General features: G+C 46.2%; 1 protein-coding gene across 1 annotated transcript; it reads right to left on the bottom strand.

The window, feature by feature from the left end:
- Positions 1 to 64768: 64768 nt before the first annotated feature.
- On the bottom strand, positions 64769 to 140572 carry LOC140006940 (uncharacterized). The gene is made up of 9 exons (XM_072049616.1): positions 140557 to 140572; positions 73312 to 74299; positions 72810 to 73215; positions 71835 to 72362; positions 71290 to 71744; positions 71059 to 71085; positions 70106 to 70470; positions 69951 to 70048; positions 64769 to 64843 (listed from the first exon to the last, which is right to left on the bottom strand). Exons 1-9 carry the CDS (start codon positions 140570 to 140572, stop codon positions 64769 to 64771), a joined length of 2958 nt encoding a protein of 985 aa, XP_071905717.1.
- Between the last annotated feature and the right edge of the window lie 3607 nt (positions 140573 to 144179).

Below are 144179 nucleotides of genomic sequence, written 5' to 3'. Positions count from 1 at the left end.
TCCTTTTTACTCTTCACTAAGGCCAAATTATTCTTGTCTTTTTCCACTCCATTCTTCTCGGACCATTGCTCACGCATTGTACATGAGGTTTGATTTTCATTGTCTAGCTCATGTTCATGGCTCAGTTGTAACTCATTCATATTTGGCTCTTCAATCAACGAGGGACTAGGATGAATTTTCCCTTTATTACCACCGGTTGGCACATGGTTAAGTTGCTCCAGGTGTGAATCCAGCACTTGGCTAAGTCTTTCCATCATATCATCAATCAATGCTTCAGTCCGACGTTCGAATTTATCCATTGATTCACGAAGCTTTGACTCAATTCGAAAATTCTCGAGCCCTTCGTCTTGATTGTCAAGACACTTCTTAGATGAACCTTGTTTGCTTGAAGTTGACCTTGATTTAGATGCTCTACGCAAACTGCTTTGCTCCTTCTCATACTCATCACAATCTTGTTTATACCTTTCATACACACACAAAGCACGGTGGCGTTGCATCTCCTCCCGGAGTGAATGATACCCACATTGTGAACTGGATTGCATGGGGCTAAAGTACTTGGAGGTACTTCGCTTGGGACCTCTCCTCTTGAAAGGTTCGGTCTCCATGAATTCTTGATTGTATGAGCAAGATGCAACTCTAGTGGCCATGACTATGTGACCTGCAAAACGGTTAGTAGTGCAAAGGAATTTTCCTCCCACACATGGCTTCCAATTGTAGTTTGATGTCCATGGTTTGTTCACCAACTTCACTAGACATATTTAAAGGTATCACTAGACTTGAGCTACGAATTTAGAAGACTAAAATAGATCTAAAAACGATAAAAAAGGATATTCGTGATACCTCTAACTAGCTCTGATGCCAGCTAATGCGAGACGCGGAAGCTACTTCGGATCTAGAGGAACACGATGAAGATTTGACGGAGTTGAACCCGAACTTGGACCACTCAAGAACAGGTCACGAGCCAAGTTAAATGCCGTTTGGTCAGTTTCATGAGGCCCTCAAACAAGGACATGCGCCAAGATAGGAAAAAGCTTGTGTAAGGCTCACGAAACTTCCAGGTAGCAATCCAAAGCTCTCTAATCAACCTTCGGCCATGGATTGTCTTATTGTCACGTGACATAAGTGGCAGCAATGAAGTGAAATGCACTCCATACGAATCGCATGAATTTGCACAAGTTGGGGTTGGTGAAGTAAGCTCGTGGTGACTAGCTTTTGGACATGTGAAGAAGCACGAACGTGCACCACTTGCAGCAGGAATAAGCACGAAATCGGGTTGCAAGTCTTTAGCCGTTACAGCGTTACAACCTATGAAAACAAAATAACCTTCAACTTGGAGCAATTCAGAAATCGGGTAAAGGACTAATGGGACATTATTAGCTAGATGGTAAGAAGGTGTAGAACGAGATTTAAATGAGAAAACTCCCTTTGACACTTCGATATTCCTTCCACCAATTGATTCAACTTGAGATTCCAGTGCTAGTCCTTGACACATAGGTAAAGAACAAGAAGTAGATTCTGGAATTTCCCTTTTAAGATGAGCTCGAATGAATCCTCCAATGGTGCGGACAGATTTGAATGGACATTGTTCCATGAATTGATACCAAAGAGATTTAGTTCCTAGAAGACCAATTCCATGGAAACTCGCAAAGTGTCCAAGTGACTTCGGGATGGAACATGCCATGATCAATTCTACTTGACTTTGTGTAACTTGAACAAAAGAAGAGGTGCTAAACAAAACACATGTTAGCCGGTTAGCAAACAAAATGGTCACACTTTCAGCCTTTGTAAACATGGCCAACTCCTCCTTTTTACTCTTCACTAAGGCCAAATTATTCTTGTCTTTTTCCACTCCATTCTTCTCGGACCATTGCTCACGCATTGTACATGAGGTTTGATTTTCATTGTCTAGCTCATGTTCATGGCTCAGTTGTAACTCATTCATATTTGGCTCTTCAATCAACGAGGGACTAGGATGAATTTTCCCTTTATTACCACCGGTTGGCACATGGTTAAGTTGCTCCAGGTGTGAATCCAGCACTTGGCTAAGTCTTTCCATCATATCATCAATCAATGCTTCAGTCCGACGTTCGAATTTATCCATTGATTCACGAAGCTTTGACTCAATTCGAAAATTCTCGAGCCCTTCGTCTTGATTGTCAAGACACTTCTTAGATGAACCTTGTTTGCTTGAAGTTGACCTTGATTTAGATGCTCTACGCAAACTGCTTTGCTCCTTCTCATACTCATCACAATCTTGTTTATACCTTTCATACACACACAAAGCACGGTGGCGTTGCATCTCCTCCCGGAGTGAATGATACCCACATTGTGAACTGGATTGCATGGGGCTAAAGTACTTGGAGGTACTTCGCTTGGGACCTCTCCTCTTGAAAGGTTCGGTCTCCATGAATTCTTGATTGTATGAGCAAGATGCAACTCTAGTGGCCATGACTATGTGACCTGCAAAACGGTTAGTAGTGCAAAGGAATTTTCCTCCCACACATGGCTTCCAATTGTAGTTTGATGTCCATGGTTTGTTCACCAACTTCACTAGACATATTTAAAGGTATCACTAGACTTGAGCTACGAATTTAGAAGACTAAAATAGATCTAAAAACGATAAAAAAGGATATTCGTGATACCTCTAACTAGCTCTGATGCCAGCTAATGCGAGACGCGGAAGCTACTTCGGATCTAGAGGAACACGATGAAGATTTGACGGAGTTGAACCCGAACTTGGACCACTCAAGAACAGGTCACGAGCCAAGTTAAATGCCGTTTGGTCAGTTTCATGAGGCCCTCAAACAAGGACATGCGCCAAGATAGGAAAAAGCTTGTGTAAGGCTCACGAAACTTCCAGGTAGCAATCCAAAGCTCTCTAATCAACCTTCGGCCATGGATTGTCTTATTGTCACGTGACATAAGTGGCAGCAATGAAGTGAAATGCACTCCATACGAATCGCATGAATTTGCACAAGTTGGGGTTGGTGAAGTAAGCTCGTGGTGACTAGCTTTTGGACATGTGAAGAAGCACGAACGTGCACCACTTGCAGCAGGAATAAGCACGAAATCGGGTTGCAAGTCTTTAGCCGTTACAGCGTTACAACCTATGAAAACAAAATAACCTTCAACTTGGAGCAATTCAGAAATCGGGTAAAGGACTAATGGGACATTATTAGCTAGATGGTAAGAAGGTGTAGAACGAGATTTAAATGAGAAAACTCCCTTTGACACTTCGATATTCCTTCCACCAATTGATTCAACTTGAGATTCCAGTGCTAGTCCTTGACACATAGGTAAAGAACAAGAAGTAGATTCTGGAATTTCCCTTTTAAGATGAGCTCGAATGAATCCTCCAATGGTGCGGACAGATTTGAATGGACATTGTTCCATGAATTGATACCAAAGAGATTTAGTTCCTAGAAGACCAATTCCATGGAAACTCGCAAAGTGTCCAAGTGACTTCGGGATGGAACATGCCATGATCAATTCTACTTGACTTTGTGTAACTTGAACAAAAGAAGAGGTGCTAAACAAAACACATGTTAGCCGGTTAGCAAACAAAATGGTCACACTTTCAGCCTTTGTAAACATGGCCAACTCCTCCTTTTTACTCTTCACTAAGGCCATTCCTTGTGGCAAATTCCCTTAGCTTGTGAAAGCTAAGTTGAACATCCTAGAGTCGATCCTAGGCTGTTGTTGACTTATCAATCAAACACACACACTTGATTGTGGCGTCCTCTACCGTTAAATCTGTTCTTGAGTGGTCCAAGTTCGGGTTCAATTCCGTCAAATCTTCATCGTGTTCCTCTAGATCCGAAGTAGCTTCCGCGTCTCGTATCAATTTGTCTATGGACTTTGTATTAGGATTGCCTTGATCAACAAGGGGTAATGACTCCATCTTTGTTGTGGTTGATAGATTCTCTAAGATGGCTCATTTTATTCCTTGCCACAAAACTGACGATGCATCTCATATTGCTAATCTGTTCTTCAAAGAAATTGTCCGTCTGCATGGCCTGCCTAAAACTATTGTCAGTGATAGAGATGTGAAATTCTTGAGTTACTTTTGGAAGACTTTGTGGTCCAAACTGGGCACTAGGTTATTATTCTCCACCACTAGTCATCCACAAAGCGATGGACAAACTGAAGTTGTCAATCGCACACTTGGCACTCTACTTCGGGCCTTGATTAAAAAGAATCTTAAGACTTGGGAAGAGTGCCTCCCTCATGTTGAATTCGCCTACAATCGAACTGTGCATAGTGCCACACAATACTCCCCCTTTGAGATTGTTTATGGCTTCAACCCCGTCACCCCCATTGATTTGGTGCCCTTACCTTCCTCTGAGCACACAAGCTTAGATGGGAAAAAGAAAGCTGATTCTGTGCGCAGGTTACATGAGGCCGTGCGAGCAAACATTGAGAAGCGTACGCAGCAATACACCCAGCAAGCCAACAAGCACCGTCGCAAGATGATTTTTGAGCCTGGAGATTGGGTTTGGCTACACTTGAGGAAAGAGCGATTTCCCAAGCAACGCCAAAGCAAATTGTCCCCAAGAGGTGATGGACCATTTCGGGTACTCCAACGAGTCAATGACAACGCATACAAGTTGGAGCTACCTGGGGAGTACAATGTTAGTGCAACCTTCAACGTCGCGGACCTAAGCCCATTTCTTGACGAGGAGGATCCAGATTTGAGGGCAAATCCTTCTCAAGAGGAGGGGACTGATGTGTGCACGAGTCTCGGCCCACGCAATGACCCAGTCCGAGTTCCATCGGGCCCAGTCACACGTGCACGGGCCAAGCTCTTCAAAGAATCACTCCAAGCCCTGGTTCGAGTCGTCCAAGACCAACATGGAGTTCACAAAGATATTGAGGGCTTAGAGAGAGACAATCAAGCCATTTGCACCATGATCCAAGCCCACGAGGACTCAAGTGGGCCTTCAAGAGGACCGGCCCTATAGGGCCTTAGCCTTAGTATTTGATAGATTGGATTAATTTGTCTTCATAGCTCATTGGGCCGGCCCATCTTGGACACCAAGATGACCGAACTCTTTGCCATTGTTTCCTTAGGTTTTCTTAGTCACTTTGGCCTATAAATAGGCTTGCTTTGTAAGGTTTTAGAGTAGTCGTTTTATCAATAAAATTGGTTTAATTCGTTCCTTCTTCCAAGAAGAGAGTTCGAGCACTTTAACTTGCTTTGGCAAGGGTTATTGAGCAATCTTGCGTCCTGTCCTCGATTGTTCATCCGACCTATTCCCCTGGAGTATTCACCTTCATCGGAGTGTCGTCTACCACCTACATCAAATCGTGTCGTCCGTTTGATTCTAGGTCCCGCAATCCAAGCGTTGGACAACCTTGCTAGATCCTTGGGCAAACGTGCTACGTGTCTCGAAACAAGTTGATCGAGGAACGTATCAGTGAGGTACGTGTCTACAAACAGGTACGTATTCCTTTCTCTATTGGCAATTACATAGATGAGGTTGTGTGTGATGTTGTGCCTATGCATGCGACACATGTCATCCTAGGGAGACCTTGGCAATTTGACAAATCCGTCACGTTTGATGAACGAGCAAATAAATACACTCTCTTGCACAATGGAAAATGCCTGGTCCTCACACCACTCACACCTGCCCAAGTGTATGTGGACCAACTTAAGTTACAAAGAGAGTGTGAACAAGACCGCCAAAAGAGGAAACAAAAGGCGGCCGATCCTGGCAAATGCTCCACTTCTACAAGTGAGCATTCGACCAAGGGTCAAGTGGGCACACCTGGTGATACGCATGATCATTCACCCATTAAACCACCCACTAGGAAGCAAAACATGATCATTAAGGCTAAGGATGTTAGAAAGGTTATAAATTCTGATCAGCCTATACTTCTCATGATTTGCAAGCATGTGCTCTTAGATGTTGCTGAGCTCAATAAGGCATTGCCTTCGAGCATGGTTGCTCTTTTGCAGGAATTCGAGGATGTATTCCCTGATGAGGTCCCTGATGGTTTACCACCCATTCGAGGGATTGAGCATCAAATAGACTGATTCCGGGAGCACCCCTACCCAACAAACCGGTTTACCGCATGGGTCCTGAGGAGACAAAAGAGCTTCAAAGGCAAGTTGATGGCCTCTTAGGTAACGGTTGGGTAAAACAGAGTTTAAATCCTTGTGTTGTGCCTATGATACTTTCCCCCAAAAAGGATGGTACTTGGCGCATGTGCACTGACTGTAGGGCTGTATCATCATCCCATTCCTAGACTTGATGATATGCTTGATGAACTCGATGGTGCTATCATTTTCACCAAAATCGATTTAAGGTGTGGCTATCATCAAATTAGGATGAAAGAAGGCGATGAGTGGAAAACGGCGTTCAAAACCAAACATGAGTGTGGAGGACTACCACAAAGAAATTGAGATGACCATGATGAGGGCCAACATTCAAGAAGACAATGAGGCCACGATGGCTCGGTTTCTTAGAGGTCTCAATCCTGACCTTCAAGAAGCCTTGGAGCTCCAACATTACTTGGACATGCACGACCTTCTAGAACTCGCTATTAAGGCCGAGCGGGGGAAGAAACTAAGACGTGGAGTACGTACGTTCCAAACTTCTAACACCACTTCATGGAGGGGCAACCAACCACGAAGGGCGACCCACAAAGTTGGAAATGCGGCAGCACCAACCTCTTCTAACCGAATCCAAGGTAACACCTCTAACCGCCATTCCTATTCTACCCCTAACAAGGTTTCCGATGCATCCAGGTCCACTTCAAAGGCACCGCATGAGACTCCTAAGACTAGGAGTAGGGACATCAAGTGCTTCAAGTGCCAAGGGTTTGGACATATTCAATCTCAGTGCCCAAACCAACGGGTCATGCTCATCACTCACAATGGCGAAATCGTGTCTGATGATGACGAATGTGAGGAGATGCCCGAACTGGTCGAAGACGACTGCCTAGAAGAGGAGTCAGCTGGGGAGGCTTGGTCGCCTACACGAGGAGAAGTAGGTTGCTTGGTGGCACGGCGAGTGCTAACCGCCCGCGTTAAGGAGGACGAGCAGCTACAACGCGAAAACCTTTTCTACACCCGCTGTAAGATAGGCGACAAGGTGTGTAGTCTCATCATCGACGGTGGGAGTTGCACGAACGTGGCCTGTTTGCTCATGGTTGAGAGTCTAGGACTCCCCACTACCAGGCATCCAAATCCTTACCGCCTCCAATGGCTAAGTGAGGATGGTGAGGTACGAGTCTTCAAACAGGTACGCATTCCCTTTTCAATTGGTACTTACACTGATGAAATCGTGTGCAACGTAGTACCAATGCATGCTACGCATATCATTTTGGGAAGGCCCTGGCAATTTGACAAACACGTCACATTCGATGGAAGAGCAAATAAGTACACCCTTTTGCACGATGGCAAACGTAAGGTCCTTACACCTCTCACACCTGCACAAGTTTATGAGGACCAACTACTATTGCAAAGGGAGTGTGAACAAGACCGTCAAAGGAGGAAACTAAAGGCAGTCGACCCTGGTAAAGGCTCCACGTCTACGAGTGAGCCATCAACCAAGGGTCAAGGGAGCACACCTAGGGGTATACATGACAAATCACCTACCGCACCTACCACTAGGAAGCACAACATGATTATTAAGGCTAAAGATGTTAGAAAAGTGGTGAACTCTAATCAGCCTATACTTCTCATGATTTGCAAGCATGTGCTCTTGGATGTTGCTGAGCTCGACAAGGCGTTGCCTGCGAGCATAGTTGCTCTTTTGCAAGAATTTGGGGATGTTTTCCCTGACGAGGTCCCTGATGGCTTACCACCCATTCGGGGAATTGAACACCAAATCGACCTCATTCCTGGAGCACCATTGCCCAACAAACCTGCCTACCGCATGGGCCCTGAGGAGACCAAGGAGCTTCAAAGGCAAGTTGATGGCCTCTTAGGTAAGGGTTGGGTAAAGGAAAGTCTAAGTCCTTGCGCTGTGCCTGTGATACTTGTTCCCAAAAAGGACGGTACTTGGCGCATGTGCACTGACTGTCGGGCTGTGAACGCTATCACTGTCAAATATCGTCATCCCATTCCTAGACTTGATGATATGCTTGATGAACTCGATGGTGCCATTATTTTCACCAAAATAGACTTAAGGAGCGGCTATCATCAAATTCGGATGAAAGAAGGCGACGAGTGGAAAACAGCCTTCAAAACCAAACATGGTCTCTATGAGTGGCTAGTCATGCCTTTTGGCTTAACTAATGCCCCTAGCACCTTCATGCGACTAATGAACCATGTGTTGAGACACTTTATTGGCAAGTTTGTCATTGTTTACTTTGATGACATCCTGATCTATAGTCGTAGTGAGCATGAGCACCTAGAGCATGTGAGAATAGTTCTTGAGACACTTCGACAGGCGCGTCTTTACGCCAACCTCAAGAAGTGCACCTTTTGTACTAACGAGCTTGTGTTTTTAGGCTATGTGGTAAGTTCGCAGGGCATCAAGGTGGACAAATCCAAGATTGAGGCCATCGAGCAATGGCCAACTCCCACGTCCGTCCCTGACGTGCGCAGCTTTCTTGGATTGGCGGGCTTTTACCGGCGCTTTGTCAAAGATTTTAGCACCATTGCCGCCCCGTTGACCGCCGTGACAAAGAAGAATGACAAGTTCCACTGGGGAGAATCACAAGAACAAGCATTTCTCGCCCTCAAGGACACACTCACACATGCGCCTGTGTTAGCATTACCAAATTTTCACAAGACTTTTGAAATTGAATGTGATGCTTCTGGTGTAGGTATTGGAGCGGTCCTCATGCAAGACAAGGGGCCTTGTGCCTTCTTTAGTGAGAAACTGGGGGGAGCTGCATTAAACTACCCCACGTACGACAAGGAGTTGTACGCATTAGTGAGGGCTTTGGAGACTTGGCAACACTATCTTCGCCCTCGGGAGTTCGTGATACACACTGATCACGAGTCATTGAAGTACCTCAAGGGACAACCCAAGTTAAGCAAGCGACATGCCAAATGGGTAAGCTTCATTGACACCTTTTCGTATGTCATTAAGTATAAGACTGGCAAAACGAATGTAGTGGCTGATGCATTATCACGTAGACATTCGTTGCTTGCCCTTCTGGATGCCAAGTTACTAGGGTTCGCATTGGTTAAGGAACTCTACACAAATGATCATGACTTTGGTGATATCTATGTTGCTTGTGTTAAGAACCCGCATGGAAAATACTTCTTGCATGATGGATTTCTATTCCATGTAGATAAACTGTGTGTACCTAATTCTTCCATTCGTGATCTTTTGATTCGAGAGGCACATAGTGGTGGTCTCATGGGCCACTTTGGCATCACCAAGACTCTGGCCATGTTGCAAGAGCACTTTTACTGGCCTCATATGCGTAGAGATGTTGAACGCATGGTTGGTAGATGTGCTACTTGTCACAAGGCAAAGTCTAAGACAAATCCATATGGCTTGTATACCCCATTACCTATCCCTCACCATCCTTGGGTTGATTTGTCTATGGACTTTGTATTAGGATTGCCTTGATCAACAAGGGGTAATGACTCCATCTTTGTTGTGGTTGATAGATTCTCTAAGATGGCTCATTTTATTCCTTGCCACAAAACTGACGATGCATCTCATATTGCTAATCTGTTCTTCAAAGAAATTGTCCGTCTGCATGGCCTGCCTAAAACTATTGTCAGTGATAGAGATGTGAAATTCTTGAGTTACTTTTGGAAGACTTTGTGGTCCAAACTGGGCACTAGGTTATTATTCTCCACCACTAGTCATCCACAAAGCGATGGACAAACTGAAGTTGTCAATCGCACACTTGGCACTCTACTTCGGGCCTTGATTAAAAAGAATCTTAAGACTTGGGAAGAGTGCCTCCCTCATGTTGAATTCGCCTACAATCGAACTGTGCATAGTGCCACACAATACTCCCCCTTTGAGATTGTTTATGGCTTCAACCCCGTCACCCCCATTGATTTGGTGCCCTTACCTTCCTCTGAGCACACAAGCTTAGATGGGAAAAAGAAAGCTGATTCTGTGCGCAGGTTACATGAGGCCGTGCGAGCAAACATTGAGAAGCGTACGCAGCAATACACCCAGCAAGCCAACAAGCACCGTCGCAAGATGATTTTTGAGCCTGGAGATTGGGTTTGGCTACACTTGAGGAAAGAGCGATTTCACAAGCAACGCCAAAGCAAATTGTCCCCAAGAGGTGATGGACCATTTCGGGTACTCCAACGAGTCAATGACAACGCATACAAGTTGGAGCTACCTGGGGAGTACAATGTTAGTGCAACCTTCAACGTCGCGGACCTAAGCCCATTTCTTGACGAGGAGGATCCAGATTTGAGGGCAAATCCTTCTCAAGAGGAGGGGACTGATGTGTGCACGAGTCTCGGCCCACGCAATGACCCAGTCCGAGTTCCATCGGGCCCAGTCACACGTGCACGGGCCAAGCACTTCAAAGAATCACTCCAAGCCCTGGTTCGAGTCGTCCAAGACCAACATGGAGTTCACAAAGATATTGAGGGCTTAGAGAGAGACAATCAAGCCATTTGCACCATGATCCAAGCCCACGAGGACTCAAGTGGGCCTTCAAGAGGACCGGCCCTATAGGGCCTTAGCCTTAGTATTTGATAGATTGGATTAATTTGTCTTCATAGCTCATTGGGCCGGCCCATCTTGGACACCAAGATGACCGAACTCTTTGCCATTGTTTCCTTAGGTTTTCTTAGTCACTTTGGCCTATAAATAGGCTTGCTTTGTAAGGTTTTAGAGTAGTCGTTTTATCAATAAAATTGGTTTAATTCGTTCCTTCTTCCAAGAAGAGAGTTCGAGCACTTTAACTTGCTTTGGCAAGGGTTATTGAGCAATCTTGCGTCCTGTCCTCGATTGTTCATCCGACCTATTCCCCTGGAGTATTCACCTTCATCGGAGTGTCGTCTACCACCTACATCAAATCGTGTCGTCCGTTTGATTCTAGGTCCCGCAATCCAAGCGTTGGACAACCTTGCTAGATCCTTGGGCAAACGTGCTACGTGTCTCGAAACAAGTTGATCGAGGAACGTATCAGTGAGGTACGTGTCTACAAACAGGTACGTATTCCTTTCTCTATTGGCAATTACATAGATGAGGTTGTGTGTGATGTTGTGCCTATGCATGCGACACATGTCATCCTAGGGAGACCTTGGCAATTTGACAAATCCGTCACGTTTGATGAACGAGCAAATAAATACACTCTCTTGCACAATGGAAAATGCCTGGTCCTCACACCACTCACACCTGCCCAAGTGTATGTGGACCAACTTAAGTTACAAAGAGAGTGTGAACAAGACCGCCAAAAGAGGAAACAAAAGGCGGCCGATCCTGGCAAATGCTCCACTTCTACAAGTGAGCATTCGACCAAGGGTCAAGTGGGCACACCTGGTGATACGCATGATCATTCACCCATTAAACCACCCACTAGGAAGCAAAACATGATCATTAAGGCTAAGGATGTTAGAAAGGTTATAAATTCTGATCAGCCTATACTTCTCATGATTTGCAAGCATGTGCTCTTAGATGTTGCTGAGCTCAATAAGGCATTGCCTTCGAGCATGGTTGCTCTTTTGCAGGAATTCGAGGATGTATTCCCTGATGAGGTCCCTGATGGTTTACCACCCATTCGAGGGATTGAGCATCAAATAGACTGATTCCGGGAGCACCCCTACCCAACAAACCGGTTTACCGCATGGGTCCTGAGGAGACAAAAGAGCTTCAAAGGCAAGTTGATGGCCTCTTAGGTAACGGTTGGGTAAAACAGAGTTTAAATCCTTGTGTTGTGCCTATGATACTTTCCCCCAAAAAGGATGGTACTTGGCGCATGTGCACTGACTGTAGGGCTGTATCATCATCCCATTCCTAGACTTGATGATATGCTTGATGAACTCGATGGTGCTATCATTTTCACCAAAATCGATTTAAGGTGTGGCTATCATCAAATTAGGATGAAAGAAGGCGATGAGTGGAAAACGGCGTTCAAAACCAAACATGAGTGTGGAGGACTACCACAAAGAAATTGAGATGACCATGATGAGGGCCAACATTCAAGAAGACAATGAGGCCACGATGGCTCGGTTTCTTAGAGGTCTCAATCCTGACCTTCAAGAAGCCTTGGAGCTCCAACATTACTTGGACATGCACGACCTTCTAGAACTCGCTATTAAGGCCGAGCGGGGGAAGAAACTAAGACGTGGAGTACGTACGTTCCAAACTTCTAACACCACTTCATGGAGGGGCAACCAACCACGAAGGGCGACCCACAAAGTTGGAAATGCGGCAGCACCAACCTCTTCTAACCGAATCCAAGGTAACACCTCTAACCGCCATTCCTATTCTACCCCTAACAAGGTTTCCGATGCATCCAGGTCCACTTCAAAGGCACCGCATGAGACTCCTAAGACTAGGAGTAGGGACATCAAGTGCTTCAAGTGCCAAGGGTTTGGACATATTCAATCTCAGTGCCCAAACCAACGGGTCATGCTCATCACTCACAATGGCGAAATCGTGTCTGATGATGACGAATGTGAGGAGATGCCCGAACTGGTCGAAGACGACTGCCTAGAAGAGGAGTCAGCTGGGGAGGCTTGGTCGCCTACACGAGGAGAAGTAGGTTGCTTGGTGGCACGGCGAGTGCTAACCGCCCGCGTTAAGGAGGACGAGCAGCTACAACGCGAAAACCTTTTCTACACCCGCTGTAAGATAGGCGACAAGGTGTGTAGTCTCATCATCGACGGTGGGAGTTGCACGAACGTGGCCTGTTTGCTCATGGTTGAGAGTCTAGGACTCCCCACTACCAGGCATCCAAATCCTTACCGCCTCCAATGGCTAAGTGAGGATGGTGAGGTACGAGTCTTCAAACAGGTACGCATTCCCTTTTCAATTGGTACTTACACTGATGAAATCGTGTGCAACGTAGTACCAATGCATGCTACGCATATCATTTTGGGAAGGCCCTGGCAATTTGACAAACACGTCACATTCGATGGAAGAGCAAATAAGTACACCCTTTTGCACGATGGCAAACGTAAGGTCCTTACACCTCTCACACCTGCACAAGTTTATGAGGACCAACTACTATTGCAAAGGGAGTGTGAACAAGACCGTCAAAGGAGGAAACTAAAGGCAGTCGACCCTGGTAAAGGCTCCACGTCTACGAGTGAGCCATCAACCAAGGGTCAAGGGAGCACACCTAGGGGTATACATGACAAATCACCTACCGCACCTACCACTAGGAAGCACAACATGATTATTAAGGCTAAAGATGTTAGAAAAGTGGTGAACTCTAATCAGCCTATACTTCTCATGATTTGCAAGCATGTGCTCTTGGATGTTGCTGAGCTCGACAAGGCGTTGCCTGCGAGCATAGTTGCTCTTTTGCAAGAATTTGGGGATGTTTTCCCTGACGAGGTCCCTGATGGCTTACCACCCATTCGGGGAATTGAACACCAAATCGACCTCATTCCTGGAGCACCATTGCCCAACAAACCTGCCTACCGCATGGGCCCTGAGGAGACCAAGGAGCTTCAAAGGCAAGTTGATGGCCTCTTAGGTAAGGGTTGGGTAAAGGAAAGTCTAAGTCCTTGCGCTGTGCCTGTGATACTTGTTCCCAAAAAGGACGGTACTTGGCGCATGTGCACTGACTGTCGGGCTGTGAACGCTATCACTGTCAAATATCGTCATCCCATTCCTAGACTTGATGATATGCTTGATGAACTCGATGGTGCCATTATTTTCACCAAAATAGACTTAAGGAGCGGCTATCATCAAATTCGGATGAAAGAAGGCGACGAGTGGAAAACAGCCTTCAAAACCAAACATGGTCTCTATGAGTGGCTAGTCATGCCTTTTGGCTTAACTAATGCCCCTAGCACCTTCATGCGACTAATGAACCATGTGTTGAGACACTTTATTGGCAAGTTTGTCATTGTTTACTTTGATGACATCCTGATCTATAGTCGTAGTGAGCATGAGCACCTAGAGCATGTGAGAATAGTTCTTGAGACACTTCGACAGGCGCGTCTTTACGCCAACCTCAAGAAGTGCACCTTTTGTACTAACGAGCTTGTGTTTTTAGGCTATGTGGTAAGTTCGCAGGGCATCAAGGTGGACAAATCCAAGATTGAGGCCATCGAGCAATGGCCAACTCCCACGTCCGTCCCTGACGTGCGCAGCTTTCTTGGATTGGCGGGCTTTTACCGGCGCTTTGTCAAAGATTTTAGCACCATTGCCGCCCCGTTGACCGCCGTGACAAAGAAGAATGACAAGTTCCACTGGGGAGAATCACAAGAACAAGCATTTCTCGCCCTCAAGGACACACTCACACATGCGCCTGTGTTAGCATTACCAAATTTTCACAAGACTTTTGAAATTGAATGTGATGCTTCTGGTGTAGGTATTGGAGCGGTCCTCATGCAAGACAAGGGGCCTTGTGCCTTCTTTAGTGAGAAACTGGGGGGAGCTGCATTAAACTACCCCACGTACGACAAGGAGTTGTACGCATTAGTGAGGGCTTTGGAGACTTGGCAACACTATCTTCGCCCTCGGGAGTTCGTGATACACACTGATCACGAGTCATTGAAGTACCTCAAGGGACAACCCAAGTTAAGCAAGCGACATGCCAAATGGGTAAGCTTCATTGACACCTTTTCGTATGTCATTAAGTATAAGACTGGCAAAACGAATGTAGTGGCTGATGCATTATCACGTAGACATTCGTTGCTTGCCCTTCTGGATGCCAAGTTACTAGGGTTCGCATTGGTTAAGGAACTCTACACAAATGATCATGACTTTGGTGATATCTATGTTGCTTGTGTTAAGAACCCGCATGGAAAATACTTCTTGCATGATGGATTTCTATTCCATGTAGATAAACTGTGTGTACCTAATTCTTCCATTCGTGATCTTTTGATTCGAGAGGCACATAGTGGTGGTCTCATGGGCCACTTTGGCATCACCAAGACTCTGGCCATGTTGCAAGAGCACTTTTACTGGCCTCATATGCGTAGAGATGTTGAACGCATGGTTGGTAGATGTGCTACTTGTCACAAGGCAAAGTCTAAGACAAATCCATATGGCTTGTATACCCCATTACCTATCCCTCACCATCCTTGGGTTGATTTGTCTATGGACTTTGTATTAGGATTGCCTTGATCAACAAGGGGTAATGACTCCATCTTTGTTGTGGTTGATAGATTCTCTAAGATGGCTCATTTTATTCCTTGCCACAAAACTGACGATGCATCTCATATTGCTAATCTGTTCTTCAAAGAAATTGTCCGTCTGCATGGCCTGCCTAAAACTATTGTCAGTGATAGAGATGTGAAATTCTTGAGTTACTTTTGGAAGACTTTGTGGTCCAAACTGGGCACTAGGTTATTATTCTCCACCACTAGTCATCCACAAAGCGATGGACAAACTGAAGTTGTCAATCGCACACTTGGCACTCTACTTCGGGCCTTGATTAAAAAGAATCTTAAGACTTGGGAAGAGTGCCTCCCTCATGTTGAATTCGCCTACAATCGAACTGTGCATAGTGCCACACAATACTCCCCCTTTGAGATTGTTTATGGCTTCAACCCCGTCACCCCCCTTGATTTGGTGCCCTTACCTTCCTCTGAGCACACAAGCTTAGATGGGAAAAAGAAAGCTGATTCTGTGCGCAGGTTACATGAGGCCGTGCGAGCAAACATTGAGAAGCGTACGCAGCAATACACCCAGCAAGCCAACAAGCACCGTCGCAAGATGATTTTTGAGCCTGGAGATTGGGTTTGGCTACACTTGAGGAAAGAGCGATTTCACAAGCAACGCCAAAGCAAATTGTCCCCAAGAGGTGATGGACCATTTCGGGTACTCCAACGAGTCAATGACAACGCATACAAGTTGGAGCTACCTGGGGAGTACAATGTTAGTGCAACCTTCAACGTCGCGGACCTAAGCCCATTTCTTGACGAGGAGGATCCAGATTTGAGGGCAAATCCTTCTCAAGAGGAGGGGACTGATGTGTGCACGAGTCTCGGCCCACGCAATGACCCAGTCCGAGTTCCATCGGGCCCAGTCACACGTGCACGGGCCAAGCACTTCAAAGAATCACTCCAAGCCCTGGTTCGAGTCGTCCAAGACCAACATGGAGTTCACAAAGATATTGAGGGCTTAGAGAGAGACAATCAAGCCATTTGCACCATGATCCAAGCCCACGAGGACTCAAGTGGGCCTTCAAGAGGACCGGCCCTATAGGGCCTTAGCCTTAGTATTTGATAGATTGGATTAATTTGTCTTCATAGCTCATTGGGCCGGCCCATCTTGGACACCAAGATGACCGAACTCTTTGCCATTGTTTCCTTAGGTTTTCTTAGTCACTTTGGCCTATAAATAGGCTTGCTTTGTAAGGTTTTAGAGTAGTCGTTTTATCAATAAAATTGGTTTAATTCGTTCCTTCTTCCAAGAAGAGAGTTCGAGCACTTTAACTTGCTTTGGCAAGGGTTATTGAGCAATCTTGCGTCCTGTCCTCGATTGTTCATCCGACCTATTCCCCTGGAGTATTCACCTTCATCGGAGTGTCGTCTACCACCTACATCAAATCGTGTCGTCCGTTTGATTCTAGGTCCCGCAATCCAAGCGTTGGACAACCTTGCTAGATCCTTGGGCAAACGTGCTACGTGTCTCGAAACAAGTTGATCGAGGAACGTATCAGTGAGGTACGTGTCTACAAACAGGTACGTATTCCTTTCTCTATTGGCAATTACATAGATGAGGTTGTGTGTGATGTTGTGCCTATGCATGCGACACATGTCATCCTAGGGAGACCTTGGCAATTTGACAAATCCGTCACGTTTGATGAACGAGCAAATAAATACACTCTCTTGCACAATGGAAAATGCCTGGTCCTCACACCACTCACACCTGCCCAAGTGTATGTGGACCAACTTAAGTTACAAAGAGAGTGTGAACAAGACCGCCAAAAGAGGAAACAAAAGGCGGCCGATCCTGGCAAATGCTCCACTTCTACAAGTGAGCATTCGACCAAGGGTCAAGTGGGCACACCTGGTGATACGCATGATCATTCACCCATTAAACCACCCACTAGGAAGCAAAACATGATCATTAAGGCTAAGGATGTTAGAAAGGTTATAAATTCTGATCAGCCTATACTTCTCATGATTTGCAAGCATGTGCTCTTAGATGTTGCTGAGCTCAATAAGGCATTGCCTTCGAGCATGGTTGCTCTTTTGCAGGAATTCGAGGATGTATTCCCTGATGAGGTCCCTGATGGTTTACCACCCATTCGAGGGATTGAGCATCAAATAGACTGATTCCGGGAGCACCCCTACCCAACAAACCGGTTTACCGCATGGGTCCTGAGGAGACAAAAGAGCTTCAAAGGCAAGTTGATGGCCTCTTAGGTAACGGTTGGGTAAAACAGAGTTTAAATCCTTGTGTTGTGCCTATGATACTTTCCCCCAAAAAGGATGGTACTTGGCGCATGTGCACTGACTGTAGGGCTGTATCATCATCCCATTCCTAGACTTGATGATATGCTTGATGAACTCGATGGTGCTATCATTTTCACCAAAATCGATTTAAGGTGTGGCTATCATCAAATTAGGATGAAAGAAGGCGATGAGTGGAAAACGGCGTTCAAAACCAAACATGAGTGTGGAGGACTACCACAAAGAAATTGAGATGACCATGATGAGGGCCAACATTCAAGAAGACAATGAGGCCACGATGGCTCGGTTTCTTAGAGGTCTCAATCCTGACCTTCAAGAAGCCTTGGAGCTCCAACATTACTTGGACATGCACGACCTTCTAGAACTCGCTATTAAGGCCGAGCGGGGGAAGAAACTAAGACGTGGAGTACGTACGTTCCAAACTTCTAACACCACTTCATGGAGGGGCAACCAACCACGAAGGGCGACCCACAAAGTTGGAAATGCGGCAGCACCAACCTCTTCTAACCGAATCCAAGGTAACACCTCTAACCGCCATTCCTATTCTACCCCTAACAAGGTTTCCGATGCATCCAGGTCCACTTCAAAGGCACCGCATGAGACTCCTAAGACTAGGAGTAGGGACATCAAGTGCTTCAAGTGCCAAGGGTTTGGACATATTCAATCTCAGTGCCCAAACCAACGGGTCATGCTCATCACTCACAATGGCGAAATCGTGTCTGATGATGACGAATGTGAGGAGATGCCCGAACTGGTCGAAGACGACTGCCTAGAAGAGGAGTCAGCTGGGGAGGCTTGCTCGCCTGCACGAGGAGAAGTAGGTTGCTTGGTGGCACGGCGAGTGCTAACCGCCCGCGTTAAGGAGGACGAGCAGCTACAACGCGAAAACCTTTTCTACACCCGCTGTAAGATAGGCGACAAGGTGTGTAGTCTCATCATCGACGGTGGGAGTTGCACGAACGTGGCCTGTTTGCTCATGGTTGAGAGTCTAGGACTCCCCACTACCAGGCATCCAAATCCTTACCGCCTCCAATGGCTAAGTGAGGATGGTGAGGTACGAGTCTTCAAACAGGTACGCATTCCCTTTTCAATTGGTACTTACACTGATGAAATCGTGTGCAACGTAGTACCAATGCATGCTACGCATATCATTTTGGGAAGGCCCTGGCAATTTGACAAACACGTCACATTCGATGGAAGAGCAAATAAGTACACCCTTTTGCACGATGGCAAACGTAAGGTCCTTACACCTCTCACACCTGCACAAGTTTATGAGGACCAACTACTATTGCAAAGGGAGTGTGAACAAGACCGTCAAAGGAGGAAACTAAAGGCAGTCGACCCTGGTAAAGGCTCCACGTCTACGAGTGAGCCATCAACCAAGGGTCAAGGGAGCACACCTAGGGGTATACATGACAAATCACCTACCGCACCTACCACTAGGAAGCACAACATGATTATTAAGGCTAAAGATGTTAGAAAAGTGGTGAACTCTAATCAGCCTATACTTCTCATGATTTGCAAGCATGTGCTCTTGGATGTTGCTGAGCTCGACAAGGCGTTGCCTGCGAGCATAGTTGCTCTTTTGCAAGAATTTGGGGATGTTTTCCCTGACGAGGTCCCTGATGGCTTACCACCCATTCGGGGAATTGAACACCAAATCGACCTCATTCCTGGAGCACCATTGCCCAACAAACCTGCCTACCGCATGGGCCCTGAGGAGACCAAGGAGCTTCAAAGGCAAGTTGATGGCCTCTTAGGTAAGGGTTGGGTAAAGGAAAGTCTAAGTCCTTGCGCTGTGCCTGTGATACTTGTTCCCAAAAAGGACGGTACTTGGCGCATGTGCACTGACTGTCGGGCTGTGAACGCTATCACTGTCAAATATCGTCATCCCATTCCTAGACTTGATGATATGCTTGATGAACTCGATGGTGCCATTATTTTCACCAAAATAGACTTAAGGAGCGGCTATCATCAAATTCGGATGAAAGAAGGCGACGAGTGGAAAACAGCCTTCAAAACCAAACATGGTCTCTATGAGTGGCTAGTCATGCCTTTTGGCTTAACTAATGCCCCTAGCACCTTCATGCGACTAATGAACCATGTGTTGAGACACTTTATTGGCAAGTTTGTCATTGTTTACTTTGATGACATCCTGATCTATAGTCGTAGTGAGCATGAGCACCTAGAGCATGTGAGAATAGTTCTTGAGACACTTCGACAGGCGCGTCTTTACGCCAACCTCAAGAAGTGCACCTTTTGTACTAACGAGCTTGTGTTTTTAGGCTATGTGGTAAGTTCGCAGGGCATCAAGGTGGACAAATCCAAGATTGAGGCCATCGAGCAATGGCCAACTCCCACGTCCGTCCCTGACGTGCGCAGCTTTCTTGGATTGGCGGGCTTTTACCGGCGCTTTGTCAAAGATTTTAGCACCATTGCCGCCCCGTTGACCGCCGTGACAAAGAAGAATGACAAGTTCCACTGGGGAGAATCACAAGAACAAGCATTTCTCGCCCTCAAGGACACACTCACACATGCGCCTGTGTTAGCATTACCAAATTTTCACAAGACTTTTGAAATTGAATGTGATGCTTCTGGTGTAGGTATTGGAGCGGTCCTCATGCAAGACAAGGGGCCTTGTGCCTTCTTTAGTGAGAAACTGGGGGGAGCTGCATTAAACTACCCCACGTACGACAAGGAGTTGTACGCATTAGTGAGGGCTTTGGAGACTTGGCAACACTATCTTCGCCCTCGGGAGTTCGTGATACACACTGATCACGAGTCATTGAAGTACCTCAAGGGACAACCCAAGTTAAGCAAGCGACATGCCAAATGGGTAAGCTTCATTGACACCTTTTCGTATGTCATTAAGTATAAGACTGGCAAAACGAATGTAGTGGCTGATGCATTATCACGTAGACATTCGTTGCTTGCCCTTCTGGATGCCAAGTTACTAGGGTTCGCATTGGTTAAGGAACTCTACACAAATGATCATGACTTTGGTGATATCTATGTTGCTTGTGTTAAGAACCCGCATGGAAAATACTTCTTGCATGATGGATTTCTATTCCATGTAGATAAACTGTGTGTACCTAATTCTTCCATTCGTGATCTTTTGATTCGAGAGGCACATAGTGGTGGTCTCATGGGCCACTTTGGCATCACCAAGACTCTGGCCATGTTGCAAGAGCACTTTTACTGGCCTCATATGCGTAGAGATGTTGAACGCATGGTTGGTAGATGTGCTACTTGTCACAAGGCAAAGTCTAAGACAAATCCATATGGCTTGTATACCCCATTACCTATCCCTCACCATCCTTGGGTTGATTTGTCTATGGACTTTGTATTAGGATTGCCTTGATCAACAAGGGGTAATGACTCCATCTTTGTTGTGGTTGATAGATTCTCTAAGATGGCTCATTTTATTCCTTGCCACAAAACTGACGATGCATCTCATATTGCTAATCTGTTCTTCAAAGAAATTGTCCGTCTGCATGGCCTGCCTAAAACTATTGTCAGTGATAGAGATGTGAAATTCTTGAGTTACTTTTGGAAGACTTTGTGGTCCAAACTGGGCACTAGGTTATTATTCTCCACCACTAGTCATCCACAAAGCGATGGACAAACTGAAGTTGTCAATCGCACACTTGGCACTCTACTTCGGGCCTTGATTAAAAAGAATCTTAAGACTTGGGAAGAGTGCCTCCCTCATGTTGAATTCGCCTACAATCGAACTGTGCATAGTGCCACACAATACTCCCCCTTTGAGATTGTTTATGGCTTCAACCCCGTCACCCCCCTTGATTTGGTGCCCTTACCTTCCTCTGAGCACACAAGCTTAGATGGGAAAAAGAAAGCTGATTCTGTGCGCAGGTTACATGAGGCCGTGCGAGCAAACATTGAGAAGCGTACGCAGCAATACACCCAGCAAGCCAACAAGCACCGTCGCAAGATGATTTTTGAGCCTGGAGATTGGGTTTGGCTACACTTGAGGAAAGAGCGATTTCACAAGCAACGCCAAAGCAAATTGTCCCCAAGAGGTGATGGACCATTTCGGGTACTCCAACGAGTCAATGACAACGCATACAAGTTGGAGCTACCTGGGGAGTACAATGTTAGTGCAACCTTCAACGTCGCGGACCTAAGCCCATTTCTTGACGAGGAGGATCCAGATTTGAGGGCAAATCCTTCTCAAGAGGAGGGGACTGATGTGTGCACGAGTCTCGGCCCACGCAATGACCCAGTCCGAGTTCCATCGGGCCCAGTCACACGTGCACGGGCCAAGCACTTCAAAGAATCACTCCAAGCCCTGGTTCGAGTCGTCCAAGACCAACATGGAGTTCACAAAGATATTGAGGGCTTAGAGAGAGACAATCAAGCCATTTGCACCATGATCCAAGCCCACGAGGACTCAAGTGGGCCTTCAAGAGGACCGGCCCTATAGGGCCTTAGCCTTAGTATTTGATAGATTGGATTAATTTGTCTTCATAGCTCATTGGGCCGGCCCATCTTGGACACCAAGATGACCGAACTCTTTGCCATTGTTTCCTTAGGTTTTCTTAGTCACTTTGGCCTATAAATAGGCTTGCTTTGTAAGGTTTTAGAGTAGTCGTTTTATCAATAAAATTGGTTTAATTCGTTCCTTCTTCCAAGAAGAGAGTTCGAGCACTTTAACTTGCTTTGGCAAGGGTTATTGAGCAATCTTGCGTCCTGTCCTCGATTGTTCATCCGACCTATTCCCCTGGAGTATTCACCTTCATCGGAGTGTCGTCTACCACCTACATCAAATCGTGTCGTCCGTTTGATTCTAGGTCCCGCAATCCAAGCGTTGGACAACCTTGCTAGATCCTTGGGCAAACGTGCTACGTGTCTCGAAACAAGTTGATCGAGGAACGTATCAGTGAGGTACGTGTCTACAAACAGGTACGTATTCCTTTCTCTATTGGCAATTACATAGATGAGGTTGTGTGTGATGTTGTGCCTATGCATGCGACACATGTCATCCTAGGGAGACCTTGGCAATTTGACAAATCCGTCACGTTTGATGAACGAGCAAATAAATACACTCTCTTGCACAATGGAAAATGCCTGGTCCTCACACCACTCACACCTGCCCAAGTGTATGTGGACCAACTTAAGTTACAAAGAGAGTGTGAACAAGACCGCCAAAAGAGGAAACAAAAGGCGGCCGATCCTGGCAAATGCTCCACTTCTACAAGTGAGCATTCGACCAAGGGTCAAGTGGGCACACCTGGTGATACGCATGATCATTCACCCATTAAACCACCCACTAGGAAGCAAAACATGATCATTAAGGCTAAGGATGTTAGAAAGGTTATAAATTCTGATCAGCCTATACTTCTCATGATTTGCAAGCATGTGCTCTTAGATGTTGCTGAGCTCAATAAGGCATTGCCTTCGAGCATGGTTGCTCTTTTGCAGGAATTCGAGGATGTATTCCCTGATGAGGTCCCTGATGGTTTACCACCCATTCGAGGGATTGAGCATCAAATAGACTGATTCCGGGAGCACCCCTACCCAACAAACCGGTTTACCGCATGGGTCCTGAGGAGACAAAAGAGCTTCAAAGGCAAGTTGATGGCCTCTTAGGTAACGGTTGGGTAAAACAGAGTTTAAATCCTTGTGTTGTGCCTATGATACTTTCCCCCAAAAAGGATGGTACTTGGCGCATGTGCACTGACTGTAGGGCTGTATCATCATCCCATTCCTAGACTTGATGATATGCTTGATGAACTCGATGGTGCTATCATTTTCACCAAAATCGATTTAAGGTGTGGCTATCATCAAATTAGGATGAAAGAAGGCGATGAGTGGAAAACGGCGTTCAAAACCAAACATGAGTGTGGAGGACTACCACAAAGAAATTGAGATGACCATGATGAGGGCCAACATTCAAGAAGACAATGAGGCCACGATGGCTCGGTTTCTTAGAGGTCTCAATCCTGACCTTCAAGAAGCCTTGGAGCTCCAACATTACTTGGACATGCACGACCTTCTAGAACTCGCTATTAAGGCCGAGCGGGGGAAGAAACTAAGACGTGGAGTACGTACGTTCCAAACTTCTAACACCACTTCATGGAGGGGCAACCAACCACGAAGGGCGACCCACAAAGTTGGAAATGCGGCAGCACCAACCTCTTCTAACCGAATCCAAGGTAACACCTCTAACCGCCATTCCTATTCTACCCCTAACAAGGTTTCCGATGCATCCAGGTCCACTTCAAAGGCACCGCATGAGACTCCTAAGACTAGGAGTAGGGACATCAAGTGCTTCAAGTGCCAAGGGTTTGGACATATTCAATCTCAGTGCCCAAACCAACGGGTCATGCTCATCACTCACAATGGCGAAATCGTGTCTGATGATGACGAATGTGAGGAGATGCCCGAACTGGTCGAAGACGACTGCCTAGAAGAGGAGTCAGCTGGGGAGGCTTGCTCGCCTGCACGAGGAGAAGTAGGTTGCTTGGTGGCACGGCGAGTGCTAACCGCCCGCGTTAAGGAGGACGAGCAGCTACAACGCGAAAACCTTTTCTACACCCGCTGTAAGATAGGCGACAAGGTGTGTAGTCTCATCATCGACGGTGGGAGTTGCACGAACGTGGCCTGTTTGCTCATGGTTGAGAGTCTAGGACTCCCCACTACCAGGCATCCAAATCCTTACCGCCTCCAATGGCTAAGTGAGGATGGTGAGGTACGAGTCTTCAAACAGGTACGCATTCCCTTTTCAATTGGTACTTACACTGATGAAATCGTGTGCAACGTAGTACCAATGCATGCTACGCATATCATTTTGGGAAGGCCCTGGCAATTTGACAAACACGTCACATTCGATGGAAGAGCAAATAAGTACACCCTTTTGCACGATGGCAAACGTAAGGTCCTTACACCTCTCACACCTGCACAAGTTTATGAGGACCAACTACTATTGCAAAGGGAGTGTGAACAAGACCGTCAAAGGAGGAAACTAAAGGCAGTCGACCCTGGTAAAGGCTCCACGTCTACGAGTGAGCCATCAACCAAGGGTCAAGGGAGCACACCTAGGGGTATACATGACAAATCACCTACCGCACCTACCACTAGGAAGCACAACATGATTATTAAGGCTAAAGATGTTAGAAAAGTGGTGAACTCTAATCAGCCTATACTTCTCATGATTTGCAAGCATGTGCTCTTGGATGTTGCTGAGCTCGACAAGGCGTTGCCTGCGAGCATAGTTGCTCTTTTGCAAGAATTTGGGGATGTTTTCCCTGACGAGGTCCCTGATGGCTTACCACCCATTCGGGGAATTGAACACCAAATCGACCTCATTCCTGGAGCACCATTGCCCAACAAACCTGCCTACCGCATGGGCCCTGAGGAGACCAAGGAGCTTCAAAGGCAAGTTGATGGCCTCTTAGGTAAGGGTTGGGTAAAGGAAAGTCTAAGTCCTTGCGCTGTGCCTGTGATACTTGTTCCCAAAAAGGACGGTACTTGGCGCATGTGCACTGACTGTCGGGCTGTGAACGCTATCACTGTCAAATATCGTCATCCCATTCCTAGACTTGATGATATGCTTGATGAACTCGATGGTGCCATTATTTTCACCAAAATAGACTTAAGGAGCGGCTATCATCAAATTCGGATGAAAGAAGGCGACGAGTGGAAAACAGCCTTCAAAACCAAACATGGTCTCTATGAGTGGCTAGTCATGCCTTTTGGCTTAACTAATGCCCCTAGCACCTTCATGCGACTAATGAACCATGTGTTGAGACACTTTATTGGCAAGTTTGTCATTGTTTACTTTGATGACATCCTGATCTATAGTCGTAGTGAGCATGAGCACCTAGAGCATGTGAGAATAGTTCTTGAGACACTTCGACAGGCGCGTCTTTACGCCAACCTCAAGAAGTGCACCTTTTGTACTAACGAGCTTGTGTTTTTAGGCTATGTGGTAAGTTCGCAGGGCATCAAGGTGGACAAATCCAAGATTGAGGCCATCGAGCAATGGCCAACTCCCACGTCCGTCCCTGACGTGCGCAGCTTTCTTGGATTGGCGGGCTTTTACCGGCGCTTTGTCAAAGATTTTAGCACCATTGCCGCCCCGTTGACCGCCGTGACAAAGAAGAATGACAAGTTCCACTGGGGAGAATCACAAGAACAAGCATTTCTCGCCCTCAAGGACACACTCACACATGCGCCTGTGTTAGCATTACCAAATTTTCACAAGACTTTTGAAATTGAATGTGATGCTTCTGGTGTAGGTATTGGAGCGGTCCTCATGCAAGACAAGGGGCCTTGTGCCTTCTTTAGTGAGAAACTGGGGGGAGCTGCATTAAACTACCCCACGTACGACAAGGAGTTGTACGCATTAGTGAGGGCTTTGGAGACTTGGCAACACTATCTTCGCCCTCGGGAGTTCGTGATACACACTGATCACGAGTCATTGAAGTACCTCAAGGGACAACCCAAGTTAAGCAAGCGACATGCCAAATGGGTAAGCTTCATTGACACCTTTTCGTATGTCATTAAGTATAAGACTGGCAAAACGAATGTAGTGGCTGATGCATTATCACGTAGACATTCGTTGCTTGCCCTTCTGGATGCCAAGTTACTAGGGTTCGCATTGGTTAAGGAACTCTACACAAATGATCATGACTTTGGTGATATCTATGTTGCTTGTGTTAAGAACCCGCATGGAAAATACTTCTTGCATGATGGATTTCTATTCCATGTAGATAAACTGTGTGTACCTAATTCTTCCATTCGTGATCTTTTGATTCGAGAGGCACATAGTGGTGGTCTCATGGGCCACTTTGGCATCACCAAGACTCTGGCCATGTTGCAAGAGCACTTTTACTGGCCTCATATGCGTAGAGATGTTGAACGCATGGTTGGTAGATGTGCTACTTGTCACAAGGCAAAGTCTAAGACAAATCCATATGGCTTGTATACCCCATTACCTATCCCTCACCATCCTTGGGTTGATTTGTCTATGGACTTTGTATTAGGATTGCCTTGATCAACAAGGGGTAATGACTCCATCTTTGTTGTGGTTGATAGATTCTCTAAGATGGCTCATTTTATTCCTTGCCACAAAACTGACGATGCATCTCATATTGCTAATCTGTTCTTCAAAGAAATTGTCCGTCTGCATGGCCTGCCTAAAACTATTGTCAGTGATAGAGATGTGAAATTCTTGAGTTACTTTTGGAAGACTTTGTGGTCCAAACTGGGCACTAGGTTATTATTCTCCACCACTAGTCATCCACAAAGCGATGGACAAACTGAAGTTGTCAATCGCACACTTGGCACTCTACTTCGGGCCTTGATTAAAAAGAATCTTAAGACTTGGGAAGAGTGCCTCCCTCATGTTGAATTCGCCTACAATCGAACTGTGCATAGTGCCACACAATACTCCCCCTTTGAGATTGTTTATGGCTTCAACCCCGTCACCCCCCTTGATTTGGTGCCCTTACCTTCCTCTGAGCACACAAGCTTAGATGGGAAAAAGAAAGCTGATTCTGTGCGCAGGTTACATGAGGCCGTGCGAGCAAACATTGAGAAGCGTACGCAGCAATACACCCAGCAAGCCAACAAGCACCGTCGCAAGATGATTTTTGAGCCTGGAGATTGGGTTTGGCTACACTTGAGGAAAGAGCGATTTCACAAGCAACGCCAAAGCAAATTGTCCCCAAGAGGTGATGGACCATTTCGGGTACTCCAACGAGTCAATGACAACGCATACAAGTTGGAGCTACCTGGGGAGTACAATGTTAGTGCAACCTTCAACGTCGCGGACCTAAGCCCATTTCTTGACGAGGAGGATCCAGATTTGAGGGCAAATCCTTCTCAAGAGGAGGGGACTGATGTGTGCACGAGTCTCGGCCCACGCAATGACCCAGTCCGAGTTCCATCGGGCCCAGTCACACGTGCACGGGCCAAGCACTTCAAAGAATCACTCCAAGCCCTGGTTCGAGTCGTCCAAGACCAACATGGAGTTCACAAAGATATTGAGGGCTTAGAGAGAGACAATCAAGCCATTTGCACCATGATCCAAGCCCACGAGGACTCAAGTGGGCCTTCAAGAGGACCGGCCCTATAGGGCCTTAGCCTTAGTATTTGATAGATTGGATTAATTTGTCTTCATAGCTCATTGGGCCGGCCCATCTTGGACACCAAGATGACCGAACTCTTTGCCATTGTTTCCTTAGGTTTTCTTAGTCACTTTGGCCTATAAATAGGCTTGCTTTGTAAGGTTTTAGAGTAGTCGTTTTATCAATAAAATTGGTTTAATTCGTTCCTTCTTCCAAGAAGAGAGTTCGAGCACTTTAACTTGCTTTGGCAAGGGTTATTGAGCAATCTTGCGTCCTGTCCTCGATTGTTCATCCGACCTATTCCCCTGGAGTATTCACCTTCATCGGAGTGTCGTCTACCACCTACATCAAATCGTGTCGTCCGTTTGATTCTAGGTCCCGCAATCCAAGCGTTGGACAACCTTGCTAGATCCTTGGGCAAACGTGCTACGTGTCTCGAAACAAGTTGATCGAGGAACGTATCAGTGAGGTACGTGTCTACAAACAGGTACGTATTCCTTTCTCTATTGGCAATTACATAGATGAGGTTGTGTGTGATGTTGTGCCTATGCATGCGACACATGTCATCCTAGGGAGACCTTGGCAATTTGACAAATCCGTCACGTTTGATGAACGAGCAAATAAATACACTCTCTTGCACAATGGAAAATGCCTGGTCCTCACACCACTCACACCTGCCCAAGTGTATGTGGACCAACTTAAGTTACAAAGAGAGTGTGAACAAGACCGCCAAAAGAGGAAACAAAAGGCGGCCGATCCTGGCAAATGCTCCACTTCTACAAGTGAGCATTCGACCAAGGGTCAAGTGGGCACACCTGGTGATACGCATGATCATTCACCCATTAAACCACCCACTAGGAAGCAAAACATGATCATTAAGGCTAAGGATGTTAGAAAGGTTATAAATTCTGATCAGCCTATACTTCTCATGATTTGCAAGCATGTGCTCTTAGATGTTGCTGAGCTCAATAAGGCATTGCCTTCGAGCATGGTTGCTCTTTTGCAGGAATTCGAGGATGTATTCCCTGATGAGGTCCCTGATGGTTTACCACCCATTCGAGGGATTGAGCATCAAATAGACTGATTCCGGGAGCACCCCTACCCAACAAACCGGTTTACCGCATGGGTCCTGAGGAGACAAAAGAGCTTCAAAGGCAAGTTGATGGCCTCTTAGGTAACGGTTGGGTAAAACAGAGTTTAAATCCTTGTGTTGTGCCTATGATACTTTCCCCCAAAAAGGATGGTACTTGGCGCATGTGCACTGACTGTAGGGCTGTATCATCATCCCATTCCTAGACTTGATGATATGCTTGATGAACTCGATGGTGCTATCATTTTCACCAAAATCGATTTAAGGTGTGGCTATCATCAAATTAGGATGAAAGAAGGCGATGAGTGGAAAACGGCGTTCAAAACCAAACATGAGTGTGGAGGACTACCACAAAGAAATTGAGATGACCATGATGAGGGCCAACATTCAAGAAGACAATGAGGCCACGATGGCTCGGTTTCTTAGAGGTCTCAATCCTGACCTTCAAGAAGCCTTGGAGCTCCAACATTACTTGGACATGCACGACCTTCTAGAACTCGCTATTAAGGCCGAGCGGGGGAAGAAACTAAGACGTGGAGTACGTACGTTCCAAACTTCTAACACCACTTCATGGAGGGGCAACCAACCACGAAGGGCGACCCACAAAGTTGGAAATGCGGCAGCACCAACCTCTTCTAACCGAATCCAAGGTAACACCTCTAACCGCCATTCCTATTCTACCCCTAACAAGGTTTCCGATGCATCCAGGTCCACTTCAAAGGCACCGCATGAGACTCCTAAGACTAGGAGTAGGGACATCAAGTGCTTCAAGTGCCAAGGGTTTGGACATATTCAATCTCAGTGCCCAAACCAACGGGTCATGCTCATCACTCACAATGGCGAAATCGTGTCTGATGATGACGAATGTGAGGAGATGCCCGAACTGGTCGAAGACGACTGCCTAGAAGAGGAGTCAGCTGGGGAGGCTTGCTCGCCTGCACGAGGAGAAGTAGGTTGCTTGGTGGCACGGCGAGTGCTAACCGCCCGCGTTAAGGAGGACGAGCAGCTACAACGCGAAAACCTTTTCTACACCCGCTGTAAGATAGGCGACAAGGTGTGTAGTCTCATCATCGACGGTGGGAGTTGCACGAACGTGGCCTGTTTGCTCATGGTTGAGAGTCTAGGACTCCCCACTACCAGGCATCCAAATCCTTACCGCCTCCAATGGCTAAGTGAGGATGGTGAGGTACGAGTCTTCAAACAGGTACGCATTCCCTTTTCAATTGGTACTTACACTGATGAAATCGTGTGCAACGTAGTACCAATGCATGCTACGCATATCATTTTGGGAAGGCCCTGGCAATTTGACAAACACGTCACATTCGATGGAAGAGCAAATAAGTACACCCTTTTGCACGATGGCAAACGTAAGGTCCTTACACCTCTCACACCTGCACAAGTTTATGAGGACCAACTACTATTGCAAAGGGAGTGTGAACAAGACCGTCAAAGGAGGAAACTAAAGGCAGTCGACCCTGGTAAAGGCTCCACGTCTACGAGTGAGCCATCAACCAAGGGTCAAGGGAGCACACCTAGGGGTATACATGACAAATCACCTACCGCACCTACCACTAGGAAGCACAACATGATTATTAAGGCTAAAGATGTTAGAAAAGTGGTGAACTCTAATCAGCCTATACTTCTCATGATTTGCAAGCATGTGCTCTTGGATGTTGCTGAGCTCGACAAGGCGTTGCCTGCGAGCATAGTTGCTCTTTTGCAAGAATTTGGGGATGTTTTCCCTGACGAGGTCCCTGATGGCTTACCACCCATTCGGGGAATTGAACACCAAATCGACCTCATTCCTGGAGCACCATTGCCCAACAAACCTGCCTACCGCATGGGCCCTGAGGAGACCAAGGAGCTTCAAAGGCAAGTTGATGGCCTCTTAGGTAAGGGTTGGGTAAAGGAAAGTCTAAGTCCTTGCGCTGTGCCTGTGATACTTGTTCCCAAAAAGGACGGTACTTGGCGCATGTGCACTGACTGTCGGGCTGTGAACGCTATCACTGTCAAATATCGTCATCCCATTCCTAGACTTGATGATATGCTTGATGAACTCGATGGTGCCATTATTTTCACCAAAATAGACTTAAGGAGCGGCTATCATCAAATTCGGATGAAAGAAGGCGACGAGTGGAAAACAGCCTTCAAAACCAAACATGGTCTCTATGAGTGGCTAGTCATGCCTTTTGGCTTAACTAATGCCCCTAGCACCTTCATGCGACTAATGAACCATGTGTTGAGACACTTTATTGGCAAGTTTGTCATTGTTTACTTTGATGACATCCTGATCTATAGTCGTAGTGAGCATGAGCACCTAGAGCATGTGAGAATAGTTCTTGAGACACTTCGACAGGCGCGTCTTTACGCCAACCTCAAGAAGTGCACCTTTTGTACTAACGAGCTTGTGTTTTTAGGCTATGTGGTAAGTTCGCAGGGCATCAAGGTGGACAAATCCAAGATTGAGGCCATCGAGCAATGGCCAACTCCCACGTCCGTCCCTGACGTGCGCAGCTTTCTTGGATTGGCGGGCTTTTACCGGCGCTTTGTCAAAGATTTTAGCACCATTGCCGCCCCGTTGACCGCCGTGACAAAGAAGAATGACAAGTTCCACTGGGGAGAATCACAAGAACAAGCATTTCTCGCCCTCAAGGACACACTCACACATGCGCCTGTGTTAGCATTACCAAATTTTCACAAGACTTTTGAAATTGAATGTGATGCTTCTGGTGTAGGTATTGGAGCGGTCCTCATGCAAGACAAGGGGCCTTGTGCCTTCTTTAGTGAGAAACTGGGGGGAGCTGCATTAAACTACCCCACGTACGACAAGGAGTTGTACGCATTAGTGAGGGCTTTGGAGACTTGGCAACACTATCTTCGCCCTCGGGAGTTCGTGATACACACTGATCACGAGTCATTGAAGTACCTCAAGGGACAACCCAAGTTAAGCAAGCGACATGCCAAATGGGTAAGCTTCATTGACACCTTTTCGTATGTCATTAAGTATAAGACTGGCAAAACGAATGTAGTGGCTGATGCATTATCACGTAGACATTCGTTGCTTGCCCTTCTGGATGCCAAGTTACTAGGGTTCGCATTGGTTAAGGAACTCTACACAAATGATCATGACTTTGGTGATATCTATGTTGCTTGTGTTAAGAACCCGCATGGAAAATACTTCTTGCATGATGGATTTCTATTCCATGTAGATAAACTGTGTGTACCTAATTCTTCCATTCGTGATCTTTTGATTCGAGAGGCACATAGTGGTGGTCTCATGGGCCACTTTGGCATCACCAAGACTCTGGCCATGTTGCAAGAGCACTTTTACTGGCCTCATATGCGTAGAGATGTTGAACGCATGGTTGGTAGATGTGCTACTTGTCACAAGGCAAAGTCTAAGACAAATCCATATGGCTTGTATACCCCATTACCTATCCCTCACCATCCTTGGGTTGATTTGTCTATGGACTTTGTATTAGGATTGCCTTGATCAACAAGGGGTAATGACTCCATCTTTGTTGTGGTTGATAGATTCTCTAAGATGGCTCATTTTATTCCTTGCCACAAAACTGACGATGCATCTCATATTGCTAATCTGTTCTTCAAAGAAATTGTCCGTCTGCATGGCCTGCCTAAAACTATTGTCAGTGATAGAGATGTGAAATTCTTGAGTTACTTTTGGAAGACTTTGTGGTCCAAACTGGGCACTAGGTTATTATTCTCCACCACTAGTCATCCACAAAGCGATGGACAAACTGAAGTTGTCAATCGCACACTTGGCACTCTACTTCGGGCCTTGATTAAAAAGAATCTTAAGACTTGGGAAGAGTGCCTCCCTCATGTTGAATTCGCCTACAATCGAACTGTGCATAGTGCCACACAATACTCCCCCTTTGAGATTGTTTATGGCTTCAACCCCGTCACCCCCCTTGATTTGGTGCCCTTACCTTCCTCTGAGCACACAAGCTTAGATGGGAAAAAGAAAGCTGATTCTGTGCGCAGGTTACATGAGGCCGTGCGAGCAAACATTGAGAAGCGTACGCAGCAATACACCCAGCAAGCCAACAAGCACCGTCGCAAGATGATTTTTGAGCCTGGAGATTGGGTTTGGCTACACTTGAGGAAAGAGCGATTTCACAAGCAACGCCAAAGCAAATTGTCCCCAAGAGGTGATGGACCATTTCGGGTACTCCAACGAGTCAATGACAACGCATACAAGTTGGAGCTACCTGGGGAGTACAATGTTAGTGCAACCTTCAACGTCGCGGACCTAAGCCCATTTCTTGACGAGGAGGATCCAGATTTGAGGGCAAATCCTTCTCAAGAGGAGGGGACTGATGTGTGCACGAGTCTCGGCCCACGCAATGACCCAGTCCGAGTTCCATCGGGCCCAGTCACACGTGCACGGGCCAAGCACTTCAAAGAATCACTCCAAGCCCTGGTTCGAGTCGTCCAAGACCAACATGGAGTTCACAAAGATATTGAGGGCTTAGAGAGAGACAATCAAGCCATTTGCACCATGATCCAAGCCCACGAGGACTCAAGTGGGCCTTCAAGAGGACCGGCCCTATAGGGCCTTAGCCTTAGTATTTGATAGATTGGATTAATTTGTCTTCATAGCTCATTGGGCCGGCCCATCTTGGACACCAAGATGACCGAACTCTTTGCCATTGTTTCCTTAGGTTTTCTTAGTCACTTTGGCCTATAAATAGGCTTGCTTTGTAAGGTTTTAGAGTAGTCGTTTTATCAATAAAATTGGTTTAATTCGTTCCTTCTTCCAAGAAGAGAGTTCGAGCACTTTAACTTGCTTTGGCAAGGGTTATTGAGCAATCTTGCGTCCTGTCCTCGATTGTTCATCCGACCTATTCCCCTGGAGTATTCACCTTCATCGGAGTGTCGTCTACCACCTACATCAAATCGTGTCGTCCGTTTGATTCTAGGTCCCGCAATCCAAGCGTTGGACAACCTTGCTAGATCCTTGGGCAAACGTGCTACGTGTCTCGAAACAAGTTGATCGAGGAACGTATCAGTGAGGTACGTGTCTACAAACAGGTACGTATTCCTTTCTCTATTGGCAATTACATAGATGAGGTTGTGTGTGATGTTGTGCCTATGCATGCGACACATGTCATCCTAGGGAGACCTTGGCAATTTGACAAATCCGTCACGTTTGATGAACGAGCAAATAAATACACTCTCTTGCACAATGGAAAATGCCTGGTCCTCACACCACTCACACCTGCCCAAGTGTATGTGGACCAACTTAAGTTACAAAGAGAGTGTGAACAAGACCGCCAAAAGAGGAAACAAAAGGCGGCCGATCCTGGCAAATGCTCCACTTCTACAAGTGAGCATTTGACCAAGGGTCAAGTGGGCACACCTGGTGATACGCATGATCATTCACCCATTAAACCACCCACTAGGAAGCAAAACATGATCATTAAGGCTAAGGATGTTAGAAAGGTTATAAATTCTGATCAGCCTATACTTCTCATGATTTGCAAGCATGTGCTCTTAGATGTTGCTGAGCTCAATAAGGCATTGCCTTCGAGCATGGTTGCTCTTTTGCAGGAATTCGAGGATGTATTCCCTGATGAGGTCCCTGATGGTTTACCACCCATTCGAGGGATTGAGCATCAAATAGACTGATTCCGGGAGCACCCCTACCCAACAAACCGGTTTACCGCATGGGTCCTGAGGAGACAAAAGAGCTTCAAAGGCAAGTTGATGGCCTCTTAGGTAACGGTTGGGTAAAACAGAGTTTAAATCCTTGTGTTGTGCCTATGATACTTTCCCCCAAAAAGGATGGTACTTGGCGCATGTGCACTGACTGTAGGGCTGTATCATCATCCCATTCCTAGACTTGATGATATGCTTGATGAACTCGATGGTGCTATCATTTTCACCAAAATCGATTTAAGGTGTGGCTATCATCAAATTAGGATGAAAGAAGGCGATGAGTGGAAAACGGCGTTCAAAACCAAACATGAGTGTGGAGGACTACCACAAAGAAATTGAGATGACCATGATGAGGGCCAACATTCAAGAAGACAATGAGGCCACGATGGCTCGGTTTCTTAGAGGTCTCAATCCTGACCTTCAAGAAGCCTTGGAGCTCCAACATTACTTGGACATGCACGACCTTCTAGAACTCGCTATTAAGGCCGAGCGGGGGAAGAAACTAAGACGTGGAGTACGTACGTTCCAAACTTCTAACACCACTTCATGGAGGGGCAACCAACCACGAAGGGCGACCCACAAAGTTGGAAATGCGGCAGCACCAACCTCTTCTAACCGAATCCAAGGTAACACCTCTAACCGCCATTCCTATTCTACCCCTAACAAGGTTTCCGATGCATCCAGGTCCACTTCAAAGGCACCGCATGAGACTCCTAAGACTAGGAGTAGGGACATCAAGTGCTTCAAGTGCCAAGGGTTTGGACATATTCAATCTCAGTGCCCAAACCAACGGGTCATGCTCATCACTCACAATGGCGAAATCGTGTCTGATGATGACGAATGTGAGGAGATGCCCGAACTGGTCGAAGACGACTGCCTAGAAGAGGAGTCAGCTGGGGAGGCTTGGTCGCCTACACGAGGAGAAGTAGGTTGCTTGGTGGCACGGCGAGTGCTAACCGCCCGCGTTAAGGAGGACGAGCAGCTACAACGCGAAAACCTTTTCTACACCCGCTGTAAGATAGGCGACAAGGTGTGTAGTCTCATCATCGACGGTGGGAGTTGCACGAACGTGGCCTGTTTGCTCATGGTTGAGAGTCTAGGACTCCCCACTACCAGGCATCCAAATCCTTACCGCCTCCAATGGCTAAGTGAGGATGGTGAGGTACGAGTCTTCAAACAGGTACGCATTCCCTTTTCAATTGGTACTTACACTGATGAAATCGTGTGCAACGTAGTACCAATGCATGCTACGCATATCATTTTGGGAAGGCCCTGGCAATTTGACAAACACGTCACATTCGATGGAAGAGCAAATAAGTACACCCTTTTGCACGATGGCAAACGTAAGGTCCTTACACCTCTCACACCTGCACAAGTTTATGAGGACCAACTACTATTGCAAAGGGAGTGTGAACAAGACCGTCAAAGGAGGAAACTAAAGGCAGTCGACCCTGGTAAAGGCTCCACGTCTACGAGTGAGCCATCAACCAAGGGTCAAGGGAGCACACCTAGGGGTATACATGACAAATCACCTACCGCACCTACCACTAGGAAGCACAACATGATTATTAAGGCTAAAGATGTTAGAAAAGTGGTGAACTCTAATCAGCCTATACTTCTCATGATTTGCAAGCATGTGCTCTTGGATGTTGCTGAGCTCGACAAGGCGTTGCCTGCGAGCATAGTTGCTCTTTTGCAAGAATTTGGGGATGTTTTCCCTGACGAGGTCCCTGATGGCTTACCACCCATTCGGGGAATTGAACACCAAATCGACCTCATTCCTGGAGCACCATTGCCCAACAAACCTGCCTACCGCATGGGCCCTGAGGAGACCAAGGAGCTTCAAAGGCAAGTTGATGGCCTCTTAGGTAAGGGTTGGGTAAAGGAAAGTCTAAGTCCTTGCGCTGTGCCTGTGATACTTGTTCCCAAAAAGGACGGTACTTGGCGCATGTGCACTGACTGTCGGGCTGTGAACGCTATCACTGTCAAATATCGTCATCCCATTCCTAGACTTGATGATATGCTTGATGAACTCGATGGTGCCATTATTTTCACCAAAATAGACTTAAGGAGCGGCTATCATCAAATTCGGATGAAAGAAGGCGACGAGTGGAAAACAGCCTTCAAAACCAAACATGGTCTCTATGAGTGGCTAGTCATGCCTTTTGGCTTAACTAATGCCCCTAGCACCTTCATGCGACTAATGAACCATGTGTTGAGACACTTTATTGGCAAGTTTGTCATTGTTTACTTTGATGACATCCTGATCTATAGTCGTAGTGAGCATGAGCACCTAGAGCATGTGAGAATAGTTCTTGAGACACTTCGACAGGCGCGTCTTTACGCCAACCTCAAGAAGTGCACCTTTTGTACTAACGAGCTTGTGTTTTTAGGCTATGTGGTAAGTTCGCAGGGCATCAAGGTGGACAAATCCAAGATTGAGGCCATCGAGCAATGGCCAACTCCCACGTCCGTCCCTGACGTGCGCAGCTTTCTTGGATTGGCGGGCTTTTACCGGCGCTTTGTCAAAGATTTTAGCACCATTGCCGCCCCGTTGACCGCCGTGACAAAGAAGAATGACAAGTTCCACTGGGGAGAATCACAAGAACAAGCATTTCTCGCCCTCAAGGACACACTCACACATGCGCCTGTGTTAGCATTACCAAATTTTCACAAGACTTTTGAAATTGAATGTGATGCTTCTGGTGTAGGTATTGGAGCGGTCCTCATGCAAGACAAGGGGCCTTGTGCCTTCTTTAGTGAGAAACTGGGGGGAGCTGCATTAAACTACCCCACGTACGACAAGGAGTTGTACGCATTAGTGAGGGCTTTGGAGACTTGGCAACACTATCTTCGCCCTCGGGAGTTCGTGATACACACTGATCACGAGTCATTGAAGTACCTCAAGGGACAACCCAAGTTAAGCAAGCGACATGCCAAATGGGTAAGCTTCATTGACACCTTTTCGTATGTCATTAAGTATAAGACTGGCAAAACGAATGTAGTGGCTGATGCATTATCACGTAGACATTCGTTGCTTGCCCTTCTGGATGCCAAGTTACTAGGGTTCGCATTGGTTAAGGAACTCTACACAAATGATCATGACTTTGGTGATATCTATGTTGCTTGTGTTAAGAACCCGCATGGAAAATACTTCTTGCATGATGGATTTCTATTCCATGTAGATAAACTGTGTGTACCTAATTCTTCCATTCGTGATCTTTTGATTCGAGAGGCACATAGTGGTGGTCTCATGGGCCACTTTGGCATCACCAAGACTCTGGCCATGTTGCAAGAGCACTTTTACTGGCCTCATATGCGTAGAGATGTTGAACGCATGGTTGGTAGATGTGCTACTTGTCACAAGGCAAAGTCTAAGACAAATCCATATGGCTTGTATACCCCATTACCTATCCCTCACCATCCTTGGGTTGATTTGTCTATGGACTTTGTATTAGGATTGCCTTGATCAACAAGGGGTAATGACTCCATCTTTGTTGTGGTTGATAGATTCTCTAAGATGGCTCATTTTATTCCTTGCCACAAAACTGACGATGCATCTCATATTGCTAATCTGTTCTTCAAAGAAATTGTCCGTCTGCATGGCCTGCCTAAAACTATTGTCAGTGATAGAGATGTGAAATTCTTGAGTTACTTTTGGAAGACTTTGTGGTCCAAACTGGGCACTAGGTTATTATTCTCCACCACTAGTCATCCACAAAGCGATGGACAAACTGAAGTTGTCAATCGCACACTTGGCACTCTACTTCGGGCCTTGATTAAAAAGAATCTTAAGACTTGGGAAGAGTGCCTCCCTCATGTTGAATTCGCCTACAATCGAACTGTGCATAGTGCCACACAATACTCCCCCTTTGAGATTGTTTATGGCTTCAACCCCGTCACCCCCCTTGATTTGGTGCCCTTACCTTCCTCTGAGCACACAAGCTTAGATGGGAAAAAGAAAGCTGATTCTGTGCGCAGGTTACATGAGGCCGTGCGAGCAAACATTGAGAAGCGTACGCAGCAATACACCCAGCAAGCCAACAAGCACCGTCGCAAGATGATTTTTGAGCCTGGAGATTGGGTTTGGCTACACTTGAGGAAAGAGCGATTTCACAAGCAACGCCAAAGCAAATTGTCCCCAAGAGGTGATGGACCATTTCGGGTACTCCAACGAGTCAATGACAACGCATACAAGTTGGAGCTACCTGGGGAGTACAATGTTAGTGCAACCTTCAACGTCGCGGACCTAAGCCCATTTCTTGACGAGGAGGATCCAGATTTGAGGGCAAATCCTTCTCAAGAGGAGGGGACTGATGTGTGCACGAGTCTCGGCCCACGCAATGACCCAGTCCGAGTTCCATCGGGCCCAGTCACACGTGCACGGGCCAAGCACTTCAAAGAATCACTCCAAGCCCTGGTTCGAGTCGTCCAAGACCAACATGGAGTTCACAAAGATATTGAGGGCTTAGAGAGAGACAATCAAGCCATTTGCACCATGATCCAAGCCCACGAGGACTCAAGTGGGCCTTCAAGAGGACCGGCCCTATAGGGCCTTAGCCTTAGTATTTGATAGATTGGATTAATTTGTCTTCATAGCTCATTGGGCCGGCCCATCTTGGACACCAAGATGACCGAACTCTTTGCCATTGTTTCCTTAGGTTTTCTTAGTCACTTTGGCCTATAAATAGGCTTGCTTTGTAAGGTTTTAGAGTAGTCGTTTTATCAATAAAATTGGTTTAATTCGTTCCTTCTTCCAAGAAGAGAGTTCGAGCACTTTAACTTGCTTTGGCAAGGGTTATTGAGCAATCTTGCGTCCTGTCCTCGATTGTTCATCCGACCTATTCCCCTGGAGTATTCACCTTCATCGGAGTGTCGTCTACCACCTACATCAAATCGTGTCGTCCGTTTGATTCTAGGTCCCGCAATCCAAGCGTTGGACAACCTTGCTAGATCCTTGGGCAAACGTGCTACGTGTCTCGAAACAAGTTGATCGAGGAACGTATCAGTGAGGTACGTGTCTACAAACAGGTACGTATTCCTTTCTCTATTGGCAATTACATAGATGAGGTTGTGTGTGATGTTGTGCCTATGCATGCGACACATGTCATCCTAGGGAGACCTTGGCAATTTGACAAATCCGTCACGTTTGATGAACGAGCAAATAAATACACTCTCTTGCACAATGGAAAATGCCTGGTCCTCACACCACTCACACCTGCCCAAGTGTATGTGGACCAACTTAAGTTACAAAGAGAGTGTGAACAAGACCGCCAAAAGAGGAAACAAAAGGCGGCCGATCCTGGCAAATGCTCCACTTCTACAAGTGAGCATTTGACCAAGGGTCAAGTGGGCACACCTGGTGATACGCATGATCATTCACCCATTAAACCACCCACTAGGAAGCAAAACATGATCATTAAGGCTAAGGATGTTAGAAAGGTTATAAATTCTGATCAGCCTATACTTCTCATGATTTGCAAGCATGTGCTCTTAGATGTTGCTGAGCTCAATAAGGCATTGCCTTCGAGCATGGTTGCTCTTTTGCAGGAATTCGAGGATGTATTCCCTGATGAGGTCCCTGATGGTTTACCACCCATTCGAGGGATTGAGCATCAAATAGACTGATTCCGGGAGCACCCCTACCCAACAAACCGGTTTACCGCATGGGTCCTGAGGAGACAAAAGAGCTTCAAAGGCAAGTTGATGGCCTCTTAGGTAACGGTTGGGTAAAACAGAGTTTAAATCCTTGTGTTGTGCCTATGATACTTTCCCCCAAAAAGGATGGTACTTGGCGCATGTGCACTGACTGTAGGGCTGTATCATCATCCCATTCCTAGACTTGATGATATGCTTGATGAACTCGATGGTGCTATCATTTTCACCAAAATCGATTTAAGGTGTGGCTATCATCAAATTAGGATGAAAGAAGGCGATGAGTGGAAAACGGCGTTCAAAACCAAACATGAGTGTGGAGGACTACCACAAAGAAATTGAGATGACCATGATGAGGGCCAACATTCAAGAAGACAATGAGGCCACGATGGCTCGGTTTCTTAGAGGTCTCAATCCTGACCTTCAAGAAGCCTTGGAGCTCCAACATTACTTGGACATGCACGACCTTCTAGAACTCGCTATTAAGGCCGAGCGGGGGAAGAAACTAAGACGTGGAGTACGTACGTTCCAAACTTCTAACACCACTTCATGGAGGGGCAACCAACCACGAAGGGCGACCCACAAAGTTGGAAATGCGGCAGCACCAACCTCTTCTAACCGAATCCAAGGTAACACCTCTAACCGCCATTCCTATTCTACCCCTAACAAGGTTTCCGATGCATCCAGGTCCACTTCAAAGGCACCGCATGAGACTCCTAAGACTAGGAGTAGGGACATCAAGTGCTTCAAGTGCCAAGGGTTTGGACATATTCAATCTCAGTGCCCAAACCAACGGGTCATGCTCATCACTCACAATGGCGAAATCGTGTCTGATGATGACGAATGTGAGGAGATGCCCGAACTGGTCGAAGACGACTGCCTAGAAGAGGAGTCAGCTGGGGAGGCTTGGTCGCCTACACGAGGAGAAGTAGGTTGCTTGGTGGCACGGCGAGTGCTAACCGCCCGCGTTAAGGAGGACGAGCAGCTACAACGCGAAAACCTTTTCTACACCCGCTGTAAGATAGGCGACAAGGTGTGTAGTCTCATCATCGACGGTGGGAGTTGCACGAACGTGGCCTGTTTGCTCATGGTTGAGAGTCTAGGACTCCCCACTACCAGGCATCCAAATCCTTACCGCCTCCAATGGCTAAGTGAGGATGGTGAGGTACGAGTCTTCAAACAGGTACGCATTCCCTTTTCAATTGGTACTTACACTGATGAAATCGTGTGCAACGTAGTACCAATGCATGCTACGCATATCATTTTGGGAAGGCCCTGGCAATTTGACAAACACGTCACATTCGATGGAAGAGCAAATAAGTACACCCTTTTGCACGATGGCAAACGTAAGGTCCTTACACCTCTCACACCTGCACAAGTTTATGAGGACCAACTACTATTGCAAAGGGAGTGTGAACAAGACCGTCAAAGGAGGAAACTAAAGGCAGTCGACCCTGGTAAAGGCTCCACGTCTACGAGTGAGCCATCAACCAAGGGTCAAGGGAGCACACCTAGGGGTATACATGACAAATCACCTACCGCACCTACCACTAGGAAGCACAACATGATTATTAAGGCTAAAGATGTTAGAAAAGTGGTGAACTCTAATCAGCCTATACTTCTCATGATTTGCAAGCATGTGCTCTTGGATGTTGCTGAGCTCGACAAGGCGTTGCCTGCGAGCATAGTTGCTCTTTTGCAAGAATTTGGGGATGTTTTCCCTGACGAGGTCCCTGATGGCTTACCACCCATTCGGGGAATTGAACACCAAATCGACCTCATTCCTGGAGCACCATTGCCCAACAAACCTGCCTACCGCATGGGCCCTGAGGAGACCAAGGAGCTTCAAAGGCAAGTTGATGGCCTCTTAGGTAAGGGTTGGGTAAAGGAAAGTCTAAGTCCTTGCGCTGTGCCTGTGATACTTGTTCCCAAAAAGGACGGTACTTGGCGCATGTGCACTGACTGTCGGGCTGTGAACGCTATCACTGTCAAATATCGTCATCCCATTCCTAGACTTGATGATATGCTTGATGAACTCGATGGTGCCATTATTTTCACCAAAATAGACTTAAGGAGCGGCTATCATCAAATTCGGATGAAAGAAGGCGACGAGTGGAAAACAGCCTTCAAAACCAAACATGGTCTCTATGAGTGGCTAGTCATGCCTTTTGGCTTAACTAATGCCCCTAGCACCTTCATGCGACTAATGAACCATGTGTTGAGACACTTTATTGGCAAGTTTGTCATTGTTTACTTTGATGACATCCTGATCTATAGTCGTAGTGAGCATGAGCACCTAGAGCATGTGAGAATAGTTCTTGAGACACTTCGACAGGCGCGTCTTTACGCCAACCTCAAGAAGTGCACCTTTTGTACTAACGAGCTTGTGTTTTTAGGCTATGTGGTAAGTTCGCAGGGCATCAAGGTGGACAAATCCAAGATTGAGGCCATCGAGCAATGGCCAACTCCCACGTCCGTCCCTGACGTGCGCAGCTTTCTTGGATTGGCGGGCTTTTACCGGCGCTTTGTCAAAGATTTTAGCACCATTGCCGCCCCGTTGACCGCCGTGACAAAGAAGAATGACAAGTTCCACTGGGGAGAATCACAAGAACAAGCATTTCTCGCCCTCAAGGACACACTCACACATGCGCCTGTGTTAGCATTACCAAATTTTCACAAGACTTTTGAAATTGAATGTGATGCTTCTGGTGTAGGTATTGGAGCGGTCCTCATGCAAGACAAGGGGCCTTGTGCCTTCTTTAGTGAGAAACTGGGGGGAGCTGCATTAAACTACCCCACGTACGACAAGGAGTTGTACGCATTAGTGAGGGCTTTGGAGACTTGGCAACACTATCTTCGCCCTCGGGAGTTCGTGATACACACTGATCACGAGTCATTGAAGTACCTCAAGGGACAACCCAAGTTAAGCAAGCGACATGCCAAATGGGTAAGCTTCATTGACACCTTTTCGTATGTCATTAAGTATAAGACTGGCAAAACGAATGTAGTGGCTGATGCATTATCACGTAGACATTCGTTGCTTGCCCTTCTGGATGCCAAGTTACTAGGGTTCGCATTGGTTAAGGAACTCTACACAAATGATCATGACTTTGGTGATATCTATGTTGCTTGTGTTAAGAACCCGCATGGAAAATACTTCTTGCATGATGGATTTCTATTCCATGTAGATAAACTGTGTGTACCTAATTCTTCCATTCGTGATCTTTTGATTCGAGAGGCACATAGTGGTGGTCTCATGGGCCACTTTGGCATCACCAAGACTCTGGCCATGTTGCAAGAGCACTTTTACTGGCCTCATATGCGTAGAGATGTTGAACGCATGGTTGGTAGATGTGCTACTTGTCACAAGGCAAAGTCTAAGACAAATCCATATGGCTTGTATACCCCATTACCTATCCCTCACCATCCTTGGGTTGATTTGTCTATGGACTTTGTATTAGGATTGCCTTGATCAACAAGGGGTAATGACTCCATCTTTGTTGTGGTTGATAGATTCTCTAAGATGGCTCATTTTATTCCTTGCCACAAAACTGACGATGCATCTCATATTGCTAATCTGTTCTTCAAAGAAATTGTCCGTCTGCATGGCCTGCCTAAAACTATTGTCAGTGATAGAGATGTGAAATTCTTGAGTTACTTTTGGAAGACTTTGTGGTCCAAACTGGGCACTAGGTTATTATTCTCCACCACTAGTCATCCACAAAGCGATGGACAAACTGAAGTTGTCAATCGCACACTTGGCACTCTACTTCGGGCCTTGATTAAAAAGAATCTTAAGACTTGGGAAGAGTGCCTCCCTCATGTTGAATTCGCCTACAATCGAACTGTGCATAGTGCCACACAATACTCCCCCTTTGAGATTGTTTATGGCTTCAACCCCGTCACCCCCCTTGATTTGGTGCCCTTACCTTCCTCTGAGCACACAAGCTTAGATGGGAAAAAGAAAGCTGATTCTGTGCGCAGGTTACATGAGGCCGTGCGAGCAAACATTGAGAAGCGTACGCAGCAATACACCCAGCAAGCCAACAAGCACCGTCGCAAGATGATTTTTGAGCCTGGAGATTGGGTTTGGCTACACTTGAGGAAAGAGCGATTTCACAAGCAACGCCAAAGCAAATTGTCCCCAAGAGGTGATGGACCATTTCGGGTACTCCAACGAGTCAATGACAACGCATACAAGTTGGAGCTACCTGGGGAGTACAATGTTAGTGCAACCTTCAACGTCGCGGACCTAAGCCCATTTCTTGACGAGGAGGATCCAGATTTGAGGGCAAATCCTTCTCAAGAGGAGGGGACTGATGTGTGCACGAGTCTCGGCCCACGCAATGACCCAGTCCGAGTTCCATCGGGCCCAGTCACACGTGCACGGGCCAAGCACTTCAAAGAATCACTCCAAGCCCTGGTTCGAGTCGTCCAAGACCAACATGGAGTTCACAAAGATATTGAGGGCTTAGAGAGAGACAATCAAGCCATTTGCACCATGATCCAAGCCCACGAGGACTCAAGTGGGCCTTCAAGAGGACCGGCCCTATAGGGCCTTAGCCTTAGTATTTGATAGATTGGATTAATTTGTCTTCATAGCTCATTGGGCCGGCCCATCTTGGACACCAAGATGACCGAACTCTTTGCCATTGTTTCCTTAGGTTTTCTTAGTCACTTTGGCCTATAAATAGGCTTGCTTTGTAAGGTTTTAGAGTAGTCGTTTTATCAATAAAATTGGTTTAATTCGTTCCTTCTTCCAAGAAGAGAGTTCGAGCACTTTAACTTGCTTTGGCAAGGGTTATTGAGCAATCTTGCGTCCTGTCCTCGATTGTTCATCCGACCTATTCCCCTGGAGTATTCACCTTCATCGGAGTGTCGTCTACCACCTACATCAAATCGTGTCGTCCGTTTGATTCTAGGTCCCGCAATCCAAGCGTTGGACAACCTTGCTAGATCCTTGGGCAAACGTGCTACGTGTCTCGAAACAAGTTGATCGAGGAACGTATCAGTGAGGTACGTGTCTACAAACAGGTACGTATTCCTTTCTCTATTGGCAATTACATAGATGAGGTTGTGTGTGATGTTGTGCCTATGCATGCGACACATGTCATCCTAGGGAGACCTTGGCAATTTGACAAATCCGTCACGTTTGATGAACGAGCAAATAAATACACTCTCTTGCACAATGGAAAATGCCTGGTCCTCACACCACTCACACCTGCCCAAGTGTATGTGGACCAACTTAAGTTACAAAGAGAGTGTGAACAAGACCGCCAAAAGAGGAAACAAAAGGCGGCCGATCCTGGCAAATGCTCCACTTCTACAAGTGAGCATTTGACCAAGGGTCAAGTGGGCACACCTGGTGATACGCATGATCATTCACCCATTAAACCACCCACTAGGAAGCAAAACATGATCATTAAGGCTAAGGATGTTAGAAAGGTTATAAATTCTGATCAGCCTATACTTCTCATGATTTGCAAGCATGTGCTCTTAGATGTTGCTGAGCTCAATAAGGCATTGCCTTCGAGCATGGTTGCTCTTTTGCAGGAATTCGAGGATGTATTCCCTGATGAGGTCCCTGATGGTTTACCACCCATTCGAGGGATTGAGCATCAAATAGACTGATTCCGGGAGCACCCCTACCCAACAAACCGGTTTACCGCATGGGTCCTGAGGAGACAAAAGAGCTTCAAAGGCAAGTTGATGGCCTCTTAGGTAACGGTTGGGTAAAACAGAGTTTAAATCCTTGTGTTGTGCCTATGATACTTTCCCCCAAAAAGGATGGTACTTGGCGCATGTGCACTGACTGTAGGGCTGTATCATCATCCCATTCCTAGACTTGATGATATGCTTGATGAACTCGATGGTGCTATCATTTTCACCAAAATCGATTTAAGGTGTGGCTATCATCAAATTAGGATGAAAGAAGGCGATGAGTGGAAAACGGCGTTCAAAACCAAACATGAGTGTGGAGGACTACCACAAAGAAATTGAGATGACCATGATGAGGGCCAACATTCAAGAAGACAATGAGGCCACGATGGCTCGGTTTCTTAGAGGTCTCAATCCTGACCTTCAAGAAGCCTTGGAGCTCCAACATTACTTGGACATGCACGACCTTCTAGAACTCGCTATTAAGGCCGAGCGGGGGAAGAAACTAAGACGTGGAGTACGTACGTTCCAAACTTCTAACACCACTTCATGGAGGGGCAACCAACCACGAAGGGCGACCCACAAAGTTGGAAATGCGGCAGCACCAACCTCTTCTAACCGAATCCAAGGTAACACCTCTAACCGCCATTCCTATTCTACCCCTAACAAGGTTTCCGATGCATCCAGGTCCACTTCAAAGGCACCGCATGAGACTCCTAAGACTAGGAGTAGGGACATCAAGTGCTTCAAGTGCCAAGGGTTTGGACATATTCAATCTCAGTGCCCAAACCAACGGGTCATGCTCATCACTCACAATGGCGAAATCGTGTCTGATGATGACGAATGTGAGGAGATGCCCGAACTGGTCGAAGACGACTGCCTAGAAGAGGAGTCAGCTGGGGAGGCTTGGTCGCCTACACGAGGAGAAGTAGGTTGCTTGGTGGCACGGCGAGTGCTAACCGCCCGCGTTAAGGAGGACGAGCAGCTACAACGCGAAAACCTTTTCTACACCCGCTGTAAGATAGGCGACAAGGTGTGTAGTCTCATCATCGACGGTGGGAGTTGCACGAACGTGGCCTGTTTGCTCATGGTTGAGAGTCTAGGACTCCCCACTACCAGGCATCCAAATCCTTACCGCCTCCAATGGCTAAGTGAGGATGGTGAGGTACGAGTCTTCAAACAGGTACGCATTCCCTTTTCAATTGGTACTTACACTGATGAAATCGTGTGCAACGTAGTACCAATGCATGCTACGCATATCATTTTGGGAAGGCCCTGGCAATTTGACAAACACGTCACATTCGATGGAAGAGCAAATAAGTACACCCTTTTGCACGATGGCAAACGTAAGGTCCTTACACCTCTCACACCTGCACAAGTTTATGAGGACCAACTACTATTGCAAAGGGAGTGTGAACAAGACCGTCAAAGGAGGAAACTAAAGGCAGTCGACCCTGGTAAAGGCTCCACGTCTACGAGTGAGCCATCAACCAAGGGTCAAGGGAGCACACCTAGGGGTATACATGACAAATCACCTACCGCACCTACCACTAGGAAGCACAACATGATTATTAAGGCTAAAGATGTTAGAAAAGTGGTGAACTCTAATCAGCCTATACTTCTCATGATTTGCAAGCATGTGCTAGTCTAAGTCCTTGCGCTGTGCCTGTGATACTTGTTCCCAAAAAGGACGGTACTTGGCGCATGTGCACTGACTGTCGGGCTGTGAACGCTATCACTGTCAAATATCGTCATCCCATTCCTAGACTTGATGATATGCTTGATGAACTCGATGGTGCCATTATTTTCACCAAAATAGACTTAAGGAGCGGCTATCATCAAATTCGGATGAAAGAAGGCGACGAGTGGAAAACAGCCTTCAAAACCAAACATGGTCTCTATGAGTGGCTAGTCATGCCTTTTGGCTTAACTAATGCCCCTAGCACCTTCATGCGACTAATGAACCATGTGTTGAGACACTTTATTGGCAAGTTTGTCATTGTTTACTTTGATGACATCCTGATCTATAGTCGTAGTGAGCATGAGCACCTAGAGCATGTGAGAATAGTTCTTGAGACACTTCGACAGGCGCGTCTTTACGCCAACCTCAAGAAGTGCACCTTTTGTACTAACGAGCTTGTGTTTTTAGGCTATGTGGTAAGTTCGCAGGGCATCAAGGTGGACAAATCCAAGATTGAGGCCATCGAGCAATGGCCAACTCCCACGTCCGTCCCTGACGTGCGCAGCTTTCTTGGATTGGCGGGCTTTTACCGGCGCTTTGTCAAAGATTTTAGCACCATTGCCGCCCCGTTGACCGCCGTGACAAAGAAGAATGACAAGTTCCACTGGGGAGAATCACAAGAACAAGCATTTCTCGCCCTCAAGGACACACTCACACATGCGCCTGTGTTAGCATTACCAAATTTTCACAAGACTTTTGAAATTGAATGTGATGCTTCTGGTGTAGGTATTGGAGCGGTCCTCATGCAAGACAAGGGGCCTTGTGCCTTCTTTAGTGAGAAACTGGGGGGAGCTGCATTAAACTACCCCACGTACGACAAGGAGTTGTACGCATTAGTGAGGGCTTTGGAGACTTGGCAACACTATCTTCGCCCTCGGGAGTTCGTGATACACACTGATCACGAGTCATTGAAGTACCTCAAGGGACAACCCAAGTTAAGCAAGCGACATGCCAAATGGGTAAGCTTCATTGACACCTTTTCGTATGTCATTAAGTATAAGACTGGCAAAACGAATGTAGTGGCTGATGCATTATCACGTAGACATTCGTTGCTTGCCCTTCTGGATGCCAAGTTACTAGGGTTCGCATTGGTTAAGGAACTCTACACAAATGATCATGACTTTGGTGATATCTATGTTGCTTGTGTTAAGAACCCGCATGGAAAATACTTCTTGCATGATGGATTTCTATTCCATGTAGATAAACTGTGTGTACCTAATTCTTCCATTCGTGATCTTTTGATTCGAGAGGCACATAGTGGTGGTCTCATGGGCCACTTTGGCATCACCAAGACTCTGGCCATGTTGCAAGAGCACTTTTACTGGCCTCATATGCGTAGAGATGTTGAACGCATGGTTGGTAGATGTGCTACTTGTCACAAGGCAAAGTCTAAGACAAATCCATATGGCTTGTATACCCCATTAGGATGTCATCAAAGTAAACAATGACAAACTTGCCAATAAAGTGTCTCAACACATGGTTCATTAGTCGCATGAAGGTGCTAGGGGCATTAGTTAAGCCAAAAGGCATGACTAGCCACTCATAGAGACCATGTTTGGTTTTGAAGGCTGTTTTCCACTCGTCGCCTTCTTTCATCCGAATTTGATGATAGCCGCTCCTTAAGTCTATTTTGGTGAAAATAATGGCACCATCGAGTTCATCAAGCATATCATCAAGTCTAGGAATGGGATGACGATATTTGACAGTGATAGCGTTCACAGCCCGACAGTCAGTGCACATGCGCCGAGTACCGTCCTTTTTGGGAACAAGTATCACAGGCACAGCGCAAGGACTTAGACTTTCCTTTACCCAACCCTTACCTAAGAGGCCATCAACTTGCCTTTGAAGCTCCTTGGTCTCCTCAGGGCCCATGCGGTAGGCAGGTTTGTTGGGCAATGGTGCTCCAGGAATGAGGTCGATTTGGTGTTCAATTCCCCGAATGGGTGGTAAGCCATCAGGGACCTCGTCAGGGAAAACATCCCCAAATTCTTGCAAAAGAGCAACTATGCTCGCAGGCAACGCCTTGTCGAGCTCAGCAACATCCAAGAGCACATGCTTGCAAATCATGAGAAGTATAGGCTGATTAGAGTTCACCACTTTTCTAACATCTTTAGCCTTAATAATCATGTTGTGCTTCCTAGTGGTAGGTGCGGTAGGTGATTTGTCATGTATACCCCTAGGTGTGCTCCCTTGACCCTTGGTTGATGGCTCACTCGTAGACGTGGAGCCTTTACCAGGGTCGACTGCCTTTAGTTTCCTCCTTTGACGGTCTTGTTCACACTCCCTTTGCAATAGTAGTTGGTCCTCATAAACTTGTGCAGGTGTGAGAGGTGTAAGGACCTTACGTTTGCCATCGTGCAAAAGGGTGTACTTATTTGCTCTTCCATCGAATGTGACGTGTTTGTCAAATTGCCAGGGCCTTCCCAAAATGATATGCGTAGCATGCATTGGTACTACGTTGCACACGATTTCATCAGTGTAAGTACCAATTGAAAAGGGAATGCGTACCTGTTTGAAGACTCGTACCTCACCATCCTCACTTAGCCATTGGAGGCGGTAAGGATTTGGATGCCTGGTAGTGGGGAGTCCTAGACTCTCAACCATGAGCAAACTGGCCACGTTCGTGCAACTCCCACCGTCGATGATGAGACTACACACCTTGTCGCCTATCTTACAGCGGGTGTAGAAAAGGTTTTCGCGTTGTAGCTGCTCGTCCTCCTTAACGCGGGCGGTTAGCACTCGCCGTGCCACCAAGCAACCTACTTCTCCTCGTGTAGGCGAGCAAGCCTCCCCAGCTGACTCCTCTTCTAGGCAGTCGTCTTCGACCAGTTCGGGCATCTCCTCACATTCGTCATCATCAGACACGATTTCGCCATTGTGAGTGATGAGCATGACCCGTTGGTTTGGGCACTGAGATTGAATATGTCCAAACCCTTGGCACTTGAAGCACTTGATGTCCCTACTCCTAGTCTTAGGAGTCTCATGCAGTGCCTTTGAAGTGGACCTGGATGCATCGGAAACCTTGTTAGGGGTAGAATAGGAATGGCGGTTAGAGGTGTTACCTTGGATTCGGTTAGAAGAGGTTGGTTGATACGTTCCTCGATCAACACGTTTCGAGACACGTAGCACGTTTGCCCAAGGATCTAGCGAGGATGTCCAACGCTTGGAATTGCGGGATCTAGAACCAAACGGACGACACGATTTGATTCAAGACGGTAGACGACACTCCGATGAAGGTGAATACTCCAGGGGAATAGGTCGGTAGAACAATCTAGGACAGGACGCAAGACTGCTCAAAACCCTTGCCAAAGCAAGTAAAGGGGTCGAATCTCTCTCTCAAGAAGAATCAAAAATATGCAAAACTTTATTGATAAAACGTCTACCCTAAAACCTTACAAAGCAAGCCTATTTATAGGCTAAAGTGACTGAAACCCTAAAGGGACTAGGAAAGGGAAAAGTCGGCCCATGGTCTTGGGACAAGATGGGCCGGCCCATGCTCTTACTTAAACACTAATCAATTGCTAAATAACTACTAAGGCCTAAGGCCCTATTCGGCCAACTCATTTGGAGGCCCACTTGACTCTTCATGGGCTTGGGTCATGGTGTAGATAACTCGATTAAAATCCTTCAAGCCTTCAATATCTCTATGGACTCCATGTTGGTTTTGGACAATTCGAACAAGGGCTTGGAGGGATTCTTTGAAGAGCTTGGCTCGTGCACGTGTGACTGGGCCCAATGGAACTCGGACTGGGTCATTACTTGGGCTAAGGTCCGTGCACACATCAGTCCCCTCCACTTGAGCAGGATTTGTCCTCAAATCTGGATGGAAATGAATGACATGAACAAGGGTTGGTATCATGAACAAGGGACTGATGTGTGCATGAACCAGGGCCCAGTCCAAGTCCCATTAGGCCCAGTCACACGTGCACGGGCCAAGCTATTCAAGGAATCCCTCCAAGCCCTTGTTCGAGTTGTCCACGATCAACATGGAGGCTATAGAGATATTGAAGGCTTGGAAAGGATCAATCAAGCAACTTGCACTTTGGTCCAAGCCCAGGAAGACTCCAGTGGGCCTCCTTACGAATCGGCCGGGTAGGGCCTTAGTCGTTGTTTCCATTTTGGTTGGACTAATTGTCCGTAGAAGGCTTGAGGCCGGCCCACCTTGATGACAAGGTAGCCGACCTCCCCTTTAGGTTTCTTTAGGGTTTTTTTAGTAGTTTCATTAAGCCTATAAATAGGCTAGCCTTGTAAGGTTAAAAACTAGTTTTTGATGAATTAAAATTATTAGTGCATTCGGTTTCTTTCATAAAGAATTCGTGCCTTTCAACTTGCTTGGCAAGGGTTATTGAGCAATCTCGCGTCCTGTCCTTGATTGTTCATCCGACCTATTCCCCTGGAGTATTCACCTTCATCGGAGTGTCGTCTACCACCTCCAATCAAATCGAGTTGTCCGTTTGAGTAAGGGTTCCGCAATCCAAGCGTTGGACATCCCCGCTAGATCCTTGGGCAAACGTGCTACGTGTCTCGACCGTGGATCGAGGAACGTATCAGTTGGTATCAGAGCTTTGGTGGAGGTATCTTCCGTTATATCCATAGTTGTGTCTTAGTTTTTCATTATTTCCGCTGCCTTGTTCTAACAAAAAAAAAAAAAATCTGTTCGTTAGCTTTGTTGCTTGTTGAGCCGTTTCCTTTCCTTTTGTTGTCTAGAAATTCTGGTAGTTGTTCTTAATGTTTGTCCGTTTGAGTCTTCAAGTCTGTCCGTTGCTGCCTTGTTAGTTTTCTTAAAAAAAAAAAAAGGGAACAAACAAAATCTGTTTGCATCGCTTGTCAAAAAAATTTTTGGCCGCTAGTTCTTTTGGTCGCGTAAATTCTGGTTAGTTGTGTGTTGTTGTTGCTAGTCCTAATCTGTCCAGATTTCATACCCTTGTGACAACCATTCTGTCCAGCAATTAGCCATAGCCGAATCTGCAAAAAAAAAAATAAAAATAAAAAATAAAAAAAGAGAAGACGGCTAGGGTTTGTCTAATTCCGCGGCTAGGGTTTCCATTGATTGCTGAATCTGTCCAAGCCTTGTTTGGGGCCATCCAAGTTGTTTTAATTAGTTTTCTAAACTGACTTGTGGATTAAACTTGTTGGAGTTGAGAATCTTGAAGGAAACTACAACCATCTAGGGTTTCTTGAGTTCTTGGAATTAAATCTTGAAGTTCTTGAAAGTTCTTGGTAACTCTTGGAGTTCTTGGCTGATTAGTTGTGGGACGTAGGGCTGACCAGAAATCTGGTGTGTGAACCTCTCTCCGTCCAGGCTTAGTTGCATTTGTTAAGTCACAAAAAAAAAAAAAATAAACAAACAGAAACGCAAAAGACAAGAGGGAAAGAAAAGAAACATTCGGCTAACACAAATCCAAGAAGGAAGCCGTGACCCTTTATTGCCAAATCTGTCTTGTTATTTCTTGTTTTCAGAAAAGAAACATTCGGCCAACACAAATCCAAGAAGGAAGCCGTGACCCTTTATTGCCAAATCTGTCTTGTTATTTCTTGTTTTCAAACCAGAAAATTACATCAAGCAAAGAAAAGAATTCAAAAGTTTTGACCAACCTCTTCTTGAAATTCTTGGTTACCTTGAGCCTTGATCACTTGAACAACCTTTGTTTGTGGTTCTTGACCATCTTGAACTTTAAACACTTGCACCTCTCTTCGAATAAAAAGTCTCTTGTATGATCTTGCATCCATACGTGGCTTTCTTGGTTGAGGAGTGAATTTCTTGGGAGATTCTTGAGTAACATCACTCGCATGTTCTTGGGAGTCCATTAGAGCCGAATTTCTGGAATCACAAGAGCTAATTTCTGGAGTCACAAAGAACCGAATCTGCCTTGAAGGAGAGAGAGCCGAACTTCTTGTTCTTGGAGTAGAGGGAGAGCCGAATTACTTGGGCTAAGGTCCGTGCACACATCAGTCCCCTCCACTTGAGCAGGATTTGTCCTCAAATCTGGATGGAAATGAATGACATGAACAAGGGTTGGTATCATGGCTCCAGTGGCTCCTCTTGTTTGTATCATTGGTGCTGCCGCATTTCCAACTTCGTGGGTCGCCCTTCGTGGTTGGTTGCCCCTCCATGAAGTGGTGTTAGAAGTTTGGAACGTACGTACTCCGCGTCTTAGTTTCTTCCCCCGCTCGGCCTTAATAGCGAGTTCTAGAAGGTCGTGCATGTCCAAGTAATGTTGGAGCTCCAAGGCTTCTTGAAGGTCAGGATTGAGACCTCTAAGAAACCGAGCCATCGTGGCCTCATTGTCTTCTTGAATGTTGGCCCTCATCATGGCCATCTCAATTTCTTTGTGGTAGTCCTCCACACTCATGTTTGGTTTTGAACGCCGTTTTCCACTCATCGCCGTCTTTCATCCTAATTTGATGATAGCCACACCTTAAATCGATTTGGGTGAAAATGACAGCACCATCGAGTTCATCAAGCATATCATCAAGTCTAGGAATGGGATGATGATATTTGACAGTGATAGCATTTACAGCCCTACAGTCAGTGCACATGCGCCAAGTACCATCCTTTTTGGGGAAAAGTATCATAGGCACAACACAAGGATTTAAACTCTGTTTTACCCAACCCTTACCTAAGAGGCCATCAACTTGCCTTTGAAGCTCTTTTGTCTCCTCAGGACCCATGCGGTAAACCGGTTTGTTGGGTAGGGGTGCTCCCGGAATCAGTCTATTTGATGCTCAATCCCTCGAATGGGTGGTAAACCATCAGGGACCTCATCAGGGAATGCATCCTCGAATTCCTGCAAAAGAGCAACCATGCTCGAAGGCAATGCCTTATTGAGCTCAGCAACATCTAAGAGCACATGCTTGCAAATCATGAGAAGTATAGGCTGATCAGAATTTATAACCTTTCTAACATCCTTAGCCTTAATGATCATGTTTTGCTTCCTAGTGGGTGGTTTAATGGGTGAATGATCATGCGTATCACCAGGTGTGCCCACTTGACCCTTGGTCGAATGCTCACTTGTAGAAGTGGAGCATTTGCCAGGATCGGCCGCCTTTTGTTTCCTCTTTTGGCGGTCTTGTTCACACTCTCTTTGTAACTTAAGTTGGTCCACATACACTTGGGCAGGTGTGAGTGGTGTGAGGACCAGGCATTTTCCATTGTGCAAGAGAGTGTATTTATTTGCTCGTTCATCAAACGTGACGGATTTGTCAAATTGCCAAGGTCTCCCTAGGATGACATGTGTCGCATGCATAGGCACAACATCACACACAACCTCATCTATTAATTGCCAATAGAGAAAGGAATACGTACCTGTTTGTAGACACGTACGTCACTGATACGTTCCTCGATCAACTTGTTTCGAGACACGTAGCACGTTTGCCCAAGGATCTAGTAAGGTTGTCCAACGCTTGGATTGCGGGACCTAGAATCAAACGGACGACACGATTTGATGTAGGTGGTAGACGACACTCCGATGAAGGTGAATACTCCAGGGGAATAGGTCGGATGAACAATCGAGGACAGGACGCAAGATTGCTCAATAACCCTTGCCAAAGCAAGTTAAAGTGCTCGAACTCTCTTCTTGGAAGAAGGAACGAATTAAACCAATTTTATTGATAAAATGACTACCCTAAAACCTTACAAAGCAAGCCTATTTATAGGCCAAAGTGACTAAGAAAACCTAAGGAAACAATGGCAAAGAGTTCGGTCATCTTGGTGTCCAAGATGGGCCGGCCCAATGAGCTATGAAGACAAATTAATCCAATCTATCAAATACTAAGGCTAAGGCCCTATAGGGCCGGTCCTCTTGAAGGCCCATTTGAGTCCTCGTGGGCTTGGATCATGGTGCAAATGGCTTGATTGTCTCTCTCTAAGCCCTCAATATCTTTGTGAACTCCATGTTGGTCTTGGACGACTCGAACCAGGACTTGGAGTGATTCTTTGAAGAGCTTGGCCCGTGCACGTGTGACTGGGCCCGATGGAACTCGGACTGGGTCATTGCGTGGGCCGAGACTCGTGCACACATCAGTCCCCTCCTCTTGAGAAGGATTTGCCCTCAAATCTGGATCCTCCTCGTCAAGAAATGGGCTTAGGTCCGCGACGTTGAAGGTTGCACTAACATTGTACTCCCCAGGTAGCTCCAACTTGTATGCGTTGTCATTGACTCGTTGGAGTACCCGAAATGGTCCATCACCTCTTGGGGACAATTTGCTTTGGCGTTGCTTGGGAAATCGCTCTTTCCTCAAGTGTAGCCAAACCCAATCTCCAGGCTCAAAAATCATCTTGCGACGGTGCTTGTTGGCTTGCTGGGTGTATTGCTGCGTACGCTTCTCAATGTTTGCTCGCACGGCCTCATGTAACCTGCGCACAGAATCAGCTTTCTTTTTCCTATCTAAGCTTGTGTGCTCAGAGGAAGGTAAGGGCACCAAATCAAGGGGGGTGACGGGGTTGAAGCCATAAACAATCTCAAATGGGGAGTATTCTGTGGCACTATGCACAGTTCGATTGTAGGCGAATTCAACATGAGGGAGGCACTCATCCCAAGTCTTAAGATTCTTTTTAATCAAGGCCCGAAGTAGAGTGCCAAGTGTGCGATTGACAACTTCAGTTTGTCCATCGCTTTGTGGATGACTAGTGGTGGAGAATAATAACCTAGTGCCCAGTTTGGACCACAAAGTCTTCCAAAAGTAACTCAAGAATTTCACATCTCTATCACTGACAATAGTTTTAGGCAGGCCATGCAGACGGACAATTTCTTTGAAGAACAGATTAGCAATATGAGATGCATCGTCAGTTTTGTGGCAAGGAATAAAATGAGCCATCTTAGAGAATCTATCAACCACAACAAAGGTGGAGTCATTACCCCTTGTTGATCTAGGCAATCCTAATACAAAGTCCATAGACAAATCAACCCAAGGATGGTGAGGGATAGGTAATGGGGTATACAAGCCATATGGATTTGTCTTAGACTTTGCCTTGTGACAAGTAGCACATCTACCAACCATGCGTTCAACATCTCTATGCATATGAGGCCAGTAAAAGTGCTCTTGCAACATGGCCAGAGTCTTGGTGATGCCAAAGTGGCCCATGAGACCACCACTATGTGCCTCTCGAATCAAAAGATCACGAATGGAAGAATTAGGTACACACAGTTTATCTACATGGAATAGAAATCCATCATGCAAGAAGTATTTTCCATGCGGGTTCTTAACACAAGCAACATAGATATCACCAAAGTCATGATCATTTGTGTAGAGTTCCTTAACCAATGCGAACCCTAGTAACTTGGCATCCAGAAGGGCAAGCAACGAATGTCTACGTGATAATGCATCAGCCACTACATTCGTTTTGCCAGTCTTATACTTAATGACATACGAAAAGGTGTCAATGAAGCTTACCCATTTGGCATGTCGCTTGCTTAACTTGGGTTGTCCCTTGAGGTACTTCAATGACTCGTGATCAGTGTGTATCACGAACTCCCGAGGGCGAAGATAGTGTTGCCAAGTCTCCAAAGCCCTCACTAATGCGTACAACTCCTTGTCGTACGTGGGGTAGTTTAATGCAGCTCCCCCCAGTTTCTCACTAAAGAAGCCACAAGGCCTCTTGTCTTGCATGAGGACCTCTCCAATACCTACACCAGAAGCATCACATTCAATTTCAAAAGTCTTGTGAAAATTTGGTAATGCTAACACAGGCGCATGTGTGAGTGTGTCCTTGAGGGCGAGAAATGCTTGTTCTTGTGATTCTCCCCAGTGGAACTTGTCATTCTTCTTTGTCACGGCGGTCAACGGGGCGGCAATTGTGCTAAAATCTTTGACAAAGCGCCGGTAAAAGCCCGCCAATCCAAGAAAGCTGCGCACGTCAGGGACGGACGTGGGAGTTGGCCATTGGTCGATGGCCTCAATCTTGGATTTGTCCACCTTGATGCCCTGCGAACTTACCACATACCCTAAAAACACAAGCTCGTTAGTACAAAAGGTGCACTTCTTGAGGTTGGCGTAAAGACGCGCCTGTCGAAGTGTCTCAAGAACTATTCTCACATGCTCTAGGTGCTCATGCTCACTACGACTATAGATCAGGATGTCATCAAAGTAAACAATGACAAACTTGCCAATAAAGTGTCTCAACACATGGTTCATTAGTCGCATGAAGGTGCTAGGGGCATTAGTTAAGCCAAAAGGCATGACTAGCCACTCATAGAGACCATGTTTGGTTTTGAAGGCTGTTTTCCACTCGTCGCCTTCTTTCATCCGAATTTGATGATAGCCGCTCCTTAAGTCTATTTTGGTGAAAATAATGGCACCATCGAGTTCATCAAGCATATCATCAAGTCTAAGAATGGGATGACGATATTTGACAGTGATAGCGTTCACAGCCCGACAGTCAGTGCACATGCGCCGATACCGTCCTTTTTGGGAACAAGTATCACAGGCATAGCGCAAGGACTTAGACTTTCCTTTACCCAGCCCTTACCTAAGAGGCCATCAACTTGCCTTTGAAGCTCCTTGGTCTCCTCAGGGCCCATGCGGTAGGCAGGTTTGTTGGGCAATGGTGCTCCAGGAATGAGGTCGATTTGGTGTTCAATTCCCCGAATGGGTGGTAAGCCATCAGGGACCTCGTCAGGGAAAACATCCCCAAATTCTTGCAAAAGAGCAACTATGCTCGCAGGCAACGCCTTGTCGAGCTCAGCAACATCCAAGAGCACATGCTTGCAAATCATGAGAAGTATAGGCTGATTAGAGTTCACCACTTTTCTAACATCTTTAGCCTTAATAATCATGTTGTGCTTCCTAGTGGTAGGTGCGGTAGGTGATTTGTCATGTATACCCCTAGGTGTGCTCCCTTGACCCTTGGTTGATGGCTCACTCGTAGACGTGGAGCCTTTACCAGGGTCGACTGCCTTTAGTTTCCTCCTTTGACGGTCTTGTTCACACTCCCTTTGCAATAGTAGTTGGTCCTCATAAACTTGTGCAGGTGTGAGAGGTGTAAGGACCTTACGTTTGCCATCGTGCAAAAGGGTGTACTTATTTGCTCTTCCATCGAATGTGACGTGTTTGTCAAATTGCCAGGGCCTTCCCAAAATGATATGCGTAGCATGTATTGGTACTACGTTGCACACGATTTCATCAGTGTAAGTACCAATTGAAAAGGGAATGCGTACCTGTTTGAAGACTCGTACCTCACCATCCTCACTTAGCCATTGGAGGCGGTAAGGATTTGGATGCCTGGTAGTGGGGAGTCCTAGACTCTCAACCATGAGCAAACTGGCCACGTTCGTGCAACTCCCACCGTCGATGATGAGACTACACACCTTGTCGCCTATCTTACAGCGGGTGTAGAAAAGGTTTTCGCGTTGTAGCTGCTCGTCCTCCTTAACGCGGGCGGTTAGCACTCGCCGTGCCACCAAGCAACCTACTTCTCCTCGTGTAGGCGAGCAAGCCTCCCCAGCTGACTCCTCTTCTAGGCAGTCGTCTTCGACCAGTTCGGGCATCTCCTCACATTCGTCATCATCAGACACGATTTCGCCATTGTGAGTGATGAGCATGACCCGTTGGTTTGGGCACTGAGATTGAATATGTCCAAACCCTTGGCACTTGAAGCACTTGATGTCCCTACTCCTAGTCTTAGGAGTCTCATGCGGTGCCTTTGAAGTGGACCTGGATGCATCGGAAACCTTGTTAGGGGTAGAATAGGAATGGCGGTTAGAGGTGTTACCTTGGATTCGGTTAGAAGAGGTTGGTGCTGCCGCATTTCCAACTTCGTGGGTCGCCCTTCGTGGTTGGTTGCCCCTCCATGAAGTGGTGTTAGAAGTTTGGAACGTACGTACTCCGCGTCTTAGTTTCTTCCCCCGCTCGGCCTTAATAGCGAGTTCTAGAAGGCCGTGCATGTCCAAGTAATGTTGGAGCTCCAAGGCTTCTTGAAGGTCAGGATTGAGACCTCTAAGAAACCGAGCCATCGTGGCCTCATTGTCTTCTTGAATGTTGGCCCTCATCATGGCCATCTCAATTTCTTTGTGGTAGTCCTCCAAACTCATGTTTGGTTTTGAACGCCGTTTTCCACTCATCGCCTTCTTTCATCCTAATTTGATGATAGCCACTCCTTAAATCAATTTTGGTGAAAATGATAGCACCATCGATGATACGTTCCTCGATCAACACGTTTCGAGACACGTAGCACGTTTGCCCAAAGATCTAGCGAGGATGTCCAACGCTTGGAATTGCGGGATCTAGAACCAAACGGACGACATGATTTGATTCAAGACGGTAGACGACACTCCGATGAAGGTGAATACTCCAGGGGAATAGGTCGGTAGAACAATCTAGGACAGGATGCAAGACTACTCAAAACCCTTGTCAAAGCAAGTAAAGGGGTCGAATCTCTCTCTAAAGAAGAATCGAAAATATGCAAAACTTTATTGATAAAACGTCTACCTAAAACCTTACAAAGCAAGCCTATTTATAGGCTAAAGTGACTGAAAAACCCTAAGGAAACAATGGCAAGAGTTCGGCCATCTTGGTGTCCAAGATGGGCCGGCCCAATGAGCTATGATGACAAATTAATCCAATCTAACAAGTACTAAGGCTAAGGCCTTATAGGGCCGATCCTCTTGAAGGCCCACTTGAGTCTTCGTGGGCTTGGATCATGGTTTAAATAGCTTGATTGTCTCTCTCTAAGCCCTCAATATCTTTGTGAACTCCATGTTGGTCTTGGACGACTCGAACCAGGGCTTGGAGTGATTCTTTGAAGAGCTTGGCCCGTGCACGTGTGACTGGGCCCAATGGAACTCGGACTGGGTCGTTGCGTGGGCCGAGACTCGTGCACACATCAGTCCCCTCCTCTTGAGAAGGATTTGCCCTCAAATCTGGATCCTTCTCGTTAAGAAATGGACTTAGGTCCCCGACGTTGAAGGTCGCACTAACATTGTATTCCCCAGGTAGCTCCAACTTGTATGCGTTGTCATTGACTTTTTGGAGTACCCGAAATGGTCCATCACCTCGTGGGGATAATTTGCTTTGACGTTGCTTGGGGAATCACTCTTTCCTCAAGTGTAGCCACACCCAATCTCCAGGCTCAAAAGTCATCTTGCGGCGGTGCTTGTTGGCCTGTTGGATGTATTGCTGCGTGCGCCTCTCGATGTTTGCTCGCACAGCTTCATGTAACCTGCGCACAAAATCAGCTTTCCTTTTCCCATCTAAGCTTGTGTGCTCAGAGGAAGGTAATGGCACCAGATCAAGGGGGGTAAGGGGGTTGAAGCCATAAACAATATCAAAGGGGGAATATTGTGTTGCACTATGCACAGTTCGGTTGTAGGCAAATTCAACATGAGGTAAGCACTCCTCCCAAGACTTAAGATTCTTTTTAATCAAGGCCCGAAGTAAAGTGCCAAGTGTGCGATTGACAACTTCAGTTTGTCCATCGCTTTGAGGATGACTAGTGGTGGAGAATAATAACCTAGTGCCAAGTTTGGACCACAAAGTCTTCCAAAAGTAACTCAGGAACTTCACATCCCTGTCACTAACAATAGTCCTAGGCATGCCATGCAGACGGACAATCTCTTTGAAAAATAAAGTAGCAATATGAGATGCATCGTCAGTTTTATGACAAGGAATAAAATGTGCCATTTTAGAAAATCTATCAACCACCACAAATATGGAGTCATTACCCCTCGGTGATCTAGGCAAACCGAGCACAAAGTCCATAGACAAGTCAACCCAAGGATGGTGTGGGATAGGTAATGGGGTATACAAGCCATATGGATTTGTCTTAGACTTTGCCTTGTGACAAGTAGCGCATCTACCAACCATGCGTTCAACATCTCGACGCATATGAGGCCAGTAAAAGTGCTCTTGCAACATGGCCAGAGTCTTGGTGATGCCAAAGTGGCCCATGAGACCACCACTATGTGCCTCTCGAATCAAAAGATCACGAATGGAAGAATTAGGTACACACAGCTTATCTACATGGAATAGAAATCCATCATGCAAGAAGTATTTGCCATGCGGGTTCTTAACACAAGCAACATAGATATCACCAAAGTCATGATCATTTGTGTAGAGTTCCTTAACCATTTCGAACCCTAGTAACTTGGCATCCAGAAGGGCAAGCAACGAATGTCTACGTGATAATGCATCAGCCACTACATTCGTTTTGCCAGTCTTATACTTGATGACATATGAAAAGGTGTCAATGAAGCTTACCCATTTGGCATGCCGCTTGCTTAACTTGGGTTGTCCCTTGAGGTACTTCAATGACTCGTGATCAGTGTGTATCACGAACTCCCGAGGACGAAGATAGTGTTGCCAAGTCTCCAAGGCCCTCACTAATGCGTACAACTCCTTGTCGTATGTGGGGTAGTTTAATGCAGCTCCGCCCAGTTTCTCACTAAAGAAGGCACAAGGCCTCTTGTCTTGCATGAGAACCGCTCCAATACCTACACCAGAAGCATCACATTCAATTTCAAAAGTCTTGTGAAAGTTTGGTAATGCTAACACAGGTGCATGTGTGAGCGTGTCCTTGAGGGCGAGAAATGCTTGTTCTTGTGATTCTCCCCAGTGGAACTTGTCATTCTTCTTTGTTACGGCGGTCAACGGGGCGGCAATGGTGCTAAAATCTTTGACAAAGCGCCGGTAAAAGCCCGCCAATCCAAGGAAGCTGCGCACGTCAGGGACGGATGTGGGAGTTGGCCATTGCTCGATGGCCTCAATCTTGGATTTGTCCACCTTGATGCCCTGCGAACTTACCACATAACCTAAAAACACAAGTTCGTTAGTACAAAAGGTGCACTTCTTGAGGTTGGCGTATAGACTTGCCTGTCGAAGTGTCTCAAGAACTAATCTCACATGCTCTAAGTGCTCATGCTCACTATGACTACAGATCAGGATGTCATCAAAGTAAACAATGACAAACTTGCCAATAAAATGCCTCAAAACATGGTTCATTAGTCGCATGAAGGTGCTAGGAGCATTAGTCAAGCCAAAAGGCATGACTAGCCACTCATAGAGACCATGTTTGGTTTTGAAGGCTGTTTTCCACTCATCACCTTCTTTCATCCTAATTTGATGATAGCCACTCCTTAAGTCAATTTTGGTGAAAATAATGGCCCCATCGAGTTCATCAAGCATATCATCAAGTCTAGGAATGGGATGACGATATTTCACAGTGATAGCATTCACAGCCCGACAGTCAGTGCACATGCGCCAAGTACCGTCCTTTTTGGGAACAAGTATCACAGGCACAACGCAAGGACTTAGACTTTCCTTTACCCAACCCTTACCCAAGAGGCCATCAACTTGCCTTTGAAGCTCCTTGGTCTCCTCAGGGCCCATGCGGTAAGCAGGTTTGTTGGGCAACGGTGCGCCAGGAATGAGGTCGATTTGGTGTTCAATTCCCCGAATGGGTGGTAAGCCATCAGGGACCTCGTCAGGGAAAACATCCTCAAATTCCTGTAAAAGAACAACAATGCTCGCAGGCAATGCCTTATCGAGCTCAGCAACATCCAAGAGCAAATGCTTGCAAATCATGAGAAGTATAGGCTGATTAGAGTTCACCACTTTTCTAACATCTTTAGCCTTAATAATCATGTTGTACTTCTTAGTGGTAGGTGCGGTAGGTGATTTGTCATGTATACCCCTGGGTGTACTTCCTTGACCCTTGGTAGCTAGCTCACCCGTAGAAGTGGAGCTTTGTCCAGGGTCGACCGCCTTTAGTGTCCTCCTTTGACGATCCCGTTCACACTCCCTTTGCAATAGTAGTTGGTCCTCATAAACTTGTGCAGGCGTGAGGGGCGTAAGGACCTTACGTTTGCCGTCATGCAAAAGTGTGTACTTATTTGCTCTTCCATCGAATGTGACGTGTTTGTCAAATTGCCAGGGCCTCCCCAGAATGATATGCGTAGCATGCATTGGCACGACGTCGCACAGGATTTCGTCAGTGTAAGTACCAATTGAAAAGGGAATGCGTACCTGTTTGAAGACTCGGACCTCGCCATTCTCACTTAGCCATTGGAGGCGGTAAGGATATGGATGCCTGGTAGTGGGGAGTCCTAGACTCTCAACCATGACCAAACTGGCCACGTTTGTGCAACTCCCACCGTCGATGATGAGACTACACACCTTGTCGCCAACCTTACAGTGGGTGTAGAATAGGTTTTCGCGTTGTAGCTGCTCGTCCTCCTTAACGCGGGCGGTTAGCACTCGCCGTGCCACCAAGCAACCTACTTCTCCTCGTGTAGGCGAGCAAGCTTCCCTAGCTGTCTCTTCTTCCAGGCAGTCGTCTTCGACCAGTTCGGGCATCTCCTCACACTCGTCATCATCAGATACGATGTCGCCATTGTGAGTGATGAGCATGACCCGTTGGTTTGGGCACTGAGATTGAATATGGCCAAACCCTTGGCACTTGAAGCACTTGATGTCCCTACTCCTAGGCTTAGGAGTCTCAAGCGGTGCCTTTGAAGTGGACCTGGATGCATCGGAAGCCTTGTTAGGGGTAGAATAGGAATTGCGGGAAGAGGTGTTACCTGGGATTCGGTTGGAAGAGGTTGGTATCGCCGTACTTCCAACTTCGTGGGTCGCCCTTCGTGGTTGGTTGCCCCTCCATGAAGTGGTGTTAGAAGATGGGAAAGGACGTGCTCCTCGTCTTAGTTTCTTCCCCCGCTCGGCCTTGATAGCGAGTTCTAGAAGGTCGTGCATGTCCAAGTAATGTTGGAGCTCCAAGGTTTCTTGAAGGTCAGGATTGAGACCTCTAAGAAACCTAGCCATCGTGGCTTCATTGTCCTCTTGAATGTTGGCCCTCATCATGGCCATCTCGATCTCTTTGTAGTAGTCTTCCACACTCATGTTGCCTTGAGTAAGAGTTTGAAGTTTAGAGTGGAGATCGCGATTGTAGTAGCTAGGAACAAATCGTTTGCGCATTAGTGCCTTGAGTTCTCGCCAAGTCCGGACACGTGGTTCGCCCATCCTTCTCCTATGGGTCCTTACTTGGTCCCACCAGACTAATGCGTAGTCGGTGAATTCCACGGTGGCAACTTTAACCTTTTGTTCCTCGCTGTAATCGTAGCAGTCAAAGACCATCTCGATACGGCCTTCCCACTCCAAGTAAGCTTCCGGGTCACTTTTGCCTTTGAATGCGGGGACTTGAATTTTAAGCCCCTTGAGTTCGTTCTTAAGCGTGTCCCGTCGTGGCTTCTCGGGTTGCTCGTCGTCTTCACTGGCGGGGTAGTCCTCACTGGGTGTTCTTTTGAGGCCATGACTACTCCGGTTGCGTGATCCAGAACGAGAGCGTGGACCGAGACTCTTGGCGAGTTCGTCAAATCGGGTGTGCAACTCCTCCATTTGTTGATCACTAATGCGTTTGAGCTCATGCCTCATGGCGGTGAACAACAGAGAATAGTCTTTGGAAGGCGGTTGTTGATCTTGCTCCATGTCTCTCTTGATGCCCCCTGCAAAGGTTAGTAACAAGCAAAGAAAGTGCAAATATAATTCCTCACTTCACTCCCTGAGTATAGTGCTCAAGTCACTCTATGAAACTTACCAAGTACCTTACCTGTTGGTTTAGGTAGTTGAGTAATGTTGCTCGAGTCCAACAATCGTCTCCAACTTTTCCCACAAGAGTAAACACAAGAATGTAGGAGAAAATGTAGGAAAGTTTCCTAAAATCTAGGAAGAGAATATAGGAGATTTTCCTAAAGTGGATGAGAGAATATAGGAGAGTTTCCTAAAGTGGATGAGAGAATATAGGAAAGGTCCTAAAAATGGATGAGAGAATTTGAGGAGAGTTTCCTAAAAAAATGGATGAGAGAATTTAGGAAAGTTTCCTAAAAAGGTAGGAGAGAGAGTGTCCAAGTGAGTACAAAGAGTTATCCAAGTGCTTTACTTAGTTTCCTAATTGATTTTGGAAACAAGTTAGTTTTTGGAAACCCTTTGAAAATCCTTTTTCTCTTGAACAACTTTTGGTAACCTTCTTGAAACAACTTTTGGTAATCTTCTTGAAACAACTTTTGGTAACCTTCTTGAAACAACCTTTGGTAATCTTCTTGAAACAACTTTTGGTAACTTCCAAATTCTACTCCAAGAAAGATTGCACAAATCAGATTTGGTTCCCTATTCAAAACAATTCGATTGCCACTTTCTTTCCTTTCCTTTTTTTTTTTTTTCTTGCCAACCGATTCCTCTTTTCTTTCTTTTTCTTTTCGTTTTTGTTTTCTGTTTTTTTTTTTCTTGACTACAACTATCAACCACGACACAAAACAAGGAAGTCCACAAATAATAACTACCAAGAACTCCAAGATCTTTCAAGAACTTTCAAGGAAGTTGTCAGGAACTTCAGAAATTTCAAGATTGTGATCAAGAATGCAAGAAGCTCAAGATTATTGTAAGTTCTCTTCAAGATTCACAAAATTCCAACAAGTTTTGCCAAAATCCAGATTTGAAAACCAAGTAAACAAGTTGGATAACACAAACAACAAGGCTGGACAGATTCGTATTCGGGTGAACAGTAACATGAACAGTGTCGGTGAACAGTACGATGAACAGTGTCGGTGAACAGTCCGGTGAACAGTGACTCTTTTTTTTTTTTTTTTGAACAAGGCAGCGGAAAGTACTAAGAATTCTACGACACAACTACGAAAAATATGGATATAACGAAAGATACCTCTACCAAAGCTCTGAAGCCAACTGATACGTTCCTCGATCAACACGTTTCGAGACACGTAGCACGTTTGCCCAAGGATCTAGCGAGGATGTCCAACGCTTGGAATTGCGGGATCTAGAACCAAACGGACGACACGATTTGATTCAAGACGGTAGACGACACTCCGATGAAGGTGAATACTCCAGGGGAATAGGTCGGTAGAACAATCTAGGACAGGACGCAAGACTGCTCAAAACCCTTGCCAAAGCAAGTAAAGGGGTCGAATCTCTCTCTCAAGAAGAATCGAAAATACGCAAAACTTTATTGATAAAACGTCTACCTAAAACCTTACAAAGCAAGCCTATTTATAGGCTAAAGTGACTGAAAAACCCTAAGGAAACAATGGCAAGAGTTCGGCCATCTTGGTGTCCAAGATGGGCCGGCCCAATGAGCTATGAAGACAAATTAATCCAATCTAACAAGTACTAAGGCTAAGGCCTTATAGGGCCGATCCTCTTGAAGGCCCACTTGAGTCTTCATGGGCTTGAATCATGGTGTAAATGGCTTGATTGTCTCTCTCTAAGCCCTCAATATCTTTGTGAACTCCATGTTGGTCTTGGACGACTCGAACCAGGGCTTGGAGTGATTCTTTGAAGAGCTTGGCCCGTGCACGTGTGACTGGGCCCAATGGAACTCGGACTGGGTCGTTGCGTGGGCCGAGACTCGTGCACACATCAATCGAGTTCATCAAGCATATCATCAAGTCTAGGAATGGGATGATGATATTTGACAGTGATAGCATTTACAGCCCTACAGTCAGTGCACATGCGCCAAGTACCATCCTTTTTGGGGGAAAGTATCATAGGCACAACACAAGGATTTAAACTCTGTTTTACCCAACCCTTACCTAAGAGGCCATCAACTTGCCTTTGAAGCTCTTTTGTCTCCTCAGGACCCATGCGGTAAATCGGTTTGTTGGGTAGCGGTGCTCCCGGAATCAGTCTATTTGATGCTCAATCCCTCGAATGGGTGGTAAACCATCAGGGACCTCATCAGGGAATACATCCTCGAATTCCTGCAAAAGAGCAACCATGCTCGAAGGCAATGCCTTATTGAGCTCAGCAACATCTAAGAGCACATGCTTGCAAATCATGAGAAGTATAGGCTGATCAGAATTTATAACCTTTCTAACATCCTTAGCCTTAATGATCATGTTTTGCTTCCTAGTGGGTGGTTTAATGGGTGAATGATCATGCGTATCACCAGGTGTGCCCACTTGACCCTTGGTCGAATGCTCACTTGTAGAAGTGGAGCATTTGCCAGGATCGGCCGCCTTTTGTTTCCTCTTTTGGCGGTCTTGTTCACACTCTCTTTGTAACTTTAGTTGGTCCACATACACTTGGGCAGGTGTGAGTGGTGTGAGGACCAGGCATTTTCCATTGTGCAAGAGAGTGTATTTATTTGCTCGTTCATCAAACGTGATGGATTTGTCAAATTGCCAAGGTCTCCCTAGGATGACATGTGTCGCATGCATAGGCACAACATCACACACAACCTCATCTATGTAATTGCCAATAGAGAAAGGAATATGTACCTGTTTGTAGACAAGTACCTCACTGATACGTTCCTCGATCAACTTGTTTCGAGACACGTAGCACGTTTGCCCAAGGATCTAGCAAGGTTGTCCAACGCTTGGATTGCGGGACCTAGAATCAAACGGACGACACGATTTGATGTAGGTGGTAGACGACACTCCGATGAAGGTGAATACTCCAGGGGAATAGGTCGGATGAACAATCGAGGACAGGACGCAAGATTGCTCAATAACCCTTGCCAAAGCAAGTTAAAGTGCTCGAACTCTCTTCTTGGAAGAAGGAACGAATTAAACCAATTTTATTGATAAAACGACTACCCTAAAACCTTACAAAGCAAGCCTATTTATAGGCCAAAGTGACTAAGAAAACCTAAGGAAACAATGGCAAAGAGTTCGGTCATCTTGGTGTCCAAGATGGGCCGGCCCAATGAGCTATGAAGACAAATTAATCCAATCTATAAAATACTAAGGCTAAGGCCCTATAGGGCCGGTCCTCTTGAAGGCCCACTTGAGTTCTCGTGGGCTTGGATCATGGTGCAAATGGCTTGATTGTCTCTCTCTATGCCCTCAATATCTTTGTGAACTCCATGTTGGTCTTGGACGACTCGAACCAGGGCTTGGAGTGATTCTTTGAAGAGCTTGGCCCGTGCACGTGTGACTGGGCCCGATGGAACTCGGACTGGGTCATTGCGTGGGCCGAGACTCGTGCACACATCAGTCCCCTCCTCTTGAGAAGGATTTGCCCTCAAATCTGGATCCTCCTCGTCAAGAAATGGGCTTAGGTCCGCGACGTTGAAGGTTGCACTAACATTGTACTCCCCAGGTAGCTCCAACTTGTATGCGTTGTCATTGACTCGTTGGAGTACCCGAAATGGTCCATCACCTCTTGGGGACAATTTGCTTTGGCGTTGCTTGGGAAATCGCTCTTTCCTCAAGTGTAGCCAAACCCAATCTCCAGGCTCAAAAATCATCTTGCGACGGTGCTTGTTGGCTTGCTGGGTGTATTGCTGCGTACGCTTCTCAATGTTTGCTCGCACGGCCTCATGTAACCTGCGCACAGAATCAGCTTTCTTTTTCCCATCTAAGCTTGTGTGCTCAGAGGAAGGTAAGGGCACCAAATCAAGGGGGTGACGGGGTTGAAGCCATAAACAATCTCAAAGGGGGAGTATTGTGTGGCACTATGCACAGTTCGATTGTAGGCGAATTCAACATGAGGGAGGCACTCTTCCCAAGTCTTAAGATTCTTTTTAATCAAGGCCCGAAGTAGAGTGCCAAGTGTGCGATTGACAACTTCAGTTTGTCCATCGCTTTGTGGATGACTAGTGGTGGAGAATAATAACCTAGTGCCCAGTTTGGACCACAAAGTCTTCCAAAAGTAACTCAAGAATTTCACATCTCTATCACTGACAATAGTTTTAGGCAGGCCATGCAGACGGACAATTTCTTTGAAGAACAGATTAGCAATATGAGATGCATCGTCAGTTTTGTGGCAAGGAATAAAATGAGCCATCTTAGAGAATCTATCAACCACAACAAAGATGGAGTCATTACCCCTTGTTGATCTAGGCAATTGATACGAACGTCGCCAACTTTGTGACGAAACCCGTAAAAGATTAGTTTCAGGATCGACAAGAGGACACCAAGTTTGGAGCGGATGACCTCAACCCGTTAATCACGTGCTTAACGAACCTTGGTATAATGGTAGAAGACGCCACAACCTAGTGCGATTCTAGATTGATAAGTCACGAACACCTAGAGAAATTCTAAGGTATTCAAGAAGCCTTGGAGAAACCAAGAAAACTCTCAAAATCTGATTTATTGATTGAATGCCTAAAACCATTGGAAGTGTGGGCTATTTATAGCCTTACATAGAGATGAACAACTAAATGTGGAACTAGTCTAGAGTTGTGGTCTTGACTAAGACTAACAATTGTAGGCTTGACTATTTCCATAAGACTAAGAATTGTGGGCTTGACCAAACCTTATGAGGTCATCCCTTAGGTAAACAACCTTATGAGGTCATCCCTTAGGTAAACAACCTTATGAGGTCATCGCTTAGGTAAATAACCGTATGAGGTCATCGCTTAGGTAATTAAAGCAAGACTATGGACCATTAAGCCCTTATTACAATGACTTAACTAAAACAGCAAATGTGACTAGAGAAGGGTCACACATGGTTCTCTTTGACGTGCACTACATGGATGACTTTCATTCCTTCATGCTCAAGACTCTCAATGACCTTGGGGACAATTTCTTGGCCTTGTATCTCATGAACAAGTCCTTGGAGTTCCTCTCTCATCTTGTTAGCTCGTGCTCGAGTTACAGGTCCTAGGGGAACTCGAATAGTTCGCAATGGTGTCTCTTGGTTCGTATCATCCCCCTCCTCTTCAAAAGGATTTGTCCTCAAATCAGCTTCATCGTCTGCAAGAAAAGGAGATAGATCAGAGACATTGAATGTAGCGCTCACATTGTACTCACCGGGTAGGTCCAGTTTGTAAGCATTGTCATTGATGCGCTTGATGACTTGGAACGGCCCATCTCCTCGGGGAAGTAATTTATTGCGCCTTTGGACTGGGAACCTTTCCTTGCGTAGATGTAACCACACCCAGTCACCAGGTTCAAACACAACGCGTTGGCGTCCCTTGTTAACCCGTTGAGCAACTTGGTCCATCCTTCGCTCAATGTTTAGGCGTACCTGCTCGTGTAATTTCTTGACAAAATCTGCTCGTTTAGCACCATCCATGTTAATGTGCTCAGAAGAAGGTAAAGGTGATAAGTCTAGTGGTGTTAAAGGGTTAAAACCATAGACTATTTCAAATGGTGAAAAATGAGTAGAACTATGCACCGTGCGATTGTATGCAAACTCAACATGGGGTAAACATTCTTCCCAGGTTCTAATGTTTTTTCTAATGATGGCACGCAAGAGTGTAGATAGTGTACGATTGACAACCTCAGTTTGGCCATCAGTTTGTGGGTGACTAGTAGTAGAAAATAGCAATTTGGTACCCAATTTTCCCCACAAAGTTTTCCAAAAGTAACTCAAAAATTTGACATCCCTATCAGAGACAATTGTCCTAGGCATGCCATGCAATCTAATGATTTCTTTGAAAAACAAATCAGCAATGTGCGATGCATCATCTGTTTTGTGACATGGTATAAAATGTGCCATTTTTGAAAATCTGTCAACAATAACAAAGATGCTATCATTTCCCCTCTTTGACCTAGGCAACCCTAAAACAAAATCCATGGAAATGTCGGTCCAAGGTTCCTTAGGTACAGGTAAAGGACTATAAAGGCCATAGGGTTGAAGTTTAGACTTAGCTTTGTGGCAAGTAATGCATTTAGCCACCATTCGCTCCACATCTCGTTTCATCCTTGGCCAATGGAAGTGCTCTTGAAGGATAGCTAAGGTTTTAGCTACGCCAAAGTGTCCCATCAAGCCACCTCCGTGTGCTTCCCTAACAAGTAAAGAGCGAATAGAGCAGTTAGGTATACATAGTCGATTGAGGTAGAAAAGAAATCCATCAAGGATGTAGAATTTACCTTGAGTTGCTGAACCACAAGAGTCATAAATACCTGAGAAATCTGGGTCATTGGTGTATAACTCTTTGACTAATTCAAATCCTAACAACCTTGCATCAAGTTGAGTGAGCAAAGAGTACCGACGTGATAATGCATCAGCAACAACATTAGTTTTCCCCACTTTGTACTTAATCACATAAGGGAAGGTTTCAATAAATGCAATCCACTTAACATGACGCTTATTCAACTTGTGTTGTGACTTAATGTGCTTAAGCGACTCATGGTCAGTGTGTATGACAAATTCCCTTGGTCTCAAGTAATGTTGCCAAGTTTCTAAAGTACGGATTAAGGAGTACAACTCCTTATCATAAGTGGAATAGTTCAAAGCTGCCCCATTGAGTTTTTCACTAAAGTATGCAATTGGTTTGCCCTCTTGCATTAGGACAGCTCCAATACCCACCCCAGATGCATCACACTCTATTTCAAACAGCTTGTCAAAGCATGGTAATGCAAGTAGTGGTGCATGTGTGAGTTGATGTTTAAGCATTTGGAAAGCACGTACTTGAGCATCTCTCCACACAAATGGCTCATTTTTCTTAATTACAGCAGTTAGAGGTGCAGCAATGGTACTAAAATCTTTAACAAATCGTCTATAAAAACTAGCAAGACCATGGAAGCTACGTACCTCACCCACCGTGCTTGGAGTAGGCCATTCTCGAATTGCTTTAACCTTCTCCTCGTCCACTTTGATTCCCTGTTTACTCACAACAAAGCCTAGGAAGACAAGTTGATCAGTACAAAAGGAGCACTTCTTAAGGTTAGCATAGAGCTTTTCCCTTCGAAGTACATCAAGAACAAGCTTCACATGTTCAACATGCTCATCTAAGCTCCTACTATAAATCAGGATATCGTCAAAATATACAACTACAAATTTTCCAAGGAATGGACGAAGTACGTGGTTCATCAACCTCATGAACGTACTAGGTGCATTAGTTAGTCCAAATGGCATAACTAACCACTCGTACAAGCCATGTTTGGTTTTAAAGGCCGTTTTCCATTCATCCCCCTCTTTCATCCTAATTTGATGATAACCGCTTTTTAGATCAATTTTAGTGAAAATCACAGCACCATATAGCTCATCTAACATATCATCAAGTCTAGGAATAGGATGACGATATTTTACCGTTATTGCATTAACGGCCCTACAGTCAGTGCACATTCGCCAACTTCCATCCTTTTTAGGCACCAAGATGACGGGAACCGCACATGGGCTCAAGTTTTCTCGTGCCCATCCCTTTGTTAGAAGCTCTTCGATTTGGCATTGGAGCTCCTTTGTCTCATCTGGACCCATTTTGTAGGCTGGTCTGTTAGGAAGTGGGGCACCTGGAACCAAGTCAATTTGATGCTCAATTCCCCTTATTGGTGGTAGTCCATTTGGAATCTCATCGGGGAAGACATCCTCATATTCCTGCAAAAGAGAGACAATACTAGATGGTAGAGTGTTAGTAAGATCACTTGTGACAACCAACACCTCTTTGCACAAAAGTACAAAGATAGGTGTATTAACACTCAAAGCTTTTCTTACTATTTTGGCTTTTATCAATAGATTTTGCCTTTTTTCTCTCTTTTCAATTTTGGCCGGCTCACGATATGTCTTTTTCCTCTCAATTTTCTCGGCCTTATCATTTTCTGTTGAGCTCTCGGCTTTTTCTATTTTTTTCTTCTCATTCTCAAGCTCATTCTCCTTGATCAGGCTTTTTTGATCTTCATGAACTTGGATAGGAGTGAGTGGCACAAGCACAATCCTCTTCTCGCCTTGCTTGAAGGAGTATTTATTGGCAATGCCATCGAATGTAACTCCCTTGTCGAATTGCCATGGCCTCCCCAATAGTATGTGACATGCTTGCATAGGGACCACGTCGCATAACACCACGTCCTCATACTTTCCAATTCGGAAAGGTACTTGGACTTGCTTGGTCACACAAACATCCCAACTATCGTTCAACCATTGCAAACGATAAGGTGTTGGATGTCGTAGAGTGGGTAGTGCTAGTTTCTCCACCATCAAGGCACTAGCGACGTTAGCACAACTACCTCCATCTATGATCAAACTACATACCTTGCCTTTGATATAGCAACGGGTGTAGAAAATGTTCTCTCTTTGTGCATGGTCGGCGGCTTTCACTTGGGTTGCTAAGGCTCGTCTGACAACGAGTCCAACTCGTTCATTGACGGGCAATGCTTCCTCTTCTTCCTCAAGGGATGGCAACTCCTCCTTCTCATCTTCATCATCGGTGAGAAACTCACCATTGGGTAAGATGATCATAGCGCGTTGGTTCGGGCATTGGCTAGCAATATGCCCTCGGCCTTGGCATTTGAAGCATCTAGTATCTCGATTTCGCCCCATGATCGACTCAATGGCAGTCTTTGGTGTTGCCTTAGACTCCCACTTAGTCATATCCGGCCTCGGTCTTGAAGGGATGGAATTACTCGGCCCTTTATCCTCTTTCTTTGGTGGTGTAGTTCGGAGATAAGAGGGTGAAAAGTTGGAGTAACTCCGAGTCGAACCCCTCCTCTTAATCCTCCTTTCAATCTTGATGGCCTTTTCCACCAGATCCCCAAGTTCCACATAGTGGTGTAACTCCACTTGATCAGCGATTTCGGGCCTTAATCCGTTCAAGAAGCGTGCCATTGTTGCTTCTCGATCCTCCATGATGTCTGCCCGTAGCATGAGTATTTCCATTTCCTTGTGATAGTCCTCGACACTTCGTGCTCCTTGGTTGAGGGTTTGAAGCTTTTGATACAAGTCACGGTAGTAGTGACTTGGCACGAAACGCTTCCTTATTAGTCGTCTTAGCTCCGTCCAAGTTTGTATGGTAGGTTCACGACTCCTCCTTCGACTAGTGGAGAGTTGATCCCACCACACAACGGCGTAGTCGGTGAATTCGACCACGGCCAACTTGACCTTTTGCTCCTCCAAGTAAGTATTGCAATCGAAGACAAGTTCAATCCGCTTCTCCCACTCTAAGTAGGCATCGGGGTCTGATCGTCCTTGGAAGGGTGGAATTTTCATCTTTATGCCCGGAATGTGGTCATTTGAAGGCCTAGCGTCACGCTTAGACCTACTTTGCTTATGCTCATAGTTGTTGTCTGAGTTAGAGTCGCTAGACTCATGTGCATAAGCCTTTCCACGGTTGCCTTTGGAGCTTCCATGAGACAACTCTAAGCTGTCAATGCGTTGGTGCATCAGTTCAAGTTTTTGGTCCATCATGCGTTCCAATTCGCCTTTGATTGCTTCTGTGAAAAGTTTAAGATCAAAAGCTTGGGAGCTTGCTCCCCCCTCGTTAGCCATGGTGAAGTATAGGGTAAAAAAATAACAATGGAAAGAAGTAAAGTTTATCTCGCACACTTCCTCACGTGTTTACTCTCGCTCTCGTGTTTGAACACTCTAATGAACTCACCAAGGTATTTTCAAGGCTCCTCGGTCAACTCCTCGAAGAAGTTAGAACTCATTCTAGTGTGGATCGACTTACCAACCAGGGTCACAAGATTGTAGCACTTTGAACGAAAAAAGAACAAAAGATGAAGGGACTGACCACGACTCAATGAATGACTCAAAGTTGAATTTTAAGGATCCTAGATAAAACTCTACTCAAAACTGGAATTTTGAGCTGCTGGTTGCTGCATTTCTGGGCAGTGTTTTGGTAGATAAATGGACACTTAGAGGATTCAGAATGACACTTAAAACTGACCTAATGATGCATAAAAATTTCCAGAATTAATGATTGGACAGAAATTCCCCAATGGTTGCAAAGATGGAATCCGAATAGAAGATGAATTTGTGTTGCGGTAGGACTGTTTTGGAAACCCAAGACTGACTTTTCTTCCTTAATCCTTTGGAAACAAGGATTAGTCTTCCTATTTGCTGGTTCCCACAAATTCTAAGGTCAAGTTCAAGATTGGAACTGATTTGGTTGTTTTTGGGAACAAGGGTGGAAAATTTAACTTGAACAGGTTGGAAAATTTGACTTGAATAGATTGGGAAATTTGACTTGAATAGGCTGAATGTTCTTCTTCTTCCTTTGTTTTTGTTTTATAATCAGCCAAGAAGAGTCAAATTTCGTGGCTAAAATGTTCTTAGTCAAGAAAGAAGATTGTTGTGGTGAAGACAAGGATTTTGGCAGCTGGAATTTTGCAGCCTTGTTGTTTACCAAGATTTGGTTCCCAAAACCCAGAAACTTCAAGATTCTTTCAAGAATTCAAGATGTTAATTTCCAGAATTCAAGAAACACGAAATTGAAGATGATTTCCTCCCCAAACAATCCAAGATTTTCACGATTTGATCAAGACAGATTTTGGTTGTCTTCAAGAATCCCAACTAAAGTTCCAAGAACTCATTCGTTTTGCCAGTCTTATACTTAATGACATACGAAAAGGTGTCAATGAAGCTTACCCATTTGGCATGTCGCTTGCTTAACTTGGGTTGTCCCTTGAGGTACTTCAATGACTCGTGATCAGTGTGTATCACGAACTCCCGAGGGCGAAGATAGTGTTGCCAAGTCTCCAAAGCCCTCACTAATGCGTACAACTCCTTGTCGTACGTGGGGTAGTTTAATGCAGCTCCCCCCAGTTTCTCACTAAAGAAGCCACAAGGCCTCTTGTCTTGCATGAGGACCGCTCCAATACCTACACCAGAAGCATCACATTCAATTTCAAAAGTCTTGTGAAAATTTGGTAATGCTAACACAGGCGCATGTGTGAGTGTGTCCTTGAGGGCGAGAAATGCTTGTTCTTGTGATTCTCCCCAGTGGAACTTGTCATTCTTCTTTGTCACGGCGGTCAACGGGGCGGCAATGGTGCTAAAATCTTTGACAAAGCGCCGGTAAAAGCCCGCCAATCCAAGAAAGCTGCGCACGTCAGGGACGGACGTGGGAGTTGGCCATTGCTCGATGGCCTCAATCTTGGATTTGTCCACCTTGATGCCCTGCGAACTTACCACATAGCCTAAAAACACAAGCTCGTTAGTACAAAAGGTGCACTTCTTGAGGTTGGCGTAAAGACGCGCCTGTCGAAGTGTCTCAAGAACTATTCTCACATGCTCTAGGTGCTCATGCTCACTACGACTATAGATCAGGATGTCATCAAAGTAAACAATGACAGACTTGCCAATAAAGTGTCTCAACACATGGTTCATTAGTCGCATGAAGGTGCTAGGGGCATTAGTTAAGCCAAAAGGCATGACTAGCCACTCATAGAGACCATGTTTGGTTTTGAAGGCTGTTTTCCACTCGTCGCCTTCTTTCATCCGAATTTGATGATAGCCGCTCCTTAAGTCTATTTTGGTGAAAATGATGGCACCATCGAGTTCATCAAGCATATCATCAAGTCTAGGAATGGGATGACGATATTTGACAGTGATAGCGTTCACAGCCCGACAGTCAGTGCACATGCGCCAAGTACCGTCCTTTTTGGGAACAAGTATCACAGGCACAGCGCAAGGACTTAGACTTTCCTTTACCCAACCCTTACCTAAGAGGCCATCAACTTGCCTTTGAAGCTCCTTGGTCTCCTCAGGGCCCATGCGGTAGGCAGGTTTGTTGGGCAATGGTGCTCCAGGAATGAGGTCGATTTGGTGTTCAATTCCCCGAATGGGTGGTAAGCCATCAGGGACCTCGTCAGGGAAAACATCCCCAAATTCTTGCAAAAGAGCAACTATGCTCGCAGGCAACGCCTTGTCGAGCTCAGCAACATCCAAGAGCACATGCTTGCAAATCATGAGAAGTATAGGCTGATTAGAGTTCACCACTTTTCTAACATCTTTAGCCTTAATAATCATGTTGTGCTTCCTAGTGGTAGGTGCGGTAGGTGATTTGTCATGTATACCCCTAGGTGTGCTCCCTTGACCCTTGGTTGATGGCTCACTCGTAGACGTGGAGCCTTTACCAGGGTCTACTGCCTTTAGTTTCCTCCTTTGACGGTCTTGTTCACACTCCCTTTGCAATAGTAGTTGGTCCTCATAAACTTGTGCAGGTGTGAGAGGTGTAAGGACCTTACGTTTGCCATCGTGCAAAAGGGTGTACTTATTTGCTCTTCCATCGAATGTGACGTGTTTGTCAAATTGCCAGGGCCTTCCCAAAATGATATGCGTAGCATGCATTGGTACTACGTTGCACACGATTTCATCAGGGTAAGTACCAATTGAAAAGGGAATGCGTACCTGTTTGAAGACTCGTACCTCACCATCCTCACTTAGCCATTGGAGGCGGTAAGGATTTGGATGCCTGGTAGTGGGGAGTCCTAGACTCTCAACCATGAGCAAACTGGCCACGTTCGTGCAACTCCCACCGTCGATGATGAGACTACACACCTTGTCGCCTATCTTACAGCGGGTGTAGAAAAGGTTTTCGCGTTGTAGCTGCTCGTCCTCCTTAACGCGGGCGGTTAGCACTCGCCGTGCCACCAAGCAACCTACTTCTCCTCGTGTAGGCGAGCAAGCCTCCCCAGCTGACTCCTCTTCTAGGCAGTCGTCTTCGACCAGTTCGGGCATCTCCTCACATTCGTCATCATCAGACACGATTTCGCCATTGTGAGTGATGAGCATGACCCGTTGGTTTGGGCACTGAGATTGAATATGTCCAAACCCTTGGCACTTGAAGCACTTGATGTCCCTACTCCTAGTCTTAGGAGTCTCATGCGGTGCCTTTGAAGTGGACCTGGATGCATCGGAAACCTTGTTAGGGGTAGAATAGGAATGGCGGTTAGAGGTGTTACCTTGGATTCGGTTAGAAGAGGTTGGTGCTGCCGCATTTCCAACTTCGTGGGTCGCCCTTCGTGGTTGGTTGCCCCTCCATGAAGTGGTGTTAGAAGTTTGGAACGTACGTACTCCGCGTCTTAGTTTTTCCCCCGCTGGGCCTTAATAGCGAGTTCTAGAAGGCCGTGCATGTCCAAGTAATGTTGGAGCTCCAAGGCTTCTTGAAGGTCAGGATTGAGACCTCTAAGAAACCGAGCCATCGTGGCCTCATTGTCTTCTTGAATGTTGGCCCTCATCATGGCCATCTCAATTTCTTTGTGGTAGTCCTCCAAACTCATGTTTGGTTTTGAACGCCGTTTTCCACTCATCGCCTTCTTTCATCCTAATTTGATGATAGCCACTCCTTAAATCGATTTTGGTGAAAATGATAGCACCATCGAGTTCATCAAGCATATCATCAAGTCTAGGAATGGGATGATGATATTTGCATTTACAGCCCTACAGTCAGTGCACATGCGCCAAGTACCATCCTTTTTGGGGGAAAGTATCATAGGCACAACACAAGGATTTAAACTCTGTTTTACCCAACCCTTACCTAAGAGGCCATCAACTTGCCTTTGAAGCTCTTTTGTCTCTTCAGGACCCATGCGGTAAACCGGTTTGTTGGGTAGGGGTGCTCCCGGAATCAGTCTATTTGATGCTCAATCCCTCGAATGGGTGGTAAACCATCAGGGACCTCATCAGGGAATACATCCTCGAATTCCTGCAAAAGAGCAACCATGCTCGAAGGCAATGCCTTATTGAGCTCAGCAACATCTAAGAGCACATGCTTGCAAATCATGAGAAGTATAGGCTGATCAGAATTTATAACCTTTCTAACATCCTTAGCCTTAATGATCATGTTTTGCTTCCTAGTGGGTGGTTTAATGGGTGAATGATCATGCGTATCACCAGGTGTGCCCACTTGACCCTTGGTCGAATGCTCACTTGTAGAAGTGGAGCATTTGCCAGGATCGGCCGCCTTTTGTTTCCTCTTTTGGCGGTCTTGTTCACACTCTCTTGTAACTTAAGTTGGTCCACATACACTTGGGCAGGTGTGAGTGGTGTGAGGACCAGGCATTTTCCATTGTGCAAGAGAGTGTATTTATTTGCTCGTTCATCAAACGTGACGGATTTGTCAAATTGCCAAGGTCTCCCTAGGATGACATGTGTCGCATGCATAGGCACAACATCACACACAACCTCATCTATGTAATTGCCAATAGAGAAAGGAATACGTACCTGTTTGTAGACACGTACCTCACTGATACGTTCCTCGATCAACTTGTTTCGAGACACGTAGCACGTTTGCCCAAGGATCTAGCAAGGTTGTCCAACGCTTGGATTGCGGGACCTAGAATCAAACGGACGACACGATTTGATGTAGGTGGTAGACGACACTCCGATGAAGGTGAATACTCCAGGGGAATAGGTCGGATGAACAATCGAGGACAGGACGCAAGATTGCTCAATAACCCTTGCCAAAGCAAGTTAAAGTGCTCGAACTCTCTTCTTGGAAGAAGGAACGAATTAAACCAATTTTATTGATAAAACGACTATCCTAAAACCTTACAAAGCAAGCCTATTTATAGGCCAAAGTGACTAAGAAAACCTAAGGAAACAATGGCAAAGAGTTCGGTCATCTTGGTGTCCAAGATGGGCCGGCCCAATGAGCTATGAAGACAAATTAATCCAATCTATCAAATACTAAGGCTAAGGCCCTATAGGGCCGGTCCTCTTGAAGGCCCACTTGAGTCCTCGTGGGCTTGGATCATGGTGCAAATGGCTTGATTGTCTCTCTCTAAGCCCTCAATATCTTTGTGAACTCCATGTTGGTCTTGGACGACTCGAACCAGGGCTTGGAGTGATTCTTTGAAGAGCTTGGCCCGTGCACGTGTGACTGGGCCCGATGGAACTCGGACTGGGTCATTGCGTGGGCCGAGACTCGTGCACACATCAGTCCCCTCCTCTTGAGAAGGATTTGCCCTCAAATCTGGATCCTCCTCGTCAAGAAATGGGCTTAGGTCCGCGACGTTGAAGGTTGCACTAACATTGTACTCCCCAGGTAGCTCCAACTTGTATGCGTTGTCATTGACTCGTTGGAGTACCCGAAATGGTCCATCACCTCTTGGGGACAATTTGCTTTGGCGTTGCTTGGGAAATCGCTCTTTCCTCAAGTGTAGCCAAACCCAATCTCCAGGCTCAAAAATCATCTTGCGACGGTGCTTGTTGGCTTGCTGGGTGTATTGCTGCGTACGCTTCTCAATGTTTGCTCGCACGGCCTCATGTAACCTGCGCACAGAATCAGCTTTCTTTTTCCCATCTAAGCTTGTGTGCTCAGAGGAAGGTAAGGGCACCAAATCAAGGGGGGTGACGGGGTTGAAGCCATAAACAATCTCAAAGGGGGAGTATTGTGTGGCACTATGCACAGTTCGATTGTAGGCGAATTCAACATGAGGGTAGGCACTCTTCCCAAGTCTTAAGATTCTTTTTAATCAAGGCCCGAAGTAGAGTGCCAAGTGTGCGATTGACAACTTCAGTTTGTCCATCGCTTTGTGGATGACTAGTGGTGGAGAATAATAACCTAGTGCCCAGTTTGGACCACAAAGTCTTCCAAAAGTAACTCAAGAATTTCACATCTCTATCACTGACAATAGTTTTAGGCAGGCCATGCAGACGGACAATTTCTTTGAAGAACAGATTAGCAATATGAGATGCATCGTCAGTTTTGTGGCAAGGAATAAAATGAGCCATCTTAGAGAATCTATCAACCACAACAAAGATGGAGTCATTACCCCTTGTTGATCTAGGCAATCCTAATACAAAGTCCATAGACAAATCAACCCAAGGATGGTGAGGGATAGGTAATGGGGTATACAAGCCATATGGATTTGTCTTAGACTTTGCCTTGTGACAAGTAGCACATCTACCAACCATGCGTTCAACATCTCTACGCATATGAGGCCAGTAAAAGTGCTCTTGCAACATGGCCAGAGTCTTGGTGATGCCAAAGTGGCCCATGAGACCACCACTATGTGCCTCTCGAATCAAAAGATCACGAATGGAAGAATTAGGTACACACAGTTTATCTACATGGAATAGAAATCCATCATGCAAGAAGTATTTTCCATGCGGGTTCTTAACACAAGCAACATAGATATCACCAAAGTCATGATCATTTGTGTAGAGTTCCTTAACCAATGCGAACCCTAGTAACTTGGCATCCAGAAGGGCAAGCAACGAATGTCTACGTGATAATGCATCAGCCACTACATTCGTTTTGCCAGTCTTATACTTAATGACATACGAAAAGGTGTCAATGAAGCTTACCCATTTGGCATGTCGCTTGCTTAACTTGGGTTGTCCCTTGAGGTACTTCAATGACTCGTGATCAGTGTGTATCACGAACTCCCGAGGGCGAAGATAGTGTTGCCAAGTCTCCAAAGCCCTCACTAATGCGTACAACTCCTTGTCGTACGTGGGGTAGTTTAATGCAGCTCCCCCCAGTTTCTCACTAAAGAAGCCACAAGGCCTCTTGTCTTGCATGAGGACCGCTCCAATACCTACACCAGAAGCATCACATTCAATTTCAAAAGTCTTGTGAAAATTTGGTAATGCTAACACAGGCGCATGTGTGAGTGTGTCCTTGAGGGCGAGAAATGCTTGTTCTTGTGATTCTCCCCAGTGGAACTTGTCATTCTTCTTTGTCACGGCGGTCAACGGGGCGGCAATGGTGCTAAAATCTTTGACAAAGCGCCGGTAAAAGCCCGCCAATCCAAGAAAGCTGCGCACGTCAGGGACGGACGTGGGAGTTGGCCATTGCTCGATGGCCTCAATCTTGGATTTGTCCACCTTGATGCCCTGCGAACTTACCACATAGCCTAAAAACACAAGCTCGTTAGTACAAAAGGTGCACTTCTTGAGGTTGGCGTAAAGACGCGCCTGTCGAAGTGTCTCAAGAACTATTCTCACATGCTCTAGGTGCTCATGCTCACTACGACTATAGATCAGGATGTCATCAAAGTAAACAATGACAGACTTGCCAATAAAGTGTCTCAACACATGGTTCATTAGTCGCATGAAGGTGCTAGGGGCATTAGTTAAGCCAAAAGGCATGACTAGCCACTCATAGAGACCATGTTTGGTTTTGAAGGCTGTTTTCCACTCGTCGCCTTCTTTCATCCGAATTTGATGATAGCCGCTCCTTAAGTCTATTTTGGTGAAAATAATGGCACCATCGAGTTCATCAAGCATATCATCAAGTCTAGGAATGGGATGACGATATTTGACAGTGATAGCGTTCACAGCCCGACAGTCAGTGCACATGCGCCAAGTACCGTCCTTTTTGGGAACAAGTATCACAGGCACAGCGCAAGGACTTAGACTTTCCTTTACCCAACCCTTACCTAAGAGGCCATCAACTTGCCTTTGAAGCTCCTTGGTCTCCTCAGGGCCCATGCGGTAGGCAGGTTTGTTGGGCAATGGTGCTCCAGGAATGAGGTCGATTTGGTGTTCAATTCCCCGAATGGGTGGTAAGCCATCAGGGACCTCGTCAGGGAAAACATCCCCAAATTCTTGCAAAAGAGCAACTATGCTCGCAGGCAACGCCTTGTCGAGCTCAGCAACATCCAAGAGCACATGCTTGCAAATCATGAGAAGTATAGGCTGATTAGAGTTCACCACTTTTCTAACATCTTTAGCCTTAATAATCATGTTGTGCTTCCTAGTGGTAGGTGCGGTAGGTGATTTGTCATGTATACCCCTAGGTGTGCTCCCTTGACCCTTGGTTGATGGCTCACTCGTAGACGTGGAGCCTTTACCAGGGTCTACTGCCTTTAGTTTCCTCCTTTGACGGTCTTGTTCACACTCCCTTTGCAATAGTAGTTGGTCCTCATAAACTTGTGCAGGTGTGAGAGGTGTAAGGACCTTACGTTTGCCATCGTGCAAAAGGGTGTACTTATTTGCTCTTCCATCGAATGTGACGTGTTTGTCAAATTGCCAGGGCCTTCCCAAAATGATATGCGTAGCATGCATTGGTACTACGTTGCACACGATTTCATCAGGGTAAGTACCAATTGAAAAGGGAATGCGTACCTGTTTGAAGACTCGTACCTCACCATCCTCACTTAGCCATTGGAGGCGGTAAGGATTTGGATGCCTGGTAGTGGGGAGTCCTAGACTCTCAACCATGAGCAAACTGGCCACGTTCGTGCAACTCCCACCGTCGATGATGAGACTACACACCTTGTCGCCTATCTTACAGCGGGTGTAGAAAAGGTTTTCGCGTTGTAGCTGCTCGTCCTCCTTAACGCGGGCGGTTAGCACTCGCCGTGCCACCAAGCAACCTACTTCTCCTCGTGTAGGCGAGCAAGCCTCCCCAGCTGACTCCTCTTCTAGGCAGTCGTCTTCGACCAGTTCGGGCATCTCCTCACATTCGTCATCATCAGACACGATTTCGCCATTGTGAGTGATGAGCATGACCCGTTGGTTTGGGCACTGAGATTGAATATGTCCAAACCCTTGGCACTTGAAGCACTTGATGTCCCTACTCCTAGTCTTAGGAGTCTCATGCGGTGCCTTTGAAGTGGACCTGGATGCATCGGAAACCTTGTTAGGGGTAGAATAGGAATGGCGGTTAGAGGTGTTACCTTGGATTCGGTTAGAAGAGGTTGGTGCTGCCGCATTTCCAACTTCGTGGGTCGCCCTTCGTGGTTGGTTGCCCCTCCATGAAGTGGTGTTAGAAGTTTGGAACGTACGTACTCCGCGTCTTAGTTTTTCCCCCGCTGGGCCTTAATAGCGAGTTCTAGAAGGCCGTGCATGTCCAAGTAATGTTGGAGCTCCAAGGCTTCTTGAAGGTCAGGATTGAGACCTCTAAGAAACCGAGCCATCGTGGCCTCATTGTCTTCTTGAATGTTGGCCCTCATCATGGCCATCTCAATTTCTTTGTGGTAGTCCTCCAAACTCATGTTTGGTTTTGAACGCCGTTTTCCACTCATCGCCTTCTTTCATCCTAATTTGATGATAGCCACTCCTTAAATCGATTTTGGTGAAAATGATAGCACCATCGAGTTCATCAAGCATATCATCAAGTCTAGGAATGGGATGATGATATTTGCATTTACAGCCCTACAGTCAGTGCACATGCGCCAAGTACCATCCTTTTTGGGGGAAAGTATCATAGGCACAACACAAGGATTTAAACTCTGTTTTACCCAACCCTTACCTAAGAGGCCATCAACTTGCCTTTGAAGCTCTTTTGTCTCTTCAGGACCCATGCGGTAAACCGGTTTGTTGGGTAGGGGTGCTCCCGGAATCAGTCTATTTGATGCTCAATCCCTCGAATGGGTGGTAAACCATCAGGGACCTCATCAGGGAATACATCCTCGAATTCCTGCAAAAGAGCAACCATGCTCGAAGGCAATGCCTTATTGAGCTCAGCAACATCTAAGAGCACATGCTTGCAAATCATGAGAAGTATAGGCTGATCAGAATTTATAACCTTTCTAACATCCTTAGCCTTAATGATCATGTTTTGCTTCCTAGTGGGTGGTTTAATGGGTGAATGATCATGCGTATCACCAGGTGTGCCCACTTGACCCTTGGTCGAATGCTCACTTGTAGAAGTGGAGCATTTGCCAGGATCGGCCGCCTTTTGTTTCCTCTTTTGGCGGTCTTGTTCACACTCTCTTGTAACTTAAGTTGGTCCACATACACTTGGGCAGGTGTGAGTGGTGTGAGGACCAGGCATTTTCCATTGTGCAAGAGAGTGTATTTATTTGCTCGTTCATCAAACGTGACGGATTTGTCAAATTGCCAAGGTCTCCCTAGGATGACATGTGTCGCATGCATAGGCACAACATCACACACAACCTCATCTATGTAATTGCCAATAGAGAAAGGAATACGTACCTGTTTGTAGACACGTACCTCACTGATACGTTCCTCGATCAACTTGTTTCGAGACACGTAGCACGTTTGCCCAAGGATCTAGCAAGGTTGTCCAACGCTTGGATTGCGGGACCTAGAATCAAACGGACGACACGATTTGATGTAGGTGGTAGACGACACTCCGATGAAGGTGAATACTCCAGGGGAATAGGTCGGATGAACAATCGAGGACAGGACGCAAGATTGCTCAATAACCCTTGCCAAAGCAAGTTAAAGTGCTCGAACTCTCTTCTTGGAAGAAGGAACGAATTAAACCAATTTTATTGATAAAACGACTATCCTAAAACCTTACAAAGCAAGCCTATTTATAGGCCAAAGTGACTAAGAAAACCTAAGGAAACAATGGCAAAGAGTTCGGTCATCTTGGTGTCCAAGATGGGCCGGCCCAATGAGCTATGAAGACAAATTAATCCAATCTATCAAATACTAAGGCTAAGGCCCTATAGGGCCGGTCCTCTTGAAGGCCCACTTGAGTCCTCGTGGGCTTGGATCATGGTGCAAATGGCTTGATTGTCTCTCTCTAAGCCCTCAATATCTTTGTGAACTCCATGTTGGTCTTGGACGACTCGAACCAGGGCTTGGAGTGATTCTTTGAAGAGCTTGGCCCGTGCACGTGTGACTGGGCCCGATGGAACTCGGACTGGGTCATTGCGTGGGCCGAGACTCGTGCACACATCAGTCCCCTCCTCTTGAGAAGGATTTGCCCTCAAATCTGGATCCTCCTCGTCAAGAAATGGGCTTAGGTCCGCGACGTTGAAGGTTGCACTAACATTGTACTCCCCAGGTAGCTCCAACTTGTATGCGTTGTCATTGACTCGTTGGAGTACCCGAAATGGTCCATCACCTCTTGGGGACAATTTGCTTTGGCGTTGCTTGGGAAATCGCTCTTTCCTCAAGTGTAGCCAAACCCAATCTCCAGGCTCAAAAATCATCTTGCGACGGTGCTTGTTGGCTTGCTGGGTGTATTGCTGCGTACGCTTCTCAATGTTTGCTCGCACGGCCTCATGTAACCTGCGCACAGAATCAGCTTTCTTTTTCCCATCTAAGCTTGTGTGCTCAGAGGAAGGTAAGGGCACCAAATCAAGGGGGGTGACGGGGTTGAAGCCATAAACAATCTCAAAGGGGGAGTATTGTGTGGCACTATGCACAGTTCGATTGTAGGCGAATTCAACATGAGGTAGGCACTCTTCCCAAGTCTTAAGATTCTTTTTAATCAAGGCCCGAAGTAGAGTGCCAAGTGTGCGATTGACAACTTCAGTTTGTCCATCGCTTTGTGGATGACTAGTGGTGGAGAATAATAACCTAGTGCCCAGTTTGGACCACAAAGTCTTCCAAAAGTAACTCAAGAATTTCACATCTCTATCACTGACAATAGTTTTAGGCAGGCCATGCAGACGGACAATTTCTTTGAAGAACAGATTAGCAATATGAGATGCATCGTCAGTTTTGTGGCAAGGAATAAAATGAGCCATCTTAGAGAATCTATCAACCACAACAAAGATGGAGTCATTACCCCTTGTTGATCTAGGCAATCCTAATACAAAGTCCATAGACAAATCAACCCAAGGATGGTGAGGGATAGGTAATGGGGTATACAAGCCATATGGATTTGTCTTAGACTTTGCCTTGTGACAAGTAGCACATCTACCAACCATGCGTTCAACATCTCTACGCATATGAGGCCAGTAAAAGTGCTCTTGCAACATGGCCAGAGTCTTGGTGATGCCAAAGTGGCCCATGAGACCACCACTATGTGCCTCTCGAATCAAAAGATCACGAATGGAAGAATTAGGTACACACAGTTTATCTACATGGAATAGAAATCCATCATGCAAGAAGTATTTTCCATGCGGGTTCTTAACACAAGCAACATAGATATCACCAAAGTCATGATCATTTGTGTAGAGTTCCTTAACCAATGCGAACCCTAGTAACTTGGCATCCAGAAGGGCAAGCAACGAATGTCTACGTGATAATGCATCAGCCACTACATTCGTTTTGCCAGTCTTATACTTAATGACATACGAAAAGGTGTCAATGAAGCTTACCCATTTGGCATGTCGCTTGCTTAACTTGGGTTGTCCCTTGAGGTACTTCAATGACTCGTGATCAGTGTGTATCACGAACTCCCGAGGGCGAAGATAGTGTTGCCAAGTCTCCAAAGCCCTCACTAATGCGTACAACTCCTTGTCGTACGTGGGGTAGTTTAATGCAGCTCCCCCCAGTTTCTCACTAAAGAAGCCACAAGGCCTCTTGTCTTGCATGAGGACCGCTCCAATACCTACACCAGAAGCATCACATTCAATTTCAAAAGTCTTGTGAAAATTTGGTAATGCTAACACAGGCGCATGTGTGAGTGTGTCCTTGAGGGCGAGAAATGCTTGTTCTTGTGATTCTCCCCAGTGGAACTTGTCATTCTTCTTTGTCACGGCGGTCAACGGGGCGGCAATGGTGCTAAAATCTTTGACAAAGCGCCGGTAAAAGCCCGCCAATCCAAGAAAGCTGCGCACGTCAGGGACGGACGTGGGAGTTGGCCATTGCTCGATGGCCTCAATCTTGGATTTGTCCACCTTGATGCCCTGCGAACTTACCACATAGCCTAAAAACACAAGCTCGTTAGTACAAAAGGTGCACTTCTTGAGGTTGGCGTAAAGACGCGCCTGTCGAAGTGTCTCAAGAACTATTCTCACATGCTCTAGGTGCTCATGCTCACTACGACTATAGATCAGGATGTCATCAAAGTAAACAATGACAGACTTGCCAATAAAGTGTCTCAACACATGGTTCATTAGTCGCATGAAGGTGCTAGGGGCATTAGTTAAGCCAAAAGGCATGACTAGCCACTCATAGAGACCATGTTTGGTTTTGAAGGCTGTTTTCCACTCGTCGCCTTCTTTCATCCGAATTTGATGATAGCCGCTCCTTAAGTCTATTTTGGTGAAAATAATGGCACCATCGAGTTCATCAAGCATATCATCAAGTCTAGGAATGGGATGACGATATTTGACAGTGATAGCGTTCACAGCCCGACAGTCAGTGCACATGCGCCAAGTACCGTCCTTTTTGGGAACAAGTATCACAGGCACAGCGCAAGGACTTAGACTTTCCTTTACCCAACCCTTACCTAAGAGGCCATCAACTTGCCTTTGAAGCTCCTTGGTCTCCTCAGGGCCCATGCGGTAGGCAGGTTTGTTGGGCAATGGTGCTCCAGGAATGAGGTCGATTTGGTGTTCAATTCCCCGAATGGGTGGTAAGCCATCAGGGACCTCGTCAGGGAAAACATCCCCAAATTCTTGCAAAAGAGCAACTATGCTCGCAGGCAACGCCTTGTCGAGCTCAGCAACATCCAAGAGCACATGCTTGCAAATCATGAGAAGTATAGGCTGATTAGAGTTCACCACTTTTCTAACATCTTTAGCCTTAATAATCATGTTGTGCTTCCTAGTGGTAGGTGCGGTAGGTGATTTGTCATGTATACCCCTAGGTGTGCTCCCTTGACCCTTGGTTGATGGCTCACTCGTAGACGTGGAGCCTTTACCAGGGTCTACTGCCTTTAGTTTCCTCCTTTGACGGTCTTGTTCACACTCCCTTTGCAATAGTAGTTGGTCCTCATAAACTTGTGCAGGTGTGAGAGGTGTAAGGACCTTACGTTTGCCATCGTGCAAAAGGGTGTACTTATTTGCTCTTCCATCGAATGTGACGTGTTTGTCAAATTGCCAGGGCCTTCCCAAAATGATATGCGTAGCATGCATTGGTACTACGTTGCACACGATTTCATCAGGGTAAGTACCAATTGAAAAGGGAATGCGTACCTGTTTGAAGACTCGTACCTCACCATCCTCACTTAGCCATTGGAGGCGGTAAGGATTTGGATGCCTGGTAGTGGGGAGTCCTAGACTCTCAACCATGAGCAAACTGGCCACGTTCGTGCAACTCCCACCGTCGATGATGAGACTACACACCTTGTCGCCTATCTTACAGCGGGTGTAGAAAAGGTTTTCGCGTTGTAGCTGCTCGTCCTCCTTAACGCGGGCGGTTAGCACTCGCCGTGCCACCAAGCAACCTACTTCTCCTCGTGTAGGCGAGCAAGCCTCCCCAGCTGACTCCTCTTCTAGGCAGTCGTCTTCGACCAGTTCGGGCATCTCCTCACATTCGTCATCATCAGACACGATTTCGCCATTGTGAGTGATGAGCATGACCCGTTGGTTTGGGCACTGAGATTGAATATGTCCAAACCCTTGGCACTTGAAGCACTTGATGTCCCTACTCCTAGTCTTAGGAGTCTCATGCGGTGCCTTTGAAGTGGACCTGGATGCATCGGAAACCTTGTTAGGGGTAGAATAGGAATGGCGGTTAGAGGTGTTACCTTGGATTCGGTTAGAAGAGGTTGGTGCTGCCGCATTTCCAACTTCGTGGGTCGCCCTTCGTGGTTGGTTGCCCCTCCATGAAGTGGTGTTAGAAGTTTGGAACGTACGTACTCCGCGTCTTAGTTTTTCCCCCGCTGGGCCTTAATAGCGAGTTCTAGAAGGCCGTGCATGTCCAAGTAATGTTGGAGCTCCAAGGCTTCTTGAAGGTCAGGATTGAGACCTCTAAGAAACCGAGCCATCGTGGCCTCATTGTCTTCTTGAATGTTGGCCCTCATCATGGCCATCTCAATTTCTTTGTGGTAGTCCTCCAAACTCATGTTTGGTTTTGAACGCCGTTTTCCACTCATCGCCTTCTTTCATCCTAATTTGATGATAGCCACTCCTTAAATCGATTTTGGTGAAAATGATAGCACCATCGAGTTCATCAAGCATATCATCAAGTCTAGGAATGGGATGATGATATTTGCATTTACAGCCCTACAGTCAGTGCACATGCGCCAAGTACCATCCTTTTTGGGGGAAAGTATCATAGGCACAACACAAGGATTTAAACTCTGTTTTACCCAACCCTTACCTAAGAGGCCATCAACTTGCCTTTGAAGCTCTTTTGTCTCTTCAGGACCCATGCGGTAAACCGGTTTGTTGGGTAGGGGTGCTCCCGGAATCAGTCTATTTGATGCTCAATCCCTCGAATGGGTGGTAAACCATCAGGGACCTCATCAGGGAATACATCCTCGAATTCCTGCAAAAGAGCAACCATGCTCGAAGGCAATGCCTTATTGAGCTCAGCAACATCTAAGAGCACATGCTTGCAAATCATGAGAAGTATAGGCTGATCAGAATTTATAACCTTTCTAACATCCTTAGCCTTAATGATCATGTTTTGCTTCCTAGTGGGTGGTTTAATGGGTGAATGATCATGCGTATCACCAGGTGTGCCCACTTGACCCTTGGTCGAATGCTCACTTGTAGAAGTGGAGCATTTGCCAGGATCGGCCGCCTTTTGTTTCCTCTTTTGGCGGTCTTGTTCACACTCTCTTGTAACTTAAGTTGGTCCACATACACTTGGGCAGGTGTGAGTGGTGTGAGGACCAGGCATTTTCCATTGTGCAAGAGAGTGTATTTATTTGCTCGTTCATCAAACGTGACGGATTTGTCAAATTGCCAAGGTCTCCCTAGGATGACATGTGTCGCATGCATAGGCACAACATCACACACAACCTCATCTATGTAATTGCCAATAGAGAAAGGAATACGTACCTGTTTGTAGACACGTACCTCACTGATACGTTCCTCGATCAACTTGTTTCGAGACACGTAGCACGTTTGCCCAAGGATCTAGCAAGGTTGTCCAACGCTTGGATTGCGGGACCTAGAATCAAACGGACGACACGATTTGATGTAGGTGGTAGACGACACTCCGATGAAGGTGAATACTCCAGGGGAATAGGTCGGATGAACAATCGAGGACAGGACGCAAGATTGCTCAATAACCCTTGCCAAAGCAAGTTAAAGTGCTCGAACTCTCTTCTTGGAAGAAGGAACGAATTAAACCAATTTTATTGATAAAACGACTATCCTAAAACCTTACAAAGCAAGCCTATTTATAGGCCAAAGTGACTAAGAAAACCTAAGGAAACAATGGCAAAGAGTTCGGTCATCTTGGTGTCCAAGATGGGCCGGCCCAATGAGCTATGAAGACAAATTAATCCAATCTATCAAATACTAAGGCTAAGGCCCTATAGGGCCGGTCCTCTTGAAGGCCCACTTGAGTCCTCGTGGGCTTGGATCATGGTGCAAATGGCTTGATTGTCTCTCTCTAAGCCCTCAATATCTTTGTGAACTCCATGTTGGTCTTGGACGACTCGAACCAGGGCTTGGAGTGATTCTTTGAAGAGCTTGGCCCGTGCACGTGTGACTGGGCCCGATGGAACTCGGACTGGGTCATTGCGTGGGCCGAGACTCGTGCACACATCAGTCCCCTCCTCTTGAGAAGGATTTGCCCTCAAATCTGGATCCTCCTCGTCAAGAAATGGGCTTAGGTCCGCGACGTTGAAGGTTGCACTAACATTGTACTCCCCAGGTAGCTCCAACTTGTATGCGTTGTCATTGACTCGTTGGAGTACCCGAAATGGTCCATCACCTCTTGGGGACAATTTGCTTTGGCGTTGCTTGGGAAATCGCTCTTTCCTCAAGTGTAGCCAAACCCAATCTCCAGGCTCAAAAATCATCTTGCGACGGTGCTTGTTGGCTTGCTGGGTGTATTGCTGCGTACGCTTCTCAATGTTTGCTCGCACGGCCTCATGTAACCTGCGCACAGAATCAGCTTTCTTTTTCCCATCTAAGCTTGTGTGCTCAGAGGAAGGTAAGGGCACCAAATCAAGGGGGGTGACGGGGTTGAAGCCATAAACAATCTCAAAGGGGGAGTATTGTGTGGCACTATGCACAGTTCGATTGTAGGCGAATTCAACATGAGGTAGGCACTCTTCCCAAGTCTTAAGATTCTTTTTAATCAAGGCCCGAAGTAGAGTGCCAAGTGTGCGATTGACAACTTCAGTTTGTCCATCGCTTTGTGGATGACTAGTGGTGGAGAATAATAACCTAGTGCCCAGTTTGGACCACAAAGTCTTCCAAAAGTAACTCAAGAATTTCACATCTCTATCACTGACAATAGTTTTAGGCAGGCCATGCAGACGGACAATTTCTTTGAAGAACAGATTAGCAATATGAGATGCATCGTCAGTTTTGTGGCAAGGAATAAAATGAGCCATCTTAGAGAATCTATCAACCACAACAAAGATGGAGTCATTACCCCTTGTTGATCTAGGCAATCCTAATACAAAGTCCATAGACAAATCAACCCAAGGATGGTGAGGGATAGGTAATGGGGTATACAAGCCATATGGATTTGTCTTAGACTTTGCCTTGTGACAAGTAGCACATCTACCAACCATGCGTTCAACATCTCTACGCATATGAGGCCAGTAAAAGTGCTCTTGCAACATGGCCAGAGTCTTGGTGATGCCAAAGTGGCCCATGAGACCACCACTATGTGCCTCTCGAATCAAAAGATCACGAATGGAAGAATTAGGTACACACAGTTTATCTACATGGAATAGAAATCCATCATGCAAGAAGTATTTTCCATGCGGGTTCTTAACACAAGCAACATAGATATCACCAAAGTCATGATCATTTGTGTAGAGTTCCTTAACCAATGCGAACCCTAGTAACTTGGCATCCAGAAGGGCAAGCAACGAATGTCTACGTGATAATGCATCAGCCACTACATTCGTTTTGCCAGTCTTATACTTAATGACATACGAAAAGGTGTCAATGAAGCTTACCCATTTGGCATGTCGCTTGCTTAACTTGGGTTGTCCCTTGAGGTACTTCAATGACTCGTGATCAGTGTGTATCACGAACTCCCGAGGGCGAAGATAGTGTTGCCAAGTCTCCAAAGCCCTCACTAATGCGTACAACTCCTTGTCGTACGTGGGGTAGTTTAATGCAGCTCCCCCCAGTTTCTCACTAAAGAAGCCACAAGGCCTCTTGTCTTGCATGAGGACCGCTCCAATACCTACACCAGAAGCATCACATTCAATTTCAAAAGTCTTGTGAAAATTTGGTAATGCTAACACAGGCGCATGTGTGAGTGTGTCCTTGAGGGCGAGAAATGCTTGTTCTTGTGATTCTCCCCAGTGGAACTTGTCATTCTTCTTTGTCACGGCGGTCAACGGGGCGGCAATGGTGCTAAAATCTTTGACAAAGCGCCGGTAAAAGCCCGCCAATCCAAGAAAGCTGCGCACGTCAGGGACGGACGTGGGAGTTGGCCATTGCTCGATGGCCTCAATCTTGGATTTGTCCACCTTGATGCCCTGCGAACTTACCACATAGCCTAAAAACACAAGCTCGTTAGTACAAAAGGTGCACTTCTTGAGGTTGGCGTAAAGACGCGCCTGTCGAAGTGTCTCAAGAACTATTCTCACATGCTCTAGGTGCTCATGCTCACTACGACTATAGATCAGGATGTCATCAAAGTAAACAATGACAGACTTGCCAATAAAGTGTCTCAACACATGGTTCATTAGTCGCATGAAGGTGCTAGGGGCATTAGTTAAGCCAAAAGGCATGACTAGCCACTCATAGAGACCATGTTTGGTTTTGAAGGCTGTTTTCCACTCGTCGCCTTCTTTCATCCGAATTTGATGATAGCCGCTCCTTAAGTCTATTTTGGTGAAAATAATGGCACCATCGAGTTCATCAAGCATATCATCAAGTCTAGGAATGGGATGACGATATTTGACAGTGATAGCGTTCACAGCCCGACAGTCAGTGCACATGCGCCAAGTACCGTCCTTTTTGGGAACAAGTATCACAGGCACAGCGCAAGGACTTAGACTTTCCTTTACCCAACCCTTACCTAAGAGGCCATCAACTTGCCTTTGAAGCTCCTTGGTCTCCTCAGGGCCCATGCGGTAGGCAGGTTTGTTGGGCAATGGTGCTCCAGGAATGAGGTCGATTTGGTGTTCAATTCCCCGAATGGGTGGTAAGCCATCAGGGACCTCGTCAGGGAAAACATCCCCAAATTCTTGCAAAAGAGCAACTATGCTCGCAGGCAACGCCTTGTCGAGCTCAGCAACATCCAAGAGCACATGCTTGCAAATCATGAGAAGTATAGGCTGATTAGAGTTCACCACTTTTCTAACATCTTTAGCCTTAATAATCATGTTGTGCTTCCTAGTGGTAGGTGCGGTAGGTGATTTGTCATGTATACCCCTAGGTGTGCTCCCTTGACCCTTGGTTGATGGCTCACTCGTAGACGTGGAGCCTTTACCAGGGTCTACTGCCTTTAGTTTCCTCCTTTGACGGTCTTGTTCACACTCCCTTTGCAATAGTAGTTGGTCCTCATAAACTTGTGCAGGTGTGAGAGGTGTAAGGACCTTACGTTTGCCATCGTGCAAAAGGGTGTACTTATTTGCTCTTCCATCGAATGTGACGTGTTTGTCAAATTGCCAGGGCCTTCCCAAAATGATATGCGTAGCATGCATTGGTACTACGTTGCACACGATTTCATCAGGGTAAGTACCAATTGAAAAGGGAATGCGTACCTGTTTGAAGACTCGTACCTCACCATCCTCACTTAGCCATTGGAGGCGGTAAGGATTTGGATGCCTGGTAGTGGGGAGTCCTAGACTCTCAACCATGAGCAAACTGGCCACGTTCGTGCAACTCCCACCGTCGATGATGAGACTACACACCTTGTCGCCTATCTTACAGCGGGTGTAGAAAAGGTTTTCGCGTTGTAGCTGCTCGTCCTCCTTAACGCGGGCGGTTAGCACTCGCCGTGCCACCAAGCAACCTACTTCTCCTCGTGTAGGCGAGCAAGCCTCCCCAGCTGACTCCTCTTCTAGGCAGTCGTCTTCGACCAGTTCGGGCATCTCCTCACATTCGTCATCATCAGACACGATTTCGCCATTGTGAGTGATGAGCATGACCCGTTGGTTTGGGCACTGAGATTGAATATGTCCAAACCCTTGGCACTTGAAGCACTTGATGTCCCTACTCCTAGTCTTAGGAGTCTCATGCGGTGCCTTTGAAGTGGACCTGGATGCATCGGAAACCTTGTTAGGGGTAGAATAGGAATGGCGGTTAGAGGTGTTACCTTGGATTCGGTTAGAAGAGGTTGGTGCTGCCGCATTTCCAACTTCGTGGGTCGCCCTTCGTGGTTGGTTGCCCCTCCATGAAGTGGTGTTAGAAGTTTGGAACGTACGTACTCCGCGTCTTAGTTTTTCCCCCGCTGGGCCTTAATAGCGAGTTCTAGAAGGCCGTGCATGTCCAAGTAATGTTGGAGCTCCAAGGCTTCTTGAAGGTCAGGATTGAGACCTCTAAGAAACCGAGCCATCGTGGCCTCATTGTCTTCTTGAATGTTGGCCCTCATCATGGCCATCTCAATTTCTTTGTGGTAGTCCTCCAAACTCATGTTTGGTTTTGAACGCCGTTTTCCACTCATCGCCTTCTTTCATCCTAATTTGATGATAGCCACTCCTTAAATCGATTTTGGTGAAAATGATAGCACCATCGAGTTCATCAAGCATATCATCAAGTCTAGGAATGGGATGATGATATTTGCATTTACAGCCCTACAGTCAGTGCACATGCGCCAAGTACCATCCTTTTTGGGGGAAAGTATCATAGGCACAACACAAGGATTTAAACTCTGTTTTACCCAACCCTTACCTAAGAGGCCATCAACTTGCCTTTGAAGCTCTTTTGTCTCTTCAGGACCCATGCGGTAAACCGGTTTGTTGGGTAGGGGTGCTCCCGGAATCAGTCTATTTGATGCTCAATCCCTCGAATGGGTGGTAAACCATCAGGGACCTCATCAGGGAATACATCCTCGAATTCCTGCAAAAGAGCAACCATGCTCGAAGGCAATGCCTTATTGAGCTCAGCAACATCTAAGAGCACATGCTTGCAAATCATGAGAAGTATAGGCTGATCAGAATTTATAACCTTTCTAACATCCTTAGCCTTAATGATCATGTTTTGCTTCCTAGTGGGTGGTTTAATGGGTGAATGATCATGCGTATCACCAGGTGTGCCCACTTGACCCTTGGTCGAATGCTCACTTGTAGAAGTGGAGCATTTGCCAGGATCGGCCGCCTTTTGTTTCCTCTTTTGGCGGTCTTGTTCACACTCTCTTGTAACTTAAGTTGGTCCACATACACTTGGGCAGGTGTGAGTGGTGTGAGGACCAGGCATTTTCCATTGTGCAAGAGAGTGTATTTATTTGCTCGTTCATCAAACGTGACGGATTTGTCAAATTGCCAAGGTCTCCCTAGGATGACATGTGTCGCATGCATAGGCACAACATCACACACAACCTCATCTATGTAATTGCCAATAGAGAAAGGAATACGTACCTGTTTGTAGACACGTACCTCACTGATACGTTCCTCGATCAACTTGTTTCGAGACACGTAGCACGTTTGCCCAAGGATCTAGCAAGGTTGTCCAACGCTTGGATTGCGGGACCTAGAATCAAACGGACGACACGATTTGATGTAGGTGGTAGACGACACTCCGATGAAGGTGAATACTCCAGGGGAATAGGTCGGATGAACAATCGAGGACAGGACGCAAGATTGCTCAATAACCCTTGCCAAAGCAAGTTAAAGTGCTCGAACTCTCTTCTTGGAAGAAGGAACGAATTAAACCAATTTTATTGATAAAACGACTATCCTAAAACCTTACAAAGCAAGCCTATTTATAGGCCAAAGTGACTAAGAAAACCTAAGGAAACAATGGCAAAGAGTTCGGTCATCTTGGTGTCCAAGATGGGCCGGCCCAATGAGCTATGAAGACAAATTAATCCAATCTATCAAATACTAAGGCTAAGGCCCTATAGGGCCGGTCCTCTTGAAGGCCCACTTGAGTCCTCGTGGGCTTGGATCATGGTGCAAATGGCTTGATTGTCTCTCTCTAAGCCCTCAATATCTTTGTGAACTCCATGTTGGTCTTGGACGACTCGAACCAGGGCTTGGAGTGATTCTTTGAAGAGCTTGGCCCGTGCACGTGTGACTGGGCCCGATGGAACTCGGACTGGGTCATTGCGTGGGCCGAGACTCGTGCACACATCAGTCCCCTCCTCTTGAGAAGGATTTGCCCTCAAATCTGGATCCTCCTCGTCAAGAAATGGGCTTAGGTCCGCGACGTTGAAGGTTGCACTAACATTGTACTCCCCAGGTAGCTCCAACTTGTATGCGTTGTCATTGACTCGTTGGAGTACCCGAAATGGTCCATCACCTCTTGGGGACAATTTGCTTTGGCGTTGCTTGGGAAATCGCTCTTTCCTCAAGTGTAGCCAAACCCAATCTCCAGGCTCAAAAATCATCTTGCGACGGTGCTTGTTGGCTTGCTGGGTGTATTGCTGCGTACGCTTCTCAATGTTTGCTCGCACGGCCTCATGTAACCTGCGCACAGAATCAGCTTTCTTTTTCCCATCTAAGCTTGTGTGCTCAGAGGAAGGTAAGGGCACCAAATCAAGGGGGGTGACGGGGTTGAAGCCATAAACAATCTCAAAGGGGGAGTATTGTGTGGCACTATGCACAGTTCGATTGTAGGCGAATTCAACATGAGGTAGGCACTCTTCCCAAGTCTTAAGATTCTTTTTAATCAAGGCCCGAAGTAGAGTGCCAAGTGTGCGATTGACAACTTCAGTTTGTCCATCGCTTTGTGGATGACTAGTGGTGGAGAATAATAACCTAGTGCCCAGTTTGGACCACAAAGTCTTCCAAAAGTAACTCAAGAATTTCACATCTCTATCACTGACAATAGTTTTAGGCAGGCCATGCAGACGGACAATTTCTTTGAAGAACAGATTAGCAATATGAGATGCATCGTCAGTTTTGTGGCAAGGAATAAAATGAGCCATCTTAGAGAATCTATCAACCACAACAAAGATGGAGTCATTACCCCTTGTTGATCTAGGCAATCCTAATACAAAGTCCATAGACAAATCAACCCAAGGATGGTGAGGGATAGGTAATGGGGTATACAAGCCATATGGATTTGTCTTAGACTTTGCCTTGTGACAAGTAGCACATCTACCAACCATGCGTTCAACATCTCTACGCATATGAGGCCAGTAAAAGTGCTCTTGCAACATGGCCAGAGTCTTGGTGATGCCAAAGTGGCCCATGAGACCACCACTATGTGCCTCTCGAATCAAAAGATCACGAATGGAAGAATTAGGTACACACAGTTTATCTACATGGAATAGAAATCCATCATGCAAGAAGTATTTTCCATGCGGGTTCTTAACACAAGCAACATAGATATCACCAAAGTCATGATCATTTGTGTAGAGTTCCTTAACCAATGCGAACCCTAGTAACTTGGCATCCAGAAGGGCAAGCAACGAATGTCTACGTGATAATGCATCAGCCACTACATTCGTTTTGCCAGTCTTATACTTAATGACATACGAAAAGGTGTCAATGAAGCTTACCCATTTGGCATGTCGCTTGCTTAACTTGGGTTGTCCCTTGAGGTACTTCAATGACTCGTGATCAGTGTGTATCACGAACTCCCGAGGGCGAAGATAGTGTTGCCAAGTCTCCAAAGCCCTCACTAATGCGTACAACTCCTTGTCGTACGTGGGGTAGTTTAATGCAGCTCCCCCCAGTTTCTCACTAAAGAAGCCACAAGGCCTCTTGTCTTGCATGAGGACCGCTCCAATACCTACACCAGAAGCATCACATTCAATTTCAAAAGTCTTGTGAAAATTTGGTAATGCTAACACAGGCGCATGTGTGAGTGTGTCCTTGAGGGCGAGAAATGCTTGTTCTTGTGATTCTCCCCAGTGGAACTTGTCATTCTTCTTTGTCACGGCGGTCAACGGGGCGGCAATGGTGCTAAAATCTTTGACAAAGCGCCGGTAAAAGCCCGCCAATCCAAGAAAGCTGCGCACGTCAGGGACGGACGTGGGAGTTGGCCATTGCTCGATGGCCTCAATCTTGGATTTGTCCACCTTGATGCCCTGCGAACTTACCACATAGCCTAAAAACACAAGCTCGTTAGTACAAAAGGTGCACTTCTTGAGGTTGGCGTAAAGACGCGCCTGTCGAAGTGTCTCAAGAACTATTCTCACATGCTCTAGGTGCTCATGCTCACTACGACTATAGATCAGGATGTCATCAAAGTAAACAATGACAGACTTGCCAATAAAGTGTCTCAACACATGGTTCATTAGTCGCATGAAGGTGCTAGGGGCATTAGTTAAGCCAAAAGGCATGACTAGCCACTCATAGAGACCATGTTTGGTTTTGAAGGCTGTTTTCCACTCGTCGCCTTCTTTCATCCGAATTTGATGATAGCCGCTCCTTAAGTCTATTTTGGTGAAAATAATGGCACCATCGAGTTCATCAAGCATATCATCAAGTCTAGGAATGGGATGACGATATTTGACAGTGATAGCGTTCACAGCCCGACAGTCAGTGCACATGCGCCAAGTACCGTCCTTTTTGGGAACAAGTATCACAGGCACAGCGCAAGGACTTAGACTTTCCTTTACCCAACCCTTACCTAAGAGGCCATCAACTTGCCTTTGAAGCTCCTTGGTCTCCTCAGGGCCCATGCGGTAGGCAGGTTTGTTGGGCAATGGTGCTCCAGGAATGAGGTCGATTTGGTGTTCAATTCCCCGAATGGGTGGTAAGCCATCAGGGACCTCGTCAGGGAAAACATCCCCAAATTCTTGCAAAAGAGCAACTATGCTCGCAGGCAACGCCTTGTCGAGCTCAGCAACATCCAAGAGCACATGCTTGCAAATCATGAGAAGTATAGGCTGATTAGAGTTCACCACTTTTCTAACATCTTTAGCCTTAATAATCATGTTGTGCTTCCTAGTGGTAGGTGCGGTAGGTGATTTGTCATGTATACCCCTAGGTGTGCTCCCTTGACCCTTGGTTGATGGCTCACTCGTAGACGTGGAGCCTTTACCAGGGTCTACTGCCTTTAGTTTCCTCCTTTGACGGTCTTGTTCACACTCCCTTTGCAATAGTAGTTGGTCCTCATAAACTTGTGCAGGTGTGAGAGGTGTAAGGACCTTACGTTTGCCATCGTGCAAAAGGGTGTACTTATTTGCTCTTCCATCGAATGTGACGTGTTTGTCAAATTGCCAGGGCCTTCCCAAAATGATATGCGTAGCATGCATTGGTACTACGTTGCACACGATTTCATCAGGGTAAGTACCAATTGAAAAGGGAATGCGTACCTGTTTGAAGACTCGTACCTCACCATCCTCACTTAGCCATTGGAGGCGGTAAGGATTTGGATGCCTGGTAGTGGGGAGTCCTAGACTCTCAACCATGAGCAAACTGGCCACGTTCGTGCAACTCCCACCGTCGATGATGAGACTACACACCTTGTCGCCTATCTTACAGCGGGTGTAGAAAAGGTTTTCGCGTTGTAGCTGCTCGTCCTCCTTAACGCGGGCGGTTAGCACTCGCCGTGCCACCAAGCAACCTACTTCTCCTCGTGTAGGCGAGCAAGCCTCCCCAGCTGACTCCTCTTCTAGGCAGTCGTCTTCGACCAGTTCGGGCATCTCCTCACATTCGTCATCATCAGACACGATTTCGCCATTGTGAGTGATGAGCATGACCCGTTGGTTTGGGCACTGAGATTGAATATGTCCAAACCCTTGGCACTTGAAGCACTTGATGTCCCTACTCCTAGTCTTAGGAGTCTCATGCGGTGCCTTTGAAGTGGACCTGGATGCATCGGAAACCTTGTTAGGGGTAGAATAGGAATGGCGGTTAGAGGTGTTACCTTGGATTCGGTTAGAAGAGGTTGGTGCTGCCGCATTTCCAACTTCGTGGGTCGCCCTTCGTGGTTGGTTGCCCCTCCATGAAGTGGTGTTAGAAGTTTGGAACGTACGTACTCCGCGTCTTAGTTTTTCCCCCGCTGGGCCTTAATAGCGAGTTCTAGAAGGCCGTGCATGTCCAAGTAATGTTGGAGCTCCAAGGCTTCTTGAAGGTCAGGATTGAGACCTCTAAGAAACCGAGCCATCGTGGCCTCATTGTCTTCTTGAATGTTGGCCCTCATCATGGCCATCTCAATTTCTTTGTGGTAGTCCTCCAAACTCATGTTTGGTTTTGAACGCCGTTTTCCACTCATCGCCTTCTTTCATCCTAATTTGATGATAGCCACTCCTTAAATCGATTTTGGTGAAAATGATAGCACCATCGAGTTCATCAAGCATATCATCAAGTCTAGGAATGGGATGATGATATTTGCATTTACAGCCCTACAGTCAGTGCACATGCGCCAAGTACCATCCTTTTTGGGGGAAAGTATCATAGGCACAACACAAGGATTTAAACTCTGTTTTACCCAACCCTTACCTAAGAGGCCATCAACTTGCCTTTGAAGCTCTTTTGTCTCTTCAGGACCCATGCGGTAAACCGGTTTGTTGGGTAGGGGTGCTCCCGGAATCAGTCTATTTGATGCTCAATCCCTCGAATGGGTGGTAAACCATCAGGGACCTCATCAGGGAATACATCCTCGAATTCCTGCAAAAGAGCAACCATGCTCGAAGGCAATGCCTTATTGAGCTCAGCAACATCTAAGAGCACATGCTTGCAAATCATGAGAAGTATAGGCTGATCAGAATTTATAACCTTTCTAACATCCTTAGCCTTAATGATCATGTTTTGCTTCCTAGTGGGTGGTTTAATGGGTGAATGATCATGCGTATCACCAGGTGTGCCCACTTGACCCTTGGTCGAATGCTCACTTGTAGAAGTGGAGCATTTGCCAGGATCGGCCGCCTTTTGTTTCCTCTTTTGGCGGTCTTGTTCACACTCTCTTGTAACTTAAGTTGGTCCACATACACTTGGGCAGGTGTGAGTGGTGTGAGGACCAGGCATTTTCCATTGTGCAAGAGAGTGTATTTATTTGCTCGTTCATCAAACGTGACGGATTTGTCAAATTGCCAAGGTCTCCCTAGGATGACATGTGTCGCATGCATAGGCACAACATCACACACAACCTCATCTATGTAATTGCCAATAGAGAAAGGAATACGTACCTGTTTGTAGACACGTACCTCACTGATACGTTCCTCGATCAACTTGTTTCGAGACACGTAGCACGTTTGCCCAAGGATCTAGCAAGGTTGTCCAACGCTTGGATTGCGGGACCTAGAATCAAACGGACGACACGATTTGATGTAGGTGGTAGACGACACTCCGATGAAGGTGAATACTCCAGGGGAATAGGTCGGATGAACAATCGAGGACAGGACGCAAGATTGCTCAATAACCCTTGCCAAAGCAAGTTAAAGTGCTCGAACTCTCTTCTTGGAAGAAGGAACGAATTAAACCAATTTTATTGATAAAACGACTATCCTAAAACCTTACAAAGCAAGCCTATTTATAGGCCAAAGTGACTAAGAAAACCTAAGGAAACAATGGCAAAGAGTTCGGTCATCTTGGTGTCCAAGATGGGCCGGCCCAATGAGCTATGAAGACAAATTAATCCAATCTATCAAATACTAAGGCTAAGGCCCTATAGGGCCGGTCCTCTTGAAGGCCCACTTGAGTCCTCGTGGGCTTGGATCATGGTGCAAATGGCTTGATTGTCTCTCTCTAAGCCCTCAATATCTTTGTGAACTCCATGTTGGTCTTGGACGACTCGAACCAGGGCTTGGAGTGATTCTTTGAAGAGCTTGGCCCGTGCACGTGTGACTGGGCCCGATGGAACTCGGACTGGGTCATTGCGTGGGCCGAGACTCGTGCACACATCAGTCCCCTCCTCTTGAGAAGGATTTGCCCTCAAATCTGGATCCTCCTCGTCAAGAAATGGGCTTAGGTCCGCGACGTTGAAGGTTGCACTAACATTGTACTCCCCAGGTAGCTCCAACTTGTATGCGTTGTCATTGACTCGTTGGAGTACCCGAAATGGTCCATCACCTCTTGGGGACAATTTGCTTTGGCGTTGCTTGGGAAATCGCTCTTTCCTCAAGTGTAGCCAAACCCAATCTCCAGGCTCAAAAATCATCTTGCGACGGTGCTTGTTGGCTTGCTGGGTGTATTGCTGCGTACGCTTCTCAATGTTTGCTCGCACGGCCTCATGTAACCTGCGCACAGAATCAGCTTTCTTTTTCCCATCTAAGCTTGTGTGCTCAGAGGAAGGTAAGGGCACCAAATCAAGGGGGGTGACGGGGTTGAAGCCATAAACAATCTCAAAGGGGGAGTATTGTGTGGCACTATGCACAGTTCGATTGTAGGCGAATTCAACATGAGGTAGGCACTCTTCCCAAGTCTTAAGATTCTTTTTAATCAAGGCCCGAAGTAGAGTGCCAAGTGTGCGATTGACAACTTCAGTTTGTCCATCGCTTTGTGGATGACTAGTGGTGGAGAATAATAACCTAGTGCCCAGTTTGGACCACAAAGTCTTCCAAAAGTAACTCAAGAATTTCACATCTCTATCACTGACAATAGTTTTAGGCAGGCCATGCAGACGGACAATTTCTTTGAAGAACAGATTAGCAATATGAGATGCATCGTCAGTTTTGTGGCAAGGAATAAAATGAGCCATCTTAGAGAATCTATCAACCACAACAAAGATGGAGTCATTACCCCTTGTTGATCTAGGCAATCCTAATACAAAGTCCATAGACAAATCAACCCAAGGATGGTGAGGGATAGGTAATGGGGTATACAAGCCATATGGATTTGTCTTAGACTTTGCCTTGTGACAAGTAGCACATCTACCAACCATGCGTTCAACATCTCTACGCATATGAGGCCAGTAAAAGTGCTCTTGCAACATGGCCAGAGTCTTGGTGATGCCAAAGTGGCCCATGAGACCACCACTATGTGCCTCTCGAATCAAAAGATCACGAATGGAAGAATTAGGTACACACAGTTTATCTACATGGAATAGAAATCCATCATGCAAGAAGTATTTTCCATGCGGGTTCTTAACACAAGCAACATAGATATCACCAAAGTCATGATCATTTGTGTAGAGTTCCTTAACCAATGCGAACCCTAGTAACTTGGCATCCAGAAGGGCAAGCAACGAATGTCTACGTGATAATGCATCAGCCACTACATTCGTTTTGCCAGTCTTATACTTAATGACATACGAAAAGGTGTCAATGAAGCTTACCCATTTGGCATGTCGCTTGCTTAACTTGGGTTGTCCCTTGAGGTACTTCAATGACTCGTGATCAGTGTGTATCACGAACTCCCGAGGGCGAAGATAGTGTTGCCAAGTCTCCAAAGCCCTCACTAATGCGTACAACTCCTTGTCGTACGTGGGGTAGTTTAATGCAGCTCCCCCCAGTTTCTCACTAAAGAAGCCACAAGGCCTCTTGTCTTGCATGAGGACCGCTCCAATACCTACACCAGAAGCATCACATTCAATTTCAAAAGTCTTGTGAAAATTTGGTAATGCTAACACAGGCGCATGTGTGAGTGTGTCCTTGAGGGCGAGAAATGCTTGTTCTTGTGATTCTCCCCAGTGGAACTTGTCATTCTTCTTTGTCACGGCGGTCAACGGGGCGGCAATGGTGCTAAAATCTTTGACAAAGCGCCGGTAAAAGCCCGCCAATCCAAGAAAGCTGCGCACGTCAGGGACGGACGTGGGAGTTGGCCATTGCTCGATGGCCTCAATCTTGGATTTGTCCACCTTGATGCCCTGCGAACTTACCACATAGCCTAAAAACACAAGCTCGTTAGTACAAAAGGTGCACTTCTTGAGGTTGGCGTAAAGACGCGCCTGTCGAAGTGTCTCAAGAACTATTCTCACATGCTCTAGGTGCTCATGCTCACTACGACTATAGATCAGGATGTCATCAAAGTAAACAATGACAGACTTGCCAATAAAGTGTCTCAACACATGGTTCATTAGTCGCATGAAGGTGCTAGGGGCATTAGTTAAGCCAAAAGGCATGACTAGCCACTCATAGAGACCATGTTTGGTTTTGAAGGCTGTTTTCCACTCGTCGCCTTCTTTCATCCGAATTTGATGATAGCCGCTCCTTAAGTCTATTTTGGTGAAAATGATGGCACCATCGAGTTCATCAAGCATATCATCAAGTCTAGGAATGGGATGACGATATTTGACAGTGATAGCGTTCACAGCCCGACAGTCAGTGCACATGCGCCAAGTACCGTCCTTTTTGGGAACAAGTATCACAGGCACAGCGCAAGGACTTAGACTTTCCTTTACCCAACCCTTACCTAAGAGGCCATCAACTTGCCTTTGAAGCTCCTTGGTCTCCTCAGGGCCCATGCGGTAGGCAGGTTTGTTGGGCAATGGTGCTCCAGGAATGAGGTCGATTTGGTGTTCAATTCCCCGAATGGGTGGTAAGCCATCAGGGACCTCGTCAGGGAAAACATCCCCAAATTCTTGCAAAAGAGCAACTATGCTCGCAGGCAACGCCTTGTCGAGCTCAGCAACATCCAAGAGCACATGCTTGCAAATCATGAGAAGTATAGGCTGATTAGAGTTCACCACTTTTCTAACATCTTTAGCCTTAATAATCATGTTGTGCTTCCTAGTGGTAGGTGCGGTAGGTGATTTGTCATGTATACCCCTAGGTGTGCTCCCTTGACCCTTGGTTGATGGCTCACTCGTAGACGTGGAGCCTTTACCAGGGTCTACTGCCTTTAGTTTCCTCCTTTGACGGTCTTGTTCACACTCCCTTTGCAATAGTAGTTGGTCCTCATAAACTTGTGCAGGTGTGAGAGGTGTAAGGACCTTACGTTTGCCATCGTGCAAAAGGGTGTACTTATTTGCTCTTCCATCGAATGTGACGTGTTTGTCAAATTGCCAGGGCCTTCCCAAAATGATATGCGTAGCATGCATTGGTACTACGTTGCACACGATTTCATCAGGGTAAGTACCAATTGAAAAGGGAATGCGTACCTGTTTGAAGACTCGTACCTCACCATCCTCACTTAGCCATTGGAGGCGGTAAGGATTTGGATGCCTGGTAGTGGGGAGTCCTAGACTCTCAACCATGAGCAAACTGGCCACGTTCGTGCAACTCCCACCGTCGATGATGAGACTACACACCTTGTCGCCTATCTTACAGCGGGTGTAGAAAAGGTTTTCGCGTTGTAGCTGCTCGTCCTCCTTAACGCGGGCGGTTAGCACTCGCCGTGCCACCAAGCAACCTACTTCTCCTCGTGTAGGCGAGCAAGCCTCCCCAGCTGACTCCTCTTCTAGGCAGTCGTCTTCGACCAGTTCGGGCATCTCCTCACATTCGTCATCATCAGACACGATTTCGCCATTGTGAGTGATGAGCATGACCCGTTGGTTTGGGCACTGAGATTGAATATGTCCAAACCCTTGGCACTTGAAGCACTTGATGTCCCTACTCCTAGTCTTAGGAGTCTCATGCGGTGCCTTTGAAGTGGACCTGGATGCATCGGAAACCTTGTTAGGGGTAGAATAGGAATGGCGGTTAGAGGTGTTACCTTGGATTCGGTTAGAAGAGGTTGGTGCTGCCGCATTTCCAACTTCGTGGGTCGCCCTTCGTGGTTGGTTGCCCCTCCATGAAGTGGTGTTAGAAGTTTGGAACGTACGTACTCCGCGTCTTAGTTTTTCCCCCGCTGGGCCTTAATAGCGAGTTCTAGAAGGCCGTGCATGTCCAAGTAATGTTGGAGCTCCAAGGCTTCTTGAAGGTCAGGATTGAGACCTCTAAGAAACCGAGCCATCGTGGCCTCATTGTCTTCTTGAATGTTGGCCCTCATCATGGCCATCTCAATTTCTTTGTGGTAGTCCTCCAAACTCATGTTTGGTTTTGAACGCCGTTTTCCACTCATCGCCTTCTTTCATCCTAATTTGATGATAGCCACTCCTTAAATCGATTTTGGTGAAAATGATAGCACCATCGAGTTCATCAAGCATATCATCAAGTCTAGGAATGGGATGATGATATTTGCATTTACAGCCCTACAGTCAGTGCACATGCGCCAAGTACCATCCTTTTTGGGGGAAAGTATCATAGGCACAACACAAGGATTTAAACTCTGTTTTACCCAACCCTTACCTAAGAGGCCATCAACTTGCCTTTGAAGCTCTTTTGTCTCTTCAGGACCCATGCGGTAAACCGGTTTGTTGGGTAGGGGTGCTCCCGGAATCAGTCTATTTGATGCTCAATCCCTCGAATGGGTGGTAAACCATCAGGGACCTCATCAGGGAATACATCCTCGAATTCCTGCAAAAGAGCAACCATGCTCGAAGGCAATGCCTTATTGAGCTCAGCAACATCTAAGAGCACATGCTTGCAAATCATGAGAAGTATAGGCTGATCAGAATTTATAACCTTTCTAACATCCTTAGCCTTAATGATCATGTTTTGCTTCCTAGTGGGTGGTTTAATGGGTGAATGATCATGCGTATCACCAGGTGTGCCCACTTGACCCTTGGTCGAATGCTCACTTGTAGAAGTGGAGCATTTGCCAGGATCGGCCGCCTTTTGTTTCCTCTTTTGGCGGTCTTGTTCACACTCTCTTGTAACTTAAGTTGGTCCACATACACTTGGGCAGGTGTGAGTGGTGTGAGGACCAGGCATTTTCCATTGTGCAAGAGAGTGTATTTATTTGCTCGTTCATCAAACGTGACGGATTTGTCAAATTGCCAAGGTCTCCCTAGGATGACATGTGTCGCATGCATAGGCACAACATCACACACAACCTCATCTATGTAATTGCCAATAGAGAAAGGAATACGTACCTGTTTGTAGACACGTACCTCACTGATACGTTCCTCGATCAACTTGTTTCGAGACACGTAGCACGTTTGCCCAAGGATCTAGCAAGGTTGTCCAACGCTTGGATTGCGGGACCTAGAATCAAACGGACGACACGATTTGATGTAGGTGGTAGACGACACTCCGATGAAGGTGAATACTCCAGGGGAATAGGTCGGATGAACAATCGAGGACAGGACGCAAGATTGCTCAATAACCCTTGCCAAAGCAAGTTAAAGTGCTCGAACTCTCTTCTTGGAAGAAGGAACGAATTAAACCAATTTTATTGATAAAACGACTATCCTAAAACCTTACAAAGCAAGCCTATTTATAGGCCAAAGTGACTAAGAAAACCTAAGGAAACAATGGCAAAGAGTTCGGTCATCTTGGTGTCCAAGATGGGCCGGCCCAATGAGCTATGAAGACAAATTAATCCAATCTATCAAATACTAAGGCTAAGGCCCTATAGGGCCGGTCCTCTTGAAGGCCCACTTGAGTCCTCGTGGGCTTGGATCATGGTGCAAATGGCTTGATTGTCTCTCTCTAAGCCCTCAATATCTTTGTGAACTCCATGTTGGTCTTGGACGACTCGAACCAGGGCTTGGAGTGATTCTTTGAAGAGCTTGGCCCGTGCACGTGTGACTGGGCCCGATGGAACTCGGACTGGGTCATTGCGTGGGCCGAGACTCGTGCACACATCAGTCCCCTCCTCTTGAGAAGGATTTGCCCTCAAATCTGGATCCTCCTCGTCAAGAAATGGGCTTAGGTCCGCGACGTTGAAGGTTGCACTAACATTGTACTCCCCAGGTAGCTCCAACTTGTATGCGTTGTCATTGACTCGTTGGAGTACCCGAAATGGTCCATCACCTCTTGGGGACAATTTGCTTTGGCGTTGCTTGGGAAATCGCTCTTTCCTCAAGTGTAGCCAAACCCAATCTCCAGGCTCAAAAATCATCTTGCGACGGTGCTTGTTGGCTTGCTGGGTGTATTGCTGCGTACGCTTCTCAATGTTTGCTCGCACGGCCTCATGTAACCTGCGCACAGAATCAGCTTTCTTTTTCCCATCTAAGCTTGTGTGCTCAGAGGAAGGTAAGGGCACCAAATCAAGGGGGGTGACGGGGTTGAAGCCATAAACAATCTCAAAGGGGGAGTATTGTGTGGCACTATGCACAGTTCGATTGTAGGCGAATTCAACATGAGGGAGGCACTCTTCCCAAGTCTTAAGATTCTTTTTAATCAAGGCCCGAAGTAGAGTGCCAAGTGTGCGATTGACAACTTCAGTTTGTCCATCGCTTTGTGGATGACTAGTGGTGGAGAATAATAACCTAGTGCCCAGTTTGGACCACAAAGTCTTCCAAAAGTAACTCAAGAATTTCACATCTCTATCACTGACAATAGTTTTAGGCAGGCCATGCAGACGGACAATTTCTTTGAAGAACAGATTAGCAATATGAGATGCATCGTCAGTTTTGTGGCAAGGAATAAAATGAGCCATCTTAGAGAATCTATCAACCACAACAAAGATGGAGTCATTACCCCTTGTTGATCTAGGCAATCCTAATACAAAGTCCATAGACAAATCAACCCAAGGATGGTGAGGGATAGGTAATGGGGTATACAAGCCATATGGATTTGTCTTAGACTTTGCCTTGTGACAAGTAGCACATCTACCAACCATGCGTTCAACATCTCTACGCATATGAGGCCAGTAAAAGTGCTCTTGCAACATGGCCAGAGTCTTGGTGATGCCAAAGTGGCCCATGAGACCACCACTATGTGCCTCTCGAATCAAAAGATCACGAATGGAAGAATTAGGTACACACAGTTTATCTACATGGAATAGAAATCCATCATGCAAGAAGTATTTTCCATGCGGGTTCTTAACACAAGCAACATAGATATCACCAAAGTCATGATCATTTGTGTAGAGTTCCTTAACCAATGCGAACCCTAGTAACTTGGCATCCAGAAGGGCAAGCAACGAATGTCTACGTGATAATGCATCAGCCACTACATTCGTTTTGCCAGTCTTATACTTAATGACATACGAAAAGGTGTCAATGAAGCTTACCCATTTGGCATGTCGCTTGCTTAACTTGGGTTGTCCCTTGAGGTACTTCAATGACTCGTGATCAGTGTGTATCACGAACTCCCGAGGGCGAAGATAGTGTTGCCAAGTCTCCAAAGCCCTCACTAATGCGTACAACTCCTTGTCGTACGTGGGGTAGTTTAATGCAGCTCCCCCCAGTTTCTCACTAAAGAAGCCACAAGGCCTCTTGTCTTGCATGAGGACCGCTCCAATACCTACACCAGAAGCATCACATTCAATTTCAAAAGTCTTGTGAAAATTTGGTAATGCTAACACAGGCGCATGTGTGAGTGTGTCCTTGAGGGCGAGAAATGCTTGTTCTTGTGATTCTCCCCAGTGGAACTTGTCATTCTTCTTTGTCACGGCGGTCAACGGGGCGGCAATGGTGCTAAAATCTTTGACAAAGCGCCGGTAAAAGCCCGCCAATCCAAGAAAGCTGCGCACGTCAGGGACGGACGTGGGAGTTGGCCATTGCTCGATGGCCTCAATCTTGGATTTGTCCACCTTGATGCCCTGCGAACTTACCACATAGCCTAAAAACACAAGCTCGTTAGTACAAAAGGTGCACTTCTTGAGGTTGGCGTAAAGACGCGCCTGTCGAAGTGTCTCAAGAACTATTCTCACATGCTCTAGGTGCTCATGCTCACTACGACTATAGATCAGGATGTCATCAAAGTAAACAATGACAGACTTGCCAATAAAGTGTCTCAACACATGGTTCATTAGTCGCATGAAGGTGCTAGGGGCATTAGTTAAGCCAAAAGGCATGACTAGCCACTCATAGAGACCATGTTTGGTTTTGAAGGCTGTTTTCCACTCGTCGCCTTCTTTCATCCGAATTTGATGATAGCCGCTCCTTAAGTCTATTTTGGTGAAAATAATGGCACCATCGAGTTCATCAAGCATATCATCAAGTCTAGGAATGGGATGACGATATTTGACAGTGATAGCGTTCACAGCCCGACAGTCAGTGCACATGCGCCAAGTACCGTCCTTTTTGGGAACAAGTATCACAGGCACAGCGCAAGGACTTAGACTTTCCTTTACCCAACCCTTACCTAAGAGGCCATCAACTTGCCTTTGAAGCTCCTTGGTCTCCTCAGGGCCCATGCGGTAGGCAGGTTTGTTGGGCAATGGTGCTCCAGGAATGAGGTCGATTTGGTGTTCAATTCCCCGAATGGGTGGTAAGCCATCAGGGACCTCGTCAGGGAAAACATCCCCAAATTCTTGCAAAAGAGCAACTATGCTCGCAGGCAACGCCTTGTCGAGCTCAGCAACATCCAAGAGCACATGCTTGCAAATCATGAGAAGTATAGGCTGATTAGAGTTCACCACTTTTCTAACATCTTTAGCCTTAATAATCATGTTGTGCTTCCTAGTGGTAGGTGCGGTAGGTGATTTGTCATGTATACCCCTAGGTGTGCTCCCTTGACCCTTGGTTGATGGCTCACTCGTAGACGTGGAGCCTTTACCAGGGTCTACTGCCTTTAGTTTCCTCCTTTGACGGTCTTGTTCACACTCCCTTTGCAATAGTAGTTGGTCCTCATAAACTTGTGCAGGTGTGAGAGGTGTAAGGACCTTACGTTTGCCATCGTGCAAAAGGGTGTACTTATTTGCTCTTCCATCGAATGTGACGTGTTTGTCAAATTGCCAGGGCCTTCCCAAAATGATATGCGTAGCATGCATTGGTACTACGTTGCACACGATTTCATCAGGGTAAGTACCAATTGAAAAGGGAATGCGTACCTGTTTGAAGACTCGTACCTCACCATCCTCACTTAGCCATTGGAGGCGGTAAGGATTTGGATGCCTGGTAGTGGGGAGTCCTAGACTCTCAACCATGAGCAAACTGGCCACGTTCGTGCAACTCCCACCGTCGATGATGAGACTACACACCTTGTCGCCTATCTTACAGCGGGTGTAGAAAAGGTTTTCGCGTTGTAGCTGCTCGTCCTCCTTAACGCGGGCGGTTAGCACTCGCCGTGCCACCAAGCAACCTACTTCTCCTCGTGTAGGCGAGCAAGCCTCCCCAGCTGACTCCTCTTCTAGGCAGTCGTCTTCGACCAGTTCGGGCATCTCCTCACATTCGTCATCATCAGACACGATTTCGCCATTGTGAGTGATGAGCATGACCCGTTGGTTTGGGCACTGAGATTGAATATGTCCAAACCCTTGGCACTTGAAGCACTTGATGTCCCTACTCCTAGTCTTAGGAGTCTCATGCGGTGCCTTTGAAGTGGACCTGGATGCATCGGAAACCTTGTTAGGGGTAGAATAGGAATGGCGGTTAGAGGTGTTACCTTGGATTCGGTTAGAAGAGGTTGGTGCTGCCGCATTTCCAACTTCGTGGGTCGCCCTTCGTGGTTGGTTGCCCCTCCATGAAGTGGTGTTAGAAGTTTGGAACGTACGTACTCCGCGTCTTAGTTTCTTCCCCCGCTCGGCCTTAATAGCGAGTTCTAGAAGGCCGTGCATGTCCAAGTAATGTTGGAGCTCCAAGGCTTCTTGAAGGTCAGGATTGAGACCTCTAAGAAACCGAGCCATCGTGGCCTCATTGTCTTCTTGAATGTTGGCCCTCATCATGGCCATCTCAATTTCTTTGTGGTAGTCCTCCAAACTCATGTTTGGTTTTGAACGCCGTTTTCCACTCATCGCCTTCTTTCATCCTAATTTGATGATAGCCACTCCTTAAATCGATTTTGGTGAAAATGATAGCACCATCGAGTTCATCAAGCATATCATCAAGTCTAGGAATGGGATGATGATATTTGCATTTACAGCCCTACAGTCAGTGCACATGCGCCAAGTACCATCCTTTTTGGGGGAAAGTATCATAGGCACAACACAAGGATTTAAACTCTGTTTTACCCAACCCTTACCTAAGAGGCCATCAACTTGCCTTTGAAGCTCTTTTGTCTCCTCAGGACCCATGCGGTAAACCGGTTTGTTGGGTAGGGGTGCTCCCGGAATCAGTCTATTTGATGCTCAATCCCTCGAATGGGTGGTAAACCATCAGGGACCTCATCAGGGAATACATCCTCGAATTCCTGCAAAAGAGCAACCATGCTCGAAGGCAATGCCTTATTGAGCTCAGCAACATCTAAGAGCACATGCTTGCAAATCATGAGAAGTATAGGCTGATCAGAATTTATAACCTTTCTAACATCCTTAGCCTTAATGATCATGTTTTGCTTCCTAGTGGGTGGTTTAATGGGTGAATGATCATGCGTATCACCAGGTGTGCCCACTTGACCCTTGGTCGAATGCTCACTTGTAGAAGTGGAGCATTTGCCAGGATCGGCCGCCTTTTGTTTCCTCTTTTGGCGGTCTTGTTCACACTCTCTTTGTAACTTAAGTTGGTCCACATACACTTGGGCAGGTGTGAGTGGTGTGAGGACCAGGCATTTTCCATTGTGCAAGAGAGTGTATTTATTTGCTCGTTCATCAAACGTGACGGATTTGTCAAATTGCCAAGGTCTCCCTAGGATGACATGTGTCGCATGCATAGGCACAACATCACACACAACCTCATCTATGTAATTGCCAATAGAGAAAGGAATACGTACCTGTTTGTAGACACGTACCTCACTGATACGTTCCTCGATCAACTTGTTTCGAGACACGTAGCACGTTTGCCCAAGGATCTAGCAAGGTTGTCCAACGCTTGGATTGCGGGACCTAGAATCAAACGGACGACACGATTTGATGTAGGTGGTAGACGACACTCCGATGAAGGTGAATACTCCAGGGGAATAGGTCGGATGAACAATCGAGGACAGGACGCAAGATTGCTCAATAACCCTTGCCAAAGCAAGTTAAAGTGCTCGAACTCTCTTCTTGGAAGAAGGAACGAATTAAACCAATTTTATTGATAAAACGACTATCCTAAAACCTTACAAAGCAAGCCTATTTATAGGCCAAAGTGACTAAGAAAACCTAAGGAAACAATGGCAAAGAGTTCGGTCATCTTGGTGTCCAAGATGGGCCGGCCCAATGAGCTATGAAGACAAATTAATCCAATCTATCAAATACTAAGGCTAAGGCCCTATAGGGCCGGTCCTCTTGAAGGCCCACTTGAGTCCTCGTGGGCTTGGATCATGGTGCAAATGGCTTGATTGTCTCTCTCTAAGCCCTCAATATCTTTGTGAACTCCATGTTGGTCTTGGACGACTCGAACCAGGGCTTGGAGTGATTCTTTGAAGAGCTTGGCCCGTGCACGTGTGACTGGGCCCGATGGAACTCGGACTGGGTCATTGCGTGGGCCGAGACTCGTGCACACATCAGTCCCCTCCTCTTGAGAAGGATTTGCCCTCAAATCTGGATCCTCCTCGTCAAGAAATGGGCTTAGGTCCGCGACGTTGAAGGTTGCACTAACATTGTACTCCCCAGGTAGCTCCAACTTGTATGCGTTGTCATTGACTCGTTGGAGTACCCGAAATGGTCCATCACCTCTTGGGGACAATTTGCTTTGGCGTTGCTTGGGAAATCGCTCTTTCCTCAAGTGTAGCCAAACCCAATCTCCAGGCTCAAAAATCATCTTGCGACGGTGCTTGTTGGCTTGCTGGGTGTATTGCTGCGTACGCTTCTCAATGTTTGCTCGCACGGCCTCATGTAACCTGCGCACAGAATCAGCTTTCTTTTTCCCATCTAAGCTTGTGTGCTCAGAGGAAGGTAAGGGCACCAAATCAAGGGGGGTGACGGGGTTGAAGCCATAAACAATCTCAAAGGGGGAGTATTGTGTGGCACTATGCACAGTTCGATTGTAGGCGAATTCAACATGAGGGAGGCACTCTTCCCAAGTCTTAAGATTCTTTTTAATCAAGGCCCGAAGTAGAGTGCCAAGTGTGCGATTGACAACTTCAGTTTGTCCATCGCTTTGTGGATGACTAGTGGTGGAGAATAATAACCTAGTGCCCAGTTTGGACCACAAAGTCTTCCAAAAGTAACTCAAGAATTTCACATCTCTATCACTGACAATAGTTTTAGGCAGGCCATGCAGACGGACAATTTCTTTGAAGAACAGATTAGCAATATGAGATGCATCGTCAGTTTTGTGGCAAGGAATAAAATGAGCCATCTTAGAGAATCTATCAACCACAACAAAGATGGAGTCATTACCCCTTGTTGATCTAGGCAATCCTAATACAAAGTCCATAGACAAATCAACCCAAGGATGGTGAGGGATAGGTAATGGGGTATACAAGCCATATGGATTTGTCTTAGACTTTGCCTTGTGACAAGTAGCACATCTACCAACCATGCGTTCAACATCTCTACGCATATGAGGCCAGTAAAAGTGCTCTTGCAACATGGCCAGAGTCTTGGTGATGCCAAAGTGGCCCATGAGACCACCACTATGTGCCTCTCGAATCAAAAGATCACGAATGGAAGAATTAGGTACACACAGTTTATCTACATGGAATAGAAATCCATCATGCAAGAAGTATTTTCCATGCGGGTTCTTAACACAAGCAACATAGATATCACCAAAGTCATGATCATTTGTGTAGAGTTCCTTAACCAATGCGAACCCTAGTAACTTGGCATCCAGAAGGGCAAGCAACGAATGTCTACGTGATAATGCATCAGCCACTACATTCGTTTTGCCAGTCTTATACTTAATGACATACGAAAAGGTGTCAATGAAGCTTACCCATTTGGCATGTCGCTTGCTTAACTTGGGTTGTCCCTTGAGGTACTTCAATGACTCGTGATCAGTGTGTATCACGAACTCCCGAGGGCGAAGATAGTGTTGCCAAGTCTCCAAAGCCCTCACTAATGCGTACAACTCCTTGTCGTACGTGGGGTAGTTTAATGCAGCTCCCCCCAGTTTCTCACTAAAGAAGCCACAAGGCCTCTTGTCTTGCATGAGGACCGCTCCAATACCTACACCAGAAGCATCACATTCAATTTCAAAAGTCTTGTGAAAATTTGGTAATGCTAACACAGGCGCATGTGTGAGTGTGTCCTTGAGGGCGAGAAATGCTTGTTCTTGTGATTCTCCCCAGTGGAACTTGTCATTCTTCTTTGTCACGGCGGTCAACGGGGCGGCAATGGTGCTAAAATCTTTGACAAAGCGCCGGTAAAAGCCCGCCAATCCAAGAAAGCTGCGCACGTCAGGGACGGACGTGGGAGTTGGCCATTGCTCGATGGCCTCAATCTTGGATTTGTCCACCTTGATGCCCTGCGAACTTACCACATAGCCTAAAAACACAAGCTCGTTAGTACAAAAGGTGCACTTCTTGAGGTTGGCGTAAAGACGCGCCTGTCGAAGTGTCTCAAGAACTATTCTCACATGCTCTAGGTGCTCATGCTCACTACGACTATAGATCAGGATGTCATCAAAGTAAACAATGACAGACTTGCCAATAAAGTGTCTCAACACATGGTTCATTAGTCGCATGAAGGTGCTAGGGGCATTAGTTAAGCCAAAAGGCATGACTAGCCACTCATAGAGACCATGTTTGGTTTTGAAGGCTGTTTTCCACTCGTCGCCTTCTTTCATCCGAATTTGATGATAGCCGCTCCTTAAGTCTATTTTGGTGAAAATAATGGCACCATCGAGTTCATCAAGCATATCATCAAGTCTAGGAATGGGATGACGATATTTGACAGTGATAGCGTTCACAGCCCGACAGTCAGTGCACATGCGCCAAGTACCGTCCTTTTTGGGAACAAGTATCACAGGCACAGCGCAAGGACTTAGACTTTCCTTTACCCAACCCTTACCTAAGAGGCCATCAACTTGCCTTTGAAGCTCCTTGGTCTCCTCAGGGCCCATGCGGTAGGCAGGTTTGTTGGGCAATGGTGCTCCAGGAATGAGGTCGATTTGGTGTTCAATTCCCCGAATGGGTGGTAAGCCATCAGGGACCTCGTCAGGGAAAACATCCCCAAATTCTTGCAAAAGAGCAACTATGCTCGCAGGCAACGCCTTGTCGAGCTCAGCAACATCCAAGAGCACATGCTTGCAAATCATGAGAAGTATAGGCTGATTAGAGTTCACCACTTTTCTAACATCTTTAGCCTTAATAATCATGTTGTGCTTCCTAGTGGTAGGTGCGGTAGGTGATTTGTCATGTATACCCCTAGGTGTGCTCCCTTGACCCTTGGTTGATGGCTCACTCGTAGACGTGGAGCCTTTACCAGGGTCTACTGCCTTTAGTTTCCTCCTTTGACGGTCTTGTTCACACTCCCTTTGCAATAGTAGTTGGTCCTCATAAACTTGTGCAGGTGTGAGAGGTGTAAGGACCTTACGTTTGCCATCGTGCAAAAGGGTGTACTTATTTGCTCTTCCATCGAATGTGACGTGTTTGTCAAATTGCCAGGGCCTTCCCAAAATGATATGCGTAGCATGCATTGGTACTACGTTGCACACGATTTCATCAGGGTAAGTACCAATTGAAAAGGGAATGCGTACCTGTTTGAAGACTCGTACCTCACCATCCTCACTTAGCCATTGGAGGCGGTAAGGATTTGGATGCCTGGTAGTGGGGAGTCCTAGACTCTCAACCATGAGCAAACTGGCCACGTTCGTGCAACTCCCACCGTCGATGATGAGACTACACACCTTGTCGCCTATCTTACAGCGGGTGTAGAAAAGGTTTTCGCGTTGTAGCTGCTCGTCCTCCTTAACGCGGGCGGTTAGCACTCGCCGTGCCACCAAGCAACCTACTTCTCCTCGTGTAGGCGAGCAAGCCTCCCCAGCTGACTCCTCTTCTAGGCAGTCGTCTTCGACCAGTTCGGGCATCTCCTCACATTCGTCATCATCAGACACGATTTCGCCATTGTGAGTGATGAGCATGACCCGTTGGTTTGGGCACTGAGATTGAATATGTCCAAACCCTTGGCACTTGAAGCACTTGATGTCCCTACTCCTAGTCTTAGGAGTCTCATGCGGTGCCTTTGAAGTGGACCTGGATGCATCGGAAACCTTGTTAGGGGTAGAATAGGAATGGCGGTTAGAGGTGTTACCTTGGATTCGGTTAGAAGAGGTTGGTGCTGCCGCATTTCCAACTTCGTGGGTCGCCCTTCGTGGTTGGTTGCCCCTCCATGAAGTGGTGTTAGAAGTTTGGAACGTACGTACTCCGCGTCTTAGTTTTTCCCCCGCTGGGCCTTAATAGCGAGTTCTAGAAGGCCGTGCATGTCCAAGTAATGTTGGAGCTCCAAGGCTTCTTGAAGGTCAGGATTGAGACCTCTAAGAAACCGAGCCATCGTGGCCTCATTGTCTTCTTGAATGTTGGCCCTCATCATGGCCATCTCAATTTCTTTGTGGTAGTCCTCCAAACTCATGTTTGGTTTTGAACGCCGTTTTCCACTCATCGCCTTCTTTCATCCTAATTTGATGATAGCCACTCCTTAAATCGATTTTGGTGAAAATGATAGCACCATCGAGTTCATCAAGCATATCATCAAGTCTAGGAATGGGATGATGATATTTGCATTTACAGCCCTACAGTCAGTGCACATGCGCCAAGTACCATCCTTTTTGGGGGAAAGTATCATAGGCACAACACAAGGATTTAAACTCTGTTTTACCCAACCCTTACCTAAGAGGCCATCAACTTGCCTTTGAAGCTCTTTTGTCTCTTCAGGACCCATGCGGTAAACCGGTTTGTTGGGTAGGGGTGCTCCCGGAATCAGTCTATTTGATGCTCAATCCCTCGAATGGGTGGTAAACCATCAGGGACCTCATCAGGGAATACATCCTCGAATTCCTGCAAAAGAGCAACCATGCTCGAAGGCAATGCCTTATTGAGCTCAGCAACATCTAAGAGCACATGCTTGCAAATCATGAGAAGTATAGGCTGATCAGAATTTATAACCTTTCTAACATCCTTAGCCTTAATGATCATGTTTTGCTTCCTAGTGGGTGGTTTAATGGGTGAATGATCATGCGTATCACCAGGTGTGCCCACTTGACCCTTGGTCGAATGCTCACTTGTAGAAGTGGAGCATTTGCCAGGATCGGCCGCCTTTTGTTTCCTCTTTTGGCGGTCTTGTTCACACTCTCTTGTAACTTAAGTTGGTCCACATACACTTGGGCAGGTGTGAGTGGTGTGAGGACCAGGCATTTTCCATTGTGCAAGAGAGTGTATTTATTTGCTCGTTCATCAAACGTGACGGATTTGTCAAATTGCCAAGGTCTCCCTAGGATGACATGTGTCGCATGCATAGGCACAACATCACACACAACCTCATCTATGTAATTGCCAATAGAGAAAGGAATACGTACCTGTTTGTAGACACGTACCTCACTGATACGTTCCTCGATCAACTTGTTTCGAGACACGTAGCACGTTTGCCCAAGGATCTAGCAAGGTTGTCCAACGCTTGGATTGCGGGACCTAGAATCAAACGGACGACACGATTTGATGTAGGTGGTAGACGACACTCCGATGAAGGTGAATACTCCAGGGGAATAGGTCGGATGAACAATCGAGGACAGGACGCAAGATTGCTCAATAACCCTTGCCAAAGCAAGTTAAAGTGCTCGAACTCTCTTCTTGGAAGAAGGAACGAATTAAACCAATTTTATTGATAAAACGACTATCCTAAAACCTTACAAAGCAAGCCTATTTATAGGCCAAAGTGACTAAGAAAACCTAAGGAAACAATGGCAAAGAGTTCGGTCATCTTGGTGTCCAAGATGGGCCGGCCCAATGAGCTATGAAGACAAATTAATCCAATCTATCAAATACTAAGGCTAAGGCCCTATAGGGCCGGTCCTCTTGAAGGCCCACTTGAGTCCTCGTGGGCTTGGATCATGGTGCAAATGGCTTGATTGTCTCTCTCTAAGCCCTCAATATCTTTGTGAACTCCATGTTGGTCTTGGACGACTCGAACCAGGGCTTGGAGTGATTCTTTGAAGAGCTTGGCCCGTGCACGTGTGACTGGGCCCGATGGAACTCGGACTGGGTCATTGCGTGGGCCGAGACTCGTGCACACATCAGTCCCCTCCTCTTGAGAAGGATTTGCCCTCAAATCTGGATCCTCCTCGTCAAGAAATGGGCTTAGGTCCGCGACGTTGAAGGTTGCACTAACATTGTACTCCCCAGGTAGCTCCAACTTGTATGCGTTGTCATTGACTCGTTGGAGTACCCGAAATGGTCCATCACCTCTTGGGGACAATTTGCTTTGGCGTTGCTTGGGAAATCGCTCTTTCCTCAAGTGTAGCCAAACCCAATCTCCAGGCTCAAAAATCATCTTGCGACGGTGCTTGTTGGCTTGCTGGGTGTATTGCTGCGTACGCTTCTCAATGTTTGCTCGCACGGCCTCATGTAACCTGCGCACAGAATCAGCTTTCTTTTTCCCATCTAAGCTTGTGTGCTCAGAGGAAGGTAAGGGCACCAAATCAAGGGGGGTGACGGGGTTGAAGCCATAAACAATCTCAAAGGGGGAGTATTGTGTGGCACTATGCACAGTTCGATTGTAGGCGAATTCAACATGAGGGAGGCACTCTTCCCAAGTCTTAAGATTCTTTTTAATCAAGGCCCGAAGTAGAGTGCCAAGTGTGCGATTGACAACTTCAGTTTGTCCATCGCTTTGTGGATGACTAGTGGTGGAGAATAATAACCTAGTGCCCAGTTTGGACCACAAAGTCTTCCAAAAGTAACTCAAGAATTTCACATCTCTATCACTGACAATAGTTTTAGGCAGGCCATGCAGACGGACAATTTCTTTGAAGAACAGATTAGCAATATGAGATGCATCGTCAGTTTTGTGGCAAGGAATAAAATGAGCCATCTTAGAGAATCTATCAACCACAACAAAGATGGAGTCATTACCCCTTGTTGATCTAGGCAATCCTAATACAAAGTCCATAGACAAATCAACCCAAGGATGGTGAGGGATAGGTAATGGGGTATACAAGCCATATGGATTTGTCTTAGACTTTGCCTTGTGACAAGTAGCACATCTACCAACCATGCGTTCAACATCTCTACGCATATGAGGCCAGTAAAAGTGCTCTTGCAACATGGCCAGAGTCTTGGTGATGCCAAAGTGGCCCATGAGACCACCACTATGTGCCTCTCGAATCAAAAGATCACGAATGGAAGAATTAGGTACACACAGTTTATCTACATGGAATAGAAATCCATCATGCAAGAAGTATTTTCCATGCGGGTTCTTAACACAAGCAACATAGATATCACCAAAGTCATGATCATTTGTGTAGAGTTCCTTAACCAATGCGAACCCTAGTAACTTGGCATCCAGAAGGGCAAGCAACGAATGTCTACGTGATAATGCATCAGCCACTACATTCGTTTTGCCAGTCTTATACTTAATGACATACGAAAAGGTGTCAATGAAGCTTACCCATTTGGCATGTCGCTTGCTTAACTTGGGTTGTCCCTTGAGGTACTTCAATGACTCGTGATCAGTGTGTATCACGAACTCCCGAGGGCGAAGATAGTGTTGCCAAGTCTCCAAAGCCCTCACTAATGCGTACAACTCCTTGTCGTACGTGGGGTAGTTTAATGCAGCTCCCCCCAGTTTCTCACTAAAGAAGCCACAAGGCCTCTTGTCTTGCATGAGGACCGCTCCAATACCTACACCAGAAGCATCACATTCAATTTCAAAAGTCTTGTGAAAATTTGGTAATGCTAACACAGGCGCATGTGTGAGTGTGTCCTTGAGGGCGAGAAATGCTTGTTCTTGTGATTCTCCCCAGTGGAACTTGTCATTCTTCTTTGTCACGGCGGTCAACGGGGCGGCAATGGTGCTAAAATCTTTGACAAAGCGCCGGTAAAAGCCCGCCAATCCAAGAAAGCTGCGCACGTCAGGGACGGACGTGGGAGTTGGCCATTGCTCGATGGCCTCAATCTTGGATTTGTCCACCTTGATGCCCTGCGAACTTACCACATAGCCTAAAAACACAAGCTCGTTAGTACAAAAGGTGCACTTCTTGAGGTTGGCGTAAAGACGCGCCTGTCGAAGTGTCTCAAGAACTATTCTCACATGCTCTAGGTGCTCATGCTCACTACGACTATAGATCAGGATGTCATCAAAGTAAACAATGACAGACTTGCCAATAAAGTGTCTCAACACATGGTTCATTAGTCGCATGAAGGTGCTAGGGGCATTAGTTAAGCCAAAAGGCATGACTAGCCACTCATAGAGACCATGTTTGGTTTTGAAGGCTGTTTTCCACTCGTCGCCTTCTTTCATCCGAATTTGATGATAGCCGCTCCTTAAGTCTATTTTGGTGAAAATGATGGCACCATCGAGTTCATCAAGCATATCATCAAGTCTAGGAATGGGATGACGATATTTGACAGTGATAGCGTTCACAGCCCGACAGTCAGTGCACATGCGCCAAGTACCGTCCTTTTTGGGAACAAGTATCACAGGCACAGCGCAAGGACTTAGACTTTCCTTTACCCAACCCTTACCTAAGAGGCCATCAACTTGCCTTTGAAGCTCCTTGGTCTCCTCAGGGCCCATGCGGTAGGCAGGTTTGTTGGGCAATGGTGCTCCAGGAATGAGGTCGATTTGGTGTTCAATTCCCCGAATGGGTGGTAAGCCATCAGGGACCTCGTCAGGGAAAACATCCCCAAATTCTTGCAAAAGAGCAACTATGCTCGCAGGCAACGCCTTGTCGAGCTCAGCAACATCCAAGAGCACATGCTTGCAAATCATGAGAAGTATAGGCTGATTAGAGTTCACCACTTTTCTAACATCTTTAGCCTTAATAATCATGTTGTGCTTCCTAGTGGTAGGTGCGGTAGGTGATTTGTCATGTATACCCCTAGGTGTGCTCCCTTGACCCTTGGTTGATGGCTCACTCGTAGACGTGGAGCCTTTACCAGGGTCTACTGCCTTTAGTTTCCTCCTTTGACGGTCTTGTTCACACTCCCTTTGCAATAGTAGTTGGTCCTCATAAACTTGTGCAGGTGTGAGAGGTGTAAGGACCTTACGTTTGCCATCGTGCAAAAGGGTGTACTTATTTGCTCTTCCATCGAATGTGACGTGTTTGTCAAATTGCCAGGGCCTTCCCAAAATGATATGCGTAGCATGCATTGGTACTACGTTGCACACGATTTCATCAGGGTAAGTACCAATTGAAAAGGGAATGCGTACCTGTTTGAAGACTCGTACCTCACCATCCTCACTTAGCCATTGGAGGCGGTAAGGATTTGGATGCCTGGTAGTGGGGAGTCCTAGACTCTCAACCATGAGCAAACTGGCCACGTTCGTGCAACTCCCACCGTCGATGATGAGACTACACACCTTGTCGCCTATCTTACAGCGGGTGTAGAAAAGGTTTTCGCGTTGTAGCTGCTCGTCCTCCTTAACGCGGGCGGTTAGCACTCGCCGTGCCACCAAGCAACCTACTTCTCCTCGTGTAGGCGAGCAAGCCTCCCCAGCTGACTCCTCTTCTAGGCAGTCGTCTTCGACCAGTTCGGGCATCTCCTCACATTCGTCATCATCAGACACGATTTCGCCATTGTGAGTGATGAGCATGACCCGTTGGTTTGGGCACTGAGATTGAATATGTCCAAACCCTTGGCACTTGAAGCACTTGATGTCCCTACTCCTAGTCTTAGGAGTCTCATGCGGTGCCTTTGAAGTGGACCTGGATGCATCGGAAACCTTGTTAGGGGTAGAATAGGAATGGCGGTTAGAGGTGTTACCTTGGATTCGGTTAGAAGAGGTTGGTGCTGCCGCATTTCCAACTTCGTGGGTCGCCCTTCGTGGTTGGTTGCCCCTCCATGAAGTGGTGTTAGAAGTTTGGAACGTACGTACTCCGCGTCTTAGTTTCTTCCCCCGCTCGGCCTTAATAGCGAGTTCTAGAAGGCCGTGCATGTCCAAGTAATGTTGGAGCTCCAAGGCTTCTTGAAGGTCAGGATTGAGACCTCTAAGAAACCGAGCCATCGTGGCCTCATTGTCTTCTTGAATGTTGGCCCTCATCATGGCCATCTCAATTTCTTTGTGGTAGTCCTCCAAACTCATGTTTGGTTTTGAACGCCGTTTTCCACTCATCGCCTTCTTTCATCCTAATTTGATGATAGCCACTCCTTAAATCGATTTTGGTGAAAATGATAGCACCATCGAGTTCATCAAGCATATCATCAAGTCTAGGAATGGGATGATGATATTTGCATTTACAGCCCTACAGTCAGTGCACATGCGCCAAGTACCATCCTTTTTGGGGGAAAGTATCATAGGCACAACACAAGGATTTAAACTCTGTTTTACCCAACCCTTACCTAAGAGGCCATCAACTTGCCTTTGAAGCTCTTTTGTCTCCTCAGGACCCATGCGGTAAACCGGTTTGTTGGGTAGGGGTGCTCCCGGAATCAGTCTATTTGATGCTCAATCCCTCGAATGGGTGGTAAACCATCAGGGACCTCATCAGGGAATACATCCTCGAATTCCTGCAAAAGAGCAACCATGCTCGAAGGCAATGCCTTATTGAGCTCAGCAACATCTAAGAGCACATGCTTGCAAATCATGAGAAGTATAGGCTGATCAGAATTTATAACCTTTCTAACATCCTTAGCCTTAATGATCATGTTTTGCTTCCTAGTGGGTGGTTTAATGGGTGAATGATCATGCGTATCACCAGGTGTGCCCACTTGACCCTTGGTCGAATGCTCACTTGTAGAAGTGGAGCATTTGCCAGGACCGGCCGCCTTTTGTTTCCTCTTTTGGCGGTCTTGTTCACACTCTCTTTGTAACTTAAGTTGGTCCACATACACTTGGGCAGGTGTGAGTGGTGTGAGGACCAGGCATTTTCCATTGTGCAAGAGAGTGTATTTATTTGCTCGTTCATCAAACGTGACGGATTTGTCAAATTGCCAAGGTCTCCCTAGGATGACATGTGTCGCATGCATAGGCACAACATCACACACAACCTCATCTATGTAATTGCCAATAGAGAAAGGAATACGTACCTGTTTGTAGACACGTACCTCACTGATACGTTCCTCGATCAACTTGTTTCGAGACACGTAGCACGTTTGCCCAAGGATCTAGCAAGGTTGTCCAACGCTTGGATTGCGGGACCTAGAATCAAACGGACGACACGATTTGATGTAGGTGGTAGACGACACTCCGATGAAGGTGAATACTCCAGGGGAATAGGTCGGATGAACAATCGAGGACAGGACGCAAGATTGCTCAATAACCCTTGCCAAAGCAAGTTAAAGTGCTCGAACTCTCTTCTTGGAAGAAGGAACGAATTAAACCAATTTTATTGATAAAACGACTACCCTAAAACCTTACAAAGCAAGCCTATTTATAGGCCAAAGTGACTAAGAAAACCTAAGGAAACAATGGCAAAGAGTTCGGTCATCTTGGTGTCCAAGATGGGCCGGCCCAATGAGCTATGAAGACAAATTAATCCAATCTATCAAATACTAAGGCTAAGGCCCTATAGGGCCGGTCCTCTTGAAGGCCCACTTGAGTCCTCGTGGGCTTGGATCATGGTGCAAATGGCTTGATTGTCTCTCTCTAAGCCCTCAATATCTTTGTGAACTCCATGTTGGTCTTGGACGACTCGAACCAGGGCTTGGAGTGATTCTTTGAAGAGCTTGGCCCGTGCACGTGTGACTGGGCCCGATGGAACTCGGACTGGGTCATTGCGTGGGCCGAGACTCGTGCACACATCAGTCCCCTCCTCTTGAGAAGGATTTGCCCTCAAATCTGGATCCTCCTCGTCAAGAAATGGGCTTAGGTCCGCGACGTTGAAGGTTGCACTAACATTGTACTCCCCAGGTAGCTCCAACTTGTATGCGTTGTCATTGACTCGTTGGAGTACCCGAAATGGTCCATCACCTCTTGGGGACAATTTGCTTTGGCGTTGCTTGGGAAATCGCTCTTTCCTCAAGTGTAGCCAAACCCAATCTCCAGGCTCAAAAATCATCTTGCGACGGTGCTTGTTGGCTTGCTGGGTGTATTGCTGCGTACGCTTCTCAATGTTTGCTCGCACGGCCTCATGTAACCTGCGCACAGAATCAGCTTTCTTTTTCCCATCTAAGCTTGTGTGCTCAGAGGAAGGTAAGGGCACCAAATCAAGGGGGGTGACGGGGTTGAAGCCATAAACAATCTCAAAGGGGGAGTATTGTGTGGCACTATGCACAGTTCGATTGTAGGCGAATTCAACATGAGGGAGGCACTCTTCCCAAGTCATAAGATTCTTTTTAATCAAGGCCCGAAGTAGAGTGCCAAGTGTGCGATTGACAACTTCAGTTTGTCCATCGCTTTGTGGATGACTAGTGGTGGAGAATAATAACCTAGTGCCCAGTTTGGACCACAAAGTCTTCCAAAAGTAACTCAAGAATTTCACATCTCTATCACTGACAATAGTTTTAGGCAGGCCATGCAGACGGACAATTTCTTTGAAGAACAGATTAGCAATATGAGATGCATCGTCAGTTTTGTGGCAAGGAATAAAATGAGCCATCTTAGAGAATCTATCAACCACAACAAAGATGGAGTCATTACCCCTTGTTGATCTAGGCAATCCTAATACAAAGTCCATAGACAAATCAACCCAAGGATGGTGAGGGATAGGTAATGGGGTATACAAGCCATATGGATTTGTCTTAGACTTTGCCTTGTGACAAGTAGCACATCTACCAACCATGCGTTCAACATCTCTACGCATATGAGGCCAGTAAAAGTGCTCTTGCAACATGGCCAGAGTCTTGGTGATGCCAAAGTGGCCCATGAGACCACCACTATGTGCCTCTCGAATCAAAAGATCACGAATGGAAGAATTAGGTACACACAGTTTATATACATGGAATAGAAATCCATCATGCAAGAAGTATTTTCCATGCGGGTTCTTAACACAAGCAACATAGATATCACCAAAGTCATGATCATTTGTGAAGAGTTCCTTAACCAATGCGAACCCTAGTAACTTGGTATCCAGAAGGGCAAGCAACGAATGTCTACGTGATAATGCATCAGCCACTACATTCGTTTTGCCAGTCTTATACTTAATGACATACGAAAAGGTGTCAATGAAGCTTACCCATTTGGCATGTCGCTTGCTTAACTTGGGTTGTCCCTTGAGGTACTTCAATGACTCATGATCAGTGTGTATCACGAACTCCCGAGGGCGAAGATAGTGTTGCCAAGTCTCCAAAGCCCTCACTAATGCGTACAACTCCTTGTCGTACGTGGGGTAGTTTAATGCAGCTCCCCCCAGTTTCTCACTAAAGAAGCCACAAGGCCTCTTGTCTTGCATGAGGACCGCTCCAATACCTACACCAGAAGCATCACATTCAATTTCAAAAGTCTTGTGAAAATTTGGTAATGCTAACACAGGCGCATGTGTGAGTGTGTCCTTGAGGGCGAGAAATGCTTGTTCTTGTGATTCTCCCCAGTGGAACTTGTCATTCTTCTTTGTCACGGCGGTCAACGGGGCGGCAATGGTGCTAAAATCTTTGACAAAGCGCCGGTAAAAGCCCGCCAATCCAAGAAAGCTGCGCACGTCAGGGACGGACGTGGGAGTTGGCCATTGCTCGATGGCCTCAATCTTGGATTTGTCCACCTTGATGCCCTGCGAACTTACCACATAGCCTAAAAACACAAGCTCGTTAGTACAAAAGGTGCACTTCTTGAGGTTGGCGTAAAGACGCGCCTGTCGAAGTGTCTCAAGAACTATTCTCACATGCTCTAGGTGCTCATGCTCACTACGACTATAGATCAGGATGTCATCAAAGTAAACAATGACAGACTTGCCAATAAAGTGTCTCAACACATGGTTCATTAGTCGCATGAAGGTGCTAGGGGCATTAGTTAAGCCAAAAGGCATGACTAGCCACTCATAGAGACCATGTTTGGTTTTGAAGGCTGTTTTCCACTCGTCGCATTCTTTCATCCGAATTTGATGATAGCCGCTCCTTAAGTCTATTTTGGTGAAAATAATGGCACCATCGAGTTCATCAAGCATATCATCAAGTCTAGGAATGGGATGACGATATTTGACAGTGATAGTGTTCACAGCCCGACAGTCAGTGCACATGCGCCAAGTACCGTCCTTTTTGGGAACAAGTATCACAGGCACAGCGCAAGGACTTAGACTTTCCTTTACCCAACCCTTACCTAAGAGGCCATCAACTTGCCTTTGAAGCTCCTTGGTCTCCTCAGGGCCCATGCGGTAGGCAGGTTTGTTGGGCAATGGTGCTCCAGGAATGAGGTCGATTTGGTGTTCAATTCCCCGAATGGGTGGTAAGCCATCAGGGACCTCGTCAGGGAAAACATCCCCAAATTCTTGCAAAAGAGCAACTATGCTCGCAGGCAACGCCTTGTCGAGCTCAGCAACATCCAAGAGCACATGCTTGCAAATCATGAGAAGTATAGGCTGATTAGAGTTCACCACTTTTCTAACATCTTTAGCCTTAATAATCATGTTGTGCTTCCTAGTGGTAGGTGCGGTAGGTGATTTGTCATGTATACCCCTAGGTGTGCTCCCTTGACCCTTGGTTGATGGCTCACTCGTAGACGTGGAGCCTTTACCAGGGTCGACTGCCTTTAGTTTCCTCCTTTGACGGTCTTGTTCACACTCCCTTTGCAATAGTAGTTGGTCCTCATAAACTTGTGCAGGTGTGAGAGGTGTAAGGACCTTACGTTTGCCATCGTGCAAAAGGGTGTACTTATTTGCTCTTCCATCGAATGTGACGTGTTTGTCAAATTGCCAGGGCCTTCCCAAAATGATATGCGTAGCATGCATTGGTACTACGTTGCACACGATTTCATCAGTGTAAGTACCAATTGAAAAGGGAATGCGTACCTGTTTGAAGACTCGTACCTCACCATCCTCACTTAGCCATTGGAGGCGGTAAGGATTTGGATGCCTGGTAGTGGGGAGTCCTAGACTCTCAACCATGAGCAAACTGGCCACGTTCGTGCAACTCCCACCGTCGATGATGAGACTACACACCTTGTCGCCTATCTTACAGCGGGTGTAGAAAAGGTTTTCGCGTTGTAGCTGCTCGTCCTCCTTAACGCGGGCGGTTAGCACTCGCCGTGCCACCAAGCAACCTACTTCTCCTCGTGTAGGCGAGCAAGCCTCCCCAGCTGACTCCTCTTCTAGGCAGTCGTCTTCGACCAGTTCGGGCATCTCCTCACATTCGTCATCATCAGACACGATTTCGCCATTGTGAGTGATGAGCATGACCCGTTGGTTTGGGCACTGAGATTGAATATGTCCAAACCCTTGGCACTTGAAGCACTTGATGTCCCTACTCCTAGTCTTAGGAGTCTCATGCGGTGCCTTTGAAGTGGACCTGGATGCATCGGAAACCTTGTTAGGGGTAGAATAAGAATGGCGGTTAGAGGTTTTACCTTGGATTCGGTTAGAAGAGGTTGGTGCTGCCGCATTTCCAACTTCGTGGGTCGCCCTTCGTGGTTGGTTGCCCCTCCATGAAGTGGTGTTAGAAGTTTGGAACGTACGTACTCCGCGTCTTAGTTTCTTCCCCCGCTCGGCCTTAATAGCGAGTTCTAGAAGGCCGTGCATGTCCAAGTAATGTTGGAGCTCCAAGGCTTCTTGAAGGTCAGGATTGAGACCTCTAAGAAACCGAGCCATCGTGGCCTCATTGTCTTCTTGAATGTTGGCCCTCATCATGGCCATCTCAATTTCTTTGTGGTAGTCCTCCAAACTCATGTTTGGTTTTGAACGCCGTTTTCCACTCATCGCCTTCTTTCATCCTAATTTGATGATAGCCACTCCTTAAATCGATTTTGGTGAAAATGATAGCACCATCGAGTTCATCAAGCATATCATCAAGTCTAGGAATGGGATGATGATATTTGCATTTACAGCCCTACAGTCAGTGCACATGCGCCAAGTACCATCCTTTTTGGGGGAAAGTATCATAGGCACAACACAAGGATTTAAACTCTGTTTTACCCAACCCTTACCTAAGAGGCCATCAACTTGCCTTTGAAGCTCTTTTGTCTCCTCAGGACCCATGCGGTAAACCGGTTTGTTGGGTAGGGGTGCTCCCGGAATCAGTCTATTTGATGCTCAATCCCTCGAATGGGTGGTAAACCATCAGGGACCTCATCAGGGAATACATCCTCGAATTCCTGCAAAAGAGCAACCATGCTCGAAGGCAATGCCTTATTGAGCTCAGCAACATCTAAGAGCACATGCTTGCAAATCATGAGAAGTATAGGCTGATCAGAATTTATAACCTTTCTAACATCCTTAGCCTTAATGATCATGTTTTGCTTCCTAGTGGGTGGTTTAATGGGTGAATGATCATGCGTATCACCAGGTGTGCCCACTTGACCCTTGGTCGAATGCTCACTTGTAGAAGTGGAGCATTTGCCAGGACCGGCCGCCTTTTGTTTCCTCTTTTGGCGGTCTTGTTCACACTCTCTTTGTAACTTAAGTTGGTCCACATACACTTGGGCAGGTGTGAGTGGTGTGAGGACCAGGCATTTTCCATTGTGCAAGAGAGTGTATTTATTTGCTCGTTCATCAAACGTGACGGATTTGTCAAATTGCCAAGGTCTCCCTAGGATGACATGTGTCGCATGCATAGGCACAACATCACACACAACCTCATCTATGTAATTGCCAATAGAGAAAGGAATACGTACCTGTTTGTAGACACGTACCTCACTGATACGTTCCTCGATCAACTTGTTTCGAGACACGTAGCACGTTTGCCCAAGGATCTAGCAAGGTTGTCCAACGCTTGGATTGCGGGACCTAGAATCAAACGGACGACACGATTTGATGTAGGTGGTAGACGACACTCCGATGAAGGTGAATACTCCAGGGGAATAGGTCGGATGAACAATCGAGGACAGGACGCAAGATTGCTCAATAACCCTTGCCAAAGCAAGTTAAAGTGCTCGAACTCTCTTCTTGGAAGAAGGAACGAATTAAACCAATTTTATTGATAAAACGACTACCCTAAAACCTTACAAAGCAAGCCTATTTATAGGCCAAAGTGACTAAGAAAACCTAAGGAAACAATGGCAAAGAGTTCGGTCATCTTGGTGTCCAAGATGGGCCGGCCCAATGAGCTATGAAGACAAATTAATCCAATCTATCAAATACTAAGGCTAAGGCCCTATAGGGCCGGTCCTCTTGAAGGCCCACTTGAGTCCTCGTGGGCTTGGATCATGGTGCAAATGGCTTGATTGTCTCTCTCTAAGCCCTCAATATCTTTGTGAACTCCATGTTGGTCTTGGACGACTCGAACCAGGGCTTGGAGTGATTCTTTGAAGAGCTTGGCCCGTGCACGTGTGACTGGGCCCGATGGAACTCGGACTGGGTCATTGCGTGGGCCGAGACTCGTGCACACATCAGTCCCCTCCTCTTGAGAAGGATTTGCCCTCAAATCTGGATCCTCCTCGTCAAGAAATGGGCTTAGGTCCGCGACGTTGAAGGTTGCACTAACATTGTACTCCCCAGGTAGCTCCAACTTGTATGCGTTGTCATTGACTCGTTGGAGTACCCGAAATGGTCCATCACCTCTTGGGGACAATTTGCTTTGGCGTTGCTTGGGAAATCGCTCTTTCCTCAAGTGTAGCCAAACCCAATCTCCAGGCTCAAAAATCATCTTGCGACGGTGCTTGTTGGCTTGCTGGGTGTATTGCTGCGTACGCTTCTCAATGTTTGCTCGCACGGCCTCATGTAACCTGCGCACAGAATCAGCTTTCTTTTTCCCATCTAAGCTTGTGTGCTCAGAGGAAGGTAAGGGCACCAAATCAAGGGGGGTGACGGGGTTGAAGCCATAAACAATCTCAAAGGGGGAGTATTGTGTGGCACTATGCACAGTTCGATTGTAGGCGAATTCAACATGAGGGAGGCACTCTTCCCAAGTCTTAAGATTCTTTTTAATCAAGGCCCGAAGTAGAGTGCCAAGTGTGCGATTGACAACTTCAGTTTGTCCATCGCTTTGTGGATGACTAGTGGTGGAGAATAATAACCTAGTGCCCAGTTTGGACCACAAAGTCTTCCAAAAGTAACTCAAGAATTTCACATCTCTATCACTGACAATAGTTTTAGGCAGGCCATGCAGACGGACAATTTCTTTGAAGAACAGATTAGCAATATGAGATGCATCGTCAGTTTTGTGGCAAGGAATAAAATGAGCCATCTTAGAGAATCTATCAACCACAACAAAGATGGAGTCATTACCCCTTGTTGATCTAGGCAATCCTAATACAAAGTCCATAGACAAATCAACCCAAGGATGGTGAGGGATAGGTAATGGGGTATACAAGCCATATGGATTTGTCTTAGACTTTGCCTTGTGACAAGTAGCACATCTACCAACCATGCGTTCAACATCTCTACGCATATGAGGCCAGTAAAAGTGCTCTTGCAACATGGCCAGAGTCTTGGTGATGCCAAAGTGGCCCATGAGACCACCACTATGTGCCTCTCGAATCAAAAGATCACGAATGGAAGAATTAGGTACACACAGTTTATCTACATGGAATAGAAATCCATCATGCAAGAAGTATTTTCCATGCAGGTTCTTAACACAAGCAACATAGATATCACCAAAGTCATGATCATTTGTGTAGAGTTCCTTAACCAATGCGAACCCTAGTAACTTGGCATCCAGAAGGGCAAGCAACGAATGTCTACGTGATAATGCATCAGCCACTACATTCGTTTTGCCAGTCTTATACTTAATGACATACGAAAAGGTGTCAATGAAGCTTACCCATTTGGCATGTCGCTTGCTTAACTTGGGTTGTCCCTTGAGGTACTTCAATGACTCGTGATCAGTGTGTATCACGAACTCCCGAGGGCGAAGATAGTGTTGCCAAGTCTCCAAAGCCCTCACTAATGCGTACAACTCCTTGTCGTACGTGGGGTAGTTTAATGCAGCTCCCCCCAGTTTCTCACTAAAGAAGCCACAAGGCCTCTTGTCTTGCATGAGGACCGCTCCAATACCTACACCAGAAGCATCACATTCAATTTCAAAAGTCTTGTGAAAATTTGGTAATGCTAACACAGGCGCATGTGTGAGTGTGTCCTTGAGGGCGAGAAATGCTTGTTCTTGTGATTCTCCCCAGTGGAACTTGTCATTCTTCTTTGTCACGGCGGTCAACGGGGCGGCAATGGTGCTAAAATCTTTGACAAAGCGCCGGTAAAAGCCCGCCAATCCAAGAAAGCTGCGCACGTCAGGGACGGACGTGGGAGTTGGCCATTGCTCGATGGCCTCAATCTTGGATTTGTCCACCTTGATGCCCTGCGAACTTACCACATAGCCTAAAAACACAAGCTCGTTAGTACAAAAGGTGCACTTCTTGAGGTTGGCGTAAAGACGCGCCTGTCGAAGTGTCTCAAGAACTATTCTCACATGCTCTAGGTGCTCATGCTCACTACGACTATAGATCAGGATGTCATCAAAGTAAACAATGACAGACTTGCCAATAAAGTGTCTCAACACATGGTTCATTAGTCGCATGAAGGTGCTAGGGGCATTAGTTAAGCCAAAAGGCATGACTAGCCACTCATAGAGACCATGTTTGGTTTTGAAGGCTGTTTTCCACTCGTCGCCTTCTTTCATCCGAATTTGATGATAGCCGCTCCTTAAGTCTATTTTGGTGAAAATAATGGCACCATCGAGTTCATCAAGCATATCATCAAGTCTAGGAATGGGATGACGATATTTGACAGTGATAGCGTTCACAGCCCGACAGTCAGTGCACATGCGCCAAGTACCGTCCTTTTTGGGAACAAGTATCACAGGCACAGCGCAAGGACTTAGACTTTCCTTTACCCAACCCTTACCTAAGAGGCCATCAACTTGCCTTTGAAGCTCCTTGGTCTCCTCAGGGCCCATGCGGTAGGCAGGTTTGTTGGGCAATGGTGCTCCAGGAATGAGGTCGATTTGGTGTTCAATTCCCCGAACGGGTGGTAAGCCATCAGGGACCTCGTCAGGGAAAACATCCCCAAATTCTTGCAAAAGAGCAACTATGCTCGCAGGCAACGCCTTGTCGAGCTCAGCAACATCCAAGAGCACATGCTTGCAAATCATGAGAAGTATAGGCTGATTAGAGTTCACCACTTTTCTAACATCTTTAGCCTTAATAATCATGTTGTGCTTCCTAGTGGTAGGTGCGGTAGGTGATTTGTCATGTATACCCCTAGGTGTGCTCCCTTGACCCTTGGTTGATGGCTCACTCGTAGACGTGGAGCCTTTACCAGGGTCGACTGCCTTTAGTTTCCTCCTTTGACGGTCTTGTTCACACTCCCTTTGCAATAGTAGTTGGTCCTCATAAACTTGTGCAGGTGTGAGAGGTGTAAGGACCTTACGTTTGCCATCGTGCAAAAGGGTGTACTTATTTGCTCTTCCATCGAATGTGACGTGTTTGTCAAATTGCCAGGGCCTTCCCAAAATGATATGCGTAGCATGCATTGGTACTACGTTGCACACGATTTCATCAGTGTAAGTACCAATTGAAAAGGGAATGCGTACCTGTTTGAAGACTCGTACCTCACCATCCTCACTTAGCCATTGGAGGCGGTAAGGATTTGGATGCCTGGTAGTGGGGAGTCCTAGACTCTCAACCATGAGCAAACTGGCCACGTTCGTGCAACTCCCACCGTCGATGATGAGACTACACACCTTGTCGCCTATCTTACAGCGGGTGTAGAAAAGGTTTTCGCGTTGTAGCTGCTCGTCCTCCTTAACGCGGGCGGTTAGCACTCGCCGTGCCACCAAGCAACCTACTTCTCCTCGTGTAGGCGAGCAAGCCTCCCCAGCTGACTCCTCTTCTAGGCAGTCGTCTTCGACCAGTTCGGGCATCTCCTCACATTCGTCATCATCAGACACGATTTCGCCATTGTGAGTGATGAGCATGACCCGTTGGTTTGGGCACTGAGATTGAATATGTCCAAACCCTTGGCACTTGAAGCACTTGATGTCCCTACTCCTAGTCTTAGGAGTCTCATGCGGTGCCTTTGAAGTGGACCTGGATGCATCGGAAACCTTGTTAGGGGTAGAATAGGAATGGCGGTTAGAGGTGTTACCTTGGATTCGGTTAGAAGAGGTTGGTGCTGCCGCATTTCCAACTTCGTGGGTCGCCCTTCGTGGTTGGTTGCCCCTCCATGAAGTGGTGTTAGAAGTTTGGAACGTACGTACTCCGCGTCTTAGTTTCTTCCCCCGCTCGGCCTTAATAGCGAGTTCTAGAAGGCCGTGCATGTCCAAGTAATGTTGGAGCTCCAAGGCTTCTTGAAGGTCAGGATTGAGACCTCTAAGAAACCGAGCCATCGTGGCCTCATTGTCTTCTTGAATGTTGGCCCTCATCATGGCCATCTCAATTTCTTTGTGGTAGTCCTCCAAACTCATGTTTGGTTTTGAACGCCGTTTTCCACTCATCGCCTTCTTTCATCCTAATTTGATGATAGCCACTCCTTAAATCGATTTTGGTGAAAATGATAGCACCATCGAGTTCATCAAGCATATCATCAAGTCTAGGAATGGGATGATGATATTTGCATTTACAGCCCTACAGTCAGTGCACATGCGCCAAGTACCATCCTTTTTGGGGGAAAGTATCATAGGCACAACACAAGGATTTAAACTCTGTTTTACCCAACCCTTACCTAAGAGGCCATCAACTTGCCTTTGAAGCTCTTTTGTCTCCTCAGGACCCATGCGGTAAACCGGTTTGTTGGGTAGGGGTGCTCCCGGAATCAGTCTATTTGATGCTCAATCCCTCGAATGGGTGGTAAACCATCAGGGACCTCATCAGGGAATACATCCTCGAATTCCTGCAAAAGAGCAACCATGCTCGAAGGCAATGCCTTATTGAGCTCAGCAACATCTAAGAGCACATGCTTGCAAATCATGAGAAGTATAGGCTGATCAGAATTTATAACCTTTCTAACATCCTTAGCCTTAATGATCATGTTTTGCTTCCTAGTGGGTGGTTTAATGGGTGAATGATCATGCGTATCACCAGGTGTGCCCACTTGACCCTTGGTCGAATGCTCACTTGTAGAAGTGGAGCATTTGCCAGGATCGGCCGCCTTTTGTTTCCTCTTTTGGCGGTCTTGTTCACACTCTCTTTGTAACTTAAGTTGGTCCACATACACTTGGGCAGGTGTGAGTGGTGTGAGGACCAGGCATTTTCCATTGTGCAAGAGAGTGTATTTATTTGCTCGTTCATCAAACGTGACGGATTTGTCAAATTGCCAAGGTCTCCCTAGGATGACATGTGTCGCATGCATAGGCACAACATCACACACAACCTCATCTATGTAATTGCCAATAGAGAAAGGAATACGTACCTGTTTGTAGACACGTACCTCACTGATACGTTCCTCGATCAACTTGTTTCGAGACACGTAGCACGTTTGCCCAAAGATCTAGCAAGGTTGTCCAACGCTTAGATTGCGGGACCTAGAATCAAACGGACGACACGATTTGATGTAGGTGGTAGACGACACTCCGATGAAGGTGAATACTCCAGGGGAATAGGTTGGATGAACAATCGAGGACAGGACGCAAGATTGCTCAATAACCCTTGCCAAAGCAAGTTAAAGTGCTCGAACTCTCTTCTTGGAAGAAGGAACGAATTAAACCAATTTTATTGATAAAACGACTACCCTAAAACCTTACAAAGCAAGCCTATTTATAGGCCAAAGTGACTAAGAAAACCTAAGGAAACAATGGCAAAGAGTTCGGTCATCTTGGTGTCCAAGATGGGCCGGCCCAATGAGCTATGAAGACAAATTAATCCAATCTATCAAATACTAAGGCTAAGGCCCTATATGGCCGGTCCTCTTGAAGGCCCACTTGAGTCCTCGTGGGCTTGGATCATGGTGCAAATGGCTTGATTGTCTCTCTCTAAGCCCTCAATATCTTTGTGAACTCCATGTTGGTCTTGGACGACTCGAACCAGGGCTTGGAGTGATTCTTTGAAGAGCTTGGCCCGTGCACGTGTGACTGGGCCCGATGGAACTCGGACTGGGTCATTGCGTGGGCCGAGACTCGTGCACACATCAGTCCCCTCCTCTTGAGAAGGATTTGCCCTCAAATCTGGATCCTCCTCGTCAAGAAATGGGCTTAGGTCCGCGACGTTGAAGGTTGCACTAACATTGTACTCCCCAGGTAGCTCCAACTTGTATGCGTTGTCATTGACTCGTTGGAGTACCCGAAATGGTCCATCACCTCTTGGGGACAATTTGCTTTGGCGTTGCTTGGGAAATCGCTCTTTCCTCAAGTGTAGCCAAACCCAATCTCCAGGCTCAAAAATCATCTTGCGACGGTGCTTGTTGGCTTGCTGGGTGTATTGCTGCGTACGCTTCTCAATGTTTGCTCGCACGGCCTCATGTAACCTGCGCACAGAATCAGCTTTCTTTTTCCCATCTAAGCTTGTGTGCTCAGAGGAAGGTAAGGGCACCAAATCAAGGGGGGTGACGGGGTTGAAGCCATAAACAATCTCAAAGGGGGAGTATTGTGTGGCACTATGCACAGTTCGATTGTAGGCGAATTCAACATGAGGGAGGCACTCTTCCCAAGTCTTAAGATTCTTTTTAATCAAGGCCCGAAGTAGAGTGCCAAGTGTGCGATTGACAACTTCAGTTTGTCCATCGCTTTGTGGATGACTAGTGGTGGAGAATAATAACCTAGTGCCCAGTTTGGACCACAAAGTCTTCCAAAAGTAACTCAAGAATTTCACATCTCTATCACTGACAATAGTTTTAGGCAGGCCATGCAGAAGGACAATTTCTTTGAAGAACAGATTAGCAATATGAGATGCATCGTCAGTTTTGTGGCAAGGAATAAAATGAGCCATCTTAGAGAATCTATCAACCACAACAAAGATGGAGTCATTACCCCTTGTTGATCTAGGCAATCCTAATACAAAGTCCATAGACAAATCAACCCAAGGATGGTGAGGGATAGGTAATGGGGTATACAAGCCATATGGATTTGTCTTAGACTTTGCCTTGTGACAAGTAGCACATCTACCAACCATGCGTTCAACATCTCTACGCATATGAGGCCAGTAAAAGTGCTCTTGCAACATGGCCAGAGTCTTGGTGATGCCAAAGTGGCCCATGAGACCACCACTATGTGCCTCTCGAATCAAAAGATCACGAATGGAAGAATTAGGTACACACAGTTTATCTACATGGAATAGAAATCCATCATGCAAGAAGTATTTTCCATGCGGGTTCTTAACACAAGCAACATAGATATCACCAAAGTCATGATCATTTGTGTAGAGTTCCTTAACCAATGCGAACCCTAGTAACTTGGCATCCAGAAGGGCAAGCAACGAATGTCTACGTGATAATGCATCAGCCACTACATTCGTTTTGCCAGTCTTATACTTAATGACATACGAAAAGGTGTCAATGAAGCTTACCCATTTGGCATGTCGCTTGCTTAACTTGGGTTGTCCCTTGAGGTACTTCAATGACTCGTGATCAGTGTGTATCACGAACTCCCGAGGGCGAAGATAGTGTTGCCAAGTCTCCAAAGCCCTCACTAATGCGTACAACTCCTTGTCGTACGTGGGGTAGTGTAATGCAGCTCCCCCCAGTTTCTCACTAAAGAAGCCACAAGGCCTCTTGTCTTGCATGAGGACCGCTCCAATACCTACACCAGAAGCATCACATTCAATTTCAAAAGTCTTGTGAAAATTTGGTAATGCTAACACAGGCGCATGTGTGAGTGTGTCCTTGAGGGCGACAAATGCTTGTTCTTGTGATTCTCCCCAGTGGAACTTGTCATTCTTCTTTGTCACGGCGGTCAACGAGGCGGCAATGGTGCTAAAATCTTTGACAAAGCGCCGGTAAAAGCCCGCCAATCCAAGAAAGCTGCGCACGTCAGGGACGGACGTGGGAGTTGGCCATTGCTCGATGGCCTCAATCTTGGATTTGTCCACCTTGATGCCCTGCGAACTTACCACATAGCCTAAAAACACAAGCTCATTAGTACAAAAGGTGCACTTCTTGAGGTTGGCGTAAAGACGCGCCTGTCGAAGTGTCTCAAGAACTATTCTCACATGCTCTAGGTGCTCATGCTCACTACGACTATAGATCAGGATGTCATCAAAGTAAACAATGACAGACTTGCCAATAAAGTGTCTCAACACATGGTTCATTAGTCGCATGAAGGTGCTAGGGGCATTAGTTAAGCCAAAAGGCATGACTAGCCACTCATAGAGACCATGTTTGGTTTTGAAGGCTGTTTTCCACTCGTCGCCTTCTTTCATCCGAATTTGATGATAGCCGCTCCTTAAGTCTATTTTGGTGAAAATAATGGCACCATCGAGTTCATCAAGCATATCATCAAGTCTAGGAATGGGATGACGATATTTGACAGTGATAGCGTTCACAGCCCGACAGTCAGTGCACATGCGCCAAGTACCGTCCTTTTTGGGAACAAGTATCACAGGCACAGCGCAAGGACTTAGACTTTCCTTTACCCAACCCTTACCTAAGAGGCCATCAACTTGCCTTTGAAGCTCCTTGGTCTCCTCAGGGCCCATGCGGTAGGCAGGTTTGTTGGGCAATGGTGCTCCAGGAATGAGGTCGATTTGGTGTTCAATTCCCCGAATGGGTGGTAAGCCATCAGGGACCTCGTCAGGGAAAACATCCCCAAATTCTTGCAAAAGAGCAACTATGCTCGCAGGCAACGCCTTGTCGAGCTCAGCAACATCCAAGAGCACATGCTTGCAAATCATGAGAAGTATAGGCTGATTAGAGTTCACCACTTTTCTAACATCTTTAGCCTTAATAATCATGTTGTGCTTCCTAGTGGTAGGTGCGGTAGGTGATTTGTCATGTATACCCCTAGGTGTGCTCCCTTGACCCTTGGTTGATGGCTCACTCGTAGACGTGGAGCCTTTACCAGGGTCGACTGCCTTTAGTTTCCTCCTTTGACGGTCTTGTTCACACTCCCTTTGCAATAGTAGTTGGTCCTCATAAACTTGTGCAGGTGTGAGAGGTGTAAGGACCTTACGTTTGCCATCGTGCAAAAAGGTGTACTTATTTGCTCTTCCATCGAATGTGACGTGTTTGTCAAATTGCCAGGGCCTTCCCAAAATGATATGCGTAGCATGCATTGGTACTACGTTGCATGAAACGTTCTAGGTTTGAACCCTTATCATGGTACTTTGGGGACAATGGTTAGGTATGCCAGGTAGGAATCTCTAATATGGATGATTTACTCTTGAGACCGGCCGGCTCGAGTTGTGAATTGTCTTATTGTGAATTCTTGTACTTGGGTATCATATAGTGTGCTCTTACGTACATGTAATGGACCTGATTTGATATTACGCATGAGTAATATGACCTATATTTGGACTTGAATCCGGTGACTGTTTGAGAATGTGAATTGCTGGGTATAGGCTAGCCGAGTGAGTTCTTATTCGTACCTGTGCTCCTTGAACTTGAAGTAATTGACTCTATTTTTGAACTTATATGTTTGAACCCTGCTTCGACCTTATTTTTGAACTTATTTGTACTCGTGTGGTTGTAGATCGGCTACTATTCCTCTGTAGCGGTTGAACTAAAACTCTCTGGTGAGGCATTGCCTGTTGTGTTTCCAAACACCGCCAGGGATGAATTTCTTGAATTAAGACTCACTGGTGAAGTATAGCCGTTGTGCTAGCTTGTTGTGTTTCCAAGCACCGCCAGGGGTAAAATTTTCGACTTGAGAAATTTTTGACTTGAGACTTGCATTTTGAGAACATGAACAGGCTTTGTCTGGCTAGAGTGAGTACAAGAAATTAACGGGCACCTTGGGAAGTGGAGTAAGAAATCGGACGGGGGTGATTTTCAATGAGTGTGGGACGACAAGTCGCGTTTCTTTCATTTTGCCCTTGCATTGTTTCTACATGTCATTTACTTATGGTATGTTAATGCCTACATATATAGTACTTACTGCACTTGACTTTGTCTGACCTGAAATGTCCCTTGGTGTATATGGTACATTATATTGTGTATATTTTGCGTGACTTGTATATATACGTACACACTTTGATCTTGAACCATATTTTGTCCCAATTATAGAAACTATAAAACCATTAAATGGAGACTCGTGGTGGGGGTAGAGGACGAGGACAAGGAACCGAAGGGGTAACTAATGAAAATGCGAATACGCAAGCCGAAACCCAGGTAGCTACAGCCATACAGCGAATGGCTGATTTACTAGAACGAATGGTCAACCAACAGGGTCAAGGCCAAGTACAGCATCCTGGCAATCATGAAGGAGAGGACCGTGCCTTAGACGGTTCCAAAAATTTCTACCGCCAAAATTCTTGGGTGGACCTAGTCCTGATATAGCAGAGAGTTGGTTGGAGCGAATGTTAGACATTTTTGCTGCATTAGGATACTCAGAGGAACGGCAGATAGCTTTCGCCGTTTTTCAATTTGAGGGAGCGGCTCGTGCCTGGTGGAATGTGATTCGAGCCAAATGGGATAGAGAACAAACCCCATGGACATGGGTGAATTTTACTCGTGAGTTTAATGAGAAGTACTTACCGCCACTTGTTCAGGAAAGGCGAGAGGATGAGTTCATACGCCTACGTCAAGGGACTACGAGTGTGGCAGAGTACGAGACACAGTTTACCAAACTCTCTCGTTTTGCTCCAGAATTAATACTGACAGACCAAAGGAGAATTCGTCGATTTGTACAGGGTTTGAACGTGGAAATTCAAGAGGCATTGGCAGCTGCTCAATTGGAGACTTATAGTCAAGCGATTGAAAAGGCACAAAGAATTGAAAGTACTAAGAGTCAAGTAAAGGCCTTTCATGATAAGAAAAGAAGGCACCCAGATAGAAGCAGTTATATTGAGGGACAGAGCTCGGGGAGTGAGCCACCACTTAAGAAGAGTCGAGGAATAGGTGGACCACGATCCACTGGGATCCCAAATCAAGAAAATGTTGAGAAAAATCAGGTAGGAAGAGAAACCCAAAGGGGTACCTCACATGGAGGTCCGACGTCAGGATCTAGAATGACATGCGGATTTTGTGGAGCTGCTAATCACATAGAAGATAATTGTTGGAAGAAAGGACAAGTACGGAAATGCTATCGATGTGGTAGTGCTGAGCATCTGATTGCTCAGTGCCCTCACCTACCAAAAGAAGGAAATTTGCCAAGGGCAGAAGGGAACACGTCTAAGAAGACTAATGCCACGGGTAATCGACCGAAAGTGCCGGCAAGGACCTATGCAATAGGAAGCCAAGAGGTGACAGACCCATTAACAATCACCGAACGTACCTTCCCTATTTTCCATCGTATTGAGGTATTTGAGTATTCCAACCCTTTAGTTCGTTAATTGGAATTTCGAGGACGAAATTCTTTTAAGGAGGGGAGATTGTGACACCCCAACTTTTAAGATGCTATTGTTTTACGGTTTCTTTAGTTCATTTTATTTTAAAACATTCTTTTGTTTCAGGGAAGATACTAAAGTTATTTCTTTGGGTTTGATTTAAAACCTTATTTTGTTTTAAAAGACTAGAAACCCTAAAATTTTAATCAAAAACCCTAGTTTACTTGTGACTATGTTTAAATCCCTCATATTTGACTCAAAACCCTAATTTTATTCTATGAAATTGTAAAATTCACCACATTTTTCTTAAAATTCCTTTTATTTGGAAATTATTCATTTATTATGGCCCAACTACTCAAGCACCCCATAATAAGTGCAAATGAACCTAGAAAGTAGGGTTTCACTTTTGGTTTCAAGATTGGAGCAAAATTAGGGTTTTCGCGATTTATCGCCGGATGAATTTTCGGTACTGAGCAAGGATCAAATTTGGTGATTAAAAGTGACTTTTAAGTGAGAAATAATATGTGATTAGGAGCAATGATATAGAGTTGGTGAATAGGAAGTAAAAAACCCTAGTACGTGTGTTTTTAAGAAAAACGGCGCGAACCGACGGGTACCGCGCACTACCGTTTGAACGCACCACTTGACCACCACTTTCTTACCATACAAGCTTATTGATATTTGAGCAAAATATCTTCTTAATTGTCAGCTGCCTTTGACCGAAAATCGAGGCTAAAATAACAAGGAAAAGGAAAGAGAAAAATGAAAGGTGGTGGTGGCCCTAGAGTTTCTTGACCAAGAGTTGGTCTTTCTTCTTATTTCCAAATTTTGCACTTTCCTCTTCATTTTTTCTGCTGCTGGCCGACCAAAGAGAGAGAGAAAAGAGAGAGCAAGAACAACTTTCTTCTTCTTGATCTTAGCTATCCAAGTGAGAAATCAAACTTCCAAACCGATTAAAGTGCTAGTTGTGGGCTTAAGAAGCTAGGGCAAACAAAAATTTCTAAAGGAGGTGGAGTATCACTCTTCCAAGCTTGTCTTTGAGGTATAAGATCTGATTATGGTTTTTGGTCTTTTAAATTTTGGTTTAAGATGCTATCTAGTTCATGTTTTGGCTTGATTACAGGATATGCAAGTTGTTGTGATGAATTTTGGATGATTTAAGCAAGTTAGGGTTTGATTAATTTCTGCCTAAACTTGTTGTATGGTTGATAGATGTTGTATATAAGGTTATATAAGGGGTTTTGGTAGCAAGTGAAGCAAGAAATCATGAAAGGTTGCATTGAAATCAACAAATTCCAGATTTCTGGAAAATTTCCCCTCTTTCTGTCCGGTTTTTGTTTCACCATGTTAGAGGCCGAATTGGGCTTGGCATAAAACATTAAAGTTGTATAGAATGGTATTTTATAGGTTCCTACAAAATTTCAGCTCAATCGGAGCAATGTAACTTGTGAAAAGACGGAAATACCCTCGCTGTTCTAGGTTACATTCCGGAGTTCAGCGTGGACAGTTTAGTTTATTTGGTTGTGTTTATTCACTATAATCTGTTGGGATTTAGCTATTTTCCAAAACATGAAAGTTTTAGTATTCTGTCTTAGCTTTTAAACCCCTTCAAGAACACCTTAATCGGACCTTGGTAACCTGAGATATGACCATTCCAGTGCAGTACGGTTAATTAGCCGACTAGTTGGATTTTGGTTCTGTAAATTGGGAATTTGACTAGGTTACATTGGAAACTGGACTAAGTGATCTTCATGAAAATTGTAACCCTGTGTCTTAGCTTCGAAACGGTATAAGTTGTGACGCAATCCGATAAGCGTAGCCTCGGATGTGTTATTTCCGCAACCACACGTCAAATCTGTCTTTTGCTAGGTTACATTTCCGCACTTGTTATCACTTTGATTTCTGTTCTTATGTTGTTATGAGCCTATGGAACGGCTATTTACTTGAATCTATGATATGTATGACTTTGGAATTGGCTGAGAGAAAAATAATGAAGCCATAAATGGCTGGAAAATGGGTAAACACAAGGGGCATGCCGCCGAATTTTCACGAGAAAGATAAACTAGTCTTCAGAGTCCTAGTTTTATATTTTGCAAGTTTAACTTGGATACACTGAAAAATGGATTGAGTTATCTTTATGGAAGTTGTAACCTTTTGTCTAAGGTTCGAGACACTATCTAGTACATTTTGATCCGATAACCCTAGCTCCCGTTATGGACAAGATCGTGTAACCGTTTTGATTATTTTGACCGTTTTCAACTGTATTCGATCGTTTCGGTTATAAATTGCTGTTGTATGGCCGTTTCATTCATGTGTGTATATAATCT

This window comes from Coffea arabica, chromosome 5e (genome assembly GCF_036785885.1).
Source record: "Coffea arabica cultivar ET-39 chromosome 5e, Coffea Arabica ET-39 HiFi, whole genome shotgun sequence".
In the NCBI taxonomy this organism is placed as follows: domain Eukaryota; kingdom Viridiplantae; phylum Streptophyta; class Magnoliopsida; order Gentianales; family Rubiaceae; genus Coffea; species Coffea arabica.
The sequence above is the reverse complement of the archived record's forward strand: the minus strand, read 5'-3'. Positions and strand labels throughout refer to the sequence as shown.

Excerpts from the sequence above, each read along its gene's own strand:
- LOC140006940 (XM_072049616.1), bottom strand. Across the intron at positions 71,745-71,834 it reads CTCCAAGCACGGTGGGTGAG|AAAAATGAGCCATTTGTGTG; the intron begins GTACGTAGCTTC and ends GCTGTAATTAAG. Across the intron at positions 70,049-70,105 it reads TTACAAACTGGACCTACCCG|ACGATGAAGCTGATTTGAGG; the intron begins GTGAGTACAATG and ends CTTTTCTTGCAG.